Source organism: Nerophis lumbriciformis, linkage group LG04 (genome assembly GCF_033978685.3).
Source record: "Nerophis lumbriciformis linkage group LG04, RoL_Nlum_v2.1, whole genome shotgun sequence".
Classification (NCBI taxonomy): Eukaryota; Metazoa; Chordata; class Actinopteri; order Syngnathiformes; family Syngnathidae; genus Nerophis; species Nerophis lumbriciformis.
Window position 1 is genome coordinate 6764261 of NC_084551.2, and position 121896 is coordinate 6886156.

The 121896-nt window shown below is 40.1% G+C and overlaps 5 protein-coding genes across 8 annotated transcripts; 3 read left to right on the top strand and 2 right to left on the bottom strand.

Annotated features, from left to right (window-relative positions):
* Nucleotides 1-829: 829 nt before the first annotated feature.
* Nucleotides 830-21111, bottom strand: casp2 (caspase 2, apoptosis-related cysteine peptidase). Of its 2 annotated transcripts, none has more exons than XM_061948362.2 (12): nt 20955-21111; nt 20480-20633; nt 15843-15977; nt 15695-15766; nt 13695-13764; nt 11204-11295; nt 10644-10826; nt 10427-10555; nt 10242-10332; nt 7328-7516; nt 2286-2395; nt 830-2218 (listed from the first exon to the last, which is right to left on the bottom strand). In XM_061948362.2, the coding sequence occupies exons 2-12, from the start codon at nt 20627-20629 to the stop codon at nt 2081-2083; spliced, it is 1359 nt and encodes a 452-aa protein (XP_061804346.2). In that variant the 5' UTR covers nt 20630-20633; nt 20955-21111; the 3' UTR covers nt 830-2080. The 2 variants fall into 2 exon arrangements, with proteins under 2 accessions (XP_061804346.2, XP_072769055.1); XM_072912954.1 differs by having other exon boundaries at nt 7316-7516.
* A 7433-nt stretch (nt 21112-28544) lies between these two features.
* On the top strand, nt 28545-49227 carry rap1gapl (RAP1 GTPase activating protein-like). Its single transcript, XM_061946835.2, has 19 exons — nt 28545-28600; nt 28692-28709; nt 28799-28886; nt 28984-29019; nt 29083-29130; nt 29209-29406; nt 38503-38600; nt 38671-38749; nt 38954-39007; nt 39090-39173; nt 43982-44082; nt 44153-44282; nt 44372-44536; nt 47007-47078; nt 47176-47262; nt 47352-47501; nt 48821-48904; nt 48985-49004; nt 49085-49227. The coding sequence occupies exons 1-19, from the start codon at nt 28545-28547 to the stop codon at nt 49152-49154; spliced, it is 1638 nt and encodes a 545-aa protein (XP_061802819.2). The 3' UTR covers nt 49155-49227.
* Nucleotides 49228-54431: 5204 nt separating this feature from the next.
* Nucleotides 54432-71495, top strand: gstk1 (glutathione S-transferase kappa 1). The gene is made up of 7 exons (XM_061948351.2): nt 54432-54759; nt 54828-54909; nt 54984-55112; nt 62179-62324; nt 62411-62527; nt 62628-62721; nt 71303-71495. Exons 1-7 carry the CDS (start codon nt 54691-54693, stop codon nt 71350-71352), a joined length of 687 nt encoding a protein of 228 aa, XP_061804335.2. The 5' UTR covers nt 54432-54690; the 3' UTR covers nt 71353-71495.
* Nucleotides 71496-71733: 238 nt separating this feature from the next.
* On the top strand, nt 71734-92860 carry styk1b (serine/threonine/tyrosine kinase 1b). The gene is made up of 10 exons (XM_061948340.2): nt 71734-71973; nt 76524-76579; nt 76662-76832; nt 80948-81280; nt 81342-81523; nt 81597-81677; nt 87446-87654; nt 87739-87779; nt 91947-92043; nt 92112-92860. The coding sequence occupies exons 2-10, from the start codon at nt 76525-76527 to the stop codon at nt 92302-92304; spliced, it is 1362 nt and encodes a 453-aa protein (XP_061804324.2). The 5' UTR covers nt 71734-71973; nt 76524; the 3' UTR covers nt 92305-92860.
* Nucleotides 92861-94844: 1984 nt separating this feature from the next.
* phc1 (polyhomeotic homolog 1) lies at nt 94845-119801 on the bottom strand. 3 transcript variants are annotated; one of them, XM_061948383.2, is made up of 14 exons: nt 119635-119801; nt 114974-115110; nt 114786-114896; nt 111553-111618; nt 111316-111459; nt 107644-107790; nt 106919-107575; nt 106721-106856; nt 106486-106649; nt 104629-104692; nt 104449-104540; nt 99560-99718; nt 95858-96092; nt 94845-95786 (listed from the first exon to the last, which is right to left on the bottom strand). In XM_061948383.2, exons 2-14 carry the CDS (start codon nt 115103-115105, stop codon nt 95635-95637), a joined length of 2259 nt encoding a protein of 752 aa, XP_061804367.2. In that variant the 5' UTR covers nt 115106-115110; nt 119635-119801; the 3' UTR covers nt 94845-95634. The 3 variants fall into 3 exon arrangements, with proteins under 3 accessions (XP_061804367.2, XP_061804358.2, XP_061804375.2); XM_061948374.2 differs by having other exon boundaries at nt 106916-107575; XM_061948391.2 differs by lacking the exon at nt 111553-111618 and having other exon boundaries at nt 106916-107575.
* Between the last annotated feature and the right edge of the window lie 2095 nt (nt 119802-121896).

The window sequence follows — 121896 nt, forward strand, 5'->3', positions numbered from 1 at the left end:
CAATTAGGAAGGTTTGTGTCGTGTTTAAAGTTAAAAAGTACCAATGATTGTCACACACACACTAGGTGTGGCGAAATTATTCTCTGCATTTGACCCATCACCCTTGATCACCCCCTGGGAGGTGAGGGGAGCAGTGGGCAGCAGCGGTGGCTGCGCCCGGGAATCATTTTGGTGATTTAACCCCCAATTCCAACCCTTGATGCTGAGTGCCAAGCAGGGAGGTAATGGGTCCCATTTTTATAGTCTTTGGTATGACTCGGCCGGGATTTTAACTCCCAACCTACCGATCTCAGGACGGACACTCTAACCACTAGGCCACTGAGTAGGTTTGTCCTCCTACAAAATCTATCTTACAACAAAAAACATATTTTACACCCCATTTCCATACATTTTTGAAAAAACTCCATGGAGCCACCAGGGCGCCGCTAAAGAGCCGCATGTGGCTTAGACATTGAACATAACCTTTTTGTTAACTGCGCTCACACGCCTATGAGACCTGTAACACATGCATGTGTGTGCGCGTGTGTATCAACAAGGAATGACTGCGGACAGCTGGCCTGGGCCTCCATCTGATACACTATGAATATTATCACCGCACGGTGGGAATGACACACGTCCCGGAGCACGGAGAGACCTGAGCGCAGCGGAATAGCTGGTGGCCGGTCACACTACACCTGAGCACGGCGAGCTTGACACACTGTAACGTGGGCAACAACACACACAAACACAGCAACGAAGTGGCTCAAGTAGAGAGGAAGAACGCACACATTCGTGCAGCCGGCAGCTTTAAGGGCACATACACAGCTGTGGGGGAAAGAAGAAAACACTATTCTTGTTGATAAACATTGGCTTGTTTATTGTAAAGGAGATTCGGCAATAACAGAAATAACACCCCACCCTTTCTCTATGCACAGGTTTGGCAGCACATCACCTTCACAAGCCCTCACTGTGCACCATTCTGGTCTTATTATTAAAACAAATACTCCAGAGGGGTAAACACACACATGCACTGTGCCCCTTAAAAGCCTCTCCGGTCACAGATCAATACTGCTTCCAACACACATTATCTTCCTCCACAACACTGTAACCAAACACATGTTGCCTGTTCGGGGCTTTTTTCTGGGAAGCATCAATGCACACATGGCATTGAGAGATACCCCCGTCTGTATGTAAGACTTAGGGGGGGCTAAATGGTTCAATACACTGTGAAAATCACCACAGTCATTTATCAATACTGGGAAACAAAGTGCACTAACAAACTGCATATTTCTTTTGCAAGGAAGACTTGTTAATTCACCACTGTATAATACAGTGAAATAACACAAAATTTAAAAAAAACACAGCGTGCAGGCGGCGCTAAATGCGAAGCACCCCCTCAAGGGGAAGCGTGATTAAGTGTCAGCGTGAGCATAAAGGTCAAAGTTCAGGCAAAACACCCCGGAGTAGCACCACACATTCCCCTGACAATAACATTTAAAAAAAAACAACAATATTTACAACACATTTTCCTCAATTTTAAACCATACCAGCGGGATTTCACTAAATAAATGATACATCATTGTGAGAGTAGAAAACATTCCGGAATGCTAAAGATAATTCTTGGTGTGGTGACATAAGAAGAAAAACTGCACTAACCTTATTGCTCAATGCTGCCCCCTGCTGTTAGTCACTGCAATTACACGACAACTTTAACATTAAAAGAAGGGTGTGACTAAAAAAATAACCTCACATTCCTATAAAATCACAATAAAAAAAATGACATACGTGTACAAACCATATTTTAAAATTCCGCCAATGCGAGAGGATTAACAGTGGCGGAATTGTACGCCAAGAAGTTGAACATGTTGATTAGCATAAGCTTCCTTTTTCTCCTGCAACATCTCCGAGTGCAGTTTTGCTGAGGCAGTATTTACATAGAAAATGTGAATGAATACAAGTCTGGATGACAGTGAGAGTGCTTTGTAACGCTGGAATGCGTGCGTGTGTGTGTGTGTGTGTGGCAGTCATATGCTTGAATGAGGGAATGTGTGCGCATACTGGCAGGAATGGTGTGTGTGTGTGTGTTGAGTGTGTAAGTGCATTAGGAAAAGTGGGGCTGGTGTTTGGGGAAGAAGTAGAGGTCTTTGCAGAACGAGCTGGTGAACTCGGACATCTCTTTGCAGCGGTGGTGGGATGTGCCGGGGGCATAACCCTCGCGCTCTTTGATCCGCCCGTTGACCTACAGCGAGGAGGTTATTTCTGTAAATGTCGCACAGTGCATGCAAAATGATGTCATGTATGCACACCTGCACCAGGATGTCTGCCAGGTGTGTGTCTGCAGCACGGCGGCGCAGTGCGGTGTTAAGCTCTTGTATGTACCAGGATCCTCGCTTGGTGTTGCGCATGGCCGCCGTGCCTTTGGGAGAAAAGCAAACAAGAACAGCTCAGTACAAGAACACAATGGCATACCTGCCAACTTTTGAAATCAGAAAAACCTAATAGCCAGGGTCCAGGGGCCTGGCTATTAGGTAGGTCCAGGACAAAGTCCTGGTGGGGGGTTCAGGCTTCGCCCCCCGACGCAAAATGATTATTAGCATTCAGACAGGTTAAAATGTTGCTAAAACCATCACTTTTCTATCAGTCACAGTGACTTTTCAAAACAAAAATATTACAGCAAAAATCATATGGGTTGATTGACATGTTTATTCTGTAAGCTAACTTCAATAGTTTGAAATTATTTTGACAGTTAATGCCAGTTATCCTGTCAACCTTTCACAAGACTTCAATTTGTTAATTGAAAGTATAAACACTTTTTACAGTAAACAAATGGTAAAACAGTACTAAACAATTCCATTAAAAAAAAAATTTGTGTCATTATTAACTTTCTGTCCAAGCTAGTATAATCTACTGCCTTGTTCAATTGTAAAAAATATTCTGTGCCAAAAATTCACATTTCTATCACAATTATCATACTGTAAACATGGTAAGCTAACTTCATTAAAATTAATAGTCCTGTCAATAGCATGGAATTACAATTCAAATGTAGTTTTTTTGTAAGCCTTTCAAAAGAATTCAAAATATGAAAAATTAATGAAAATTAATTTAAGCCATCAGACACTTGAAAAGTGGCACATCACATCTCTAATGTAATCATTTTAACTTTTCAACAGAAAAAGCACTGCAAAAATATTAAGGACATACTTCTGTATTTTGGTAGTTATGCTGTCAACATTTAACAAGATTTCTTCAACTTGGACTTGAAAGCATAAATAGTATAAACACTTTTAACAGTATAACAGTACTAAACAATTCCAATAGATAACATTGGTGTCATTACCTTTTTGTGGCTAAAATCCGAAAAACGTTGAAAGTTTTCCACTTGTATCGCTAGCAACGGCATTAGACTTGTGTTTTTTTGTCCCAACGTGGTCTTTTACATCGCTATTTCCTCCGTGTCCGATCGAAAAATCTTGTCTGCACAAGGTGCAATTCGCGTAGTTTTCACCCTTTTTGGAACGGATAATTATTCCCGGATAGGCTTTTGAATATTCTTCACGGAATGACTGCAGTTTTCTTTTCGGTTTAAGACTCGTTTGCGATTTTTCTCCGGCTGATTCCATGATCGTTCGCTCGTTTGGAAACAATGCCTCGTGCTTGGCAGCGGTGCTATAAATAGCCTCGCGCATTTAAAAAAAAAATTTTTTTTTAATTAATGAAAACATTTTTTATCACTGCAACCGTAACCCGGAATAGGTTGATGAAAACCGTACTAATTACGGGAAAACCGGAGTAGTTGGCAGGTATGCAATGGGGACGAGACACAAGAACAACACATGTCTGCTAATAAACCTCCTGCAACATTGTTTGTGCTTAGAAAAACAATGCTGGAAAGAATCACAGCAGAGATGAGATGGGATAAATGACGATCGGCCTCACTTACCGATTGGCGTCAACACGAGTAAGGTGAGCAAGTAAAGTGGAATGTCTAACTCAATCTGTGTAGACTATGGTCCAACTCAGATGGATTTTTTAAATTTAGCAACAATTTACCACTGGGAACACAAAAGATCAGTTCCAGGTTCATTTTAATACATACATTTTGGTCGCACAAGCGGAAAAAGAAAGCAAAGTAACTCTTGTTTACTCCTCAACTCATAAAATACAAGTTCCAATTAGGGTTGCGCTATATAGACAATATAAATGATACATATTTGTCCGACTAATAATCAATCAATCAATAAAAGTTTATTTACATAGCCATAAATCACAAGTGTCTCAAAGGGCTGCACAAGCCACAACGACATCCTCGTCTCAGATCCCACATCCCATAATAAAACTATTGTCATAGAGCAGGGGTGCTCATTACGTCGATCGCTAGCTACCAGTCGATCTCGGAGGGTGTGTCAGTCGATCACCAGCCAGGCATTAAAAAAATAGTCCTAAAAATGAGCGATCATAAATCTTCACTATGACGTCACTTTCGTCACTTGATTGACATTCACGGCACCCGAGGGTCTTCTGAGATGACACTGGCTGCTGCCAGCTCATTAAAATTACCAACTGGAAGGCGAGAAACACTTTAACCTTTAACTTATTAACAATATTAACTATATGTGTTAAACATGCTTGTATTATCTTTAAACACCTTTAACTTGTTAACAATATTAACTATATGTATTAAACATTCTTGTATTATCATTAAACACCTTTAATTTTTTAACAATATTAACTATGTGTTAAACATCCTTGTATTATCATTAAACACCTTTAACTTGTTAACAATATTAACTATGTGTTAAACATGCTTGTATTATCATTAAACACCTTTAACTTGTTAACAATATTAACTATATGTGTTAAACATGCTTTCATTATCTTTAAACACCGTTTACTTGTTAACAATATTAACTATATGTATTAAACATACTTGTATTATCATTAAACACCTTTAATTTATTAACAATATTAACTATATGTGTTAAACATGCTTGCATTATCATTAAACACCTTTAACTTGTTAACAAAAACATATATTTCATAAATAAGTAAATATAAATTATATATATGAATGAGGTAGATCCCCACGACTTGATCAATTGAAAAGTAGCTCGCCTGCAGAAAAAGTGTGAGCACCCCTGTCATAGAGTATCATGATAATGCATGTTGATGACACATTGTAGCTGTATTCCACAAATTTGTTTGCAACATGCGAACAAACGCGTCCTCAATGCAATGTAGCATCCTCGTTAGCGGCTAATGTCCCTCCACAGTGCAAAGGCACTTCTAAGTCAGCAATCCTCGCCTCCATGACGACAATAAACTAACTTTCTTATAAGTATCATTCCTGGAGGATGAGCAACAGTTAAAAATGCTACACTGGCACATGTTTTTGCACTTTAAAATACTGGTATGTATAGTAAAAAATATGGTTAGAACATTTGAGCATTATGTTTGTGTTAAATTACACCAAGTGTGTTTATCCTAAACATTCCTGCTACTTCATTTTAAACACTGGCATTTTTACCAAGTCTTTTTTTTTTTTGGACAATCCCGCAATAACATTGTACCGTGGCCTTAATACCGTGACAATATCATAGAGTGAGATTTTGATATCGCTACATCTCTATTCAATGATCTTGAAAATTTGAAGTATCAGCGTTGGTATGACCTGTACTGTCCCTGGAGCTACTTGGTATTTTATTGATACCCACATTTCTAGTATCACTTAAAACTAATGTAAAGTGTCCAAAAACAGAGGAAAAAGTGCTTATTGCATTTTAACAGAAGTACAGATGGAAAATAACCAGCTATGAACAACAAATTATCAAATAGATTAATCATAGTTTAGAGAAAATAATACAACCAGAAATGACGCAATATGTTACTGCATATGTCAGCAGCTAGATTAAGGGCCTTTGTAACCCTTAACAAAAGTATTGGGTTATACCTAATATGTTGAATAATATTTTGTGATATACAGCATATCGTTACCGCAGGAGGCTACACTATATATCACGATATAGATTATAGGTAATAGCGCCGATCCCTAGTACCAAAGCTTTTGGCAGGGGTGTCAATGTCACCCCACAGCTTGTTTTACTGGGCCACTGAATATTGTAAAAAAAAAAAAAAATCAATTAATTATTGAGATTATTAGTAAAACTGTTAAATTTGTGGGCGGTCTTTTTTACTTGCCTCCACTTCGACTGGGTCTTCTCCCGTCAGCCATGTTGTAGTCGTTAGCGTTTTCAAAAGGAGTGTACTGACAGATATAAGTTGGTTTTGCATAATACGTCCCCTTTAACACATTATTAATCAAAGAAAATATCATATTAATCATGTATAAACGCATATCAATTACAAGATTGATTTTGAGCAACCATGCTCCTTTATCTTAACCGCGGACAGTTACCTAAAAGATGGTGTGGGCCGCTATGCGCAAAGTACTACTCCGAGCACTTTGATGCCATTACTACATTTACCTACTGATGACCCAGCATCAGGAGCAACTGGGGGTTCCAAAACATGCTCAAGGATACTTTGACACGGTCACAGAGGGACTGTGGATTTAACCCGACAACCACTCTACCACCACCACAGGACTTTAAATAAAAGCAAGATAAATTATATTATCCCAGGTTTAAAATTGCATCTAAAAGAAAAACATGTTTCTGAGGCAGCTACTAGCAAGATTGATAGTACTACATCGACAAAAAACTGGTGGAGTATATACCTGTGCCAAAGGTACAATAGTTCAGAAAACCTTTTATAGCAGCTGTGATTATTCTTGATTAATACAAATTTAAAAGTGGATTAATCTGATCAAAGAAATTAATCATTTGATAGCACTCATTTTTTGTTATCGCACTAATCAACTAATGGGCTTTGTCACACATAAAACAAAAGCGTGGTTGTTTAGATAGCTCAGCATATATTTCCATACACTGGATTGGTTTTAGCGTAATTCATGTACAACATGTAAATCATTCAGTTTTATGTTTGAATATTTGGTTTATGTTAACACTGGACTAAACTATTTAGGATATTGTGTATTATTTAATCTTGTTGTATACCCTTGTCCTGTCACAAAAAAGTCAAAACAAAAACAAGGTTGGCTTATTTTCCCCCCAAACTTTGAAGTTGTACAATTGGGAATACAAGCAGAGCTCTCACTGAATTGAAAATGAGTGGGTGGATAGATGGTAAGTTGATAAAAAAGCACATGCCAGCCACATTCTGTGATGCTCTCATTTCCTATGAAGATCGCCTGGGGCAGGTAAGTGCTTAATTGACAGCCATAGTCCATAAAAGAATAGTAAAACAAGGACAAACTTACAAATTCTCTGACCTTTGAGAGTGGCAAAGCCGCAGATCATGTCGGACCGCTGGGGGAGTTTAATCCTTGGCAGCCCTAACTTTCCTCCCTGCCTGGAACCAGCGTCCTCTGTCCCTTCTCTCCCAGCATCCCGCTGTTCACAGCTGGGTGAGCTGGTCCTTCCTGGCCCATCTATTTGCTCCACTCCAGAGTCCAGGTCATCTGTGAGACAACAATGTGAGAGTTAAGTAGCAATCAGAAGCTCGCTTTTCTTTTTCTCGTGAGACCCAACTAGAAGAGCAGCATTTGGCTCTGTGCTGAGGTAGAAGACGACCACACCTAATGGCATTTGGGCAGCACCCCTGTGGTGTTGGGTTAGCTGGAGCAAAAGGAGCGGGCGGTAGTAATTGGGGTCACACCCGAGGGGTCTGGGGATTTGCGGTTGGCATCATGGCTTTCTTTCATCTTGGGAGACTAATTAGCCACTCCAACCAACGATCTGCCAGGGAGGCTATGTTTTCATCTGCATTGTCATTTGTTCATTTATGTGTTTGTTAATTATGCAAAATTGACTTTTGAATGATGGTCTAACAGTAATGTGCGTTTTTACATCATGTTTACGAGTAATACATGGAGAACTCGTTTGCTTCATTTTTGTTGGAAGAGGCGCTCAAATTGTAAAAGGAGCTACTAAGCAATTTTTAAACAGCAAGCTTTACTGCACATCTTAAAATAACACCTAGCTACAGACGTGTGAGCTGAAACTTTGATCATTTTTTTCTTAGGCGAATAGCTTAACCTAGCGTGCTGTTGCTTAATGTGTAACAATCATGTTTTAGCGCTGTAGCTAAGATAGCTAGACAAAAAGCCTGCAGATAATACAGTCGTCCCTCGCCACATTGCTTTTCAAATATTGCGGCTTCACCACACTGCAGTTTTTTTAAACATATACTACAACATCTTTGCCCTTAATCATGCATTCTCACGCTTATAAATGGCTAAATGAACTAAAGCAGTGGTCCCCAACCTTTTTGTAGCTGCGGACCGGTCAACGCTTGAAAATTTGTCCCGCGGACCGGGGGAGGAGGGCGTTTTTTTTTTAAATAAAGAAATACAATCATGTGTGCTTACGGACTGTATCCCTGCAGACTGTATTGATATACATTGATATATAGTGTATATATTGTGTTTTTATGTTGATTTAATAAAAAAATAAAAATAAAAATAAACAATTTTTTTTTCTTGTGTGGCCCGGTACCAATCGGTTCGCGGCCCGGTACAATTTTTTTTTTTTTTTCTTGTGCGGCCCGGTACCAATCGGTCCGTGGCCCGGTACGATTTTTTTATTTTTTCTTGTGCGACCCGGTACAATTTTTTTTTTTTCTTGTGCGGCCCGGTACCAATCGGTCCGCGGCCCCGCTGGTTGGGGACCACTGAACTAAAGAATATCAATACTACAGTAGTAATGGCCAAATCAATCAGCGCATGACATTCAGTATTGTGGCCAAAGATCGACTCAGTCTCAGGCAGCATTACTATATTGGATTAAAGGAGTGTAAAGGTGACTAAAGGAAATAATTGCATTTCTAGAGGGCTACCATAATGTTAAAAATTTTATTACCGTCATTTTCAGACTATAAGTCGCAGTTTTTTTCATAGTTTGGCCGGGCTCCAGTGCGACTTATATATGTTTTTTTCCTTCTTTATTATGCATTTTCAGCAGGTGCGACTTATACTCCGAAAAATACGGTACTTAAGAAAATATTTCATTTACCGTATTTTCCGCACTATTAGCCGCACCTAAAAACCACAAATTTACTCAAAAGCTGACAGTGCGGCTTATAACCCGGTGCGCTTTATATATGGATTAATATTAAGATTCATTTTCATAAAGTTTATGTCTCGCAACTACGGTAAACAGCCGCCATCTTTTTTCCCCGTAGAACAGGAAGCGCTTCTTCTTCTACGCAAGCAACCGCCAAGGTAAGCACCCGCCCCCATAGAAGAGGAAGCGCTTCTTCTTCTACTGTAAGCAACCACCCGCCCCCGTAGAAGAAGAAGAAGCGCGCGGATATTACGTTTCATTTCCTTTGTGTGTTTACATCTGTAAAGACCACAAAATGGCTCCTACTAAGCGACAGGTTTCCGGTTCATGAAAAGACGCAATCTCTCCATCCGCACACGGACTACTATTTCACAGCAACTGCCTAAAGACTTTCAAGAAAAGCTGGCTACTTTCCGTGCATATTGTAAAAACAAGATAGCTGAAAAAAAGATCCGGCCAGAGAACATTATCAACATGGACGAGGTTCCACTGACTTTTGATATTCCTGTGAACCGCACTGTGGATACAATGGGAGCACGTACGGTGAATATTCGCACCACAGGGAATGAGAAGTCATCCTTCACTGTGGTTCTAGCTTGCCATGCTAATGGCCAGAAACTTCCACCCATGGTGATATTCAAAAGGAAGACCTTGCCAAAAGAGACCTTTCCAGCCGGCGTCATCATAAAAGCTAACTCGAAGGGATGGATGGATGAAGAAAAGATGAGCGAGTGGTTAAGGGAAGTTTACGCCAAGAGGCCGGGTGGCTTTTTTCACGCAGCTCCGTCCATGTTGATATACGACTCCATGCGCGCCCACATCACGCTGGTTTTTAATATATTATTAAAGTTTGACTGACCTATCTGACTGTTTTTTTGACATTCCCTTTAGCGCAGTTAGATGCGGCTTATAACACCGGGCGGCTTACAGGTGGACAAAGTTTTGAAATATGCCGTTCATTGAAGGCGCGGCTTATAACCCAGGGCGGCTTATGGTGCGGAAAATACGGTATAATGAATGATTCCTACTTTGCGGAACTAATTAACAGCGATAAACAAGGGATTAATGTAGATATCTGCAGCGTGTAAATGTGTCACTTTGTCTCACAGTTGAGCTCTTTACCTCCTCTGCATGCTTGGACAAAAAACATCTTGGGTTTATTCTGCAGCAGCGGGCAGCTTGCATTGTCGAAAGCCTCAAACACCCACTCCAACTAAATATCAACAAAAGATACAGATCAACTAAATGTCAATAAAACACTTGTTTTCTAAAAGCAATGAACAAGATGACAGATGCTACAAGCGCACCTGCAAGAGCTGACCGTCTGTGCCATACACAGCTCCTTCTACACCGTGGGAAAGAAGACACAGCACGCAGCTGTCCATTGTGCGGTGGTCTGGACGCCTGCGGAATGTCTCGATGCAGGTTTTCATGTCCTGGACATAATGTACAGACAAGTTTATTTGGGGCTGCAGTTTGTTTTCATGCAATAGCGTCATGTATCAACCAGTGAGGTGCCGTCACCTCCGCTGTCAGGTCTCTGTGGACCGTGACCACGTAGTCCAGCTCTGTGAAGACCTTCCTGAGGACCTCGTCGTCCACCTCGCCTCCCTTCCTGGTGTCGAGGTCAGGTGCGGTGCACGGGTCAAATGTCACATTGCTGATCACCAAGGCTAAGCCACGTGGCGAGGAAGTCATTCTATATGACTAGAACACAAGTAAGAAAAGGGGTATGAATGAATTTTGCATCATTTTAGAGTGAAAATACTTGATAATTCACAATTTAACTTCACAAATCTGATGTGTGTTGGTAAAATAATTTAGCTTTCAAGAGAAAATGCAGTGCATTATAAAACATACAGTAAATTTATAAAATTGTCTGATATTACACACAGCGTATACACTTTGGTAAGTTTTTCAACATTTTTAAACATATTTATAATATACTAGAAAATGTTTTTCATCATATTTACATTATATTACAATTTTCATTAAATTTGCTTCCATTATTATTATCTCTGTGCCGATTGACGACCTGCACACCCGAATTAAGTCTAATGCTTTATTTCTATGAATGATGTTACCGTTTCGCGGTGAGAGAGGTAGAAATCTTGTGTGCAGGGGAGCACAGGGGTGGTGAGGGGGCTGTCCGACTCCAGACTGAACTCCATGGACTCTGAAAAACACACATTTGCACACACTTAGTGTTACATCCTAACCTAGTGTTAAAAGTGGGGATGTTCCGATCAGTGATTTACACTGCCGATTACGATCATCCATGAGTGAGCTTGGCCGATTACGATCACATGTATTAATTGTAAATTTAAAAATGTATTCATGGAGAGGATTATTGGCATTTTAACAATATCACTACAACACTTAAATCAGTTCAAGATTCTCTATCATTACATACACGTGTTTGAGCAAAACAAAGTCAGTAGTACATAACTAAACTAAAGCAAAAGCTGAAATTTAGTTCTCCTACGTCCAGGGACTTATTCCCTGAATTTTTAAACATTAACAACAAAAAATGTAAAATAAAAAATCGATTTAATCACTGTAGAATCAATTATATGAAACTTGGTGTCGACACCACCGATTTATGGATCGATCCACCCTCCTATTACATGTCGTGTACTTCGGCTGGGACAATTCTGACTTACCAACAGTTTCTGTTATATTATCCTCCCTCTAGACCAGGGGTGCTCATTACGTCGATCGCGAGCTACCGGTCGATCTCGGAGGGTGTGTCAGTCGATCACCAGCGAGGCATTAAAAAAATAGTCCTAAAAATGAGCGATCATAAATCTTCACTATGACGTCACTTTCGTCACTTGATTGACATTCACGGCACCTGAGGGTCTTCTGAGATGACGCTGGCTGCTGCCAGCTCATTAAAATTACCGACTGGAAGGCGAGAAACACTTTATTTCAACAGACTCTGGCGCCGTACCTGTCGTCAAAACTCCAAAGACCGACTGCACAGTTGCGCTAACAAAATAAGAGTCTCAGAAAGCTGGCGTGCACAAGCTTGCAAGCTACGGAGTTTGCCGACAATGTATTTCTTGTAAAGTGTATACAAAGGAGTACGGAAGCTGGACAAATAAGATGCCAAAAACCAACCACTTTCATGTGGTATTGGACAGAAAGGAGGACTTTTTTTCTCCTCCATTCGAAAATGCGGACGTTATCAGCACCACTGTCTGATTCCAATCAATGCAAGTCATCAGAATCAGGTAATACACCAACTTATATTCTTGTTTTCATGAAAGAAAGGAATCTATATGTGTTAAACATGCTTGTATTATCTTTAAACACCTTTAACTTATTAACAATATTAACTATATGTGTTAAACATGCTTGTATTATCTTTAAACACCTTTAACTTGTTAACAATATTAAACATGCTTGCATTATCTTTAAACACCTTTAACTTGTTAACAATATTAACTATATATATTAAACATACTTGTATGATCATTAAACACCTTTAATTTTTTAACAATATTAACTATATGTGTTAAACACGCTTGCATTATCATTTAACACCTTTAACTTGTTAACAAAAACATATACTTCATAAATAAGTAAATATAAATTATATATATGAATGAGGTAGATCCCCACGACTTGATCAATTGAAAAGTAGCTCGCCTGCAGAAAAAGTGTGAGCACCCCTGCTCAAGACTCTTATTATTCTTCTCTTCTAATTTCATGTTAATTACTATTCTTCTCTTCTAATTTCATGTTAATGGATGCTTAACTTCTGCTTGAATGCGGTTCCTTCCACTCTTCTTTAAGTTTACTAAGCACTTATTTCTTGATGTTTAAAGAGCTAAATTAGCAATTAGCTTAGCTATTAGCATGCCTGCTCCTAACTTGCTCTCGGTGTCTAACATGTTTAGCCTTGTTCTCCAGTAATAATGGTACTTAAGATACTAAGAATTGCAGTTTATTTGCCGTAATGGAAGTGACTAATATTAACTTAGGGGAGTGGCTCAATACTGTAAATGGAGATACACAATTATCTGCTAGCTTGTCAGCCGAGTGACTAAAAATGAATACAATGTTCGACTTTTTGATACTGATTGTAGCAAATTGATCAGCACATCTCCAGTTAAAACCTATACAGTACTATATTGATAACAGTGCTTTAATTTTGATTTGAACTAACAGCGAGCCATCATATGAATTGGATCTGACTAGATTGAGCAGGTGTACCTAATTTATCCGCGGATGTGAATATACTGTAAGAGCAGGTTGTAAGATGAGGAACTTTACAATTACACTTAGTGAATGAGTCACTCAGGAGGCGTTGCACCTGACTAGATTGAGCAGGTGTACCTAATTTATCCGCGGGTGTGAATATACTGTAAGAGCAGGTTGTAAGATGAGGAACTTTACAATTACACTTAGTGAATGAGTCACTCGGGAGGCGCGGCACCGGCACTCCATTCAGTAAAATAATTACACAAACAACACTTTGCTTCTCGCGAGTTAATACCCTATGTATTCCGGGGGGATTTATTCTTATTATCATGGAAACACACTGACAATGACGAGTTTATATCTCACCATGCGTTCTTGCTCGCTTGGCTGCAGTTTCATCCTGGGTGGGAAGTGGAAGAGAGGATTCGCTATACCTCTGCAATGAATAGTTTGTTCAGAGTTAATGGAGAAAAGGTAACAAACTTATCTCATTTCATTAGGAACACCTGCAGCATTACAGACGCGTATCAAACACAATAAAAGTCTGGTTCTTACTAACACTATCGGAGGTATTAGTATAAATTTTAAGGTGTTCTCTTTTTTACTTTTAAAATATTTTGGACTGCAAGAATAAGTGCAAAAGAAAGCACAATTTCTTTGATTTTGATGCCTGTGTGCGGCGCCGATCACAGCACAAACACTTAAGAGTTATTCACGAGAAAGGATGACAATAGGGAAACTTGCAATACTTGCAAAGTGGATATTTCATCGAAAGAAGGAAATACAATCAGACACATTAGCACACACTGAATTTGATAACTTAAAAATGAATGGCCCGTTTTCAATCCACTGCGTCATTGTAAAATTTACTGTAAACATGAAACTACTGCTTCTTATGCATTACATGACAAAACAGCATCTGACTGGCTCAGGGGCTGTACACCTCCTACCTATCTAAGAAGTGTTCTCCACACTGTAATTAGTCGGAAAGATTGTGTATCATTTCCTGAAAAATTATATATGCTTATTTTCTGCAAAATAATAATAATATTTATAGTTGGTTGTTGCAGAAATTTACAACGCACAGTTTCTTTAACTTGACTTGCTTGTATGTGTCATTGGCTGACATAGTTTTACATCCTTTTGAGTGTTCAGCTCAATTATGCTTTAAAAACGCATAATTTAAATTTAAAATGCTCAAAATGTTACGGGACATTCTTGTGTAATTACCACATCACAATTTATGTTGTGTTTTGTTTATTTCTACAGTACAATATCTATTTCATGATTACATTATAGTTATTTTCAAAGCATTTTTTTATTGAGGCTGTGGAACTCTTAACACCTCACTGTTGGGTTTGTAAAATTACATTTCTTTGAGACTACAGGTGTGAAACTCAAGGCTCGGGGACCATATCTGGCACGCCACAACATTGTATGTGGCCTGCGAAAGCGTGGAAATAATGTTAGTCAATAGAGCACTTGTGCTATTTTTGACAGAAACATATTGTACTTCATGCAACCACAGTTCTTCTTAACGCAGTTCTTCTTAACGCAATATTATTTATTGCAGCAAGACATTCCGAGCAAAATTTTAATGACTGCTAGTCATTTTGACTTCTGATTCCAAAGCAGTTTGTATGTAAATAATGATAACCAAATGAAGGACTAATTGCGTAATATTACCAGATTATATATTGATATGTTTTGCAGTTTCAAGAGGCCATATGAAGGCAGCTGTAACTGATATGGCTCACGATGAAAATGACTTTGACACCCCTGTATCAAAACAGATGTAATGCTAATCAACATGTCTGGTATTCTTTTTCCAAAGGAGAATGGATAAGAGAATCGATAAAGAACTGCAGTGTTAAGCAGAATCGAAAATGGAATGGACTCGTAAAAATATTATTAATTCCCATCCCTACTGATGAGTATATTGTAAACGAGAGTATGACAAGTATAAAAAAGGTCTACACCAACTGTTTAGTAGCGCAGCTGATATTTTAAAGCGATTGCAGAGGTAGGTAAAGCTGCTGGAAGCCGACCATTTACGTAATTTAAAATGCAGCTCCTGCTTTCTTGTGGAGAGTAATAAGGTTGCCTGCAGCCACAGCTGTTAATGGAAATGTTTTTTGGGCCCTTTGCTAATTAACAGTTGGCTTTTGTATGCACACGACCAGCGATTATTGACTTAATTAGCGTTTACGTAATTTAACGGTATGTCTATTGTTGTGATTGTAATTTGCATCACACACAGCGAGGTGTACTTTGTATTTTGGCTCAAGTATGGTGCTGGTATCCATCGAAAACATAGCTACTTAATAATTTAAAAAATGAGCATCAGTAAGGCTTAGGTAACTCACCTCTCTCCTCCGCTCTGAGGTTTGCATGAGCTGTCGTTCTGCTTGTTCCCTTGACTCCTCAGGAAGAAAACCCTGCGACCGTAGAACAGGTTAAAATGATGTGTGCATAAATAGGTATGGCGTATTGTTTTAACAGACATTCACTGACCTGTGTGAGCAGCTCACACAGGTGTTCCTGCTCGGTGTCTTTCAGAGCTGTGCAGAAGCTTTCGAAGGCTTGAGGGCCTCGCTTGGGAAGGAGAATGAGCAAACGCCAGCTTCGCTTCTGAGACGTTGTCTCTGCCTAAGAAAATACGTCCATCAGACACATGACAGGACTAAAGTAACAACTAAAACGATGATGATTTTGTCAGTTTTATTGGGGTTTATGCCAAAGAAAGCATGCTCCTTTTTGTATGTAGTTTGTTGTTTGAAGGCAGAGGTGGAAAAGTTATAAATAGCATTTATATAAGTTACTAAATAAGTTTGTGTTTGTTTAAGTGTCGTTTTTTAACTTTACTATGCTTTTAATGTTGTACTACATTTTTTAACACAGTATAAAAATATAAATAAAAATGCACACAATCATTTATATTTTAACTTGTGTACATTTTTAGACCTGCACTTTTACATTTGTAAAATTTGACGAGAGTTACTGTACTTTTACTTGAGTATTACCTGGTTTGAGGCTTGTACAGGCTTTTACTTTTTTCTTTTTTTTTAAATATACAGGACATCCCCTCAACCCACCCTTGAAAGTCACTTTTATTTTATGTACAGTACGTAATAAATTGGTTACTTTTTAGTAAAAAATGTTCAGACGATGCTTTTTCTTGTACATATTCTAAGTACTCTCTCCACATTTGCAGGACAACCACCTAACAGTAAATTATGCAGGAAGAAGAGTTCATCTTCGTTTTGCACTTTATAATTGATAAAATGATTTGCTTCTTTAAAAAACACACAGGTTGGAATTTTTGTTTGCAGTACATAGGAGATCCCTCCTTGAATAGTCACTTTAACACCGTGTACAGGATAAATTAGTTACTTTTTAAAAACTTTTACTTACATAGATTTGTTTACCTGTATATTAACTTGTAAAGTATGTTCAATTGTTCATATACTGTACACTGGAGTATAATTTGAGAAGGTTTAATGGTATTTTATTTAATACTCTTTTCCTTTCTGTAGGACAAGCCCCTGGCAATAAATTCTGGCCTAAAAGCAGAAGTAAAGTGAAAGTACAGTTGCTTTACCAAAACTATTCAAGTTTAGGTAAAGGTGCTCATAAAAATGACTACAGTAATGACTTTTTAGGGCCTGTTGTGTTCTACAAAAAAGGAAAGGGTGATACAAGCTTCAAACCAGGTATTCTTTAAAGGATAAATGTTATATTTTCCTACTTATAAACGTTACTTATAATCTTGTTAAAAAATGCCAAAGCATCAACTAATAAAGTTTATGCATCTGGGGGTAAGCTTGTACGCAGTCCTGGATACCTTTGCCCGTGGGATTTTGGAGTATCTTTTGAAGATTGGCTACGTTGTGACATCACAATGAGATGGACGTAATTATGTGGGCATTTTTAGTATGCAGCCCGCAGAGCTCCTCACCCTCTGCTTCACAGACTGACGGACTCTAATGGCTCCTGCATGGATGTTGCGTTATTCATTCTCGTATAATGTCCTCCCACTTGCCCTGACGTCAATAAATAAATACTTCCATGTAGGGCTTGGGCGATATATCGAATATACTCGATATATCGCGGGTTTGTCTCTGTGCGATATAGAAAATGACTATATCGTGATATTCGAGTATACGTTCTCACGCAGTTGCTTTTAGCTGCGGGCATTACACTACAGGCTTTTTTCACTCTTTCTTGTCTCTCCTTCTCACAGAGACTTAAAACAAGCGCACCTTCTTACACATGTCACGTGTGCAACGTCACACGCTCCCGCGGAGCAGACAGGTAGCGACATGGTAACGTTAGCCGTGATGCTAACGGTGCGGTGCGGGTGGTAATACGAGAGAGAAAAGGTGCGAATCTGGTAACAAATGAAGGAAGAATTAATTCCCAAGAAAAACAGCACGTGGTCCATCGTCTGGCGGTGGTTTGGCTTCAAGCGGGAAGATGTTTTACAAGTATGCGGCAAAAGCGTTGCTACAAAAAGTAGCAGCAGTGCTACTATGTAGCATCATTTGAAAAGTCACCCGCTAGAGAATGAAGAGTGCGTGAAACTCTGCATGTCAACATCTCCGTTCGGTGCCATACCCACAAAATGCCGAAGCAACCATTTCCAGATCAACACCATATGAAAAAATTAGACAAGAACAGAAGGAGATAACACCCGCAGTAACCTACCACATAGCGAAGGACATAAACCATTTGATTTCATATAATGCAGCTCATTTTTATTTGACAGTGATTGAAATATCTTGTGTGATATCATGCACAAAAGTGCACTTTATTTGTTTTAAACTATTGTAGTTGCGTTCTGTACAAAAAGTGCACTTTAATTTAGTGTTGTTTTGACATGTCATCTTAGTGACATCATGCACAAAAGTGCACTAATAGCTTGTTTTAAAATGTCTCTGACAATCTTGCACTTTCAGTTTGGAAATGACATGAATATTTGTGCCACTGCTTAATAAATACAGTATTGGTAAACTGACTTAACTGTGGTTTCCCTCTCTGCATGAAAGTTTAAATATAGCATATATTAATGCAGTAAGAACAATAATATTTTAATGTAGACACATAGAATCATCATACTGCTGCGATTATATGCATCAAGTGTTCATTCAAGGCTAAGGCAAAATATCGAGATTAGGGCTGCAACTAACGATTAATTTGATAATCGATTAATCTCTCGATTATTACTTCGATTAATAATCGGATAAAGGAGACAAACTACATTTCTATCCTTTCCAGTATTTTAATGGAAAAAAAACAGCATACTGGCACCATACTTATTTTGATTATTGTTTCTCAGCTGTTTGTACATGTTGCAGTTTATAAATAAAGGTTTATAAAAATTAAAAAAATTTAAATATTAAAAAACTAAAAATTGCCTCTGCGTATGCGCATAGATCCAACAAATCGATGACTAAATTAATTGCCAACTATTTTGATAATCGATTTTAATCGATTAGTTGTTGCAGCCCTAATCGAGATATATATTGTGTATCGTGACCAGTGTTGGGACTAACGCGTTACTTTGTAACGCGTTACTGTAACGCCGTTACTATCGGCGGTAACTAGTAATCTAACGCGTTATTTTTTATATTCAGTAACTCCGTTACCGTTACTACATGATGCGTTACTGCGTTATTTTGCGTTATTTTTTATGTAGTATCGGCTAGAAACTGAGAAGATCTGAGTGTTGCAGCGCTGCTGAAGAGGCGACAAAAAAGAGGCGCGCTGCGCGCTGTCTGTGTGTACGTGTGTGTGTGTGTGTGAGTGTGTGTGTGTGGGAGGGGGCGTGTCTGTGTCTACTATCAAGACGTCATGGCGAACCCCGAAGCCGAGTTTCTTAAAATGGAGATATTTTCAGTACGTTTCTTTTATCGACCACAAAGAAAAGAACATTTTAGCTGAATGTAAGTTTCAAATATGCTGAAACAGCGACAAAAACAACATGCTTCGACGAAGCTAGTAAAGAGACACACACTTCACCTCCACCTCCAACAGCGGCTGGATTTTAATGAGGCACTGCACACTGAAGGTACACACACTCTGTCAATTCTCTTATATACTCTTTCATTTTAGACTTTTAGAGTGTTTGATTATCACATCACTCTAAATGTTTAGACTATAAAGTTCACAAACCTAAAGAGGGATAATATTTCCTTTTCTCTAAACTAAGTGGGGAAATGTGTAGAGTGTTCTGGGCTTCAGACATGATTTTATTTCAGAATTCCTTGAGATAAAAAAAACGCCTGGTTAGGCTTTATGTATGTAGTGTGTGCCTTTCTTGTTTTACAGCTATGTTGTTATTATGCTGTTTGTTACTTATGTATGTTAAGTTGCAGCTATTTAAAATAGTTTTGTCAATTTGTTCTGGTCTGAAACAAATTGGCCCTTTAAAACATATCTTTGTCTTTGTGTGTTGTATGTAGAGCACATGGCTTAGCAGAGTTCAGTGATGCAAATGCATGTCAAGTTGATCAACAGATTGTATTATTCTCCAGTGCAATAACAGTACTAAAATGAAGGCTAAAAGGGCATTAAATGGGGCCTTAAAAAAATAAAAATATATAAGTAACTAAATAGTTACTTTTCACAGTAACGCATTACTTTTTGGTTTAAGTAACTGAGTTAGTAACTGAGTTACTTTTGAAATAAAGTAACTAGTAACTGTAACTAGTTACTGGTTTTCAGTAACCAACCCAACACTGATCGTGACATGGCTTAAAAATACCGAGATATTAATAAAAGGCCATATCGCCCAGCCCTACTTCCATGTTTATTTGTCTTTACAACATCATAAACAGGAATGTTTTGTCGCGATGAACCAGTACGAAATTCTATGAGGAAACAGTAAAACAACTCTATAATGTTGGGAGTAAAAGTAAGGTAGTCAAGTGTGTTTTGGCGGCATGACAATCCTTTGTTTATTAAGTCTTGGGACATTTCATCATGTTAATCAAGCACTAGTAATAACAGTAAAGGAATGGGATGCTATTTAAAATGAAACCTGCAAGTCAGATGTTGGTATGCTTCCTAACTCGCGTGTTACCATTTCAAAACACAATTATCTGCCCACGAAAAATGTATATTTACCAACATAGACAAGATAAACATACCAGGATGCCCTCGGCCATGTTCTCAGTCAGGATCTTGTCTGCCTGCAGACATTGAAGGAGCAGCTCGTCCACCACCATTTGCTTGCAAAGGATTGCAGAACGTTTCCGCAGAACCTGTCTGTGCCTCTCCACCATGCCACAACCGAGCATGTTGCTGCAACAGACACATAGTTTGTTTTAACTGCTGTGAATATGACAATATAGACTATTATTTAACGATAATCTGCACTTGCGGTGGAAAATACCGATGGTCAAAATTGCAAAACAATAGACAATTGGATTTGGAAATAAAATCGGACAAAACATATGGACGCCAACTAAATCACTCAAAATAAATATGTAGTTAGATATTAGAGGAAAAAATAACATTAATCAGGTTACACTCTTACAGTTGAGGGCTAACTGTAGTGAAGCACAAGCTAGCTAGCGAACTTCGTGAGAAACCCAACCCTACTGTTATTCCTTACAAACCTACCTTGAAGCGCTTTATCCTATTTATGTAGCAGAATTACAGTCCTCAGCAAAATAATGTTGTTTTTTTACACTGTTTGCACTCCACACACGGACATCCCACACCGTAAACCCTTCGAGCACAACTTCCGCGCGGAGCGAGCTGTCGTAAGATAGGTGGAGCTAGGGAAGTCATTGTTTACTACTTCGACCAATGAAATCTCGGGAAAGTAGAATGACATATCAACTAGCCAATCATTTGTTCGTTATTTTGCCGCGTCAGGGCCAGTCATCCAATCGTTAGGACGCAAATTGGCGAGAGAGACAAACCGAGGCGTAATGGCGGGACATTGAATATTGGGCCCAAGACGAGCCAGGTCAATAATCAAAAATACATATTTCAGATTAGAGGAAATTGAAGTATTTTTACATTTAATGCATTATTGTATAATTTTTAGTCATTTGTTAACTAGTTGACTAGCAATTAACTTAACTTGACTAACAATTAACTAGCAAATACGGTGTTAGCTTTCACTGTTATGCTGATGACCAGGCCCGGCCCTAACCAATCTGGCGCCCTAGGCAAGATTTTAGGTGGCGCGCCCCCCCCCCTCACAAGAAACCGAATAGCTTTATCTTTGACCTTTTTTTTATTTTTTACTTACAACTATACCTAATATATAAAGGGGTGGACAAGTGATTATTACCTGCAGGGCAAACATTAGCTAACCAGAAGGCAATAACAATGTAAACAAAAAACACCTGCTTAAAAGATCTAATACCTGAGGAATGTAAGGTGGGAGTACAGTAATTACCTAACGTTACATTATTATTTTCCATAACAATTTAGCCCCCTCCACAATATTAACCCGACGTTAAAACAGAACTAGCTATTTATTGATTAGCAATTGCCGAATCATGTAACATTAGCTTAATGCTAACAAGCCAGGTTACTATCACATTCTGTAACAGACAAATAATTTCATGTAGGCTAACGTTACCTACCTGCTACCTCTGTCTTTTCTTGTTTCTACTCCTCTTCTTTTCTCTTTTTTCTTCCTTGGGCACCTGACAGTTTTGGCCGTTTTGACATCTTGTGTTGATTTTTTGATGTGGTGACGTCCAAAAAGAGTCATGATACGGTAAGGGAGAGGGGGGGGGGTGGGGGGGGGGGGGGGGGCGTAATGTTGTAACAAATAATATTTCTATTAAATAGGCTTTACTTTGCATTTTAATTAACGTGGGATTATTTTTTGTATTTAGAAATAATAGTACCAACTTTCTTTCTTTTTTTTTTTTTTCTCCAACATTTGTGGCACTGGCGTGGCGCCCCCTGATGGACGGCGCCCTTAGCATTTGCCTATACAGCCTATGCCACGGGCCGGCCCTGCTGATGACACCCAACTCTACATATGTAGAGTTGGGTGTCATCAGCATAACAGCGTGTTGGTCAGCTTTAGGGGCATATGCCCCTAAAGCTGACCAACACGCCAGATTGTAGTCAGCTGGAGGCTTGTCTGAATGAAATTAAACAATGGATGCCCGCTAACTTTTTCCAACTCAACGCTAAGAAAACGGAAATGCTGATTATTGGTCCTGCTCGACACCAACACCTATTTAATAATACCACCTTAACATTTGATTTGACAACCAAACAATTACACAAGGCGACTGGGTAAATAACCTGGTTATTATCTTCGACCCAACTATCTCGTTTGAGTAAGAGTTTTACTAAAACAGCCTTCTTTCATCGCCGTAATATCGCTAAAATGTGTTCCATTTTGTCCACCAGCGACGCTGAGATCATTATTCATGCGTTCGTTACATCTCGTCTCGATTAGAGATGTCCGATAATGGCTTTTTTGCCGATATCCGATATTCCGATATTGTCCAACTCTTAATTACCGATTCCGATATCAACCATCCATCCATCCATCCATCTTCTTCCGCTTATCCGAGGCCGGATCGCGGGGGCAGCAGCCTAAGCAGGGAAGCCCAGACTTCCCTCTCCCCAGCCACTTCATCCAGCTCTTCCTGTGGGACCCCGAGGCGTTCCCAGGCCAGCCGGGAGACATAGTCTTCCCAACGTGTCCTGGGTCTTCCCCGCGGCCTCCTACCGGTCGGACGTGCCCTAAACACCTCCCTAGGGAGGCGTTCGGGTGGCATCCTGACCAGATGCCCCCGAACCACCTCATCTGGCTCCTCTCGATGTGGAGGAGCAGCGGCTTTACTTTGAGCTCCCCCCGGATGGCAGAGCTTCTCACCCTATCTCTAAGGGAGAGCCCCGCCACCCGGCGGAGGAAACTCATTTCGGCCGCTTGTACCCGTGATCTTGTCCTTTCGGTCATAACCCAAAGCTCATGACCATAGGTGAGGATGGGAACGTAGATCGACCGGTAAATTGAGAGCTTTGCCTTCCGGCTCAGCTCCTTCTTCACCACAACGGATCGATACAGCGTCCGCATTACTGAAGACGCCGCACCGATCCGCCTGTCGATCTCACGATCCACTCTTCCCTCACTCGTGAACAAGTATCAACCGATACCGATATATACGGTCGTGGAACTAACACATTATTATACCTAATTTTGTTGTGATGCCCCGGCCGCTGGATGCATTAAACAATGTAACAAGGTTTTCCAAAATAAATCAACTCAAGTTATGGAAAAAAGTGCCAACATGGCATTGCCATATTTACAAAGTCACAAAGTGCATTATTTTTTTTAACATGCCTCAAAACATCCATCCATCCATCCATTTTCTACCGCTTATTCCCTTTGGGGTCGCGGGGGGCGCTGGAGCCTATCTCAGCTACAATCGGGCGGAAGGCGGGGTACACCCTGGACAAGTCGCCATCTCATCGCAGGGCCAACACAGATAGACAGACAACATTCACACTCACATCCACACACTAGGGCCAATTTAGTGTTGCCAATCAACTTATCCCCAGGTGCATGTCTTTGGAGGTGGGAGGAAGCCGAAGTACCCGGAGGGAACCCACGCAGTCACGGGGAGAACATGCAAACTCCACACAGAAAGATCCCGAGCCCGGGATTGAACCCAAGACTACTCAGGACCTTCGTATTGTGAGGCAGATGCACTAACCCCTCTCCCACCGTGAAGCCCTGCCTCAAAACAGCAGCTTGGAATTTGGGACATGCTCTTCCTGAGAGAGCATGAGGAGGTTGAGGTGGGTGGGGTTGGGGGGGGCGGGGTTGAGGTGGTGGTGGTGGGGGGGGGTAGCGGGGGTGTATATTGTAGCCTCCCGGAAGAGTTAGTGCTGCAAGGGGTTCTGGGTATTTGTTCTGTTGTGTTTATGTTGTGTTACGGTGCGAGTGTTCTCCCGAAATGTGTTTGTCATTCTTGTTTGGTGTGGGTTCACAGTGTGGCGCAAATTTGTAACAGTGTTAAAGTTGTTTATACGGCCACCCTCAGTGTGACCTGTATGGCTGTTGAGCAAGTATGCCTTGGGGGGGAGGGGGGGGAATTATATTTATATAGCGCTTTTCTCTAGTGACTCAAAGCGCTTTTACATAGTGAAACCCAATATCTAAGTTACATTTAAACCAGTGTGGGTGGCACTGGGAGCATGTGGGCAAAGTGTCTTGCCCAAGGACACAACGGCAGTGACTAGGATGGCGTAAGCAGGGATTGAACCTGGAACCCTCAAGTTGCTGGCACGGCCACTCTACCAACCGAGCTATACCGCCCCTTGCATTCACTTGCGTGTGTGAAAAGCCGTAGATATGTAATAGAGCCTGCACGCCAAGGCAGTGCCTTTAAGGCACGCCCCTAATATTATTGTCTGCAGGTGGAAATCGGGAGAAATTCGGGGGAGAATGGTTGCCCCGGGAGATTTTCGGGAGGGGCACTGAAATTCGGGAGTCTCCCGGGAAAATCGGGAGGGTTGGCAAGTATCACTGGGAGACGCAACTGCTCTGTACTTCTCCCTATGTCCGTGTACCACTCCGTACAGCGGCGTTTTAAAAAGCCATACATTTTACTTTTTGAAACTGATACAGATAATTTCTGATATTACATTTTAAAGCATTTATTGGCCGATAATATCGGCTGTCCGATATTATCGGACATCTCTAGTCTCGATTACTGTAATATTATTTTCAGGCCTCCCTATGTCTAGCATTAAAAGATTACAGTTGGTACAAAATGCGGCTGTTAGACTTTTGACAAGAACAAGAAAGTTTGATCATAGTACGCCTATACTGGCTCACCTGCACTGGCTTCCTGTGCACTTAAGACGCCACTTTAAGGTTTTACTGCTTACGTATGAAATACTAAACGGTCCAGCTCCATCCTATCCTTCTGATTGTATTGTACCATATGTCCCGGAAAAAATCTGCGTTCAAAGAACTCCGGCTTATTAGTGATTCCCAGAACCCCAATAAAGTCTGCGGGCTAAAATGCGTTTTCTATTCGGGCTCCAGTGCTCTGGAATGCCCTCCCGGTAACAGTTAGAAATTCTACCTCAGTACTGTCACGACCAGAACAGGACTCTGAACACAGATGCAGGATTTGAAGACAATATATTTATTTGGACAAGGGAAGGGGTCCAAAACAGGAGAAACAAACAGGCTATAAAAACACAACTGACCTGAGCTCTAAACTAACAAAAATATCAATAACTCAAAAACGCTCCGTCTACGGAGGGAAAAAGGGGCAATGAACAAAAAACTACTAAGTATAACAAAAGCCGCTCCAATGGAGGTGATGCTAGGAAGTAGTGATGGGTCCGGCAACACCGATGCATCGGCGCATGCGTCGAGCTCATAGAGCAAAACCCTGTGTCGGTGCGCGTACCGCTTTTAGAAAGTCACGTGACCGATCATGAGCTGTTTTGGTCACATGACCGATACACGAACTGTGTCGCACTGACGCCTCCTCTGTGCCCTGTGAGCGGGTCTTTTCTACAGCCGGAGAAATAATAACTAAGAAGAGAAAGCGTCTAAAATTGAATACATTGGAAAAACTGTTGTGTTTTTTTAATAAAAATGTGTAAAAAAAAATAAAAAATAATTTCCAGGTCCACAAGCATCCTCATTCACAACACGTTCTCTTAGATTTCCATGTTATGATACATGTTCACATTATTTATTGACTGTATCTAAAAAAGACAAAAAATATATTTTTATTTAAATGAAGTTGTGAAATAATCCTAAATGAAATACAATGACTTGGTTTATATTATTGTATATACTAGGTCAGTGGTTCTCAACCTTTTTTCAGCAATGTACCCCCTGTGAATTTTTTTTTAATTCAAGTACCCCCTAATCAGAGCAAAGCATTTTTGGTTGAAAAAAAAAAGATGAAGTAAAATACAGCACTATGTCATCAGTTTCTGATTTATTAAATTGTATAACAGTGCAAAATATTGCACATTTGTAGTGGTCTTTCTTGAACTATTTGGAAAAAAAGATATAAAAATAGCTAAAAACTTGTTGAAAAATAAACAAGTGATTCAATTATAAATAAAGATTTCTACACCTAGAAGTAATAATCAACTTAAAGTGCCCTCTTTGGGGATTGTATTAGAGCTCCATCTGGATTCATGAACTTAATTCTAAACATTTATTCACAAAAAAAAAATCTTTAACATCAATATTTATGGAACATGTCCACAAAAAATCTAGCTGTCAACACTGAATATTGCCTTGTTGCATTTCTTTTCACAGTTCTTTTTGACAGACATTTTAGTGACAAACCTGAGCTTGTGCTTCACGGAGTTTATGAACTTACAGTCATATTTTGTTGAAGTATTATTCAATAAATATATTTATAAAGGATTTTTGAATTGTTGCTATTTTTAGAATATTTTTTAAAAATCTCACGTACCCATTGGCATACCTTCAAGTACCCCCAGGGGTACGTGTACCCCCATTTGAGAACCACTGTACTAGGTCATAAAATCAGTGTCAGTTGAGTCGGTTCATAGGTTGCCTGTAGGGATTTTTAATGTCCAGCAGATGTCAGTATTTAGTGACACAGTATCGACACAGTATCAATACAGTTTTGCAATGTGTCGAAACGCTTCATGAGGCCTCATCAACCCATCACTACTAGGAAGCTATTCTTACCTGAGAAAACTTACAAATCAAAATACTCCCATGGATCCAAAAAAGATACAAGAAACGTGGCTGTGGACAATGCTATGGCAAGGGAACGCTGGAGGTACGCACATGAAGTAACGAGACACTCTGGCACAAGACAAGAGGAGGACGAGACATTTATACACATGAGGGAGTGTGACACAGGTGGGAACCATCAGGCAATCAGGAGAGACGTCAGACCAGTGAAACAGGAGGAAGGGCAAGTGACCTGAAACGAGAGGGAGAGTTAATCTTTCAAAATAAAACAGGAAATGGCAAGACAACATGACAACAGACGAAACCCAGACAAGACTTCACCCAGGTGTGACAAGTACAAGCATTTAAGTCCCATCTTAAAACTCATTTGTATACTCTAGCCTTTAAATAGACCCCTCTTTTAGACCAGTTGATCTGCCGTCTCTTTTCTGCTCCTTCGTGGAGAGTGGGGGCACAGATTAGGTGACCACAGATGATTCGTTAGCTGTTCAAAGTGGACCACTCATCTGTGCATCAGTTGGGGACGTATCTGCTCTGCTGACCTGTCTCCACTCAAGATGATCTCCTGCTGGCCCCACCATGGACTGGACTCTCACACTATTAACTAGATCCACTCGACGTCCATTGCACCGGTCGCCCAGTGGGGGAGGGGGGGTCCCCACATCTGCGGTCCCCTCCAAGGTTTCTCATTGTAGCCCATTGGGTTGAGTTTTTCCTTGCCCTGATGTGGGATCTGAGCCGAGGATGTCATAGTGGCTTGTGCAGCCCTTTGAGACACTCTTGATTTAGGGCTATATAAATAAACTTTGATTGATTGATTGAACTTTAAAAACGGCGATATTTTACAGTGCAGTATGCTTTGCGTGTAGTGGTTGCACTGTCATACTGGAAAGTGCTTTTAATATTTGGTTACTCCAATGTTTAGATAGGGGCAAGCATTAATATAGTGCATTGCTGTTTTGCACAAAGCAAACTACAACGTTAATCATGTTTCTCTGCAAAGTGACAACTTTCGGCATATTTCATTAGGTTGTGCAGTGCAAATGCTGTGGTTTCTCTCTGTCTTGCCACCCTGTCTCTCTGCACCTCTACTAAGACCAACTTCACCCTCCCCTGCTGGCTATCTCCTCACCCTCCCTGTGCTGCTGTCAATAATTGATGATCTTTAGTGACTCTCAAAGGGTAACAGGTCCCGGCAGAAAATCATGTATCATGTGTCATTTCCTTTATTTATTCACAAGTCCGTCTTCAAGCGCCTGCTCAAGCGTTTGTCTGAGACTTGACTGCAGAAGCCAGTTGGTAATATTTGTGGTATCATGTGACCGTGCCTGATAAGATAGTCAATGCTGCCTGAGTGACAGCAGGAAAGAAAAGAAGGAGGGAAGGGAAGCTTTAAATGAGAGAGAAAGGTAGGGGGTCATGGAGGAGGAGTGATGGAATTATTGAGTGAATTAATCCGGTGCCTTTACCAGTTGTGATTGACTGTACTGCAAACTTGCGTGTACGGTACAATCATGGAGGGAGACAAGAGTGAAGACGCAGCCATCCCCAGAAAGAGAAGTTTGACAAGGTGAGTGAAAACAGCGTTTAAGGTAAGGGAATGAATAATTAACACCAGTAATAGTCATTTGTGTGAGCTTTTCTTGCTTTCTTGTTTATAGTGTGGACACTGAGCCAGGGTGAGGCTTTATTTCACATTTATTGATACATAAATGCCTTCTTTTCAAGAGCTGGAATGTGATTGTGTTCAATGCACCTGTTGCTGCAGAGCCGAGTCTGCAAAGAACACAGTGGACATGTTGGACTCTTCTGTCAATGAGAAGAAGCCGGTCCTGTCTGCGAGCATCAGCCAGAAGGTGCTATCATATTTCCCTATAGCTGGACCTCACAAACTGCATTCTAATATTGTTTATTTATGTTTTTCCTCTCCGTCTCGGTCATGTCATGTATCAGGAGACGGAACTGTTTGAAATCATAGAAAAACTCCAGGTAAACTATTGTGATCCGTGCGGGAAGTTGGAGGTCACCATTGGTGCATCTTTTCTCCATCAGGGCAGCAGACTTGATGAGCAGCGATGTGAGTTCCCTCTGCCTCTTAAGGTTAGTCCAATTGAAAAAAAAAAAAAGTTTCCTCTCAGCATTCAAAGCAACATCAGCCCTCGACATCGTCTGTTTTAGTCCCAGCTTTTAACAGGAGGTGAAGAGCTGCCAATCGTCCTTCCATCAAAGCTGGGGGGCTACTGGATAGACCCTCCTTTGGAGAGGTCTGCAGACGTCAGTCCCACCTCCTCCCATCACGGCCTCCAAGCAGATGGCTACGAAATCATGGAAAGAGATGGCGAGGCCAAAATCTACCGCCAGTTCTTCCGCTCACGGGTCAGTCAGCTTCATAATACAGTCCTTTTATGTACTTTTGATGTGTTCCATCTACCTACAAATACATGGTAGGATGTGAGGCACTCCACTTGTTTTTTTAAATTTTAATTATGGTTTCAGCATGCACAACGACATAATACAGTGGTGCATCAGTTTTGTTAGTAATCCATTCCAAAACTTTAGTCGAAAACCAATTCATATGAAAACTGAAGCAAATTTTCCCTTAAGAAATAATGTAGAGCCGTACTTTGCGCTTTAAATATTGTGACTTCACCACATTGCATATTTTCTATTCAGGCATTATCAATAATAATAAATTAAGCATTTTTAAGCATACAAATGGCCAAATGAACTAAACATGTACAAAACACAAAACCAGTGAAGTTGGCACGTTGTCCATCCATCCATCTTCTTCCGCTTATCCGAGGTCGGGTCGCGGGGGCAGCAGCCTAAGCAGGGAAGCCCAGACTTCCCTCTCCCCAGCCACTTCGTCCAGCTCTTCCCGGGGGATCCCGAGGCGTTCCCAAGCCAGCCAGGAGACATAGTCTTCCCAACGTGTCCTGGGTCTTCCCCGTGGCCTCCTACCGGTCTGACGTGCCCTAAACACCTCCCGAGGGAGGCGATCGGGTGGCATCCTGACCAGATGCCCGAACCACCTCATCTGGCTCCTCTCGATGTGGAGGAGCAGCGGCTTTACCTTGAGCTCCCCGCGGATGACAGTGCTTCTCACCCTATCTCTAAGGGAGAGCCCTGCCACCCGGCGGAGGAAACTCATTTCGGCCGCTTGTACCCGTGATCTTGTCCTTTCGGTCATAACCCAAAGCTCATGACCATAGGTGAGGATGGGAACGTAGATCGACCAGTAAATTGAGAGCTTTGCCTTCCGGCTCAGCTCCTTCTTCACCACAACGGATCGATACAGCGTCCGCATTACTGAAGATGCCGCACCGATCCGCCTATCGATCTCACGATCCACTCTTCCCTCACTCGTGAACAAGACTCCGAGGTACTTGAACTCCTCCACTTAGGGCAGGGTCTCCTCCCCAACCCGGAGATGGCACTCCACCCTTTTCCGGGCGAGAACCATGGACTCGGACTTGGAGGTGCTGATTCTCATCCCAGTCGCTTCACACTCTGCTGCCAACCGATCCAGCGAGAGCTGAAGATCCTGGCCAGATGAAGCCATCAGGACCACATCATCTGCAAAAAGCAGAGACCTAATCCTGCAGCCACCAAACCGGATCCCCTCAACGCCTTGACTGCGCCTAGAAATTCTGTCCATAAAAGTTATGAACAGAATCGGTGACAAAGGGCAGCCTTGGCGGAGTCCAACCCTCACTGGAAACGTGTCCGACTTACTGCCGGCAATGCGGACCAAGCTCTGGCACTGAGCACTTGGCACGTTGTGTAAATCGTAAATAACAACAGAATATAATGATTTGCAAATCCTTTTCAACTTATATTCAATTGAATAGACTGCAAAGACAAGATATTTAATGTTCGAACTGAGAAACTAATTTTTTTTTTGCAAATAATCATTAACTTAGAATTTAATGGCAGCAACACATTTCAAAAAATTTGGCACAGGGGCATTTTTACCACTGTGCAACATGGCCTTTCCTTTTAACAACACTCAGTAAACGTTTGGGAACTGAAGAGACCAATTTTTTAAGCTTTTAAGGTGGAATTCTTTCCCATTCTTGCTTGATGTACAGCTTAAGTTGTTCAACAGTCCGGGGTCTCCGTTGTGGTATTTTACGCTTCATAATGCGCTTCACATTTTCAATGGGAGACAGGTCTGGACTACAGGCAGGCCAGTCTAGTACCCGCACTCTTTTACTATGAAGCCACACTGTTGTAACACTTGGCTTGGCATTGTCTTGCTGAAATAAGGAGGGGCGTCCATGATAACGTTGCTTGGATGGCAACATATGTTGCTCCAAAACCTGTATGTACCTTTCAGCATTAATGGTGCCTTCACAGATGTGTAAGTTACCCATGCCTTGGGCACTAATACACCCCCATACCATCACAGATGCTGGCTTTTCAACTTTGTGCCTATAACAATCCGGATGGTTCTTTTCCTCTTTGTTCCGTAAGACACGACGTCCACACTTTCCAAAAGAAATATTGAATGTGGACTCGTCAGACCACAGAACTCTTTTCCACTTTACATCAGTCCATCTTTACACAACGTGCCAACTTCACTGGTTTTGGGTTTTGGAGAACGCTTTGATGGCGTTCCTGGAAAGCTTTATAATTCCTCCTCTGTATCATGAACACATAATAATCTTTCATATGGCATTGTGATATTAAAAAAATATGTTTAAAGTCATTTTAATAAAAAAAGTAAAATAATGATGTTTTAATCATCATTAAAAAATAATAATACTCTCATTTATTCTCAGGACATTCAATCATTCGCAACTGGACTGATCAGTTTGTCTTAGAAGACACCGCCTTATCAGTTCATGCCCATAGACTTACCTTACCGTAGGTTGGTCAGATCTACTCTGAGTGGTTTGTGCGAAAACCCAAACTATTCATCCTGTACAGGAGGGGTGCATGTCCAGACAGGAATGGTTTCGTTCTATTGTGTAGCAAAACAGCCAGACCGGGATTATAGACGGTTCGAAAGGGGAATGAGGGAAGCCATCTTCGCCAAGGTCGACATACCACCTACACCTCAAATACTGTACAATTCTGTCAATTCACACCTTCCTAGGAAGATTGAACACTGTAGCCTCTAACAAATAACAACAGGACTTATGCACTTTTTAGTCCAGGTGCCCCCTTGGCCATTGATACAACAAAATGGAATGCTTACAAGGATGATTCAATCCTCACGACGGTTGTTGTGCTGGTAGAGGTCTCTTTTCACTGCATCTTAACGGTGGTCGTTTTTGCCACACAATACTGCATTGCTAACCTTGGGGACTCCATCCTAATGACTGCTGTTGTGTTGGCAGAGGTGTCACTTGTTTGCATCTTAACAGCGGCCGTTTTTGCCTCAAAGCACTGCAATGCTAACCAGGGAGGTTGCATCTTAATGACTGATGTTGTGTTGGCAAAGGTGTCGCTCATTTGCATCCTAACAGCGGTCGTTTTTTGCCACACAACACTGCAATGCAGACAAGGGGGATTCCATACATGATCATCATCATCGGCGGTCACTCGAACGAGTATGACGATCCTCCTGGTAGGGGTGTATCCCTTTATGGAGGGTGTCTGTGCATGACTTTGTTTAACGTGGGGAGACTGGTGCACAGACAGTCACCACACGATCCTTGACAGTGGCATGGAGTCCAAGACGACTGGGGACCCTTTTCTGCTGCAGCCTTCTTCCGCCATCGCAGCCGTTGGGGTAGTTCTTAAATCTACCGTCTTCCGCCTGCTCCGCCGTTGAGGTCTTCAAAGATAGTGATACTTCAATGCTAAAGAGGGGGATTCCATCCGAATGGTTGCTGTTGTGTTGGCAGAGGTGTCACTCGTTTAATTCTTAACAGCGGTCGTTTTTGCCCCAGAGTACTGCAACGCGGACAATAAAGATTTCATCCTAATAACCGTTGTTGTGTTGGCAGAGGTGTCGCTCCTTCGTATCTTAACAGCAATAATTCTTGCCACACCATACTGCAACGCTAACCAGGGGGATTCCATCAGAATGGCTGTTGTTGTGTTGGCAGAGGTGTCACTCGTTTAATTCTTAACAGCGGTCGTTTTTGCCCCAAAGTACTGCAATGCGAACGAGAAAGATTCCATCCTAATAACCGTTGTTGTGTTGGCAGTAGGGCGCTAACTAACAACTAATTTGATAATCGATTAATCTGTCGATTATTACTTCTATTAATCGACTAATAATCGGATAAAAGAGACAAACTACATTTCTATCCTTTCCAGTATTTTATTGGGGGAAAAAACAGCATACTGGCACCATACTTATTTTGATTATTGTTTCTCAGCTGTTTGTAAATGTTGCAGTTTATAAATAAAGGTTTATAAAAAATAAAATAAAATAAAAAAATTGCCTCTGCGCATGCGCATGGCATAGATCTAACGAATCGATGACTAAATTAATCGCCAACTATTTTTATAATCGATTTTAATAGATTAGTTGTTGCAGCCCTAGTTGGCAGAGGTGTCGCTCCTTCGTATCTTAACAGCAATAATTCTTGCCACACCATACTGCAACGCTAACCAGGGGGATTCCATCCGAATAGCTGCTGTTGTGTTGGCAGAGGTGTCACTGGTTTGATTCTTAACAGCGGTCGTTTTTGCCCCCAAGTACTGCAATGCGAACGAGAAAGATTTCATCCTAATAACCGTTGTTGTGTTGGCAGTAGGGCTCTAACTAACAACTAATTTGATAATCGATTAATCTGTCGATTATTACTTCTATTAATCGACTAATAATCGGATAAAAGAGACAAACTACATTTCTATTCTTTCCAGTATTTTATTGGGAAAAAAACAGCATACTGGCACCATACTTATTTTGATTATTGTTTCTCAGCTGTTTGTAAATGTTGCAGTTTATAAATAAAGGTTTATAAAAATAAAAATAAAAAAATAAAAAATTGCCTCTGCGCATGCGCATGGCATAGATCTAACGAATCGATGACTAAATTAATCGCCAACTATTTTTATAATCGATTTTAATAGATTAGTTGTTGCAGCCCTAGTTGGCAGAGGTGTTGCTCCTTCGTATCTTAACAGCAATAATTCTTGCCACACCATACTGCAACGCTAACCAGGGGGATTCCATTCTAATATCTGCTGTTGTGTTGGCAGAGGTGTCACTCGTTTAATTCTTAACAGCGGTCGTTTTTGCCCCCAAGTACTGCAATGCGAACGAGAAAGATTTCATCCTAATAACCGTTGTGTTGGCAGTAGGGCTGCAACTAACAACTAATTTTATAATCGATTAATCTGTCGATTATTACTTCAATTAATCGATTAATAATCGGATAAAAGAGACAAACTACATTTATATCCTTTCCAGTATTTTACTGAAAAAAACCAGCATACTGGCACCATACTTATTTTGATTATTGTTTCTCAGCTGTTTGTAAATGTTGCAGTTTATAAATAAAGGTTTATAAAAAAATAAATTAAAAAAATTGCCTCTGCGCATGCGCATGGCATAGATCTAACGAATCGATGACTAAATTAATCGCCAACTATTTTTATAATCGATTTTAATAGATTAGTTGTTGCAGCCCTAGTTGGCAGAGGTGTCACTCCTTCGTATCTTAACAGCAATAATTCTTGCCACACCATACTGCAACGCTAACCAGGGGGATTCCATCCTAATAGCTGCTGTTGTGTTGGCAGAGGTGTCACTCATTTAATTCTTAACAGCAGTCGTTTTTGCCCCCAAGTACTGCAATGCGAACGAGAAAGATTTCATCCTAATAACCGTTGTTGTGTTGGCAGTAGGGCTGCAACTAACAACTAATTTTATAATCGATTAATCTGTCGATTATTACTTTAATTAATCGATTAATAATCGGATAAAAGAGACAAACTACATTTATATCCTTTCCAGTATTTTACTGGAAAAAAAACAGCATACTGGCACCATACTTATTTTGATTATTGTATCTCTGTCATGACTTGGACTATGGAGTTTTTGTTTTCCCAAGATGCAAGAGAATTTGGATCGGACATGGCTTGAAGGTGGGTACATGATTTATTTATCAAAAAAAAGAATAAACGAAAAGCGCGCACTTTGGCGGAGGTAAAAAAAACTTGGCGAATGAAAACAAAACTTGCACAAAGGCAGAAACTGAACACGAAATAAAAACACTTACTGTGGCATGGGATCGTGAACAGGGCTTGAAACGAGGGGATAGCAGGTTTAGAAAAGATATGACTCCAGGACAAACAACAGAAAATGAAAAGCTTAAATAACACAGACATGATTAACGAAAACAGGTGCGTGACTCAAAACGTGAAACAGGTGCGTGATGTGACAGGTGAAAACTAATGGTTGCTATGGTGACAAACAAGAGTGCACAATGAGTCCAAACGTGGAACAGGTGAAACTAATGGGTAATCATGCAAACAAGACAAGGGAGTGAAAAGCCAGAAACTAAACAAAACATGACTTAAAACAAAACATGATTACACAGACATGACAATCTCAGCTGTTTGTAAATGTTGCAGTTTATAAATAAAGGTTTATAAAAAAAATAAAAAATAAAAAATTGCCTCTGCGCATGCGCATGGCATAGATCTAACGACTCGATGACTAAATTAATCGCCAACTATTTTTATAATCGATTTTAATCGATTAGTTGTTGCAGCCCTAGTTGGCAGAGGCGTTGCTCCTTCGTATCTTAATAGCAATAACTCTTGCCACACCATACTGCAATGCTAACCAGGGGGATTCCATCCTAATAGCTGCTGTTGTGTTGACAGAGGTGTCACTCTTTTGCACCTTAACAGCGGTCCTTGTTGCCACATGATACTGCAATGCTGACAAGGGGAATTCCATCCTAATGGCTGTGCTTGAGTTGGCAGAGATGTCGCTCCTTTGCATCTTAACTGGTAGGACTTGGTCAAGGTGTTGGCCCCAGATGCAGAGACGGGAGGCAAGATGGAATCAAAAAAAGGAGAGTCTTTAATTAGGACCAAAAAGGTTAACAAAAGGTGATGGGGCAAAAACGCACACCATGTAACAAAGCCGATAAGCAGTAACCTCAGAGGCCGGCAGGGGGAAAGGCCAGGTCACACTGAGCAAAGGAAAAGTCCACAGCACATATCTTCTCCACCTCAGGGAGGAAAGAAAAACACACGGAGGTTAGGTGTATCATAACAAGGGCGAAAAAACGTACCCGGACTTGGAGGTCAAGCGAATGCATGCGACGTGGAAGGAACAGGAAACAATAACCAGCAAGGCACAGCTGTCTGATTAGCTGCAGGTGTGCCTCAAGGTCCGCCCCTCACCCAGGAAGAGTGAACTGAAAAAAGAGGCACAACGGGGAGAAAATGCAGGGACAAAATAAAAGGGAAGGCAGGAGATTAATAAAACACAACATTAACACAATACTGTAATGCTAATGACTGCTGTTATGTTGGCAGAGGTGTCGCTCTTCCAAACCTTTTTTTTTTTACACCATAATACAGCCAAATAATTTTTGTCTGGGCATGTGCCCCTCCTGTAGAGCAGTGTTTTTCAACCTTTTTTGAGCAAAGGCACATTTTTTTCATTAAAAAATACAGAGGCATCCTACCAGCAGAAAACATAAAAAAATGAAACTCCACCAGGTTGTCGTGCTTTATTTTGAGTTTGTTGTTGTTTTCCTGTGTGTAGTGTTTTAGTTCCTGTCTTGCGCTGTTATTTTGGTGGCTTTTCCTGTTTTGTTGGTGTTTTCCTGTAGCAGCTTCACGCCTTCCTTTGGAGTGCTATTGCCTGACCTGCTTTCTTTTGGCAAACAAGACTATTTCAGTTGTGTGAACGCTTTCCTTCTTTGTGGGGTCATTGTTGATTGTCATGTCATGTACGGATGTACTTTGTGGACGCCGTCTCTGCTCCACACGCTGTAAGTCTTTGCTGTTGTCCAGCATTCTGTTTTTGTTTACTTTGTAGCCAGTTCAGTTTTACTTTTTTTTTTGCATAGACATCCCTATGCTTCATTGCCTTTCCTTTCCGTTTTGTTCATTTTTGGTTTAAGCGTTACATACCTTTTTACCTGCACGCCGTCTCCCGCTGTGCTCTGCATATTGGGATCACGACAAACCACCCTCGACGCATTCCGACTTCTACAAAGCAATGAACTACCTGCTGCCACCTACTGATATGGAGTTTTACATGGTTACCCTGCTGAGCTCTATACAGCACAGACACTAGACAACGGCACATTATTTGCAGATTGTAATTATTGATTTGCAAATAATATTTTTTGGACCATTTAGGTGAAGTTGCATAATTTCCCACGGCACACCAGACAATATCTCACGGCACACTAGTGCCGTGAGATATTGTCTACAGCAGTGTTTTTCACAGTGGTTGAAAAACACTGCTGTAGAGCAGTGTTTTTCAACCAGTGTGCCGTGAGATACAGTCTGGTGTGCCGTGGGAGATCATCTAGTTTCACTTATTTGGGTTAAAAATATTTTTTTGCAAACCAGTAATTATAGTCTGCACATTATGTGTTGTTGTTGTTGAGTGTCGGTGCTGTCTAGAGCTCGGCAGAGTAACCGTGTAATACTCTTCCATATCAGTAGGTGGCAGCCGGTAGCTAATTGCTTTGTAGATGTCGGGAACAGCGGGAGGCAGGGTGCAGGTAAAAAGGTGTCTAATGCTTAAACCAAAAATAAACAAAAGGTGAGTGCCCCTAAGAAAAGGCATTGAAGCTTAGGGAAGGCTATGCAGAAGAAAACTAAAACTGAACTGGCTACAAAGTAAACAAAAACAGAATGCTGGACGACAGCAAAGACTTACTGTGGAGCAAAGACGGCATCCACAAAGTACATCCGAACACGACATGACAATCAACAATGTCCCCACAAAGAAGGCTGAGATATTCTTGATTGCTAAAACAAAGCAGGTGTGGGGAATAGCGGTCAAGGAAGACATGAAACTGCTACAGGAAAATACCAAAAAAAGAGAAAAAGCCACCAAATTAAGAGCGCAAGACAAGAACTAAAACACTACACACAGGAAAACAGCAACAAACTAAAAATAAGTCAGGGCGTGATGTGACAGGTGGTGACAGTACACCTACTTTGAGACAAGAGCAACATTGATGCACGCTTGGTTTTGCTTTAAACTCATACCCAACAATTGACTTTAAACTTTTTACTGTCAACTATGTTTTGTTTTTTAATGATTTCTGCTGGTGGTGTGCCTCCGAATTTTTTCAACGCAAAAAATGTGCCTTAGCTCAAAAAACGTTGAAAAACACTGCTGTAGAGGATAGATAGTTTGAGTTTTGGCACCAAGCGATCAGACTAGATCTGACCAATCTAAGTCTGGATGTGAGCATAAGCTGAGGCAGCCTGCTACATGTATGAATAACATGTATAAATCTGATGGTGTCTTCGATTATACACACTCATTGTCTTCTTACCTTTAATCCTCCTCCTTGCCAGTATCACCATTCATTCACAGCGGCGGATCCTTCTTTAGGGCCTCTGGTTCTGTCCGTGTGTTTGGAGGAGGAGGACAATAGAATGAGAGTCATACTAAGGTGATACTAAATGACAATTACATTTATCAAACAAATAAATGTTATTTACATTGTGTTTCTTGTCTCATAGGATGAAAGAATGCTCTCTGCATGGAGTTTTTTCCCTGTCGCTCTTTCCTGGCATTCCTTCCGCAGTGGAACTGGCAAAGGTATTGTGTTAGTTTGATGTATGACAGTATATCTGGCACTGGCTGAGGGGCTGCTGAGAACAAGTGTCATGTATAACTGAGAACAAAAGAATCTGAACACACAACAGGGACTTACCTTATTTTGGCCCAAGGTGTCCAAAAGATTTATTTAGTGCAGGACTTACACCTGGAGCGACTGCCAAATAATAACCATATTACTTTTAGATGCTGTGTGACAGAGTGACTGTCTCAAAGTTTGAAGTGGTCAGTTACCTCAAGGTATGTCTTATGTCTTATGTCTTGAACATAATTTCGATAACCTGTCAGTGCTTATACTTTTTTTTCCTCTCTCATGCTTGAGGCTCCAGTACTAATAAGTACATTCGATGAACACAGAGTGTCTTCCAATTTCAAGTTTGGCGTATTGTACCAGAAGGAAGATCAGGTATGAACTGAATTGTGGTTTTCATCCGCTCATTTCATGACACCATGAGAAATACAGTGGCACTTTTAAGGACGAACACTATTGTTCTCCCATAGTAAATAATGGTAACACAGCTGTACCTCTACTTAAGAGCTTAATTTGCTCTATGACGGAGCTCTTAACTCAAAACACTTGTTTTTCAAATCAGTGTCGCCCATTGAAATGAATTGAAACCAAATGGTCCTTGGCCGCCTCAAATCATCATAGTTTTATATGTATATATATATATATATATATATATATTTATATATATATATATATATTAGAGATGCGCGGTTTGCGGGCACAACCGCGGAGTCCGCGGATTATCCGCGGATCGGGCGGATGAAATTAAAAAAAATTAGATTTTATCCGCGGGTCGGGTCGGGTCGGGCGGTTGAAATAAAAAAAAATTCGATTTTAAATAGATTCAGGCGGGTGGCAGTTAAACCAATTCGAAAATATATATACATAGTTAAATGTTGTTACCTACATACGAAAAACGAGCAGGCACCTGCAGCATATGCCACAACAGAAGAAAAAAAAGAAAAAGAGATGGACACTTTTACGGAGCGGAGAAGGGACGCCTCGCCGGGGTCCGGGACCGAGGGCCCTTCCCCCGAGAGGGCCCCACCGGGAGCCGTAGCTGAGGCGATCCGCGAGAAGGGCCCGACGCACGTCCAGGGTCACCACCGCGCCCACCGCACCGACACCCCGCCTCGTCCGCCTTCGCCGCGGCCGGCGTCACGCGCAGCAGGTAAGCAGCTTACCTGCCCGCCACCCCCGTGGCCGGGGGCTCGTAACAGGGGTCACTCCGCGCGCTCCGCCCGCGCAGCTTACCTGCCCGCCACCCCTGTTGCCCGGGGCGCGTAACAGGGGTCACTCCGCGCGCAGTGCGCTCACGAAAGGGGTGGGGCTCACCCTGGTTGATATAGACAGCAGGACGGTGGCCATGGAAGTCGGAACCCGCTAAGGAGTGTGTAACAACCCACCTGCCGAATCAACTAGCCCTGAAAATGGATGGCGCTGGAGCGTCGGGCCCATACCCGGCCGTCGCCGGCAGCGAGACGCGCTTGGAGGTGCGCTCAGCGCGGCTCCTATATGATTGCGCACTGGTGTGCGTCTGGGTCGTGACAGCGTGGCACGCGAATGTCTGTGCTGCATTGGATCAGTCTCCTTTCTTTAACAGGCAAAAGCTTTATAACCTCACTAATGCCTTGCATCGTCTATATTAGATATATAACAACGGGCGGGTGCGGGCGGGTGCGGTTCTGATCAAATGTTACATCGGGTGGATGGCGGATGGTTGACGACTTTCTGATGCGGTTGCGGATGAAATAATTGCCTATCCGCGCATCTCTAATATATATATATATATATATATATATATATATATATATATATATATATATATATATATATATATATATATATATATACAGTCGCGGTCAGAAGTTTACATACACTTGTTTTTGATTGATTGATTGAGACTTTTATTAGTAGGTTGCACAGTGAAGTACATATTCCGTACAATTGACCACTAAATGGTAACACCCGAATAAGTTTTTCAACTTGTTTAAGTCGGGGTCCACTTAAATTGACTAATGATACAGATATATACTATCAGATATATACTATCATCATAATACAGTCATCACACAAGATAATCACATTGAATTATTTACATTATTTACAATCCGGGGTGTGGAGGGGGGGGGGGGGGGGGGGGGGTTAGGTTTGGTTGTTATCATCAGTCATCAACAATTGAGAACAGAGAAATGGATATTGGAACAGTGTAGGTCTGACTTGGTAGGATATGGACAGCAAGTAGTGGGCAGAGAGAGAGAGAGAGAGAGAGAGAGAGAGAGATCAGAAGGCATAAGAAAAAGTATCTGCACTTGATTGTTTACATTTGATTATTAACAATCCGGGGAGGGTGTTAGTTTAGGGTTGTAGCTGCCTGGAGGTGAATTTTTATTGCGGTTTTGAAGGAGGATAGAGATGCACTTTCTTTTATACCTGTTGGGAGCGCATTCCATATTGATGTGGCATAGAAAGAGAATGAGTTAAGACCTTTGTGTGTAAAGAACATAATGTCATGGCTGTCTTGAGTTTCCAATAATTTCTAGAACTCTTATTTTTTTGTGATAGAGTGATTGGAGCACATACTTGTTGGTCACAAAAAACATTCAAGAAGTTTGGTTCTTTTATGAATTTATTATTGAACCTAAAATCATCATACTGGAGGTTGGGTCTTGGGCGCCGTTGGGTGTTCCAACAGGACAATGACCCCAAACACACTTCAAAAGTGGTAAAGGAATGGCTAAATCAGACTAGAATTAAGAATTTAGAATGGCCTTCCCAAAGTCCTGACTTAAACGTGTGGACAATGCTTAAGAAACAAGTCCATGTCAGAAAATCAACAAATTTGCTGAACTGCACCAACTTTGTCAAGAGGAGTGATCAAAAATTCAAGCAGAAGCTTGTGGATGGCGACCAAAAGTGCCTTATTGCAGTGAAACTTGCCAAGGGACATGTAACCAAATATTAACATTGCTGTATGTATACTTTTGACCCAGCAGATTTGGTCACATTTTCAGTAGACCCATAATAAATTCATAAAAGAACCAAACTTCATGAATGTTTTTTGTGACCAACAAGTATGTGCTCCAATCACTCTATCACAAAAAATAAGAGTTGTAGAAATTATTGGAAACTCAAGACAGCCATGACATTATGTTCTTTACAAGTGTATGTAAACTTTTGACCGCGACTGTGTATATATATATAAATATATATACAGGTAAAAGCCAGTAAATTAGAATATTTTGAAAAACTTGATTTATTTCAGTAATTGCATTCAAAAGGTGTAACTTGTACATTATATTTATTCATTGCACACAGACTGATGCATTCAAATGTTTATTTCATTTAATTTTGATGATTTGAAGTGGCAACAAATGAAAATCCAAAATTCCGTGTGTCACAAAATTAGAATATTACTTAAGGCTAATACAAAAAAGGGATTTTTAGAAATGTTGGCCAACTGAAAAGTATGAAAATGAAAAATATGAGCATGTACAATACTCAATACTTGGTTGGAGCTCCTTTTGCCTCAATTACTACGTTAATGCGGCGTGGCATGGAGTCGATGAGTTTCTGGCACTGCTCAGGTGTTATGAGAGCCCAGGTTGCTCTGATAGTGGCCTTCAACTCTTCTGCGTTTTTGGGTCTGGCATTCTGCATCTTCCTTTTCACAATACCCCACAGATTTTCTATGGGGCTAAGGTCAGGGGAGTTGGCGGGCCAATTTAGAACAGAAATACCATGGTCCGTAAACCAGGCACGGGTAGATTTTGCGCTGTGTGCAGGCGCCAAGTCCTGTTGGAACTTGAAATCTCCATCTCCATAGAGCAGGTCAGCAGCAGGAAGCATGAAGTGCTCTAAAACTTGCTGGTAGACGGCTGCGTTGACCCTGGATCTCAGGAAACAGAGTGGACCGACACCAGCAGTTGACATGGCACCCCAAACCATCACTGATGGTGGAAACTTTACACTAGACTTCAGGCAACGTGGATCCTGTGCCTCTCCTGTCTTCCTCCAGACTCTGGGACCTCGATTTCCAAAGGAAATACAAAATTTGCATGGTTGGGTGATGGTTTGGGGTGCCATGTCATCTGCTGGTGTCGGTCCACTCTGTTTCCTGAGATCCAGGGTCAACGCAGCCGTCTACCAGCAAGTTTTAGAGCACTTCATGCTTCCTGCTGCTGACCTGCTCTATGGAGATGGAGATTTCAAGTTCCAACAGGACTTGGCGCCTGCACACAGCGCAAAATCTACCCGTGCCTGGTTTACGGACCATGGTATTTCTGTTCTAAATTGGCCCGCCAACTCCCCTGACCTTAGCCCCATAGAAAATCTGTGGGGTATTGTGAAAAGGAAGATGCAGAATGCCAGACCCAAAAACGCAGAAGAGTTGAAGGCCACTATCAGAGCAACCTGGGCTCTCATAACACCTGAGCAGTGCCAGAAACTCATCGACTCCATGCCACGCCGCATTAACGCAGTAATTGAGGCAAAAGGAGCTCCAACCAAGTATTGAGTATTGTACATGCTCATATTTTTCATTTTCATACTTTTCAGTTGGCCAACATTTCTAAAAATCCCTTTTTTGTATTAGCCTTAAGTAATATTCTAATTTTGTGACACACGGAATTTTGGATTTTCATTTGTTGCCACTTCAAATCATCAAAATTAAATGAAATAAACATTTGAATGCATCAGTCTGTGTGCAATGAATAAATATAATGTACAAGTTACACCTTTTGAATGCAATTACTGAAATAAATCAAGTTTTTCAAAATATTCTAATTTACTGGCTTTTACCTGTATATATATATATATATATATATATATATATATATATATATATATATATATATATATATATATATATATATATATATATATATATATATATATATATATATATATATATATATATATATAAAAGTTTGTGGACCCTTGGTTTAATAGCTTGAGAGAGTGCTGCTACTTTATACAAATTTATATTTATATACATTTATTTATTTTACCAAAATCAAATCATATTGCTCCATCCACGTCTTGTTTGACAGCATTTAGGTTGTGCAAATTTAAAAGCGTATTTTATCCTCCCGAAACAAATCAAATAGTATACTGGGTAGTCTAAAAGATGAAATGCATTTTTCTTTGGACACCCTTATTTTCCACATTATAACTTTGTCACACACACTGATATCTCTCTCCAGTTAACCGAGGAGGACATACTCGGTAACGACGAGGAAAGTGAAGAGTTTACAGACTTCCTGTCCATTTTAGGCGACACCGTTCAGCTGCAAGGCTTCACTGGGTATGAAAGTGATTGCATAAAAGACACAAAAAGAGAGTACAGATATGTGACATTTTATCCTAATCCTCAGCTTTAGAGGAGGCCTGGATGTATGTCATGGCCAGACAGGAAGCCAAGCACTGGTCACTTCATTTCACAGGAAAGAAATCATGTTCCACGTGGCGACCAAGCTGCCCTTCACGGATGGAGACCCACAGCAAGTCAGTGAACTCACTTCTGCTCTAAATAAGAAATACGGAGAGAAAAAAAATACATAAACGCTAACAGTTTTCTCCTCGTCCTCCCACAGCTGCAAAGAAAGAGACATATTGGCAATGACATCGTGGCGCTGGTCTACCAAGAGGGTCACACACCTTTCCTAGCTGATGTCATTAAGTCACACTTCCTGCACTGTTTCATCGTGGTACGGAAGCTTCCGAGGGAGATGGAAGACACAGGACAAGCTGCGTATCGGGTAAATCTGACAGTTTTATTAACTGAACAATATTTGTGTTATTATTGTTTTTGTAGTGCAACATACTGGGATTGAATATATTAAGAACGTGTGTCCAGATTTTTGACTTCTACTGTATACAGTATGCATGCTTTAAATATCAGAACAGCATTCTTGTTGTTTCTGTTAAACAACAACTGTGAAAAGATCTCCTCGGCAAATTCATGAAATGCATTAAAATGATCTTTTTTCAAATGTAATTTTTAAAAATTCAGACAATCGCAATGACAAACATTAGGTTTAAAAAAAGTCAAGATTTAATATAGGCATGTTAAAGCTAAAATATTTATCAAATAAAATGTTATAAAAATGTAATTTCATTATTTTTAGCTTATTTTATATTATTTTGTTTTATTTTATTGTCAAAAAGAATGCTTTTTTTTTTTTTTAAATCAGAGCACAATGTTTGATACAACTCTTGCATTGATCTCTTTTTTTTAATTTTTTTTTTTTACTTTGTTTCGATCACAACAACCAAAAATTAAATCTTAACAAAGTACAAAAAAAGAAGAAAATAACATGGCGTGTGTCCGAAAAGGAGCAGGAAGACGCAAAAGCTTATAATATCCTAGCCCATCACGCAGATGTAATAATGTGATTTTTTATCAACAACAGAATACATGATAAACGTATATACCAATGTTCAATGTGTATATATTACAGTATACATTTTATTATAGTCAATCAATAAATCAAGTTTTTTTATATAGGCGTTAATCACAAATGCCTCAAAGGGCTGGACAAACCACAAAGACATGCTCGGCTCTAATCCCTCACCTGGGCAAGAAATAACTCAATGGCAACAATGAGAAACCTTGGAAGGGACCCATAAGGAGGCTAGTAGGGGGAGTGGTCCAACTTCATAAAGTGAGAGTCCAGTCCATATATACAGTAGTATATTCAGTATATAACTACAGAATGCATATATAGTTACATCCATGGATGCTCAAATAAAACAAGTCTACTCAAAGTTCAAAAGTTAAACTCTAGTGTAAGCATTTTACAGTTAAATCAATTGTTACATTTATTGAAAAAAAAAATTGAATTTGAGTTTTTTTACTTTCATTCTTATTTTTATGTTTATATTTGTGCTGTCAAACAATTACATTTTTTTCGAATCGGATTATTCACACTTTTGCATGTAGATTAATCGGGGTTAATCGCAGCACAATACTTGCATCCCTAATTTAAACACATTTAAAAAAAGAGCGCAATATTTTACCGCAAATACAATTTCATATTCAGAATGTCATTCGATAATTTTTTTAAGATGTTTTACTAAAATGCACATGATTTATTTATTCAAAACTTGGTAGCAGTTTTTTCCAAAGTCCAGTCAGGGTTTATTTTAATTTGCCAGCGAGCACACTCGTCGCACTCATTTACATATGCATTGACCTGCTGATGACCGTAAAGCAGGGGTGTCCAACTCCTTTTAGCTCGGGGGCCACATGGAGAAAAATCTACTCCCAAGTGGGCCGGACTGTTAAAATCACGGCACGATAATTTAAAAATAAAGACAACTTTAGATTGTTTTCTTTGTTTAGAAATAGAACAAGCACATTCTGAAAATTTACAAATCATAATCTCATGCTGCGGTTAATAGTATTTTATCTTTATTTGTCGTTATTTATACTTTCTGAATAAAGTACCGGTATGTGATAATGTTCATCAGTCAACTCATTGGTGTTAATTTTCAATCTATCAAGATAAAAAAAAAATATCAAAATCAAATTACAGTATGTTATGTAGTTTGATAATTTCCCTCGACTGGTGCACTAACATCATGTGGTTTATTTTTTTTCATACATAGCATCATCTACAAAGATACAAATAATTGCTATTGCGACATCCAGTGGACACATTTAGAACAGCAGTTTGTTTCATTCAAAAATTTTGGCTCATTTTTATACTTAGCAAACTCATCCCGCGGGCCGTATAAAACCTGTTCGCGGGCCGTACGTTTGACACCACTGCCGTAAAGCAAATTGCTCCACTTTCAGGAAACCATCCACGGTTAAGGTAAAGTAGCTTGTGTGGTCATAATCAGCGTTTATACATACATGATTAATGCGGTAATGTTTGGTAATTAATCGCATTAGTTCAAACGTGAACTTTGACAGCCCTAGTTTAAATGTTACAGTGTCAATGAAAACCGAATATAATTATATTTGCAAAGGCAGAGTTTGGGTAAAGCTCTTGAATTGGATCGTATTAAAGATAAACCAAGTTCAGTTGTAGGCATGTTAAATGAAAATAGCTATTACATTTAATGGAGTAGAAAAAAACATCAAAATTGGATCAAATTTTATTTTTTTGTAGGAAGAAAAAATTAAACATTATTATCATAGTCAACTCAAGGCATACTTTTTGATACAGATTGTTGTGTCCAGTGGATTTACTTATTGACAATAATTCCTCCTTTTTACAGATATGTATCACAGCCAGAGAGGATGTTCCTCCATTTGGTCCTGTCCTTCCAGATCCTCCAATCTTCACTGATGTATAGAAGCAGTGACATTTATTGATTGATTTTAGAGTTCTGCAACCTGTGCAATAATCATCATTATCCAGCTATACCTCAACTGTCTTGTCCTCAGCGCTCCCTGCTGAGAGAATTCCTCCTGACTAAGCTCATCAATGCGGAGATTTCCTGCTATAAAGCAGAGCAATTCAGCAGACTGGAGGTAAAAGGACATTATGTCTTGTTCACAATGTCCATTTTGCTCTAAGCTCTGGTTTTCACCCATGCTGCTTCTTTTTTTTTCTCACTAAGCTGCGCACTCGTTCATCACTTCTAGAGAGTCTGCAGGCGGAGCTATCTACTCGCTCCCAGTGCATGGTGGGAGACCCATCACCCTCTTCCAGCGCTGAGAGTGTCAGAGGGGGATCCGAAGGGAGTGGGGGTTTTATTGAGAACTTTAAGGTGAACCACTGGACTTCCCAGCTTCCATAATTGGCATTTCCCCCCTTTACATCATGGCTATTTTGAACATGCTTAACAAGTTACATTAGGGACATCACTTTTACCCAATTAAACATGTCTGAAAAGGAGTAGGAAGAAGCAGATCTTATTAAATCCTGCCCTCTATCCATATCTCAACAATTACTGATTTTTTTTAATAAAGGAAAACAAAGAAATATATGCCCTCATTTTCTTTTCTTTGTTTAGTTTAATTGCATTCTAAAACCAAATCAAGGTAAGTTAAAAAATAATACATATTTTAATTTTTTTTTTTTTTTTGTAATTTTTGGAAGATTGGCCCTGCGATGAGGTGGCGACTTGTCCAGGGTGTACCCCGCCTTCCGCCCGATTGTAGCTGAGATAGGCTCCAGCGCCCCCCGCGACCCCGAAGGGACTAAGCGGTAGAAAATGGATGGATGGATTTTTAGAAGAAAAGAAAAAAATCAAATTTTTTCTTTTGTGACATTTTTTGTAAATTTTTTACATTTAGAGAAAAAAATGTCACTTCTTTTTTAACATAGGTTATTAAAAAATAATTAAAAATATATATAAATATTATACATTTTTTTGAATTGTTTTTATTTTTTACTCCAATTTTTTGGGGAGGGACATTTTTTGCATTTAAAAAAAAATTTACTTTTTTTTTTTTACATTAAAAAAGTACTTATTTTTGATTTTTTTTTTTACTTCTTTTTTTTAATTATTACTTGATTTTCCTATGACACTGTGCTGAGTCTTTGAGTTATTTTGTACAATTTTCCATTTTGACTATTATTTGTGCACTTTCATTTTTGAAATTCTTGATTTATTATATCAATTGATTGACCACAGCTGTGACTATTTAAAAGTAAAGTTAAAGTACCAATGATTGTCACACACACACTAGGTGTGGCGAAATTATTCTCTGCATTTGACCCATCACCCTTGATCACCCCCTGGGAGGTGAGGGGAGCAGTGGGCAGCAGCGGTGGCTGCGCCCGGGAATCATTTTGGTGATTTAACCCCCAATTCCAACCCTTAAGTGCATCACTTCCTGTTAAAAAATTGCACACTGACGAAGACCTTATCGAAACCGGTCTGTGTGTTGGTAGCGCCTGTGCAATTTATATTAACATTACAAGAAGGACACAAGTGTTGCTGACCTTGCTTTTTCTTTAAAAAATAATAGAGAGAAAATTAAATAAATATTGTAAATACAGGAGTAAAACTAAACATATAAATATTGTATAAGGTGTAGTATATGAATTACGCAATAATAATTTCTTTACATGTATTGCTAGAGAGCCATCAGAGTGAGGAGCCACTCATTCGAGACGCTCAGCGTGCCCAGGAGGATTAGTGGTCTCTCACCACAGAAACCAAAGGTACAACTTTAAGACGTGATTGAAACATTTTATTCCAACTTTGGCACTCATATTTTTTTTTTTTAAACTTACCGGTACAGGCTGAGAAGGATGCAGACAGGTGAGACCTAAAAAACATGTCGACATATTGGACTTTGCTTTGAGCTCAAACAACTTCTGTTACAAATACTATGTTCACAGCGAGAAAATACCAGACGGCACGGGGCAGGGGGAAGTCCGGGATCAGGCAAGCCCTCAAGAGGAGACGTAGACAAGTTTGCTGAATTAATAGTACACTCATAGGCTATACAGTATGTTCACATGATCACTCATGTAAATAAGAGTGAAGCTGCTATTGGTGTGATTATTGCACTTTAATGGCAGTGATTTGTGTGACTTGAGAATATATAAATTATATTTCAGTAAAATGTATACCAAATAAAAGACCTATGAATTAAAAAAATAAAATAAAATCTCATTGCAAATGTGTGCATTGTTGGAAAAATATGTGAAATAAGTGAAGTAGGAAACTGCAGACTAATTTCTTGGAAATGTTGTAGGTATAAAATTGTTTTTAAATCCACAGATAATTCTGATTGCTAATATTGCCCCCGCGACCCAACCTCAGTATGCATATATACAGTCGTGGTCAAAAGTTTACATACACTTGTAAAGAACATAATGTCATGGCTGTCTTGAGTTTCCAATCATTTCTACAACTCTTATTTTTTTGTGATAGAGTGATTGGAGCACATACTTGTTGGTCACAAAAAACATTCATGAAGTTTGGTTCTTTCATGAATTTATTATGTGTCTACTGAAAATGTGACCAAATCTGCTGGGTCAAAAGTATACATACAGCAATGTTAATATTTGGTTACATGTCCCTTGGCAAGTTTCACTGCAATAAGGTGCTTTTGGTAGCCATCCACAAGCTTCTGGCAAGCTTCTGGTTGAATTTTTGGCCACTCCTCTTGACATTGGTGCATTTCAGCTAAATTTGTTGGTTTTTTAACATGAACTTATTTCTTCAGCATTGTCCACATGTTCACAATGGGGTTCAAGTCAGGACTTTGGGAAGGCCATTCTAAAACCTTAATTCTAGCTTGATTTAGCCATTCCTTGACCACTTTTGATGTGTGTTTGGGGTCATTGTCCTGTTGGAACACCCAACCGTGCCCAAGACCCAACCATGAATTGATTTACGTGGACCCCGACTTAAATAAGTTGAAAAACTTCTCCGGGTGTTTCCATTTAGTGGTCAATTGTACGGAATATGTACTGAACTGTGCAATCTACGAATAAAAGTTTCAATCAATCAATCAATCAATCAATCCTTCGGGCTGATGATTTTAGGCTGTCCTGAAGAATTTGGAGGTAATCCTCCTTTTTCATTGTCCCATTTACTCTCTGTAAAGCACCAGTTCCATAGGCAGCAAAACAGGCCCAGAGCATAATACTACCACCACCATACTTGACGGTAGGAATGGTGTTCTTGGGATTAAAGGCCTCACCTTTTCTCCTCCAAACATATTGCTGGGTATTGTGGCCAAACAGCAACATTTTTGTTTCATATTTTGTTTCAATATTTGGTTACGTGTCCCTTGGCAAGTTTCACTGCAATAAGGCGCTTTTGGTAGCCATCCACAAGCTTCTGGGAAGCTTCCGGTTGAAATTTTGACCACTCCTCTTGACAAAATTGGTGCAGTTCAGCTAAATTTGTTGGTTTTCTGACATGGACTTGTTTCTTCAGCATTGTCCACATGTTTAAGTCAGGACTTTGGGAAGGCCATTCTAAAACCTTCATTCTAGCCTGATTTAGCCATTCCTTTACCACTTTTGACGTGTGTTTGGGGTCATTGTCCTGTTGGAACACCCAACTGCGCCCAAGACCCAACCTGAAGAATTTGGACGTAATCCTCCTTTTTCATTGTCCCATTTAAAGCACCAGTTCCATTGGCAGCAAAACAGGCCCAGAGCATAATACTGCCACCACCATGCTTGACAGTATGCAGGCCCGGCCCTAACCAATCTGGCGCCCTAGGCAAGATTTTAGGTGGCGCCCCCCCACATCGGCAGTGAAGTGTATATACTCACAAGAACCCGAATAGCTTTGTCTTTGACCTTTTTTTTTTACTTACAACTATACCTAATATATAAAGGGGTGGAAAAGTGACTATTACCTGCAGGGCAAACATTAGCTAACCAGAAGGCAATAATGTAAACAAAAAACACCTGCTTAAAAGATCTAATACAAATGTCCCTGAGGAATGTAAGGTGGGAGTACTGTAATTACCTAACGTTACATTATTATTTTCCATAACAATTTAGCCCCCTCCACAATATTAACCCGACGTTAAAACAGAACTAGCTATTTATTGATTAGCAATTGCCGAATCATGTAACATTAGCTTAATGCTAAAAAGCCAGGTTACTATCACATTCTGTAACAGACAAAAAATTTCATGTAGGCTAACGTTACCTACCTGCTACCTCTGTCTTTTCTCGTTTCTCCTCTTCTTTTCTCTTTTTTCTTCCCTGGGCACCTGACAGTTTTGGCCGTTTTGACATCTTGTGTTGATTTTTTGATGTGGTGACGTCCAAAAAGAGTCATGATACGGGAAGGGAGGTGGCGCACCGTGCGGGGGGGCGTAATGTTGTAACAAATAATATTTCTATTAAATAGGCTTTACTTTGCATTTTAATTAACGTGAGATTATTTTTTTGTATTTAGAAATAATAGTAACAACTTTTTTTTTTTTTCTCCAACATTTGTGGCACTGGCATGGCGCCCCCTGATGGACGGCGCCCTTAGCATTTGCCTATACGGCCTATGCCACGGACCGGCCCTGACAGTAGGGATAATGTTCCTGGGATTAAAGGCCTCACCTTTTCTCCGCCAAACATATTGCTGGGTATTGTGGCCAAACAGCAACATTTTTGTTTCATCTGACCACAGAACTTTCATCCATAAGGTCTTATCTTTGTCCATGTGATGTCTTTGGGTTACGACCGAAAGGACAAGATCACGGGTACAGGCGGAGGAAATAAGTTTCCTCATCAGGTGGCGGAGCTCTCCCTTAGAGATAGGGTGAGGTGTTCTGTCATTCGGGAAGAGCTCAGAGTAAAGCCGCTGCTCCTCTACATCGAGAGGAGCCAGATGAGGTGGTTCGGGCATCGAATCAGGATGCCCACAGGTAACAATAATTATTACACTGTAACAATAATTTGTATCAACAGTGTAAGAATAATGAATATACCAACAATGGTAATAGACAAGGCAGCATGGTGGAAGAGGGGTTAGTGCACCTGACTCACAATACAAAGGTCCTGAGTAGTCTTGGGTTCAATCCCGGGCTCGTGATCTTTCTGTGTGGAGTTTGCGTGTCCTCCCCATGACTGCGTGGGTTCCCTCCGGGTTCTCCGGCTTCCTCCCACCTCCAAAGACATGCACCTGGGGATAAGTTGATCGGCAACACTAAATTGGCCCTAGTGTGTGAATGTGAGTGTGAATGTTGTCTGTCTATCTGTGTTGGCCCTGCGATGAGGTGGCGACTTGTCCAGGGTGTACCCCGCCTTCCGCCCGATTGTAGCTGAGATAGGCTCCAGCGCCCCCCGCGACCCCAAAGGGAATAAGCGGTAGAAAATGGATGGTAATAGACAAAATGCCAACAATAGTAATAGACAACATAGCAATAATGGTAATATACAACATAGCAATAATGGTAATAGACAACATAGCAATAATGGTAATAGACAACATAGCAATAATGGTAATAGACAACATAGCAATAATGGTAATAGACAACATAGCAATAATGGTAATAGACAACATAGCAATAATGGTAGGGAAACATTGAGCACATGTTAACACTTTGAGACAGAGTACAAAAGCAGGTCAAATTAAAGCTGCAAGCAGCGATGGACGGGACCGACTTTGACGGCACATAAAATCCAAACCGGAGCAGTAATTAAAACTCTTTGGTCAACTTTTAATCAGAAGGGTTCAATCTCTCTCCTGTGCTAGTTTGAAGCCGACACGACAAACGCACTCAGAGGAGATAATGTTTGAAAAAAGGTGATCGTTTTTTACAAAACCTTTGTTTTGAAGGGGGAATTGCAAACTTCCTGTTGATTTTTGCTGGGGGTTGTCATTATATGAAATGTAGGTCTAAGTGAGGCCTACATAGAGGTTTTTGTTTCATGTCTCTAAGACATTTCTACTGGAAGTTACAGGCAGTTTTGTCTGAGTTTTCTTCCTAGGAGAAGTTGTGTCTGTGTTTTCTTCCTAGGGGCCGCTAGAGCGCAATTTTGAGTTTTGGGGTTGGGTTTTTTATTAGATCGCAATTTTTGCCAGTCCCGATGTGTGTGTCCAGTTTGGTGAGTTTTGAAGCATGTTAAGAGGGTCAAATTACAGCTCAAAGAGGCAAAATGACTGTTTTTAGTAAATGTTTGTTTTGAAAGTGGAATTCCTGTTGATTTTTGCTGAAGGATGTCAATGTATGAAATCTAGGTCTAAGTCAGACATACATAGAGGTTTTTGTTTCATGTCTCTACGACATTTCTACCGGAAGTTACAAGCAGTTTTGTCTGTGTTTTTCCTAGGGGGCGCTAGAGTGCAATTTTGAGTTTTGGGGTTTGGTTTTTTGGTTAGATGGCAATTTTCGCCAGTCCTGATGTTTTTGTCAAATATGGTGAGTTTTGAAGCATGTTAAGGGGGTCAAATTACAGCTCAAAGAGGCAGCGGAATAATAATAATAATAAAACGCACAAAATACAATAGGGTCCTCTGTCCCAAAGGGACATTGCGGTCCCTAATTAAAGACCATCATCTCTATATTTGAACCAGATTCCATGTTTGTATAATAGTTTAAATCGATTAATAGTTTGGAATTGCTTGTGTTGTAAATCCAGTCTTGAATGGGATTGTGTGCATCGGCTGGGAACATCTCTGCGCCGCTCGGGATGGTGTCCTGCTGGCCCCACTATGGACTGGACTCTTACTATTATGTTGGATCCACTATGGACTGGACTCTCACAATATTATGTCAGACCCACTCGACATCCATTGCATTCGGTCTCCCCTAGAGGGGGGGGGGGGGGGGGGTTACCCACATATGCGGTCCTCTCCAAGGTTTCTCATAGTCATTCACATCGACGTCCCACTGGGGTGAGTTTTTCCTTGCCCTTATGTGGGCTTTGTACCGAGGATGTCGTTGTGGCTTGTGCAGCCCTTTGAGACACTTGTGATTTAGGGCTATATAAATAAACATTGATTGACATTGATTGCTAATCTTAATTTCCCCTCCGGGATTAATAAAGTACTTCTGATTCTGATTTATAAAGAGTACATTTGTTTATTCCCAGTACCCAATATTATTAATATTTTCAGTGCTCTTTTTTTAATGTGTATACCTTTTGTAACTTTTTCAATGCTATTGTAAAGAATATCATGACGATCGCAGCACTGGGCTTGTTTATGGTATTCTGCATGCATTTACACGTCTAATCCTGTAGGTGTCAGTAAATAACTTTATACTGTGTTACCACGCTTATATAACAGTAGAAGAAAAGTGTCGCTAATTAGTTTTGACGCGAGCACCTTCAACATTATCAAAAGACTATAAACCTTGCTTTTATTCGGAATATAATTTAATTTATCGTGTTTTGACACCGTTTTGTTGCGGTAACATTGATTAAAAAAACGCCTCTTTCGACGCCGTCCGTAGCAATACGTGTTTACGGATTGAACTTTGACACACTGGGCAGGTTGCGGTTACTAAGTTTGATTTGTTTGAAGTGAAAAGATGTCGTCCAAAAGGGTGGTGGAGTTGTTCTACGACGTGGTGTCTCCATACTCCTGGCTCGCCTTTGAAGTTTGTATTGGCATGTTCGACACATTGTTGACAATAAAAACGGAGAGTAAAGTCAATTGGTGTTGCAGGTCATGTGTCGCTACAGAACTGTGTGGAATATTGACCTCAAACTGCGACCTGCGTTCCTGGGTGGAGTCATGCAAGCTTCTGGTAAATTTCATAATTTATATGCCACCTATGTCTCATATACATTTATGTAAATCCTATGTCTCTCTTCATAATAGGCAACAAACCGCCTGGTCTGGTTCCGAACAAGTTCGCTTTCATGAACAACGACCTGAGGCGATTGGCAAAGTATTTTAATGTCCCCTTGCAAACTCCTGCAGACCCCTTCGAAGCCATATTTAATAAAGGTAACACTAGGCAGCATGCATGAATTGATTAACGTGGACCCCGACTTTAAACAAGTTGAAAAACTTATTCGGGTGTTACCATTTAGTGGTCAATTGTACGGAATATGTACTGTACTGTGCAATCTACTAATAAAAGTTTCAATCAATCAATCAAAGCAAGCATGTGGAGGCAGTTTGCAAGGTGCAGCCTAGCCTTTGCATGCAAAAGTTACACAAGTATCTTAAAAGGAGGCTTTGGTGTCGATAAAACAGCCAGTGTTGGGTTAGTTACTGAAAACCAGAGGTGGGTAGAGTAGCCAGAAATTGTACTCAAGTAAGAGTACTGTTACTTTAGAGATTTATTACTCAAGTAAAAGTAAGGAGTAGTCACCCAAATATTTACTTGAGTAAAAGTAAAAAGTATGTTGTAAAAAAAACTACTCAAGTACTGAGTAACTGATGAATAACATACACACACATATCATATATATATATATATATATATATATATATATATATATATATATACACACACACACACACACACATATATACATATATATACACACACACACATATATATATATATATATATACACACATACATTGATATATACAGTATATAATTTATATTAATTTTTTTTGCCGTTTTTGTTTACATGTTAATAGTGTTTTAATGAATATACATGCATGTTTAACACATATAGATTCCTTTCTTTCATGAAGACAAGAATATAAGTTGGTTCTGATTCTGATGACTTGCATTGATTGTAATCAGACAGTAGTGATGACAACCGTCCACGTTTTCAAATGGAGGAGAAGAAAAGTTCCTCCTTTCTCTCTAATACCACATGAAAGTGGTTGGTTTTTGGCATCTTATATGTCCAGCTTCCATATTCGTTTTTATACACTTTACAATAAATACATTGGCGGCAAACTCCGTAGCTTGCTAGCTTGTTTGCGCAGGCTTTCGGAGACTCTTATTTTGAAAGCGCAGGCGCGATGGAGCGGCACTTTTATTGTGAAGACATATTCCGTACAATTGACCACTAAATGGTAACACCCCAATAAGTTTTTCAACTTGTTTAAGTCAGGTCATGTGACCCCTGGCTCTGTTTGATTGGTCCAACGTCACCAGTGACTGCATCTGATTGGTGGAACGGAGTGAACGTCACCAGTGACTGTATTTGTTGAAACGCAGGCACTAAGAAAGGTCTGTCTGACAGACCAAAACAAACAAAGCGTGCATTAACAGATCGATAAAAATTAGTAGCGAGTAGCGAGCTGAATGTAGATAAAAGTAGCGGAGTAAAAGTAGCGTTTCTTCTCTATAAATATACTCAAGTAAAAGTAAAAGTATGTTGCATTAAAACTACTCTTAGAAGTACAATTTATCCCAAAAGTTACTCAAGTAGATGTAACGGAGTAAATGTAGCGCGTTACTACCCACCTCTGCTGAAAACCAGAAACTAGTTACAGTTACTAGTTACTTTATTTCAAAAGTAACTCAGTTACTAACTCAGTTACTTAAACCAAAAAGTAATGCGTTACTGTGAAAAGTAACTATTTAGTTACTTATATATTTTTTTTTTTAAATTTTAAGGCCCCATTTAATGCCCTTTTAGCCTTCATTTTAGTACTGTTATTGCACTGGAGAATAATACAATCTGTTGATCAACTTGACATGCATTTGCATCACTGAACTCTGCTAAGCAATGTGCTCTACATACAACACACAAAGACAAAGATATGTTTTAAAGGGCCAATTTGTTTCAGACTTGAACAAATTGACAAAACTATTTTAAATAGCTGCAACTTAACATACATAAGTAACAAACAGCATAATAACAACATAGCTGTAAAACAAGAAAGGCACACACTACATACATAAAGCCTAACCAGGCGTTTTCTCAAGGAATTCTGAAATAAAATCATGTCTGAAGCCCAGAACACTCTACACATTTCCCCACTTAGTTTAGAGAAAAGGAAATATTAGCCTGGCCCACTAGTATCCCTCTTTAGGTTTGTGAACTTTATAGTCTAAACATTTAGAGTGATGTGATAATCAAACACTCTAAAAGTCTAAAATGAAAGAGTATATAAGAGAATTGACAGAGTGTGTGTACCTTCAGTGTGCAGTGCCTCATTAAAATCCAGCCGCTGTTGGAGGTGGAGGTGAAGTGTGTCTCTCTTTACTAGCTTCGTCGAAGCATGTTGTTTTTGTAGCTGTTTCAGCATATTTGAAACTTATATTCAACTAAAATGTTCTTTTCTTTGTGGTCGATAAAAGAAACGTACTGAAAATATCTCCATTTTAAGAAACTCGGCTTCGGGGTTCGCCATGACGTCTTGATAGTAGACACAGACACGCCCCCTCCCACGCACACACACACACACGTACACACAGACAGCGCGCGGCGCGCCTCTTTTTTGTCGCCTCTTCAGCAGCGCTGCAACACTCAGATCTTCTCAGTTTCTAGCCGATACTACATAAAAAATAACGCAAAATAACGCAGTAACGCATCATGTAGTAACGGTAACGGAGTTACTGAATATAAAAAATAACGCGTTAGATTACTAGTTACCGCCGATAGTAACGGCGTTACAGTAACGCGTTACTTTGTAATGCGTTAGTCCCAACACTGAAAACAGCCTATGATCTCGCAAATAATCGTATGAAGGGGACTCATTTAATGAATGTAATTACCCGAGAGGGACAAGCGGTAGAAATTGTATGGATGGATTAATTATATTTACTTTTATTATTAATTAATTAACGTTTCACTCAGGATCTTTCTGTGTGGAGTTTGCATGTTCTCCCCGAGACTGCGTGGGTTCCCTCCGGGTACTCCGGCTTCCTCCAACCTCCAAAGACATGTACGCGGGGAGCCAATTGGCAACACTAAATTGGCCCTAGTGTGTGAATGTGAGTGTGAATGTTGTCTGTCTATCTGTGTTGGCCCTGCGATGAGGTGGCGACTTGTCCAGGGTGTACCCCGCCTTCCGCCCGATTGTAGCTGAGATAGGCCCCAGCGCCCCCCGCAACCCCGAAAGGAATAAGCGGTAGAAAATGGATGGATGGATGGAAATTGGCCCTAGTGTGTGAATGTGAGTGTGCATGTTGTCTGTCTATCTGTGTTGGCCCTGCTATGACGTGGCGACTTGTCCAGGGTGTACCCCGCCTTCCGCCCGATTGTAGCTGAGATAGGCTCCAGCGCCCCCCGAAAGGAATAAGCGGTAGAAAATGGATGGATGGATGGGCAGAGTTTCTAGGTGCAGTCAGGGCGTTGATGGGATCCGGTTTGGTGGCTGCAGGATTAGGTCTCTGCTTTTTGCATATGATGTGGTCCTGATGGCTTCATCTGGCCAGGATCTTCAGCTCTCACTGGATCGGTTCGCAGCTGAGTGTGAAGCGACTGGGATGGGAACCAGCACCTCCAAGTCCGAGTCCATGGTTCTCGCCCAGAAAAGGGTGGAGTGCCATCTCCGGGTTGGGGGAGGAGATCCTGCCCCAAGTGGAGGAGTTCAAGTACCTCAGAGTCTTGTTCACGAGTGAGGGAAGAGTGGATCGTGAGATCGACAGGCGGATCGGTGCGGAGTCTTCAGTAATGCGGACGCTGTATCGATCCGTTGTGGTGAAGAAGGAGCTGAGCCGGAAGGCAAAGCTCTCAATTTACCGGTCGATTCACGTTCCCATCCTCACGTATGGTCATGAGCTTTGGGTTATGACCGAAAAGACAAGATCACAGATACAAGCAGCCAAAATTAGTTTCCTCCGCCGGGTGGCGGGGCTCTCCCTTACAGAGAGAGTGAGTAGCTCTGTCATCCGGGAGGAGCTCAAAGTAAAGTCGCTGCTCCTCCACATCGAGAGGAGCCAGATGAGGTGGTTCGGGCATCTGGTCAGGATGCCACCCGAACGCCTCCCTGCGAGGTGTTTCGGGCACGTCCAACCCGTAGGAGGCCACGGGGAAGACCCAGGACACGTTGGGAAGACTGTCTCCCGGCTGGCCTGGGAACGCCTCGGTATCCCCTAGGAGGAGCTGGACAAAGTGGCTAGGGAGAGGGAATCTAGGGCTTACCTGCTTAGGCTGCTGCCCCCGTGACCCGACCTCGGATAAGCGGAAGAAGATGGATGGATTAATTAGGCGAATTACAGATTTATATACGTTTTCAAGCAATTATATGCAGTAAATGCATACATTTTTTTATAGATATTTATTTTTTGTTTCCTTTAAAATCAAAATATCCAATCCAGTTTCACAAAGTGCTGCACAGAAGTTGAGACATACAAATTAGGAGAGTCAGTAATATAAAACATTTAACTGTAAGAGAATAAATACATACAATACATCAGAGAAAATAAAATGGACTAAACTCACATGCTGGTTTAAAAGCCAAAGAGTAAAAATATGTTGTAAGACGTGATTTAAAACTCATTAAAGAGGGAGCCGTCCGAATAGAAAGAGGGATATTGTTCCAAAGTTTTGGAGCCACAGCATAGGAGAGTATTTTGACATCTCCTTTTTTAAATAAAAGCTGTATCAAGAAATAGTCTTCAATGTAGGCTTTTCTGTATATAATTAAGATATTTCAATGTCGTATTTTAATTATTTTGACAATAACTACAAATATTGTATATAAAGTGTAGTTGATATATGTATATTAAGTGTAGTTAATATATGTATGTAATTTTCGAAGTTTATATTATTGGTATAATACTTCAAAAACAAAATCTCATTAAATTATTTGACGGCATTTTGTTGTCACTTAAAATAAACAGTTTCTTTAAATAGGGTTTGTTAAAAAAAATAAAATTAAAACATATTTACAAGTTAAGAAATTGTACAAGAGAATATATATATATACCTATGGTCATGAGCTTTGGGTTATGACCGAAAGGACAAGATCACGGGTACAAGCGGCCGAAATGAGTTTCCTCCGCCGAGTGGCAGGGCCCTCCCTTAGAGATAGGGTGAGAAGCTCTGTCTTCCGGGGGGAGCTCAAAGTAAAGCCGCTGCTCCTCCACATCGAGAGGAGCCAGATGAGGTGGTTCGGGCATCTGGTCAGGATGCCACCCGATCGCCTCCCTCGGGAGGTGTTTAGGGCACGTCCGACCGGTAGGACGCCACGGGGAAGACCCAGGACACGCTGGGAAGACTATGTCTCCCGGCTGGCCTGGGAACGCCTCGGGATCCCCCGGGAGGAGCTGGACGAAGTGGCTGGGGAGAGGGAAGTCTGGGCTTCCCTGCTTAGGCTGCTGCCCCCGCGACCCGACCTCGGATAAGCGGAAGAAGATGGATGGATGGATGGATATATATATATATATATATATATATATACATACAGGTAAAAGCCAGTAAATTAGAATATTTTGAAAAACTTGATTTATTTCAGTAATTGCATTCAAAAGGTGTAACTTGTACATTATATTTATTCATTGCACACAGACTGATGCATTCAAATGTTTATTTCATTTAATTTTGATGATTTGAAGTGGCAACAAATGAAAATCCAAAATTCCGTGTGTCACAAAATTAGAATATTACTTAAGGCTAATACAAAAAAGGGATTTTTAGAAATGTTGGCCAACTGAAAAGTATGAAAATGAAAAATATGAGCATGTACAATACTCAATACTTGGTTGGAGCTCCTTTTGCCTCAATTACTGCGTTAATGCGGCTTGGCATGGAGTCGATGAGTTTCTGGCACTGCTCAGGTGTTATGAGAGCCCAGGTTGCTCTGATAGTGGCCTTCAACTCTTCTGCGTTTTTGGGTCTGGCATTCTGCATCTTCCTTTTCACAATACCCCACAGATTTTCTATGGGGCTAAGGTCAGGGGAGTTGGCGGGCCAATTTAGAACAGAAATACCATGGTCCGTAAACCAGGCACGGGTAGATTTTGCGCTGTGTGCAGGCGCCAAGTCCTGTTGGAACTTGAAATCTCCATCTCCATAGAGCAGGTCAGCAGCAGGAAGCATGAAGTGCTCTAAAACTTGCTGGTAGACTGCTGCGTTGACCCTGGATCTCAGGAAACAGAGTGGACCGACACCAGCAGATGACATGGCACCCCAAACCATCACTGATGGTGGAAACTTTACACTAGACTTCAGGCAACGTGGATCCTGTGCCTCTCCTGTCTTCCTCCAGACTCTGGGACCTCGATTTCCAAAGGAAATGCAAAATTTGCATCGTTGGGTGATGGTTTGGGGTGCCATGTCATCTGCTGGTGTCGGTCCACTCTGTTTCCTGAGATCCAGGGTCAACGCAGCCGTCTACCAGCAAGTTTTAGAGCACTTCATGCTTCCTGCTGCTGACCTGCTCTATGGAGATGGAGATTTCAAGTTCCAACAGGACTTGGCGCCTGCACACAGCGCAAAATCTACCCGTGCCTGGTTTACGGACCATGGTATTTCTGTTCTAAATTGGCCCGCCAACTCCCCTGACCTTAGCCCCATAGAAAATCTGTGGGGTATTGTGAAAAGGAAGATGCAGAATGCCAGACCCAAAAACGCAGAAGAGTTGAAGGCCACTATCAGAGCAACCTGGGCTCTCATAACACCTGAGCAGTGCCAGAAACTCATCGACTCCATGCCACGCCGCATTAACGCAGTAATTGAGGCAAAAGGAGCTCCAACCAAGTATTGAGTATTGTACATGCTCATATTTTTCATTCTCATACTTTTCAGTTGACCAACATTTCTAAAAATCCCTTTTTTGTATTAGCCTTAAGTAATATTCTAATTTTGTGACACACGGAATTTTGGATTTTCATTTGTTGCCACTTCAAATCATCAAAATTAAATGAAATAAACATTTGAATGCATCAGTCTGTGTGCAATGAATAAATATAATGTACAAGTTACACCTTTTGAATGCAATAACTGAAATAAATCAAGTTTTTCAAAATATTCTAATTTACTGGCTTTTACCTGTGTGTATATATATATTATTCTGCATTATTTCATTAACATTTTTTTGTTGTTTCCTTTATTAAGGTAAAATCTACAGTACTGTATGAAGGAAGGAAACCTGTAATTATATTACATTAATGCACGTTATGTGATAGATGGTTGCTGTTTACTTACAGGTTCTTTGACTGCAATGCGCTTTGTGCAAGCAGTGCAGGCAAAAGAGACTGGTGGAAACCAACATGTGGAGAAGGTGTCAAGAGAGCTCTGGAAAAGAATTTGGAGTGAAGACAAAGACATCACTGAGCCTGCATCACTGGCTGAGGTAGCCGCTCATTCACATGTTATGTTGATAACCATAAACTATTATAAATGACATAAAATACTATAAATTACATAACTTGCTACCAGGCGGCACAGAGAGCCGGCTTAAGCAGCAGCCAAATTGAGGAGGCGCAAAAGCTGTGCACCACCCAGGACATCAAAGACAAGCTGAAGAGCACCACGCAGGCCGCGATGGATTATGGGGTCAGTTGTCCTCATCTATCTTCTTTTTACACATTCAGCAAGAGACTGTCTAAACCTGATGGTAACATCAACATGTTCCTCCCATCCATGCTCTCCTCAGTCGTTTGGCTTCCCCATGCTGGTGTGTCACATCGACGGGAAAACTGAAATGTTTTTTGGATCTGACAGATTTGAGCTGATGGCCCACTGCCTTGGTAAGACACTTTTTATTCATAGGGAATTTGTGTGATGTACAGTATCTCTGTATCTTCTCAATGGACAGTACTAGAAAGTAAACTTTGATGTAGTAGTTTAATAATAATGATTTATCCATCCATCCATTTTCTACCGCTTATTCCCTTCGGGGTCGCGGGGGGCGCTGGAGCCTATCTCAGCTACAATCGGGCGGAAGGCGGCGTACACCCTGGACAAGTCGCCACCTCATCACATAATTAGCTTTATTGTTTTTGAGCAGAGATTTGTCTTGGACATCAAGACACAACGTTATACATACATACATACATACATATATACAGTTCATCCGACAATACAGTGACAACAGTGCGCAGGTATATCAGTTAGTTATGAGATCACACATTACACTCCCCCTGTATTGCACATCTCCCGTATTGCACTATCCCAATATTGCACTTCTTATTATTGCATCCGGTTATTACAGTAGTTTTCTGTTAAGTGCTTTGATTGCCAGTGGGACAAAGGAAAATCTATACCTGTTGCGTTTGTATGTTGCTGTTCTGTACCGTTTACCATTTGGCATCAACACAATTTCACTATGAAGTATGTGGTGTGGGTCACAGCTGATTTTAAGACCCTGCTTCCTCACAGACTTGTTGAATATTTCTTGAAGGCATGCCAATTATTTTACCAGCCCTCTTGATAAGGTTTTGAAGTTGGGTTTTGAGTTTGACAGACAGATTTCCAAACCATGTGGAGATGCCATAACGGATGACAGATTCAATGTTTGCCTTATAAAACGACAACATGATATTGCTTGCCACACCGTGGACCATGAGCCTCCTGAGAAGGTGAAGGCGCTGGTTAGCAAACAGTCAATTTGGATGGCCCAAGTTAACTGGGAATCAAAACAAATACCCAGGTACTTATAGGAGGACACCTGCTCTACTCTTTCCCCATGGATAATGATCGGGCTGTGATAACCTACAGATTTGGGATCAAAAACCACTTCCTTTTGTTTTTTTAACATTTAAAATATGATTTTTCTCCTCACACCACCTCACAGCCCCTTCTATCTCTTGTTTGTATGAGTCGATGCTGGAGGATAACTTAAGCTTTGTTAATCATTTGGGCTTTGGTTCGGGCTTTGTCAGTAAACTAAGGATGACTGTGTCATCTGAAAATTTGATTACCGTATTTTCCGCACTATACGGCGCACCGGATTATAAGGCGCACCTTCAATGAATGGCATACCTGCCAACTACTCCGGTTTTCCCGTAATTAGTACGGTTTTCATCAACCTATTCCGGGTTACGGTTGCAGTGATAAAAAATACGGTTTTTCATTAATTAAAACATTTTTTTTTTAAAAGTTTTATTCACGAAATCGCGTAACAACAATGACAATCGACACTGCTTCCCGTAACTTCCTATCGAGTCATTCCGAATGCCATGCGCGAGGCTATTTATAGCACCACTGCCAAGCACGAGGCACCTGTTGCCATTGTTTCCAAACGAGCGAACGATCATGGAATCAGCCGGAGAAAAATCGCAAACGAGTCTTAAACCGAAAAGAAAACTGCAGTCATTCCGTGAAGAATATTCAAAAGCCTATCCGGGAATAATTATCCGTTCCAAAAAGGGTGAAAACCACGCGAATTGCACCTTGTGTAGACAAGATTTTTCGATCGTACACGGAGGAATTAGCGATGTAAAAGACCACGTTGGGACAAAAAAACACAAGTCTAATGCCGTTGCTAGCGATACAAGTGGAAAACTTTCAACGTTTTTCGGATTTTAGCCACAAAAAGGTAATGACACCAATGTTATCTATTGGAATTGTTTAGTACTGTTATACTGTTAAAAGTGTTTATACTGTTTATGCTTTCAAGTCCAAGTTGAAGAAATCTTGTTAAATGTTGACAGCATAACTACCAAAATACAGAAGTATGTCCTTAATATTTTTGCAGTGCTATTTATGTTGAAAAGTTAAAATGATTACATTAGAGATGTGATGTGCCACTTTTCAAGTGTCTGATGGCTTAAATGAATTTTCATTAATTTTTCATATTTTGAATTCTTTTGAAAGGCTTACAAAAAAACTACATTTGAATTGTAATTCCATGCTATTGACAGGACTATTAATTTTAATGAAGTTAGCTTACCATGTTTACAGTATGATAATTGTGATAGAAATGTGAATTTTAGGCACAGAATATTTTTTACAATTGAACAAGGCAGTAGATTATACAAACTTGGACAGAAAGTTAATAATGACACCAATTTCTTTTTAATGGAATTGTTTAGTACTGTTTTACCATTTGTTTACTGTAAAAAGTATTTATACTTTCAATTAACAAATTGAAGTCTTGTGAAAGGTTGACAGGATAACTGGCATTAACTGTCAAAATAATTTCAAACTATTGAAGTTAGTTTACAGAATAAACATGTCAATCAACCCATATGATTTTTGCTGTAATATTTTTGTTTTGAAAAGTCACTGTGACTGATAGAAAAGTGATGGTTTTAGCAACATTTTAACCTGTCTGAATGCTAATAATCATTTTGCGTCGGCGAAGCCCCCCTGAACCCCCCACCAGGACTTTGTCCTGGACCTACCTACTTTGTCCTGGATCCATTCATCTACACCGATAACCCACTTTATTTTATTGCTTCAAATCAAACATCAATAAATCACAAGGAAAAAGGATTGAGTTGTCCCTTTTGAGTCCTTCCTGAGTCCAACTGGCCCTTTCAAGTTCGGGCACGGCTGTGAAAAAACCTGGAGAACTTGACAGTTGATAACCACCAGCGTGGCAGTGAAGACGAGGATTAAAGGCCTGAAGTCAAAAAAGCTGCTGTCGCAAAGGGAGGTACTTGAAACTGCACCATGGCAAGCGAAGCTCTTGGGAAAACAGTCAAGCAACTGAAGCAAGAGAGGACCGTAGCCAAAAGTGTCTTCACCAAGCAAGCCAACTACCTCAGCAGGGCTGCAGATACCATGATAAAGCAGGAACTACAAGAGGAGTTCTGCAAACTTTCCCGTCTGGCGAGGGATGTCGGTGAGGCAAACGATGACTACGAGACCGGCCTACTGGTGGACATGGAAGCCCAGTCTGAGGAAGGTGATGAAGTGGAACTAAATATGCAGCAGCAAAAAGACATAGGAAAAACCACAGATGAGTGTGAAGCAAGACTGGATGAAGTCCGGAAAAAAGTTCAGCACAACCTTTGGTCCAGATATGGTGAGGGCGAAGTCAACTCTGCAATAAATGAGGCAGGGATCGCCAGTGAAGATGTCCGGAGAATGCCTGTGACTGCAATCAACAGAGACGGATATGAGCTGCAGTGGATTGGAGTGAAATCATTGGTCAAAGATGTAATCACAAGCATGACTGAGTGGGAAAGGTGGATTCCAGATGACCAAAAGCCAAGGCTGGAAGGCAGAGTTAAGGACCTGAGGGCACTCAGCAATGTCCTCGAGGCCAGAAGGGCCGAATTCCTAACGGCACAAAGAAGTGCAGAGGAAGGAAGAAGAGGAAGAGAACCCCAGCTCCAACCAACTCCACAGCCGGTGCTGAGAATCAAACCCACCAGTCTACCCAGGTTCTATGGATTCAAAAGGAACTTCCATCGATGGCGTAGTGACTGGGAGAAACTGCAAAGACAGGGAGAGCCGACCGGCTCCATTGAAGTGAAGAAGTTTCAGCTCCTGGACAGTGTTGATGAGCGGATAAGCAGAGAACTACGCCTGTCAACATACAATGATGCGGAAGACATGTTCAGAGTGCTTGAAAACAGGTATGGCAACAAAACCACAATTGCCTTAGAAATAGTTGAAGAACTGGAGAAGATTCCTGCTTTAAAGTCAAACCAGCCAAGGAAAGTGATTGACTTAATCCAAAAGGTGGAAAAGGCCCTGGATGACCTGACAGCGCTGGGAAACATCGGAGCCATCAACAACCCCCTTGTGATCAGGTCAATAGAGAGTAAGCTGCCAGACAACATAAAGAGGGACTGGCTCACATTAATGGTCAACCCAGGAAGCAAAGTGACGGCAGACAATCACTTCGACAGCCTCCTCAAATTCCTGAAGACCCAAGAAGAAATCCTGGAGAAGCTAGAGCAGCTTGGTGTAAGTGAAAGGTTTGAGAAGAAACCTACTTACATGGAAAAGAAGTTCGCCTCTACCAGATTCACAGGCAAAGCCGGATGCGTTGTCTGTGGAGATGAAAAGCACCAGGAGAAGCTCTTCTTTTGCAAGCGGTTCAAAGAACTGAAGCCTGGCGACAAAGTGAAAGCTGTGGAAAAGCTAGGAGCATGCAAAAGGTGCCTAAATTGTCATGAAGAGGAGGAGGAGTGTACGGATACTTACCTGTGCAGGAACAGGGACTGCAGAAATTCTTCAGGCCACCACTTCTTTCTTTGCCTAAAGGAAGACCCCAAAAGAAGAGAACCTGGGAAAGGAGGAAGACCCAACGTCAGACGACAAGCGCTCACCGAGGAGCAAGAAAAACTGATTTCTGAGCTCACCCCAGAGATGGCTGAAAATTTCAGGAAGGCATTCACCAATGTGGCTGTGAAGACCTACTGTGCTGGAAAGATCCAACCTGGAGTGATGGAGAAGACCTACTGTGCTGGAAAGATCCAACCTGGAGTGATGGATGCAAATACACGTGAGCTACCAGTAATTCTGATGCTGTTGGAAGTAACTAGCAATGCAGGACAGAAAATTGGAACTCTCATTGACCTGGCATCGGACACCAACTACATCACTCACAGAGCTGCCAGAAGACTCGACCTGCAAAATGAAAAGGTCACCCTTGTTGTCCAAGGAGTTGGAGTAATGACCATGACGGTAAAGACCAGAAGATATTTACTCAAGGTGAGTTGGGAAAGCCCATTAGGAATGACTGTTGGGGGAGCACATCCAAACCTCTTTGAAGAAGTGGATGTGGCTATGCATAGATCCAAAACACACTTTGCCCGGTCTATGAGAACTACAGCAGTGAAATATCAGGAAATTGCTGAAACCAAGATGACGACAGCTGGCAGAGAGTTCTTAAACTGGTGGAAATGGGAAAGCATTGGAGCTGCCTGTGAACCCAAGTGTGGGGGATGCCGATGCGGCAACTGTCAACCAGGAGGGAAAGAAATGACTATAAAGGAGGAAAAAGAGATGGAAATCATAAGGAAAGGCCTCACCTATGTCAAAGCAGATGCACATAGTGACGAACCACACTGGGACACGAAATATCCCTGGATTGAAGATCCAACCTCGCTGCCCAACAACAGGAGTGCAGTTCAGGCCACTTTCCTGCGAACAGAGAAGCAGCTCAAGAAAGAACCAGAGTGGCGAGTGGCATACACAGCTCAAGTCCATGAGATAGTAGCAAGGAAAGCGGCAAAGAGACCATTGCTGGCTGGCAAGGACCAGTGTGGTACGTCAGCCACTTGGTGGCACCAAACCCGCATTCAGTTACAACACCTGTGCGATTGGTATGGAACAGCAGCCAGAGGTTCCAAGGACGCAGCATGAATGATCTCCTGCTGAAAGGGCCTGATGTCCTCAATCCCATCCGAGCAGTTCTACTCAGGTTCAGAAGAGGAGTCCATGCTGCTCTTGGTGACATTAAAAAAATGTACAATTCTGTGTGGCTAGAAGACCTGGAGATGCACCTCCACAGATTCCTCTGGAGAGACACTGAGGATGGAGAAATTGAGGAATATGCCATCACCAGAGTCAACATCGGTGATCGACCAGCAGGGTGCATCGCACAACTCGCCATGAGAGAGACAGCCAAGCTGCCCAAGTTCGCTCACCTGAAAGAGGAATGTAGGATCGTGGAAGAGGACGCGTATGTTGATGATCTGTTGACATCCCATAATGACCTGGAACAGCTGGAGGAAAACACAAGAAGAGTGGAGGAAATCCTAAAGTCAGGCGGGTTCTTTCTCAAGCCTTGGGTCCGATCAGGCCAAAGTGGGAGGCGGGAGTCTGTACCAATAGAACCGAAATCCTCATCGGACAGGATCCTCATTCTCCCAAATCAGATGAGTGAAGATGAAAACAAAGCCCTTGGTGTTGGATACCTCGTTGGAAAAGACAGACTCTACCCCATGACCTCCATCAATTTCTCAAGAAGAAAGAAGAAGATGAGAATGGGCCAAAATCTCCTGGTGGGAGAGGTGAGAGAAAAAACTCCAGATCCACTGACAAGAAGACAACTGCTTAGCCAGGTAGCTAGCCTGTACGACCCAATAGGTCTTGTCACACCTGCTAAGCAGAAAGGTGCCATTCTTGTCAGGAAAGCTTTTCAAGAAGCAGCTGGAAGCAAAGCTCTGACCAGAGACACCTGGGACAAACCTTTGTCTGGAAAGTTGAGAGAAGAAGCCATCTCACTGTTTGAGGAATACACGCGCCTCAGCCAAATCACCTTCCACAGAAGCCTCACACCAGCAAATCGGATTGGGAATAACCTTCTCTGATGGAAGTGACAGAAGCTATGGAGCTGTGGTGTACCTCAGATGGGAGACTGAAGAAGGCATCCAAGTCAGACTGACAGAGTCCAAAGCCAAGCTCACACCCATCGACCAGAAAGGAGAGGCAGTGAAAGCTGAAATCTGTGGTGCTGTCTTTGCTACACGGCTCAGGAGGTATATTGAAAAACACAGTGGATGGAAATTGAATGTTGGCTCCATCTGCTGGACAGTCAAACTGTTCTGGGAGCAATCCAAAGAGAGAGCTATGGATATCAGACCTTCTTTGCAAACAGAGTTGGAGAGATCCAGAAGTCCACGTCTATTGAAGATTGGAGATGGATTCCAGGAGACCTGAATATCGCTGATCTCATAACAAGAGGAGCATCACCAGAGGACCTTAAAAAGGATTCTGTGTGGCAGGAGGGACCAGAGTTTCTAAAACATCCTGTGGATGAGTGGCCGACAAAGTCAGCCAAAGAGGTTGCTGCGAATGCCAAAGCGAGCATTGACAAGTTTCAAAGGAAGTCTTTCACAGCAGTGGTAACCAGAGCACAGGCAAAGAGAAACCAGGATGATGTCCCATCTATTATAGAAAAAACTCCAAAACCTACTCATGTCAGAAATGACCACAGTTCTTGTGAACAAGAGTCCAAGATCCAAGTCCGAAGACCACCTGCCGGTTCTGCTGTACAAAGAATCCTGGACATAAAGAAATTCAGCAGCCTGACCAAGCTGATCCGTGTCATTGCCTGGGTATGGAGAGCAGTCAGGAAGTGGCGAACTCGGATCAAACGCTCAGCTTCAAGTAAGCTAAAATATCAGGAAACATCACCACAAATGTACAAGCAAGCAGTACTCACTGCCATCGATTGTGAGATGTGCACATCAGGACTTTTCCCAGCTAACTAGTCTCCTCTGCAAAACCTGCTGAAAAAAAGGGAAAGCAGCACTCAAGTAAAATCCCGGCCACCATTCTTCACAGAGACGTCAGACGGATCATTGTTTTAATACCAGTTGAAGAACAAGAACAACATCATGCGAACTGAAGGTAAACTTGCCGGAACAGATGATGATGTGACCTCTTTGGGTTTAAAAAACCAAGAGGTCAAGTGGGAGGTGTCAAGTCAAAGTACAGAGCAGCACAAACACCACTGATTTGTAGAGCACACTCCAGGCCTGAAGGGGCAACAGTGAGAGCTGAGGGCTGAAAATCTCCACCTGCTTCCAACAGATTGGTTTGATTGAGTTAACCTGCTCAGAGCACATGCTCAAAATGTTTGAGCTTCAGTCAGTCACCCCTTTGACATGCTGCTAAGATGAAGGAAGACAGCTCCTGTTTGGACTCAGAAGACGCAACTGGTGAGGAAACCAAGGGAGAGAAGATAATTTCACTGGGGAGAATCTTTAAAGAAGATAATTCCACTGATGTTTACACAATTGTTTAAGTTGACTGAAAGTACATTTTAAAAAGTATCTGTGATGTTTAAGTGTATTCTTATAATTAGGATGGATTGTTTCAATTTAATTTCATTCATATTGTTGGAAATGTTTAAATTTATTCTTAAACCTAGACCCTGTCAGTGGAAATTAATTTGTTTGGATTGATTTAAAGGAAAGCAAAGCATGTATTATGATGTATGTTTATAAAATACTAATGTGTTGTTGTTTTTTTCTGTTTGGTTAAGGTTATCAACCTATTCAACCCCCACTAATTTACCAACAGCTATTCAACCCCCACTATTCTGCTATTCACCTATTCAGCTAATCTACTATTCAGCTATCCCAAGCTATTCAACTATTCCACTATTCGACTATTCATTCTGTTCATCCATTCATCTACACCGATAACCCACTTTATTTTATTGCTTCAAATCAAACATCAATAAATCACAAGGAAAAAGGATTGAGTTGTCCCTTTGAGTCCTTCCTGAGTCCAACTGGCCCTTTCAAGTTCGGGCACGGCTGTGAAAAAACCTGGAGAACTTGACATTGTCCCTTTAGAAGTATACAGTAATACAATTATTTCTGAAACGTAATGGCTGTACCGGTACTCACTTTTGTGCGATGTCAGCCGATTTGTCCGAAGTTGTCGCTAATTGGCTGTTGTGTTTTTATTTAGGTGAGAAATGGCTCGGACCTCAGCCTCAAACGTCACCTGCCAAACTGTGAGACGAATGAACAATAATGTGGTTATGGCACACTTTACTACACACTTTCAACCACAATAGCCATGATTGTAATAACTGCTTTTAATCCACTGTATGAAATAGTACGCATATTGCTGTTGAATAAATGGCTCATGACGAGGCAAAGGTCACTTATTTTGTTTGTAGAGTGCAAAGACGAGGCTTATCACCGATTGAATCCTCCCGAGACGGCAGAGCTTGTCGTACGGGTTCCAGCGGCCTGACGTACATTTCACAAAAGGCTCAAAACGATGAGCAGGAAGGACCAGTTTTTTGACAACGCTCAGAAAGCCTGGGCTAATGACGTGGCAGGAGGCGGTACAGAAAACACAAAGAGGAGGCGGGGCAAGACGCTTGATTACCTTTTAACGTGTTCATTCGGGAGGGAGGTGAAGAAGGAAGGAGTGATCGGGGAGTAAGTTGCTGTGGAGTTTAGAAAAACACAGACGCTGGAGTAGACAAACAAGTCAGGCTGTCAGTGTGAGGAAAAACAACACAATGAACACCTGAAGCAGAAATTAACCCTCAGCTATGTGACTGACTACATGAAGACTGCACCACCAAGACTATTCTGGAGGATTTAGAACACAGCTGTGAACAAAAGGTAAGAAAATATGTCACTCTGCTCTCTCTTCCACGTCTATTTCTAAGTCTGTCATCACCGATGTGAGCAACGGCGTCGTTGTGGTAAAAACGTCTTTTAATGGACGGTGTCTTGTTTTACATCAGCGTTTATTGTTAAGTCACTTCTGTTGTGCCTTATGGGCGTGTATCGCTGCACCGGCATGAAAGAGTCAAAAATGCCGCTGGACAGGTTTGCAGATGCTGGAAGAGCTGACGTCAACCGTGAGATCGCCGTGGAAGTCCCTCGAAGGGACAATTCCATTAATACTACTGTAGTCAGAAACATACTGTAAAGACACAACATTAGGTACATTGTGCGATCTAAGGCTTTGTACAAAAAGTCTGCTTCTACACTAGTGATATCCCAATCCGATATTGATATCGGATAGCAGTCCGACATTGGGGACAAAAAAGCTTACATATCGGCTTGCGTCTATAATCACCGATACAAGCAGTCCCACGGCACGTTTACTTGTCCAATCAGGTAAACATAGCAGGCTATAGGAGCTAGCAGCTACACCATAGCTAAGCACAGAGTAGCACACAAGACATACAGTACATAATTAATCAATATTGCAGTCTAAAACAGCACATTTGTCAATATAAAAAAGTATAAAATAATTATAGTTGCATATTACTTACACATAAAATAAAGTCTCCAAAGCGGAAATGCATGAAAAAGTATTGGGCAACAAACGTGTCCGCGTCATTCAACCTACTCATGTGCTTAACTTAATGAAGTATCGTGGCCAGTAGGTGTCACCAAAAAAATACCACTTAATTAAAGACAGCATACAATAAATCCATTCCCAGCATTTTACACAGGTAAGTGTTTTTTATATCTACCATGCTTCTGTTTGTGTAATTTCACATGATCAAGCCTTCTCTGACATTCCACACTAAAAATGGTAAAAATATGTAGGATTTGTGCATACATCTTATCTGATCAATATCGTTTAAGGCCGATACTCAAGGCTCCAATATCGGTGCTGTATCGGGACACCCCTACTTCACACAGATCGGGAGTGTCTAAACTATTTCCACGAAAAGTAACACAATGAAAAACAGATGTTGTAGTTGACAAAGCAAATACCTGTAGTTATTAGTGTAATATGCAACCGTATATGTTATTTTTCATTATTATTCACAATATACCAAAGGCCAATAAAATTAATATCAGCAATGAAACAAGATGAGGGCTGGTAATAATCCACGGGCCGCACTTTGGACACTTTGACATAGTTCAATCAATCAATCAATGTTTATTTATATAGCCCTAAATCACAAGTGTCTCAAAGGGCTGCACAAGCCACAACGACATCCTCGGTACAAAGCCCACATAAGGGCAAGGAAAAACTCACCCCAGTGGGACGTCGATGTGAATGACTATGAGAAACCTTGGAGAGGACCGCATATGTGGGTAACCCCCCCCCCCTCTAGGGGAGACCGAATGCAATGGATGTCGAGTGGGTCTGACATAATATTGTGAGAGTCTAGTCCATAGTGGATCCAACATAAGAGTCCAGTCCATAGTGGGGCCAGCAGGACACCATCCCGAGCGGAGACGGGTCAGCAGCGCAGAGATGTTCCCAGCCGATGCACAGGCGAGCGGTCCACCCCGGGTCTCGACTCTGGACAGCCAGCACTTCATCCATGGCCACCGGACCTGTGCCCCCCGCCCTCCACAAGGAAGAGGGGAGCAGAGGAGAAAAGAAAAGAAACGGCAGATCAACTGGTCTAAAGGGGGGTCTATTTAAAGGCTAGAGTATACAAATGAGTTTTAAGATGGGACTTAAATGCTTCTACTGAGGTAGCATCTCTAATTGTTACCGGGAGGGCATTCCATAGTACTGGAGCCCGAATAGAAAACGCTCTATAGCCCGCAGACTTTTTTTGGGCTCTGGGAATCACTAATAAGCCGGAGTTCTTTGAACGCAGATTTCTTGCCGGGACATATGGTACAATACAATCGACAAGATAGGACGGAGCTAGACCGTGTAGTATTTTATACGTAAGTAGTAAAACCTTAAAGTCACATCTTAAGTGCACAGGAAGCCAGTATAGGCGTAATATGATCAAACTTTCTTGTTCTTGTCAAAAGTCTAGCAGCCGCATTTTGTACCAATTGTAGTCTTTTAATGCTAGACATAGGGAGACCCGAAAATAATACGTTACAGTAGTCGAGACGAGACGTAACGAACGCATGAATAATGATCTCAGCGTCGCTAGTGGATAAAATAGAACAAATTTTAGCGATATTACGGAGATGAAAGAAGGCCGTTTTAGTAACACTCTTAATGTGTGATTCAAACGAGAGAGTTGGATCGAAGATAATACCCAGATTCTTTACTGATTCGCCTTGTGTAATTGTTTGGTTGTCAAATGTTAAGGTGGTATTATTAAATAAATGTCGGTGTTTAACAGGACCGATAATCAGCATTTCCGTTTTCTTGGCGTTGAGTTGCAAGAAGTTAGCGGACATCCATTGTTTAATTTCATTAAGACACGCCTCCAGCTGACTACAATCCGGCGTGTTGGTCAGCTTTAGGGGCATGTAGAGTTGGGTGTCATCAGCAGAACAATGAAAGCTAACACAGTATTTGCGTATGATGTCGCCTAGCGGCAGCATGTAAATACTACAGAGTACAGGGCCAAGAACCGAACCCTGAGGAACTCCGCACGTTACCTTAACATAGTCCGAGGTCACATTATTATGGGAGACGCACTGCATCCTGTCAGTAAGATAAGAGTTAAACCACGACAAAGCTAAGTCTGACATACCAATACGTGTTTTGATACGCTCTAATAAAATATTATGATCGACGGTATCGAAAGGAGCGCTAAGATCAAGAAGCAGCAACATAAATGACATCCATGGTTAGCAGTAGATCATTAGTCATTTTTGCGAGGGCTGTCTCCGTAGAGTGATTTGCCCTGAAACCGGATTGAAAAGGTTCACAGAGATTGTTAGACACTAAGTGTTCATTTAGCTGCTGTGCGACAATGTTTTCGAGGATTTTCGAAATAAAGGGAAGGTGGGACACCGGTCGGTAGTTTACCATGAGGTCAGGATCAAGGTTAGGTCTTTTGAGCAGAGGATGAATAACCGCTTTCTTGAATGCTAGGGGAACAGTTAAGAATAGTTACCACAGATCATTTGTTTCCAAAATTTGGCTGCATCCGTACTTCATCAGTATCTCAATATTTACTGAATGCTAAAGAACAATACACAATTTATTCCTTGTCTACCACAGTTGTCATGTATACTAAACAAAATTGTCCCTGGCTCACTGATTTAGTGTTAAGGGTTTCCACATGTCTTGGAACACCTGGACATTTTTCCAACAATGGAAAACGAAGAAAAAAGGTCCAATTATTTTTGCCTTGTTTTGATTTGATTTGATTTTTTTAATCATTTAGTTTTGTACTTTGGAGGTGTTTTGGATGTATTCATGTTAGAGGAACACAGGTGCCAGATTTATTAAGTTAACCGAGATGACACCAAGTAGATAGTTTTTCAGTAATTCGTTGAAAAGATATATTTTTTAGATAGTGGAAGTCAAGGAGAGAAAGCGGAGTTGGGACTTTGTAACTCCAGTCTGGCATGCTATTGAAGATAAATCTGTAGGTGCATTTGCATTATTCTGTGATACATTTGTCACAAGTAAATAATAGCAATGGACTCGGCAAATGTCTGCTTAATAAATATTGAAAACATGTAGTTAAAACCCTGTTGTAGTATGAAACTGTCTTTCTTGCAGAAGAATAAAAAGCATTTAAGCTGCAGACAAGGACAATTGAGACTAATTACTGATATTGCAAAGGACTAAGAACTATTGCAGTAAAGATGTGTGTACATGTACAGTATATGTGTGTGTATGTATGTGTATAGGTGAAACTCAAAAAAATAGAATTTTTAGTGCAAAAGCATGTCCGCAATTCAACGTCAAATGTGAAACTGATATAAACTCATTACCTGCAAAGTGAGATGTCAAGCCTTTTATTAGTTATAATTTTGATGATCATGTTTTTGAAAATTCCCATTTTCAGAAATGTTCAACTAGAGGTTTTCATAAGTTGTAAGCCAGGCATCAAAATGATATCAAAAGGCTTGAAATATATTGAGTTGCATGTTATGAGTCTGTCATATATTAGTTTCACTTTGTAAATCTAATTGCTAAAATAAACGAACCTTTGCATGATATTACATTTTTTTGAGTTTCATTTGTATACTTGACATGTCCTAATGATTCATTTATTAGTATGTATTGTTTATTATTGCAGTAGGGGAAGTGTTTCTAAAATGTCAGTGCATTAGAACCACCTCTGTGTAAAGCAGGGAGCTATTGTTAAAACATTTCGAAATGAAAACCACTCAAATTAGCATTACTTTATTATTGTACTTTTGATACAACTGCTGTAGACTGTGTAACAAATGTGCGTTCATGTTATGTCGTATGACTCCACCTTAAAATGTTCTGTGTTTGTTTAATGTGTTTGTCTTTCAACGTCTTTTTTTTTTTTTTCCAGGATGTCGTCCATATCAAATGCAGACTTCCTCTGCACCCAAGGGGACACACTCTGTGGTGCGCTAGGGATTGTTCCTTTCAAGTGTACTTATTTCTATATTGTGTTCTAGCTGATCATCTTTACTGTATTCTTGTTCAGAGATCCGTCTGTATGAGCAAGAAGTGATCATCGTGCCCATACTGCTGCTGGCCTGCTTTGTGGTCACGCTGGTCTTCATCCTCCTGTTGCGCTTCTGTCCAGAGAAGGTGGACCGCATCCGCATGGGCTCCTTAAAGTCGTCCTCCCGGAGAGTGCTGCATGGCATTGATGGTAAGACCGATGCTGATCTTTCTAAGAAAGTAGTGCTATTTAAAATGCAGGCCTAAAAAAACATCTGTATGATGCAAAGCCTGGTTGGAGACTGCTTAATGTAGGCCTGGGCAATTATTTTGACTCGGGGGGGGGGCAAATTTAGAGAAAAAAATGTGTGTGTGTGTGTATAAACCAGAGGTCCCCAAACTACGGCCCGCGGGCCGGATCCGGCCCCCCAGCATCCAAAATCCGGCCCACGGGAAGTCCCAAGTAAAAAAAAATAAAATATTTTTTTGTTTTTTTTTATCTTTCCTTTCTAATCCATTTTCTACCGCTTGTTACTCTCGGTGTCTCCAAGCCGCTCAGGCTAAATCATACTATCTAAAAATGAATTTTCCCATCGATAACATGACAATGTTAAATGTTGATGAACATCAATTTTAATTGATGTTAAATGACAAAACAGATTATAAAGACAATATATATATATATATATATATATATATATATATATATATATATATATACATATACATATACAGAGGTGGGTAGAGTAGCCAGAAATTGTACTCAAGTAAGAGTACTGTTACTTTAGAGATTTATTACTCAAGTAAAAGTAAGGAGTAGTCACCCAAATATTTACTTGAGTAAAAGTAAAAAGTATGTTGTAAAAAAACTACTCAAGTACTGAGTAACTGATGAGTAACATACACACAATCATATATATATATATATATATATATATATATATATATATATATATATATATATATATATACATACACATATACATATATATATACACACATACACATATATATATATACACACACACACACACACACATATATATATATATATATACATACATTGATATATACAGTATATAATTTATATTTATTTTTTTTGCCGTTTTTGTTTACATGTTAATAGTGTTTTAATGAATATACATGCATGTTTAACACATATAGATTCCTTTCTTTCATGAAGACAAGAATATAAGTTGGTGTATTACCTGATTCTGATGACTTGCATTGACTGTAATCAGACAGTAGTGCTGATAACGTCCACGTTTTCAAATGGAGGAGAAAAAAAGTTCCTCCTTTCTGTCTAATACCACATGAAAGTGGTTGGTTTTTGGCATCTTATATGTCCAGCTTCCATATTCGTTTTTATACACTTTACAAGAAATACATTGGCGGCAAACTCCGTAGCTTGATAGCTTGTTTGCGCAGGCTTTCGTAGACTCTTATTTTGAAAGCGCAGGCGCGATGGAGCGGCACTTTTATTGTGAAGACAGGAACTGTGCAGTCAGTCTTTAGGCTTTTGACGGGATGTACGGTTGAAATAAAAAAAATGTCTTTTTTCCTTCACACTTTTGATTGATTGATTGGAACTTGTATTAGTAGATTGCACAGTACAGTACATATTCCCTACAATTGACCACTAAATGGTAACACCCCAATAAGTTTTTACACTTGTTTAAGTCAGGTCATGTGACCCCTGGCTCTGTTTGATTGGTCCAACGTCACCAGTGACTGCATCTGATTGGTGGAACGGAGTGAACGTCACCAGTGACTGTATTTGTTGAAACGCAGGCACTATGAAGGTCTGTCTGACAGACCAAAACAAACAAAGCGTGCATTAACAGATCGATAAAAATTAGTAGCGAGTAACGAGCTGAATGTAGATAAAAGTAGCGGAGTAAAAGTAGCGTTTCTTCTCTATAAATATACTCAAGTAAAAGTATGTTGCATTAAAACTACTCTTAGAAGTACAATTTATCCCAAAAGTTACTCAAGTAGATGTAACGGAGTAAATGTAGCGCGTTACTACCCACCTCTGTGTGTGTGTGTGTGTGTGTGTGTGTGTGTGTGTGTGTGTGTGTATATATATATATATATATATATATATATATTAAATGTTGAGCTTTTAACCTATTGGTAGTTTTTACTTCTCATTGTCTTTAGTACGGGCAGCATGGTGGTACAGGGGTTAGTGCATGTGCCTCACAATACGAAGGTCCTGAGTAGTCCTGGGCTCGGGATCTTTCTGTGTGGAGTTTGCATGTTCTCCCCATGACTGCGTGGGTTCCCTCCGGGTACTCCGGCTTCCTCCCACCTCCAAAGACATGCACCTGGGGATAGGTTGATTGGCAACACTAAATTGGCCCTAGTGTGTGAATGTGAGTGTGAATGTTGTCTGTCTATCTGTGTTGGCCCTGTGAGGGGGTGGCAACTTGTCCAGGGTGTACCCCGCCTTCCGCCCGATTGTAGCTGAGATAGGCTCCAGCGCCCCCCGCGACCCCGAAGGGAATAAGCGTTAGAAAATGGATGGATGGATGTATGTCTTTTGTACAGTTTAACATTAATTTGACCCTACAATCCAATCCAAACTTTTTTGTTTAAGGAAAGGGGAAGAACGTGGACAAAATCTGCTTTATATTTTTGTATTTTCTTTTTAAATTCCACAAAAACATTTTTTTGCACAATTAAAATGTATTGTCCATTAAAAAAACCTTAAACTATTTATAAATATACAATATCATAATGTATCTTGAATATGTAGTAATTACATATATTTTAGTAAATAAAACTTATTTAAGATACTTAAGCAGTGAATTTAATGAAGTACTATATTTTGAATCACTGCCTAAATGTACCTGATTAGTGCTATCAAACACTTTTTAATCAGATTAATCACACTTTTGAATGTTGATGGATCATAGTAAATAACTTGCTTTTTTTAATTGGAATTAACTTTAAAAAATTGATATTATTGAAACTTTTATTAGTAGATTGCACAGTACAGTACATATTCTGTACAATTGACCACTAAATGGTAACACCCGAATAGGTTTTTCAACTTGTTTAAGTCGGGGTCCACGTTAATCAACTCATGGTAAGACTCCAACATTATAACACAAAGGCGATGTTACAATCAGAACATCATACAGACGTTTTCTTTGCAGGTAACCATTTGTGGTTAAGGTAAAGGAGCATTTACCCTCAAAATAAAGGGTGATTAATCTGTGATTAAACATGAATTTGTGATTAATCGCATGAATCCACGCTTTAAATTTGACCGCCCTAATTGTCCAGGGTGTACCCCGCCTTCCGCCCGATTGTAGCTGAGATAGGCTCCAGCGCCCCCGCGACCCCGAAGGGAATAAGCGGTAGAAAATGGATGGATGGATAATTGTGATGCACTGTGCTACTTCATAAAAGTATATGACCAACACTTCTTAATACAATGCAGTAATGAACATATTATATGAATCACATTCTGACAGTGTACATCAAGTAAGCATCATTTTTGTCAAGGCAGATTAGAGCAGTGTTTTTCAACCTTTTTTGAGCCAAGGCACATTTTTTGCGTTGAAAAAATACGGAGGCAAACCACCAGCAGAAATCGTTAAACGAAACTCAGTTGACAGTAAAAAGTTGTTGTCGCAATTGTCAGATATGAATTCAAACCATAACCAAGCATGCATCACTATAGCACTTGTCTCAAAGTAGGTGTACTGTCACATCACGCCGTGACTTATTTTGAGTTTTTCGGTGTTTTCCTGTGTGTAGTGTTTTAGTTCTTGTCTTGCACTCCTATTTTGGTGTTGATTGTCATGTCATGCACGGATGTACTTTGTGGACGCCGTCTGCTCCACACGCTGTAAGTCTTTGCTGTCGTCCAGCATTCTGTTTTTGTTTACTTTGTAGCCAGTTCAGTCTTAGTTTTGTTCTGCATAGCTTTCCCTAAGCTTCAATGCCTTTTTTTTAGAGGCACTCACCTTTTGTTTATTTTTGGTTTAAGCATTAGACACCTTTTTACCTGCACGCTGTTTCCGACATCTACAAAGCTACCGGCTGCCACCTACTGATATGGAAGAGTATTACACGGTTACTCCGCCGAGCTCTAGACAGCACCGACAACAACACATCATTTGCAGACAATAATTACTGGTTTGCCAAAAATATTTTTAACCCAAATAGGTGAAATTAGATAATCTCCCACAGCACACCAGACTGTATCTCACGGCACACTAGTTGAAAAACACTGGATTAGAGTGTGCAAGTGTCCCTAATAAAGTGGCCAGTGAGAAAACATGATGATGTTTTTTCTCCTTCTTCCCATAGCTCCTCCTGGCATCAATGTGCTTGAGCATGAAAGCATCGCTATGGACATGCCCAACACCTACTCCACCTTCCACCCCCCCAGCAGCTACCCGGCCAAGAATCCCTCTGTCGTGGACTCTCCGCCTCTGTTGGCCCAGGCCCAGGACCTGCCGCCCTACAAGACCCCCTTCGCTCCTGTCGCCCAACCCAGGGAGCTGCCTCGCCAGAGACTACCCGAGGCCTTCAATCTGGTCAGCCCGCTGCGTGGATCCTTCTCCCTGCGCTCCGACTCTTCCGTGTCCCTCTACAGGGCCCGCATGGAAAACAGGAACGTGGTCCTGCGGGTGCTAAAAGGTAAGAGCTCCCACTCTTGGTGATACTTTTGATTTCCACACTCCTCCACCCCAACCTCCAGACTTAGCCGACGCCACAGAGAGACACGCCTTCCTGGGCTTTGCCTCCTTCCTGGCCCAGCTGGGACCACACCCCTTTTTACCTGAGCTGCTGGGCGTGGTCTCCTTGCGAGCCCCACTGGTGACGGTAGTGGAGGAGCTGGAGAACCGAGACCTGCTCAGCTTCCTGTGGAGGTGCAGGCAGGTCTGTTTCAAACATGCACACTGTGCACCAAATGTGCAGGATTGCACCAAAAGTCCCCTTTTCTTGTATCCAGGTAGAAGAAAACCTGAATCCTCCATGCGAGATGACAGAGAAGAGGATATTTACTATGGCGCAACACCTGACCTCAGCGCTGGTTTGTAGTTCACACATTTTCCACAAACGAAATGTACTAGAAATATCTGGAATTTCCAATTAATAAAATATTTTAGACTAAACCAGTTTGAAAGACATGCATACCTGCCAACTTTTGAAATCAGAAAAACCTAGTAGCCAGGGTCCAGGGCAAAGTCCTGGTGGGGGGTTCAGGGGTGCTTCGCCGTCGCAAAATGATTATTAGCATTCAGACCGGTTAAAATGTTGCTAAAACCATCACTTTTCTATCAGTCACAGTGACTTTTCAAAACAAAAATATTACAGTAAAAATCATATGGGTTGATTGACATGTTTATTCTGTAAGCTAACTTCATCCATCCATCCATCCATTTTCTACCGCTTATTCCCTTTGGGGTCGCGGGGGGCGCTGGAGCCTATCTCAGCTACAATCGGGCGGAAGGCGGGGTACACCCTGGACAAGTCGCCACCTCATCACAGGGCCAACACAGATAGACAGACAACATTCACACTCACATCCACACACTAGGGCCAATTTAGTGTTGCCAATCAACTTATCCCCAGGTGCATGTCTTCAATAGTTTGAAATTATTTTGACAGTTAATGCCAGTTATCCTGTCAACCTTTCACAAGACTTCAATTTGTTAATTGAAAGTATAAATACTTTTTACAGTAAACAAATGGTAAAACAGTACTAAACAATTCCATTAAAAAAGAAATTGGTGTCATTATTAACTTTCTGTCCAAGTTTGTATAATCTACTGCCTTGTTCAATTGTAAAAAATATTCTGTGCCTAAAATTCACATTTCTATCACAATTATCATACTGTAAACATGGTAAGCTAACTTCATTAAAATTAATAGTCCTGTCAATAGCATGGAATTACAATTCAAATGTAGTTTTTTTGTAAGCCTTTCAAAAGAATTCAAAATATGAAAAATTAATGAAAATTCATTTAAGCCATCAGACACTTGAAAAGTGGCACATCACATCTCTAATGTAATCATTTTAACTTTTCAACAGAAATAGCACTGCAAAAATATTAAGGACATACTTCTGTATTTTGGTAGTTATGCTGTCAACATTTAACAAGATTTCTTCAACTTGGACTTGAAAGCATAAATAGTATAAACACTTTTAACAGTATAACAGTACTAAACAATTCCAATAGATAACATTGGTGTCATTACCTTTTTGTGGCTAAAATCCGAAAAACGTTGAAAGTTTTCCACTTGTATCGCTAGCAACGGCATTAGACTTGTGTTTTTTTGTCCCAACGTGGTCTTTTACATCGCTAATTCCTCCGTGTACGATCGAAAAATCTTGTCTGCACGAGGTGCAATTCGTGTAGTTTTCACCCTTTTTGGAACGGATAATTATTCCCAGATAGGCTTTTGAATATTCTTCACGGAATGACTGCAGTTTTCTTTTCGGTTTAAGACTCGTTTGCGATTTTTCTCCGGCTGATTCCATGATCGTTCGCTCGTTTGGAAACAAGGGCAACAGGTGCCTCGTGCTTGGCAGTGGTGCTATAAATAGCCTCGCGCATGGCATTCGGAATGACTCGATCGGAAGTTACGGGAAGCAGTGTCGATTGTCATTGTTGTTACGCGATTTCGTGAATAAAACTTTTAAAAATATATTTTTTTAATTAATGAAAAACCGTATTTTTTATCACTGCAACCGTAACCCGGAATAGGTTGATGAAAACCGTACTAATTACGGGAAAACTGGAGTAGTTGGCAGGTATGGACATGTCACCTAAACAACTTGTTGCTGCAAGTTGGCTGTAAAAAACGTCTATTTTTAATTTGCTGTGACCATGTGTTGTAATAATCTGCATGCTAACTATTATGACATATACAGTAGGCTAAAAGTTTGGACACATCTTCTCCTCATTCAATGCCTTTTCTTTATTTTCATGACTATTTACATTGTAGATTGTCACTGAAGGCATCAAAACTATGAATGAACACATGTGGAGTTATGTACTTAGCAAAAAAAGATGAAGTAACTGACATGTTTTATATTCTAGTTTCTTCAAAATATCCACCCTTTGTTCTGATTACTGTTTTGCACACTCTTGGCATTCTCTGGATGAGCTTCAAGAGGTAGTCACCTGAAATGGTTTTCATTCCACAGGTTGTCATAGTTTTGATGCCTTCAGTGACAATCTACAATGTAAATAGTCATGAAAATAAAGAAAGGTGTGTCCAAACGTTTGGCCTGTACTGTATAATAATTAGGGTTGTGTATCTTACCGCAACTCACAAATTGATACCGATTCTTGGGGTGACCATTCAATTCAGAATCGATTCCTGTAACATTATTTGGTGTCAAAATGGTCATAAAACATTTTTTTTCTCTTAAAAATAAAAGTTTATTCTTAGAAATTATTAATCAATATAACTAGAAATCGCAATTCAAATGTGATAGATTTTTCACCACCCCTAATAAGAATACCTTTTTATTAGGGCCCGCATGGCCCATTGTAAAAGGAATCCCGAAGGGAGTCCTTTTACAATGGGACAGAGGACCCTATTGAATTTGTAAGGTTTTATTATTATTCTTTCTTATTCCGCAGCTTTGCGCGGTACTTTGACCCTCTTAACATGCTTCAAAACTCACCAAATTTGACGCACACATAAATAAACTCGAACAAAACTCTTTGGTGAAAATACCAAACCCCAAGACTCAAAATTGCGCTCTAGCGCCCCCTACAAAGTAAACTTTTTCTAACTCCCAGTACGAATGTCGTAGAGACATGAAACAAAAACCTCTATGTAGGTCTCACTTAGACTTAGACATTTTATTAATTTATTTCCTCGGCCAAAAATCTACAGGAAGTTTGCTATTCCCCCTTCAACACTAAATTTTAGTAAAATCAGTCACTTTTGCCTCTTTGAGCTGTAATTTGACCCCCTTAACATGCTTCAAAACTCACCGAACTGAACGCACACATCAAGACTGGCAGAAATTGCGATCTAATAAAAAAACCTAACCCCAAATCTCAAAATTGCGCTCTAGCGCAATTTTTGAATAAAACGCAGAAAAAACTGCTCCTCGGAAGTAAAAAATGACAAAACTGCCTGTATCTCCCACTGGGAAGGTCGGAGAGACATGAAACAAAAACCTCTATGTAGGTCTCACTTAGACCTACATTTCATAGATTGACAACCCCCAGCAAAAATCAACAGGAAGTTTGCTATTCCCCCTTCAACACAACATTTTTGTAAAAACCGGTCACCTTCCTTCAAAAACTATCTCCTCTGAGCACGTTTGTTGTTTCGGCTTCAAACTAACACAGGAGAGAGATTGAACCCTTGTGATTAAAACTACAGAAGCGCGTTTTAATAACTGCTCCGGTTTTGATTTTATGAGCCTTCAAAGAACCGCTGCGCTGATGCTGCTGCGCTGCTGTTTTTTTAAGATGGCTGCTTAAAAGCAGGAAGCACCAGCGTGCCCACACAATGCAGACAAGGTAGGTACACTAGACAAAAGTATTGGGACACTTGGGACTAAAACTTGACAAAAGTATTTGGACACTTAGGACTAGTACCTGCCAAATACGCGGGCCCGACCAATGCTGCTTGCAGCTTTAATTACCATTACATTTTTATAATACTACAAGATTACCCCTGGATAATCTGGTATATCAGAATCCTTTGATTGCTGCAAACTAGGAATTTTTTTTCAGTGCAATGGTGCTACCTGAAATATATATACAGAGTGTGCTAATAAATGCTAACTGATCAGTGTTGAAACCAGTGGTTTTCAAACTGTTCACACCAACAACCACCTTTAAAATATTGACATGAATATTTTCAGTTAAGCCATTTAATTTTATTTCAATTTCAGCAGGTTTTTGGTTGGTACAGTTTTCTTTGTACTATTTTAAATGTGAATCAGGCAACAAACTAACACTTTTCATGCACAGGCAAACTTGCTTTACAGCAGTTAAAAAAACTGGAACAGAAAACACAACACTATTGACAATAACACGGCAGGATTGATTGAGGGGAAAAGGCACTGGTGAATAAATATAATATAAATTAACGTCATCTAAAAGAAAATATATAAATTGTTTTAAAATAAAAAGAAAATATATAAATTGTTTTAAAATAAATGTAAGAAAATATGTCTAATTTATAAATAGTGACAACAATAGTAATTAAAGCTGCAAGCAGCATTGGTCGGGCCCGCGTATTTGGCAGGTGCTAGTCCTAAGTGTCCCAATACTTTTGTCAAGTTTTAGTCCCAAAGTGTCCCAATACTTTTGTCAAGTTTTAGTCCCAAGTGTCCCAATACTTTTGTCTACTTTTAGTCTGAAGTGTCCCAAGACTTTTGTCTAGTGTACCTACCTTGTCTGCATTGTGTGGCCACGTTGGTGCTTCCTGCTTTTAAGCAGCCATCTTAAAAAAAACAGCAGCGCAGCAGCATCAGCGCAGCGGTTCTTTGAAGGCTCATAAAATCAAAATCGGAGCAGTTAGAAAAATTATTTCGATAGCTTTTATTTGGAAGGGTTCAATCTCTCTCCTGTGTTATTTTGAAGCTGATACGACAAACGCGCTCATAGGAGATAATGTTTGAAGAGAAGTGACCGGTTTATAAAAAAAATTTGTTTTGAAGGGGAAATTGCAAACTTCCTGTTGATTTTTGCTGGGGGTTGTCAATATATGAAATGTAGGTCTAAGTGAGACCTACATAGAGGTCCGACCTTCCCAGTGGGAGTTACAGGCAGTTTTGTCATTTTTTTCTTCCGAGGAGCAGTTTTTTCTGCGTTTTATTCCAAAATTGCGCTAGAGCGCAATTTTGAGATTTGGGATTAGGTTTTTTTATTAGATCGCAATTTTTGCCAGTCCTGATGTGTGTGTTCAGTTTGGTGAGTTTTGAAGCACGTTAAGAGGGTGAAAATACAGCTCAAAGAGGCAAAAGTTACTGTTTTTAGTACTTTTTTTGTCTTGAAGGGGGAATTGCCAACTTCCTGTTGATTTTTGCCCGAGAATATACTATTATGAAATCTAGGTCTAAGTCACACCTACATAAAGGTTTTTGTTTCATGTCTCTCCGACCTTCCTAGTGGGAGTCACAGGCAGTCTAGTTTTTTTTTTTCGTAGGGGGGCGCTAGAGCGCAATTTTGAGTTTTGAGGTTTGGTTTTTTGATAAAAAGTTTTGCCGTATATTACTGATGTGTGTGTGTAAAATTTGGTGAGTTTTGAAGTATGTTAAGGGGGTCACATTACAGCGCAAAGTTGCGGAAGAATAATAATAATAATAAAACCTTAGAAATTCAATAGGTCCTTATGTCCCATTGCATAAGGAGTCCTTTTGCAATGGGCCATGCGGGCCCTAATAATAGCAACAAATAAATTACAAAATACTAGAATAAAAATTAAGAACCTAAAAAGAGTTCAAGTAAAAAGGTGTGCCTTAATCTTTTTTCTAAAATATCAACTTCTTTGCAGTCCTGAGGCTCTCCTGCAGTCTGTATACAGTATTTATGTATTTACAATATTTTATTATGTACCATTTATTTAATAATTGTAGTTTATTTTAGTATTATGCTTATTTAATTCTTTATGTGTCCGGTATTCATGCCTACCACGAGATGGGGCCTGTGTAGCACCAGTTTGAGAATCAACAAACATTTTGAACACAACTTAAAAATAATCAGTTTGAGCATTGTTGATATTGTGGTAAAACCACACCTACAAATGTAACCATAAATGTTTAATTTGTAATTAATTGTGTTCATCCAAAACCTCACACTCCCGGTTGTCTTTCCTCAGACGTTCCTCCACAGCAAGGACATCCTACACGGCAACATTCGGGCCCGCAGCGTCTTGGTTAGCAAGCAGCACACGGCCAAGCTTTGGGGCCTTCAAGGGGTCTACAACCGCAAGAACCAGACAGGCACCCAGAAGGACGACCCCAGCATGAAGAAGTGGCAGGCGCCTGAGATATTAGCCAAGAGAGGCGCTGGTCCCAGCAGTGACGTGTGAGTCCTTCATTGCATGTCGTTAGTGAATGGTGGTCCCTTTTTAAAGAAATGACGTCCAAACGTTTTGTTTGTTTTCCCCAGCTGGTCTTTCGGTATCCTACTCTATGAAATGGCAACACTGGGTAAGTTATAATCATATACATGGCACTTGCAAAGCTGATAAATATAAGGAATGTTGCTACATGCAACATTCTGAAGCAAAAAACAGCTTCAAATATAAACAGTATGTTTTATTACACTTCATATTGCAGTATAAACATTTGAGTGATGCTGTAAATTTAACCACATACTTTACTATAAATGTTATTCTTGAAAATAGATACAGTAAGGTCCAGAACAATAACAGTTTATTATTTTTGCCTTTTAACAGTATTTACAAAATGTATTGGAAATACTGTTAATAAATCAATAAACTTAACTTTCAGCTTTAATTGAAGAGGTTTGACAAAAATGACATTTACATTTATGTAGCAAATATCCATACCATTTTCAGAGATTCAACTGGCAATAGTTAGTACTGTACTCAGTTTAATGATGTCCATACACTTCATTTACTGCAACTGATTGAATGGCAGTTACCCTATTTTTCGGAGTATAAGTCGCACCGGCCGAAAATGCATAACAAAGAAGGAAAAAAACATATATAAGTCGCATTTTTTGGGGAAATGTATTTGATAAAAGCCAACACCAAGAATAGACATTTGAAAGGCAATTTAAAATAAATAAAGAATAGTGAACAGGCTGAATAAGTGTACGTTATATGAGGCATAAATAACCAGAGGTGGGTAGAGTAGCCAGAAATTGTACTCAAGTAAGAGTACTGTTACTTTAGAGATTTATTACTCAAGTAAAAGTAACATACACACACATATCATATATATATATATATATATATATATATATATATATATATATACACACACACACATATATACATATATATATATATATACATACATTGATATATACAGTATATAATTTATATATTTTTTTTTTTTGCCGTTTTTGTTTACATGTTAAAGGTGTTTTAATGAATATACATGCATGTTTAACACATATAGATTCCTTTCTTTCATGAAGACAAGAATATAAGTTGGTGTATTACCTGATTCTGATGACTTGCATTGATTGGAATCAGACAGTAGTGATGATAGCGTCCACGTTTTCAAATGGAGGAGAAAAAAAGTTCCTCCTTCTGTCTAATACCACATGAAAGTGGTTGGTTTTTGGCATCTTATTTGTCCAGCTTCCATATTCGTTTTTATACACTTTACAAGAAATACATTGGCAGCAAACTCCGTAGCTTGTTTGCGCAGGCTTTCGGAGACTCTTATTTTGAAAGCGCAGGCGCGATGGAGCGGCACTTTTATTGTGAAGACAGGAACTGTGCAGTCAGTCTTTAGGCTTTTGACGGGATGTACGGTCGAAATAAAAAATGGTCTTTTTTCCTTCACACTTTTGATTGATTGATTGGAACTTGTATTAGTAGATTGCACAGTACAGTACATATTCCGTACAATTGACCACTAAATGGTAACACCCCAATAAGTTTTTACACTTGTTTAAGTCAGGTCATGTGACCGCCTGGCTCTGTTTGATTGGTCCAACGTCACCAGTGACTGCATCTGATTGGTGGAACGGAGTGAATGTCACCAGTGACTGTATTTGTTGAAACGCAGGCACTATGAAGGTCTGTCTGACAGACCAAAACAAACAAAGCGTGCATTAACAGATCGATAAAAATCAGTAGCGAGTAGCGAGCTGAATGTAGATAAAAGTAGCGGAGTAAAAGTAGCGTTTCTTCTCTATAAATATACTCAAGTAAAAGTAAAAGTATGTTGCATTAAAACTACTCTTAGAAGTACAATTTATCCCAAAAGTTACTCAAGTAGATGTAACGGAGTAAATGTAGCGCGTTACTACCCACCTCTGTAAATAACCAACTGGTATGTTAACGTAACATATTATGGTAAGAGTCATTCAAATAACTATAACATATAGAACATGCTATACATTTACCAAACAATCTGTCACTCCTACATCGCTAAATCCCATGAAATCTTATACATCTAGTCTCTTACGTGAATGAGCTTAGTAATATTATTTGATATTTTACGGTAATGTGTAATCATTTCACACAAGTCGCTCCTGAGCATAAGTCGCACCCCCGGCCAAACTATGAAAAAAACTGCGACTTATAGTCCGAAAAATATGGTATATAATTATCAGTGTGTGTTTGGGTACACTCCAGGCCATTTCTGTATGGAGGATCAAATGGGACAAAATTAAATATTCTTAAAATGACTTAAGTGTTATTAAATGTGTCAATTGTAAAATTACATTTAATGATTGAGATTATTTAATTAAATATTATTAAATTAATCATGAAATAAAACATTAAAACATGAAATAATTAAATTGTGAAATTAACCATGAACACTACAGTCATTATTGAACTAATTAAATCATGAAATAAATCAACATTCAGAATGTATTTCATCCACCCATTCATTTTATAGATACTCTTATTTATCTCACCATATGAAATATAACTTCACTAATTATTTATTTTTAAATGTTATTAGTTATTGAGTACAGGAAGTGAGCAAAAGTTTTAGCAACTGCTATGTAAAGGAAAGGGGGTAGGATTAAATAAGCTCTGCTTCTTGCTACTCCTTTTTGAACATGTTGAATAGAGAAACTGGAGATTGTGATGTATCATGTTGTATGCATGCATGTTCCAAAAACAAATTCAACTCAATTGATAGATTAAATGCAATTTCACATTAGACACATTTACCGTATTTTCCGCACTATAAGGCGCACCTAAAAACCACACATTTTCTCAAAAGCTGACAGTGCGGCTTATAACCCGGTGCGCCTTATATATGGATTAATATTAATATTCATTTTCATAAAGTTTAGGTCTCGCAACTACGGTAAACAGCCGCCATCTTTTTTCCCCGTAGAAGAGGAAGCGCTTCTTCTTCTACGGTAAGCAACCGCCAAGGTAAGCACCCGCCCCCATAGAAGAGGAAGCGCTTCTTCTTCTACTGTAAGCAACCACCAAGGTAAGCACCCGCCCCCGTAGAAGAAGAAGCGCGCGGATATTACGTTTCATTTCACTTGTGTGTTTACATCTGTAAAGACCACAAAATGGCTCCTATTAAGAGACACGCATACAACGCAGAATTCAAACTCAAGGCAGTAAGTCACGCAGTAGAACACGGAAATAGAGCAGCAGCGAGAGAATTGAACATAAATGAATCAATGGTGCGTAGGTAGAGGAAGCAACAAGATGACCTGCGCCACTAAGACAGGGAGACAGCGCCGGACGACATACGCCAACATCTGCCAGTGGATTGTAAATGCCTGAGCGGATATATCGGTCTCAACTGTGGTCCGAGCTTTCCGGAAGGCAGGATTCACGGAACTGCTGGACAACAACAGCAAAACTGACTCTGATGACTTCGACGAGACGGAGCCGGCCATTTTGGATGCCGTTTTTCACCCAACTTTTTAATTCAGACACCGAAGAAGAATTCGAGGGATTTATGGATGAGGAATAACTTCAGAGAGTGGGCTTTAAATGTTTATTTTGTGTGTTGTGTGACATTAACGTTCGAGCAACGTTGAGTTATTGATGTTGCTATTGCTCTGCACTAATTTGCGTGTTACTATTTTTGTGATTGCACATTTGCACATTACATTTTGGGGGTGAACAGAGTTGTTAGAACGCTGGTTTGTAATATATTATTAAAGTTTAACTGACCTATCTGACTGTTTTTTTGACATTCCCTTTAGCGCAGCGTAGGTGCGGCTTATAACCCGGGGCGGCTTATAGGTGAACAAAGTTTTGAAATATGCCATTCATTGAAGGTGCGGCTAATAACCCGGGGCGGCTTATAGTGCGGAAAATACGGTATGTATTTTTTCCCAATTGTAATGAAACATTTAATTTGGTCTTGTTTGACCACCATAACTTGCCATAAATGAGGTGTTCTAAAACTTTTGACTACTGTAAATATTATCCTGTACTGTTAAAGGTTAGTTGATAAAGATTGCAAAAATAAAGGCCATTGAAATTTATAAAATTTAATTTGACAAGACATTTTTAGTAATTGTCCATTAATGCTGACAAGTTTCTTTTAAAATAGAATTAACTTAATTGTGGTTCATATTTCTTAATAAAAATGTTGACATCCTATTTGATCTTTGAATCAGTGTTTGTTGCTCCATTAAAAAATGAGATATATTGAAAGGAATGATCCTCTGCTTATGTTGTTTAGGGGAAGCTCCATTCGCAGAGCTCCCAGTCAACGAGCTGCTGCAGTTTCACCAGCGAGGGAAAAGTTTGAGGAAGCCTCCAAACTGCTCCAACTCTCTGTAAGGATCCTCATGCATTCGACATCTTTTCTCTTTTGCTCCTACTTACTTCTCCCTCTCCTCTCCAGACACTCCATCATTAAGGGCTGCTGCCAGTGGAAAGACGCAGAGCGACCCTCCCTGGCCGAGGTGAGTCGCAAGCTGGCATCGGGGGAGAAGAGCGCCTCGGATAAAGTCCTGAAGGCCCCGGGGGCGATCAACATCGAGCAGTACCTGCAGGAAGCAGGGTACGAGGAGGCTAACAGCTACACCATTTTCTGATCAAATACACTTTCTGATGCACTTTTCTTTGGAGAATGTTACATTGTTTGCACATGAAGGAAAACAAATACAGTCAAGACTTTTATTAAAGTTGTTTCTCTATGAAAAAACATGTTTAGTGGAGATGTAAACTTGAAAGAGCTGTTAGTAGATGGGATGGTTTACCTGCCTTGTATAGCCACCTCTCGCCAGGTAGCAGATTATGTGATATTTTCTATGTATTTCAATGTTGAAGGAAACAAAATGTGAATAAATAATCATCACAGTCTTGACTGCTGGTGGAGGAAAAACCAAAAACAAGACTCTTCTCCATCGAGATATTCAGGTAGCTACGTTGGTTAGAGCTCCTACTGTGTTAAAGTATATACTGGAGTACAAAAAAATACAAACCGTTTTGTTGGAACAAAATCAAAGCACCATTTTTTTTAAATACAGCACAAAGGCAATGTGTATTTTCATGTACAGTACCATCCATAAAGCACATTTCTGCAAACATTTTTATGTCTTCTCAAACTTACATGTACTTTAGAGCAGTGGGGGGAGGTTTTTTTTGTTTTTGTTTTTTTTTGGTCATAAAAAAATACAATGTGTGCTTAGACTGTATCCCTGCAGACTGTATTGATATATAATGTAGGAACCAGAAATATTAACAGAAAGAAACAACCCTGCGGTGTGAATGAGCGTAAATGGGGGAAGGAGGTTTTTGGGGTTGGTGCACTAATTGTAAGTGTATCTTATGTTGATTTAATTAAAAAAAAAAAATTTTTTTAATTTCTTGTGCGGCCCGGTACCAATCGATCCACGGACCGGGGGTTGGGGACCACTGCTTTAGAGTAGCGGTAGTCAGTGTATAGCAGTATGAACTATCCACTGAAAACAAGTCAATATTTGCACGTATATAATTTAAGGAAACAATGAAAGAAAATCCATACTTGTGTTGGACAATAACACCCGTTTGACTCCTTTTCAGTAGATAGTACAGCGCTGTACACTGACTACTCTTTAGATACAGGTCAAAGCCAGTAAATTAGAATATTTTGAAAAACTTGATTTATTTCAGTAATTGCATTCAAAAGGTGTAACTTGTACATTATATTTATTCATTGCACACAGACTGATGCATTCAAATGTTTATTTCATTTAATTTTGATGATTTGAAGTGGCAACAAATGAAAATCCAAAATTCCGTGTGTCACAAAATTAGAATATTACTTAAGGCTAATACAAAAAAGGGATTTTTAGAAATGTCGGCCAACTGAAAAGTATGAAAATGAAAAATATGAGCATGTACAATACTCAATACTTGGTTGGAGCTCCTTTTGCCTCAATTACTGCGTTAATGCGGCGTGGCATGGAGTCGATGAGTTTCTGGCACTGCTCAGGTGTTATGAGAGCCCAGGTTGCTCTGATAGTGGCCTTCAACTCTTCTGCGTTTTTGGGTCTGGCATTCTGCATCTTCCTTTTCACAATACCCCACAGATTTTCTATGGGGCTAAGGTCAGGGGAGTTGGCGGGCCAATTTAGAACAGAAATACCATGGTCCGTAAACCAGGCACGGGTAGATTTTGCGCTGTGTGCAGGCGCCAAGTCCTGTTGGAACTTGAAATCTCCATCTCCATAGAGCAGGTCAGCAGCAGGAAGCATGAAGTGCTCTAAAACTTGCTGGTAGACGGCTGCGTTGACCCTGGATCTCAGGAAACAGAGTGGACCGACACCAGCAGATGACATGGCACCCCAAACCATCACTGATGGTGGAAACTTTACACTAGACTTCAGGCAACGTGGATCCTGTGCCTCTCCTGTCTTCCTCCAGACTCTGGGACCTCGATTTCCAAAGGAAATGCAAAATTTGCATGGTTGGGTGATGGTTTGGGGTGCCATGTCATCTGCTGGTGTCGGTCCACTCTGTTTCCTGAGATCCAGGGTCAACGCAGCCGTCTACCAGCAAGTTTTAGAGCACTTCATGCTTCCTGCTGCTGACCTGCTCTATGGAGATGGAGATTTCAAGTTCCAACAGGACTTGGCGCCTGCACACAGCGCAAAATCTACCCGTGCCTGGTTTACGGACCATGGTATTTCTGTTCTAAATTGGCCCGCCAACTCCCCTGACCTTAGCCCCATAGAAAATCTGTGGGGTATTGTGAAAAGGAAGATGCAGAATGCCAGACCCAAAAACGCAGAAGAGTTGAAGGCCACTATCAGAGCAACCTGGGCTCTCATAACACCTGAGCAGTGCCAGAAACTCATCCACTCCATGCCACGCCGCATTAACGCAGTAATTGAGGCAAAAGGATCTCCAACCAAGTATTGAGTATTGTACATGCTCATATTTTTCATTTTCATACTTTTCAGTTGGCCAACATTTCTAAAAATCCCTTTTTTGTATTAGCTTTAAGTAATATTCTAATTTTGTGACACACGGAATTTTGGATTTTCATTTGTTGCCACTTCAAATCATCAAAATTAAATGAAATAAACATTTGAATGCATCAGTCTGTGTGCAATGAATAAATATAATGTACAAGTTACACCTTTTGAATGCAATTACTGAAATAAATCAAGTTTTTCAAAATATTCTAATTTACTGGCTTTTACCTGTATGTCCAAAGTATTGTCCCTTGAGAACGTAAATGTTTGCTGAAACGTGACCTAGCAACAGTTAGTTAGCTGCATTGTACATAAAGTCTTTCTCCCTATTCCCTGCAGACTGTATTGACTGTATTGATATATAATGTAGGAACCAGAAATATTAACAGAAGGAAACAACCCTTTTGTGTGAATGAGCACTAATTGTAAGTGTATCTTGTGTTTTTGCTGATTTAATTCAAAAAACAAACAAACAAAAAAACTTAAATTTTTTTAAATTTCTTGTGCGGCCCGGTACCAATCGAACCACGGCCCGGTGGTTGGGGACCACTGCTTTAGAGTAGCGGTAGTCAGTGTATAGCAGTATGAACTATCCACTGAAAACAAGTCAATATTTGCACGTATATAATTTTTGAAGGAAACAATGAAAGAAAATCCATACTTGTGTTGGACAATAACACCCGTTTGACTCCTTTTCAGTAGATAGTACAGCGCTGTACACTGACTACTCTTTAGATATGTCCAAAGTATTGTCCCTTGAGAACGTAAATGTTTGCTGAAACGTGACCTAGCAACAGTTAGCTGCGTTGTACATAAAGTCTTTCTCCCTATTCTACCCAACAGTCATTGCTCATGCAGCCATAGAAAAGGTTGCTTTTGCACATTCGAGGTCCAGCATGTAAACAGTGGTACATATTAGTGTAGTGTAAAAAAATACCGTAGAGAAAAAGGAGTAAACCGGCGTCACTCGCGCAGGCTGTTGATGGAGGCGCAGATCTTGAGCGCGGGACCCAGTTTGATGTTCATGGTGGAGATGAGATGGTCCTCACGCAGGAGCATCAGAGCCTGCCCGTCTATTTCCTGCGACAGGAAGTGGGCCGCCAGCTCTTCGCAACCTGACCGACGGCAACATGTTAGCGCGTCCGAGGAAGAAAGAGTTGGAAATAACGTACTCCCACGGAATCACCTTGAAGTGACGAGATGAACCTGCACACTTCCTCCACGCTCCACTGGACGGGTGTGGCTGACAGGAAGCTGCCCGTCTCCATGGGGAGACCCCCGGGGGCCGGCGCTTCCGACTGGGGAGCGTTGTGGTCGGCTCTGGAGCAGGAGCGGGAGGAGCTTGGCGACAGGGAGGGGGAATCCTCTTCGTCCTCGCCCTCGCTGCTTGCGTCCTCTGAGCGGCTGGAGTCGGAGTGGCACTAACAAAAAAAAAATTGGGCGATAGTAAAGAACCCAAACCATGCAAAATAGACTTTTTACTGAGTGTAGGAGCCTAAATGCTGTTTAAGTTCATTTACATTTTTATGGAAGGTGCTTTATGTTTATGTAGCCAAAATGGGACTATTTACTTTATTTGCATGCTTAGAATTATTACATATGTCTAAATAGTTTGATTGCATATATGGCGGAAGGATCTGTGTGGTTGGTTGGTTTTTGGACAGAGTGCATTATGGGTAATGGCATTATTGAGCCACACAGTTTTTTGACCTCACTCTTACTTTTTCTCACTCTTACTTTTTCTTAGTCTTGCTTTTTCTAACACCTACTGTAACAAACTCTCTTTATTTTGCCATTCATTTGTTCCCACATCGTTATTGTTTTACGTTTTTGAATTATTAAGTAAACGATACAAAACGAAGAGGAGCGTCTGGAGTTTTGTTTATTGTCGCCGCAGCAAGCGGAGCAGGAGAAAGTAGAGGAGCGTCAAGCTAAAGGCTTCATTAGGAATCTACACTGAGGTTCTAAAAGTAATAAGCCCGCTCATGAGCACTAACCGCTAAAAGTTCACTCCACTTTTGAGAGAAGAGACCCTCAAACAGTAGCTTTTGTTAGGACTTACAGTGCAGGCCAAAGGTTTGGACACACCTTCTCATTTCAATGGGTTTTCTTTATTTTCATGACTATTTACATTGTAGATTGTCACTGAAGGCATCAAAACTATTGACACCTGTGAAGTGAAAACCATTTCAGGTCACCTCTTGAAGCTCATCGAGAGAATGCCAAGAGTGTGCAGAGCAGTAATCAATGCAAAGGGTGGCTATTTTGAAGAAACAAGACTATAAAAACATGTTTTCAGTTAAGTACATAACTCCACATGTGTTCATTGTCACTGAAGGCATCAAAACTATGACACTTGTGAAGTGAAAACCATTTCAGATCACCTCTTGAACCTCATCCAGAGAATACAAAGAGTGTGCAAAGCAGTAATCAATGCAAAGGGTGGCTATTTTGAAGAAACAAGACTATAAAAACATGTTTTCAGTTAAGTACATAACTCCACATGTGTTCATTGTCACTGAAGGCATCAAAACTATGACACTTGTGAAGTGAAAACCATTTCAGATCACCTCTTGAACCTCATCCAGAGAATACAAAGAGTGTGCAAAGCAGTAATCAATGCAAAGGGTGGCTATTTTGAAGAAACAAGACTATAAAAACATGTTTTCAGTTAAGTACATAACTCCACATGTGTTCATTGTCACTGAAGGCATCAAAACTATGACACTTGTGAAGTGAAAACCATTTCAGATCACCTCTTGAACCTCATCCAGAGAATACCAAGAGTGTGCAAAGCAGTAATAAGTGCAAAGGGTGGCTATTTTGAAGAAACAAGACTATAAAAACATGTTTTCAGTTAAGTACATAACTCCACATGTGTTCATTGTCACTGAAGGCATCAAAACTATGACACTTGTGAAGTGAAAACCATTTCAGATCACCTCTTGAACCTCATCCAGAGAATACAAAGAGTGTGCAAAGCAGTAATCAATGCAAAGGGTGGCTATTTTGAAGAAACAAGACTATAAAAACATGTTTTCAGTTAAGTACATAACTCCACATGTGTTCATTGTCACTGAAGGCATCAAAACTATGACACTTGTGAAGTGAAAACCATTTCAGATCACCTCTTGAACCTCATCCAGAGAATACCAAGAGTGTGCAAAGCAGTAATCAGTGCAAAGGGTGGCTATTTTGAAGAAACTAGACTATAAAAACATGTTTTCAGTTAAGTACATAACTCCACATGTGTTCATTCATAGTTTTGATGCCTTCAGTGACAATCTACAATGTAAATAGTCATGAAAATAAAGAAAAGGCATTGAATGAGGAGAAGGTGTGTCCAAACCAGAGGTGGGTAGTAACGCGCTACATTTACTCCGTTACATCTACTTGAGTAACTTTTGGGATAAATTGTACTTCTAAGAGTAGTTTTAATGCAACATACTTTTACTTTTACTTGAGTATATTTATAGAGAAGAAACGCTACTTTTACTCCGCTACTTTTATCTACATTCAGCTCGCTACTCGCTACTAATTTTGATCGATCTGTTAATGCACGCTTTGTTTGTTTTGGTCTGTCAGACAGACCTTCATAGTGCCTGCGTTTCAACAAATACAGTCACTGGTGACGTTCACTCCGTTCCACCAATCAGATGCAGTCACTGGTGACGTTGGACCAATCAAACAGAGCCAGGGGTCACATGACCTGACTTAAACAAATGTAAAAACTTATTGGGGTGTTACCATTTAGTAGTCAATTGTAGGGAATATGTACTGTACTGTGCAATCTACTAATACAAGTTCCAATCAATCAATCAAAAGTGTGAAGGAAAAAAGACATTTTTTTTATTTCAACCGTACACCCCGTCAAAAGCCTAAAGACTGACTGCACAGTTCCTGTCTTCACAATAAAAGTGCCGCTCCATCGCGCCTGCGCTTTCAAAATAAGAGTCTACGAAAGCCTGCGCAAACAAGCTAGCAAGCTACGGCGTTTGCCGCCAATGTATTTCTTGTAAAGTGTATAAAAACGAATATGGAAGCTGGACATATAAGATGCCAAAAACCAACCACTTTCATGTGGTATTAGACAGAAAGGAGGAACTTTTTTTCTCCTCCATTTGAAAACGTGGATGTTATCAGCACTACTGTCTGATTACAATCAATGCAAGTCATCAGAATCAGGTAATACACCAACTTATATTCTTGTCTTCATGAAAGAAAGGAATCTATATGTGTTAAACATGCATGTATATTCATTAAAACACCTTTAACATGTAAACAAAAACGGCAAAATAAATAAATATAAATTATATACTGTATATATCAATGTATGTATATATATATATATTATATATATGTATATATGTGTGTGTGTGTATATATATATATATGTGTATATGTGTGTATATATATGTATATGTGTGTGTGTGTGTATGTATATATATATATATATATATATATATATATGTATATATATATATATATATATATATATATATATATATATATATATATATATATGATATGATATGTGTGTGTATGTTACTCATCAGTTACTCAGTACTTGAGTAGTTTTTTTACAACATACTTTTTACTTTTACTCAAGTAAATATTTGGGTGACTACTCCTTACTTTTACTTGAGTAATAAATCTCTAAAGTAACAGTACTCTTACTTGAGTACAATTTCTGGCTACTCTACCCACCTCTGGTCCAAACTTTTGGCCTGTACTGTATGTTGCATGAAACAAAGAAAATAAAAAGGCTTCGCTACACATCTTAAAAAACCACCAACTATCTTGTCAGTCAGTTACTGACGTAAGAACTGTAAGTTTATAGTTGTTTCTTCCTCATATGACGTGAAATGTAACATCTAAGAAGTGTTACCTTGACAGGTCGACGCTGACCAGACAACTTATTGTTATCGGAGCTGGTCCGGCGGGGGGGTCCGCGGCGCCTGGCAACGGTCTCGGCCGGAGGCGGCAAGGGCGCCACGCCGCCGTTTCTCCCTCTGCTGGACTTGTAGTGTTGGCTGCAGCTCACGTTGTACCTGTTGGTTAGTTAGCAAGACATTCTTTAGTCTCAGGATGTAATCACAAGCCAAGAAGTCACAAATCTTTAAAAACTTCTAGAGAACTAAGGAATCAGGTTTGTCAACGAGGTGGCCTAACGGTGACGTACCTCCAAGTGGTGTGCAAACAGACCAGACTGTTGACTTAACAAACACGTTTGACATGCCCGATTCTAATTATTTAGTCAAGGCGTGCCCTTTTTTTTGTCGCCCCACGGAACTAAGCGCTTGTTTGGGATGCAGTTTTCTGTGCCTATGTCGCCAAAGTGCTTTCTCACTTGGTTTTCTTTCATGTATATGGTAATGTCCATATTGAGGTTCACTTTTGTTGGGAATTGATGCTGTATGAATAAGACATCACATTATTATTTAGCGGTGCTTTCGCTTGATAAATTGTATTCATATTTGAGAAATGTTGATGCCACATCAAAGAAAACTGTTTGGAAAGAATAATTTAAGGAGATTCAACCAAAGAAAATGTATACCCTGGAGCAGACCTGGGCAAATTAAGGCCCGGGGGCCACATGTGTCTTGTTAAGCTTTTCAATCTGGCCCGCCAGACATTCCCAAATAATCTTTTTAGATCTTTAAGATGGAAACTATAGCTGCCATTATGATGTGCAGTGATGTTTTCAAATGACTGTAAGTCTTGAACTATACAAAGTATTTCAATGGTTGGAATCTGATATACTGATATATATATCTGATATACTAGTTGCTATGGTCATCTAATTAGTTACTATGGTAATGTAATTATTTACTATGGTAATCTAAGTCACAGCAGCTCAGACGAGGCACTAAACAGTGTGGGTGGGGTGCGTTTCCACAGAGTGTCAGCCTGAATTGTGGGTGTCAGAGACAGATGTGGAAGGAGATTTTTACAACAAAGTTCTAAAGCTTAGTGCAGGGGTCGGCAACCCGCGGCTCCGGAGCCGCATGCGGCTCTTTGATCATTCTGATGCGGCTCAGCTGCATACTTGCCGGCCCCCTGATTTTCCCGGGAGACTTCGGGATTTCAGTGCCTCTCGCAGAAACCACCCGTAATTAATATTCTCCGATTTTCACCCTTGCAATAAGAACAGAACAACAGAACAAATACCCAGAATCCCATGCAGGCAGCCCTGACTCTTCCGGGCTCAATTATACACCCCTGCTACCACCAAACCCCCCCCCCCCCCTCTCTCTGTGCGTCGGTTGAGGTGGTGGGGTTTGGTAGCGGGGGTGTATAATGTAGCCCGGAAGAGTTAGGGCTGCATGGGATTCTGGGTATTTGTTTTGTTGTGTTATGGTGCATGATGTTCTCCCGAAATGTGTTTGTCATTCTTGTTTGGTGTGGGTTCACAGTGTGGCGCATTATTAGTAAAAGTGTTAAAGTTTTTTATACCGCCGCCGTCAGTGTAACCTGTGTGGCTGTTGACCAAGTATGCCTTGCTGTCACCTACGTGTGCAAGCAGAAGCTCCAAGCAACGTGTGGCTGGGCTGGCACGGTGGTTGTAGTGTGCGCTAAATGTTGTGCCATCACGGCACGTTTGAGAGCATAGTTGCCCTGAAAATCGTAGTTTACCGGGAAAATCGGCAGACTACGGCTTGTCAAGTTTGACGCTGTCAAGCATCATTCATATAAAACCCGCGGGCCGCACTAACATTACATTTTCATATTAAGGTGTGGGCCGCATGACTGAGACCCTTGGTTTATACATAGCACAAAGCAAAAAAAAAACTTTGTAAACAGTGTTTATCATGTTAAATTTCAAAAGATTTTTGCGGCTCCCATTGTTTACTTTAATTTGTGAAACTGGTCAAAATGGCTTTTTGACTGGTAAAGGTTGCCGACCCCTGGCTAAGTGATACATAAGATGTATCAGATAGTAGCTGGTTTTTTTTTTTACTCTTCACGTTCATATTTCACTGTGTTTGTTGCATTTTTGTTGCATTTCGCTTGATTGTAAAATATGCCGATCGAGAGGGGGTGTGACGTTCATATGTTGTCAATATTCAGTGTTTTATCCTTCATATAGGGTTGGGCGATATATCGATATACGCGATATATCGTGGGTTTGTCACTGTGCGATATAAAAAATGACTATATCGTGATATTCGAGTATACGTTCTCACGCAGGTGCTTTTAACTGCTGGCATTACACTACAGGCTCTCCTCGCTCTTTTCTGTGTCTCCTTCTCACAGACAGACAAGCGCACCTTCTTACACACGTCACATACTGTCACGACATACGTATACGCCCTCGCGCAGCAAAGAGGTTGCAGCATGGGTAACGTTAGCTGTGATGCTAGCGCAGCCGTGCAAGTGGTAATACGAGAGAGAGAGAAGGTGCGAATCTGGTAACAAATGAAGGAATAATTAATTCCCCCCAAAAAACAGCAGCGGGTCCATCGTCTGGCGGTGGTTTGGCTTCAAGTGGGAATATGTCGAACAGACAACCGTAATTTGTCAAGTGTGGGGCAAAAGCGTTGCTATTTAAAGTAGCATTACTGCTAATATGTAGCATCATTTGAAAAGTCACCCGCTAGAGCAGGGGTCACCAACCTTTTTGAAACCAAGAGCTACTTCTTGGGTACTGATTAATGCGAAGGGCTACCAGTTTCCATCCATCCATTTTCTACCGCTTATTCCCTTTGGGGTCGCGGGGGGCGCTGGAGCCTATCTCAGCTACAATCGGGCGGAAGGCGGGGTACACCCTGGACAAGTCGCCACCTCATCGCAGGGGCTACCAGTTTGATACACACTTAAATAAATTGCCAGAAATAGCTAATTTGCTCAATTTACCTTTAACTCTGTTATTATTAATAATTAATTATATTTATCTTTGTGGAAACACTGATCATCTTAAGGATTTCTCCCAATAAATATATATAGAAACATATAAATATCAATATGCAACACTTTATTTTTATATTTTCTCTAAGTGCACATTTTTCAAATTGAACATTTTCAAATGATCACTTCTAAGACAGTCTTGTGAAATCACAATATCCCATTTTAACTAGCTAGCCACTAATATTTTTTAAGAAATCATGAATTACTTTGCACCATGTTTGTACAAATAATAACTCATGTAAAATACAAAAGTCAACTCTCAAATTTTTAAATAAATCATGTCACACTTTGAACTGGACACCAAATCTGTTATCTGTTTCTTTGTCAGTTAGTGAAGACCAAGTCTTTAAAATATTTTCTTGGATTTTCAAATTCTATTTGAGTTTTGTCTCTCTTAGAATTAAAAATGTCGAGCAAAGCGAGACCAGCTTGCTAGTAAATAAATACAATTTAAAAATCAGAGGCAGCTCACTGGTAAGTGCTTCTATTTGAGATATTTTTAGAACAGGCCAGCGGGCTACTCATCTGGTTCTTACGGGCGACCTGGTGCCCGTGGGCACCGCGTTGGTTACCCCTGCACTAGAGAATGAAGAGTGCTTACTCCGCATGTCAACATCTCTGTTCAGTGCCACATGCCCACACCATCAAAATGCCGAGGCAAACATTTCCAGATCAACACCGTATGAAAAAAATAGTGATTTTTTTAGTTGTGATTTCCTTCTTTACATGAAAGTTTTAAACTAGCATATATTAATGCAGTCTGAAGAACAATGTTTGAATGTAGACACATAGAATCATCATACTGCTGTGATTATATGCATCAAGTGTTCATTCAAGGCTAAGGCAAAATATCGAGATATATATCGTGTATCGCGACATGGCCTTAAAATATCGCGATATTAAAAAAAGACCATATCGCCCAGCCCTACCTTCATAGTTAATAATGTAAATCACACACTCTTTATTTTCATGTACATTGTGGGTCTCTCATTCAGTAAAAAAAATTAAAATTCCATTCCCTTTTTTAAGGCGGTCTGTCATTACGTTTTTAGCTTTCAATCACACATTGTGAGGTTAAAATTTGGTCCCCGAGTCATAACAATTGCCCAGGCCTGCCCTGGACACTTGAGTGACCGTTGTGTGCAGTGTGTTTTAGCGCCACATGATGGCAGCATAAAGAGCAGTTGATGTTTGCTAAATGCTAAAACTAGGGTGGTCGAAAGATGTCTTATTTATTTAAATCAGATTAATCATCATCATCTTGAGCCTATCCCAGCTGATGTCATCCAGGAACATTTTCAAAAGTTTTCCTGAATACTTGTCCTTTATTTGCACAAAACTTGGTATCAGTTTTATCTAAAGTGCAGTCAGGGTGTGTTTCGGAGTGAAATTTGCCAGCAAGCACAACAGTCACCTCACTCATTTGATCTGATCACTGACAATAGAGCCGTTAGGGTAAAAGATACAAATAAATTGCATGATTAATCTAAGTGTGTTCATGATTTATGCGATACATTTTTGTGATTAATCGCACAAGTTAACTCGTTAATTTTGACAGCCCTAATTAAAACGTTTGCTTTTTTCCCTACACCAACATTGTGGTTCCAAACTTACGGTATAAATAAGAACAGAACATTACTGCAAATAACCTAAAGCTAAAAGAAACATGCAACAATCCCACTTCCTGTTCACATTCTTGTGCCAATAAGTCGTGGTTTGTTGGGACGCCTTTTTTTGTAACCCAAACTAGGTTTGATATGCACAAACACATTATTTGATATGGATCAGAGAAAGCAAAGTAGAAGTGTGAAAGAATAATAATCTTTTGTTTGCGTGCACATGACAACAAAGAAGAAGGGGATGGAAAAGGTACCTTTTAGCACAAGTATTGGAGCAGAATCTCTTTGTTCCTTTGAACTGGCTGGCTGGAGCCAGGCTGGAACAGTACTCACATTTCATTACTGGGAGGAAAAGGGAAACCAATTGTTGGATATCAGGGAAATATTAAACACACATGAACAGGAAGTGACTTTTTCTTTCAACACTTACAGGGAGGTCCGTTTTCTGCACGAGCACCCAGGGCAAAATCACGGTCTTTGAGGAGCCCGGCCACCTTTTCAATCAAACAAGAAGAAAACCTCACATTATTGTGCAAACTTAAGCTTTGCACACTTGTGAGTAGGAATGTGTGAGCAGGATTTGATGCTGCCGTTGCTAATAGCGATCACCCATGATTGAGATCGTATGGTACCAATACCAATCACATGTATAAATACACATTTTTCTATTTATTTATGGTAAATGCTCAAATTGAGCTCAAGCCATATTTACACTAATTCCTTATTCTCTTACTACATATAATTGTTGGAGCAAAACAAAGTAAATAATATACAATAGTTAAAAGCAAAAACTACTATCCATCTTTATTTACTACCGTACAATCATTTGGTTTTTGCCCTACGTCCAGGAAATTATACTCTTAGTTTGTAAACATTAACGAAAAAATATTTTGACAAAATAAACCTTTCGAACTAATCACTTTAGTCATATATTGATACGACCCTTGTTATCGACACCACCAAATTTTGGATCATTTTCCCCGACTGACATTACTGACAATGCTGACACACCAACAGTTGTTTTTATATTCTCCTCTCTCTAACTCGTATTAATCTTCTTGTTAATAGCTGCTTACTTTCTGCTCTCGCAAACTTACATCTACACTTCTTAAACTTGAATAAACACATATTTCTTGGTGTTGTTTCAAGCTTGCTTAGTGGCTAGCTTAGCTATTAGCATGCTTGCTTGTGGTGTGTAACATGTTCAGCTCATCCTCCAGTGATAATGTTACGTAAGACACCAAGAAATGCAGTTTATTTGCATGAATGGAAGGGATGATTATTAACTTAGTAGTAGTAACTGCTAACCGCCTGCCAGGACCAAAAATAAAGTGTCAGTCAGATGAGAAGGTGTTTGTGATTGGCATTGAAAGACATTAATCTGCAATGTCTGATCATCACATCGCTACTTGTTAAATATACACTCAATGAGTAAAGAACTAGGATACAAACCAATGACTGGATGGAAGTTTCTTTTGCATCCAAAGGAACAAAAACAATTTTAAGTAATAAGTATGAGACAAATAGGTGATGAATTGTATCCTGCAGATTAAAATGTACGCTAGCAAATGAGCAAACTCAGCACATTTTGCGCATACATTTCATGTGGTGAGTAAATACTGAGTGTGTGTGTGATATATATATATACATGTATGTGTGTACGTACACACACACACACGTGTATATATATATATATATATATATATATATATACAAATGTATTGTATAATAATGCATATACACACACACACACACACATATATAGATATAGATACACACACAAACACACACATACACACAGACATATATTTTAAAGACTATTTGGTATACATTAATTTGAAGGAGGACATTACTTTTATAAGACTAGTGATTTTACAGAACAGCTTTTGGCTTTTTTATCAAATCATTTAATTATCACTTTATCTTTTTGGTTAATACGGCAGACAAGATGGCAACTTAAATCAATTCTAGATGGTTGGTTAGCAAAGTGAGGGGATAGGAAGACTGCAGGACTGGCACAGCATCTTAAGTAAAATAAAGACAAACATATTTTCAAGCATAACTTCAATTATGTCAGAGGCCAAATTTACTTTTTATATTTTTACTTCCTACAGTGATAGCGTTAACAGTTGAGGGTAAATTCACAAAATATGGTCCAGAACATTATTAGTTTTTTAAAGTCGGGGAGAGCCCAACATACTCACTGTGGAGGCTCACTGTGCCACGTTAAAAAATAAAAAAATAAAAAAAACTGCTCTAGACACTGATACCAGTGATGGGCTCTTACCGGGAAAGGTTCGGCTCCCTCCTGGATGACGAAGCCCTCAATGAGGTGGGTGAGGACCTGAGGTTTAACCACTGCCTGGGGAAGCGGCGCTCGCTCTTTATCGCCATGACCGACCCTCGACAGGGGTAGAGGTAGGGACAGGGTGGGGGGCGATGAGATGGAGGCTGCGTGGAGAAGAGGGAATGGATTATGTGCTGTTTGTAATATTTAAGATTGGAAGATGTGATGTGGGTACCTGAGTTTTTTGTTGGCGCAGGAGAAAGAAGAGGAGCTGAATCTTTTACTTGAGCAGAGTCGGTAGAATCTGTGGCCACCTCATTGGCTGCATCGCAGTCAGACTTCCTCTTCAGGGAGCCAATGGCAGATTTTGTCTGAGGGGAAAATGGCGGTTTAGTTCATGCTAATGCTCAACGCAACTAGTTGATCTTACCACGGTTGCAGCACTGTTGTGTAAGGGGACATTAACGTTGCCCTCATGGGATGCCACATTCCGGGTCTGCGCCAAGGCCACAGCCTGCACGTTACCCGCTATGCATTGCCTGGCCCCCACCAGCTGCACAGGAATATGAGGGGGCTGATGGGCCATGTGGCTGTTACTGGGCGGCGCCGGCAGAATAGGCAGCGGCTGTCGAGGGCACACCTGCACGGGTAAGCGGTGTCCGTGAGCAGTCTTGGGCTGGATGGGCACGGGCCCTTTGTCGGCCGTGGCGCTGGCCTGCTGCAAGGGCTGCACAACAAGAGTCTGCGTGTTGATGTTGGCTTTTGTGCTGATGGAGCCGATGGAGTAGCCCTGAGTGGAGGTAGGCACGTTGGAGGTGGGCACCAGGATGACGGGGGCTGAGGAAGGTGACAGGAGGAGCTGGGAGAGAGGGAGCGCCGGGGAGGAGGAGACGGAGGGAGCCATAGTGACAGCCGTAGAAGCAACAGTCATGGCGCCCTGGTTGGTGGCTTTTACAGCCATCGTGTTCACAGATGTTTTGCCCGTCTGCTGCTGTAGTGGGAAGCTGCCGGCCTCTTTTCTTTCAGGGAGCTCTGACTTGATGGCGACCGCTCTGGGAGTGGACACACAGTGTAACGCCAGATTCTGCACCTGGGAGAAAGAAGCCTTTCAGTTATGGCTATTGACACGCACTGGTTAGCATGTGATGCTAAGCTCACCTGATCATTGTCTGACTGAGCACCGGTTGAGGTAGGAGCGGCTTCAGCCTGCTGATGCTGGGCCACTGTTGCCACGGTAGCTGTTGCCGTACCGCCCGGCATGAAGATGAGCTGAGAGGCCAGAGGAGCTCTGAGAGAACGATTGACCTGAAGGATACATGGTCAACAATGCAGTAAACAACTTCCTCCTGTTTGACTGCTCGCTATTATTTTTGTGTACTACTGTAAGTGCTCCAATTACCACAAATATTCATTAACCGTAGAGACTTTGTGATCTATAGACAATATGATATTCATTTGGCCGACGATAGCTTTTATCGTTATATCTTGATAATGCAGGTTGACGACACATTCTGTGTCCTGCTAATTTGACAGCGACAAGTGATCAAAAGGAGTCTTCAACGCAATATAGTGTCCTTGATAGCGGCTCATCACTAAATAATTCTTGCCTGCGTGGCAGCAAATAGTTTCTTACAAGTATCATCACTAGAGGGCTAGATGACGAGGAATAGCTAACATTCAACACTACACAACAGAGGAGCATACAAAAAAGAAAAAATTACTACTAGGCTGGAGCTCTCGAACGTAAACAGGGATGTGCGGATCGATAAAAATATCGACAGTAACGATACCAAGTATGGTATCAGTATGGGTTTGATACTATAATCATTAGATTCGTATATATTTTTTTCTCACAAAATTGTTTTGTCATTGCTTAAAAACTCTGGAAATAAGAGCCATTAATAATTTATGCTTTTATTTAGTTATTTGGCACTTCTGACTTCATCATACATTTTGTATGCAATAAAAAGGAATTTAGTAATAATTCAAATAGTAATTGATATTGTTACACATCCTGTGTTTTAGTCAGATTATGGTTATAATCAAAAATCTAATTATTCAATGATGCGGATTCTGCCCCCGTAACTATTTAGTATTGGATCGATACCCAAACGTGTAGTATCCAAGCAGAATGATAAGTGCTTGTTACATTTTAAAAGAAGTGTAGATAGAATCGTGTTAACAGAAAGTAACCAGATATTAACAGTAAATTAGCAAGTAGAGTAAACATAGTTTTTAGAAAATAATACAATAAAAAAACTACGCAATATGTCACCACATATGTAAGCATCCAAATTAGGAGCCTTTGCAACCTGTTTTGAAATTGTTCCAACATCATTTATATGCTAAAAAAATAGATATCGTGATATATTTCGTTATCGCAATAGGCTGCAATATATATCACCATATAGATTTAAGGCTGTATCCCGAGTTGCTACTTATCTTGTTGGTGTGAAACTCACGAGCGTTCACAATGAACCCATTAGCTCTAATAATGCTGACTGAGAAGTTGGCTCTTTAGATCTATTACAACACTGGTTTTGTTCTAAACATAGTACAAGTAGGAACGAAAGGAAGAAAAGGCCACACTTACCGATAAAAGTAAGAGGTGGGTTTTGTTGGATTTTTGCATAAATATACAGTCAAATGCCAGTAGTATTCATAGCCTAGGTACGGTATTTTCTCATAGTTTGGCCAGGGGTTATATATTTACCTAATTGCAGAAAATACTTAGTATTAAGAGTTGTGTGGATTTCCTACAAAGAAATGGGGTACGCTCAAACTCAGGCAAAATGACCGCCTATATAAATTAATAGATGTCCTCACAAATACTAATAGGAAGCATTAAGTCAGGGCTGTACGCTTAGCTTTTTTACTAGGAGCACAGACGCTACTAAATGAAAAAAATGTTGCTGTACATTTTAGTAACAGAAAAAAATTAGGAGCAATATGAAATGTCCTAAGTAACACAATTTTTATATTAAAACTCAAACAACATACCGTACAGTAATACACATACACACGCACTCATACATATAAACACAGTGCTATCATAAGCACTAACCCTTAATTAAACATCCCTGACCCACAGCCTTTTGTAGTCAAGTCATACTACGTCATGCTGTACAACGTACTAAGCTGCACATACAGTCACATAACACGACTGACTCACATCACATCCAATTCCATACATACACATGCCAGAATGACCAGGGATGTTGATCGGTTTTCAATGTTGAGTCACCAGAACCCACAAACGGTGATTTAAGTCAGTCCTTGGAAAATTCAGTGGGACCCCACAAAAAGAGGCTGTTTGCAACATTTACAAAGATGCCTAGAGAGCGCTTGCTTCCTAAAGTATTTTAAGCATTATATCCGACCACTAACTAACGACTAAAGAAGTCCAATAATATAAATGCTTTAAAATGTAATATCGGAAATTATCGGTTTCAAACTTATCGGTATCGGTTTCAAAAAGTAAAATTCATGACTTTTTAAAACGCCGCTGTGTACACGGACGTAGGGAGAAGTACAGCGCGCCAATAAACCTTAAAGGAACTGCCTTTGCGTGCTGGCCCAGTCACATAATATCTACGGCTTTTCACACACACAAGTGAATGCAACACATACTTGATCAACAGCCATACAGGTCACACTGAGGGTGGCCGTATAATTAACTTTAACACTGTTACAAATATGCGGTACACTGTGAACCCACACCAAACAAGAATGAAAAACACATTTCGGGAGAACATCTGCACAATAACAACATAAACACAACATAACAAATATCCAGAACCCCTTGCAGCACTAATTCTTCCGGGACGCTACAATATAATACCACCCCCCCCCCACCTCAACCTCCTCATGCTTTCTCAGGGAGCGCATGTCCCAAATTCCAAGCTGCTGTTTTGAGGCATGTTAAAAAAAATAACGCACTTTGTGACTTCAATAATAAATATGGCAGTGCCATGTTGGCATTTTCTTTCCATAACTTGAGTTGATTTATTTTGGAAAACCTTGTTACATTGTTTAATGCATCCAGCGGGGCATCCCAACAAAATTAGGCATACTAATGTGTTAATTCCACGACTGTATATATCGGTATCGGTTGATATCGGAATCGGTAATTAAGAGTTGGACAATATCGGAATATTGGATATCGGCAGAAAAGCCATTATCGGACATCTCTACTAACGACCTTTAGAACGTACTAACCTAACTATGTACGTACGTAACATGTGCATGCGCATTTGCTTTGTGTGTTGCTCGCTAATGACAATCTGAATGGCAAACGTTAGAATATATATTCAATGATAGCTATCATAACAACAACATGACTGCAAATTGTTAGTTGCTGCTTCTTGCTGTTTTTGTGTAAGTGCATGTGGTCCATGTGTGTTCGAGACAGAACTAAGTGGCAAGCATGAACGCCAAAAAAAACCCAAAAAAAATAGATATGTATCTCATCAAAAGTGATTTACCTAGTTATGAAGAAAACTGTTGTATTAACACTACACCGATTGTAATGTGTGAAATGTGTACATACAGAGTACAGGGAGTGAACATGTGTGTTAGTAATTGATTTGAAGTGGAAAAGGAGTAGGATTAAATAAGCACTGCTTCTTCCTACTTCTTTTTGGACATGTAAAGAAAATGTGATGTGAAGTTGGTGTGAGGCAGCGCACATTTCCACATTTAGTTCACTCTTGAAACATCTCAACTTTGCCGTGAAAAAGGTTTGTGCATACGTCTGATTAATACATGAGGCACCAGGTTTCTATTGTGGAATGCTAAGTGGACATACAAAAAGGTCCTCTTTCAACTCACCCTAAGATACATCTGTCCTTGTCCTGTCGAGTTCCCTCCCAACAACACTGACTGGTTTAGGGCCGTGGTCGTTGCGGAAGTGGCCGGCCCATGAGGACGAGGGGTTGCTGCTGTTCCCCCTGCCGACGTTGTGCTGAGATTGACCTGGAAGAGAAACAAACAAAATAATCTAATATTTTAATCCAAACTACAAGCAGTGCAAATGATTTGAACCAAAACAAAACCCTGAAAGCGTACAATGGTGGACGCCTGTGCAATGCTGCTACTTGGAGTGTTAGACTGGCGACTAGCTGCAAGTGTAGCCTGAAACAAGAAGAATATGATGATTCTGCTTAGCATATTCATTAGGGTACTCCTGATACAACTGTTTACTTTACTTACACTATATTAGAGTCTTAAGTGTTTTATACCGACCGATATTGTCTAATACGATAGCACAAATCATGCATACTTGTATTATTTTGTAGTGTGGAATGTTAGAAAATGTTTGATCAAGTAAAGTGACTCAAACAGAGAACAATGGTTGATATGAAAAACACTAACTTACTTATTATTAACAATCTGGACTTGACTTATGTTGTCTTTAAATTGAAGTGGAATTATATTTTTTTGACAACACGATGTGGCCACAATAATTCATTAAGTTACGCTCATGACGCAGTAGGTTGAATGATGCGGACACATTTGTTACTGGATACTTTCGAATACGTTTTTGCTTTGGACTAATCTGTAAGTAATTATTCGATACTTGTTTATGCTGACAGTTTTTTAGACTGCAATATTGTTCAATTAAGGAAACTCATATTGAATGTCTAGCTTGTGTGCTTAGCTGTTGCGTAGCTGATAGCTGTAGTAACCCATAGCCTACCACAGGGCTATTCAACTGGCAGCCCAGAGGCCAAATCTGGCCTGGGAATCAAATCACAGAGTTCAGTTCAAAACTTGGGAGATAAACATTTTTTCTGCAGATTAAAAAAAACAAAAACAATGAAGTGCTCTCGTTGCATAAAGGAACTTGGACCACTGTAAACATATTGGCAGATCCTTGCAGTGACATTTTAACCTTAACCACTGGGGTGCAAACTTGTGATTTACATAACTGAGGCGTTCCTCAAAGCACCTCTTTAAAGTACCAGTAGAATGGACAACAAGTGGACTATATGCATGATTGTGTTTCACTGTATCCATTAAACAATATCCAATTGTATGTCCAATCCACAAAGTGGGTGAAAATACCATCTAAACATCACAAAATGCCACAATTTCAGACGGCCATTTTGAATATTCCGCTCTGAATGTCTTCGGCAATTTCAGTAGATTTGGGGTGGGATGACGTCATGTTGGGAATGCTTCTGCACACTTACCATATCAGCAGAGAAGTCATACTGGAAATATGCAAAAATTAGAACAAGATGTGCCGTCTATCATTCACAATCCCGGTTTAAGACCTGAACACATATGTTTATCTTTTTTATGCATTCTAAGTGGCAAATAAATAAAAGGCAGCTAACAATTGAGTCAATGGGGGCTCTCTATTCCACCCACAAGGCCCTCTAAATAACCATCCAAAACTCGCCAACAATACTGTATTTATATATCGTGACTAGAGGTGGCGGAAATAATCGATTGTTATATTAATCCCAATTCTGACATGGACGAATAAAAAATCAAATAGTCAATGTCAATAATCTATATATTTATTGTAAATAATGAAATGCAGACAGTTCTAAAATTTGGCTGAATGCAGCGAGCCACCTCACCGAGCGATCCAACCAGCTCCTTTACTATAGGGCACTTATGTTCCAGTTTTGTACACATTTAATATAAAATAAATGTGATGGGAATGAAACTGTTTCTTATTACAAATACAATGTTTTTAAATGTTGCAAGTGATAAACGCTTATTTAGTGAAACAAAATTAATCAATATACATACATTAAAAATGCATCAATTGAATTTTAATCGAATTGTAGCACCTGAATCTAATCGGAACCGAATCGTGAGGTGCCCAGAGAGTCCCACCTCTAATTGTGACCTAAATATTAGCAATATTATTATAAGCGCTAACGCAGACAAATTATGTTTAGCGGCACATTGATAAGAGAGAGGTAACTAGCTGTATGCTGCAGCATTGAGCTGGCTGAAGTCTTGGCAAAGTTATTCTACATTATAAATCATGCCTCATCTGGTTCTTAGGAGGATTTAGTCATTAAATTTGTTCATCTGTGACATTAAATGTATACCCGGTGATGGAGACAAAGAGGACAATCGAAGACAGTGTCTGCAGGCAGCAACTTTTCCTTTTAACCCTTCGTGTGGATTATAAATAATTATTCATCTAAACGGGAACATCCTATCACTCGTCATCGCAGTGAGAGCAGACATTGTACAGTTAGCAATTGTTTATGTTCTTAGTTTGCATTACTTGTTTAGCACTTTGCAATACTGCTAGATTAAAGATGCTACAGTGTTTCACTAAAGCGAGATCTGTTTATCACGTAGCTTCTAAAACTTGTAGTTCACCCTCCTTATATTCAGGCTAAAACAATATAAGGTTCTGGAACATCATTTTTCCCCAACGTAATCATTGTCGGCGCTCACAAATTAGCACTGTTGTTGGTCGGCAAGAGATTTGTGTTTCCCACCTCTACGTCAAAGATCACGTGACTGTCTTGCTCATTATCTCTCAAAATGGCTCGGGAATCTACTTGAGATTGATACTATTTTTGATCATGTTTATTTACTTGCAAACTTTGTCTTCCACCAACATTGAGTCTACTTGTTTTTTCCCCCCATTCTACTGGTACTTTAGGCCCTCTATTTTAAGGAAGTTACTTAGGTGTTGCTGTAGCTTGTTTATTTCAGATGCAGCCAGTAGTCATTTTTTCAACTTCTTGTAGTAGTGGTTCCATTTTTAGGTCCTCTCTTTTTCATCATTTGAGCTATTCAAGTAATTACCTGCGAGTTTGAGTTCAATAAACTTGGGGGTGACTCACATTATTTCAGGAGATTATTAAAAACACTAAAGTGCTGTCATAGGGATGATCTTTGACTAGCTTTTTTGCAGATGAGCAGATCGCTCCTGTAACTCTTGACAAAATAAATACACCAAAATAAAATGTTTACTGTTCAGGACACTGCATGGTTCTCTGGAATGTACAAAATAAGACTTAACAGTGAAGGTCCCGTCCAGGTCCTTTCTGCAAATGCTCTCCAAACAATTAGGTTGACTATGCCTGGCCTACCATGTATACTTTGCGTAAATGACTTTACTAAAATACAAGAAAAGACCAACCTTGTGTGCTTATTTGAGGACGATTATCTGTTAACTGCTTGTCCAGCTTTGCACAAGTAAACACGCTGCTGGACCGCTTGTATCAGAGATTTGAGATGTAAGCTGATATGACATCAATATTGGATTGGGACACTCCTAATAATAACGCAAGACCATTTTCCTTTCCTGAACCTACTTGTTGCACGGCAGCCAGGTTATGGAGCTGGGCGCTGTTGATCTGCTGCTGCAGCATGAGTTGCTGGAAGTACTGAGCTGCATTTGGCTGTCTCTGCAGGGCTTGCAGAGCCTAAAAAAGATCACGGTTAAGATTAATAATCAAAATTGTCTCCTATTGTCCAACAGAGATGGAGGCCATTTTCTTACCTGCACAGCTTGCCGCTCATACAAAGACATGTGGGCTATCTGGGGTGGTCGGGAGTTCCTGCTTGGTGGAGGATTTCCATTGTTGTTCGCGTTTGCGGTGGCACCTGCGGTTTGCTCCTCCTTCCCATCCATGACAACTATCACAACACATGAAAGTAGCAGTCTCAGAACACTAGCAATATATTCTGCACAAATAATCCATATGCTAGGTGTGCTTTAAAAGAATGCAAGACGTCATGATGGAGAACCATCTTGGGTGCTGATGCTGCATTGCACCCACAAACCAACAAGAATATAACTTTCTCTGCTGGAGGGTTATCAATCAGTGTTCGTGAATCACAGCCGAGACATTAAAAGGCGATTCATGCCATTCCTTGAGTTTATTTGGAACATGCATGCCTACAACATGATACATCACAATTTCCAGTTCCTCTATTCAACATGTTCGAAAAGGAGTAGGAAGAAACAGAGCTTATTTAATCCTACCCCTTTTCCTTTACATAGCAGTTGCTAAAACTTTTGTTCACTTCCTGTTCTCAATTTATTCACAATATACTCCATAGGTGATAATAAAAATAAATAACTAAATAATAATAATTGGTGACGTAAATTATATTTCATACGGTAAAATGAGTGAGATTATCTTGAAAATGAATGGATGGATGAAATAAATTCAGAATGTTTATAATGGTTCTTCTTCTTTGTACTTTGTAAACACTTTAAGTTTGAAGAGTTTCTTGAAGTGGATCATATTACGGTAGTACATTGTTGGATTTCTTTGCTTAATCCATTCCATACTTTAAATCCACATACTGATATACTGAAGGTCTTAAGTGTTGTACGTGCGTACAAATGTTTTAAATTCCATTTTTCTCTAAGATTATATTGCTCCTCTTTTGTTGAGAAGAATTGTTGTATATTCTTGGGTAGCAGATTATAGTTTGCTTTGTGTATCATTTTAGCTGTTTGCAAATTCACTATGTCGTGGAATTTCAGTATTTTCGATTCAATGAATAAAGGGTTTGTATATTCTCTATATTCAACATGATGTATTATTCTAACTTATCTTTTTTGTAACACCGTTAATGAATGAAGTGTACTTTTGTAGTTATTTCCCCATATTTCTACACAATAACTCAGATATGGTAACACTAGCGAGCAGTGGAGTGATGGAGTGATTCTTGGTCTAGAACAGTGTTTTTCAACCACTGTGCCGTGGCACACTAGTGTACTGTGAGATATTGTTTGGTGTGCTGTGGGAGATTATCTAATTTCACCTATTTGGGTTAAAATATTTTTTGCAAACCAGTAATTATAGTCTCCAAATGATGTGTTGTTGAGTGTCGGTGTTGTCTAGAGGTCCGTGTAATACTCTTCCATATCAGTAGTTGGCAGCCGGTAGCTCATTGCTTTTGTAGATGTCGGAAACAGCGGTAGGCAGTGTGAAGGTAAAAAGGTGTCAAATGCTTAAACCAAAAATAAACAAAAGGCGAGTGCCCCTAAGAAAATGCATTGAAGCTTAGGGAAGGCTATGCAGAACGAAACTAAAACTGAACTGGCTACAGAGTAAACAAAAACAGAATGCTGGACGACAGCAAAGACTTACTGTGGAGCAAAGACGGCGTCCACAATGTACATCCGAACATGACATGAAAATCAACAATGTCCCCACAAAGAAGGATAAAAACAACTGAAATATTCTTGTTTGCTAAAACAAAGTAGATGCGGGAAATATCGCTCAAAGGAAGACATGAAACTGCTACAGAAAAATACTAAAAAAAAGAGAGAAAAAGCCACCAAAATAGGAGCGCAAGACAAGAACTAAAATAAAACACTACACACAGGAAAACAGCAAAAAACTCAAAATAAGTGTGACAGGTCGTGACAGTACACCTACTTCGAGACAAGAGCTATATTGATGCATGGTTGGTTATGGTTTAAAGTCATATCAACAATTGCGACAATGACTTTTTACTGTCAACTGAGTTTCGTTTTTTATTAATGATTTCTGCTGGTGGTGTGCCTCCGGATTTTTTCAACGCAAAAAATATGCCTTGGCTCAAAAAAGGTTGAAAAACACTGCACTAGTGTGCCGTGAGATATTGTTTGGTGTGCTGTGGGAGATTATATAATTTTACCTAATTGGGTTAAAAATATTGTTTGCAAACCAGTAATTATAGTCTTCAAATTATGTGTTGTTGAGTGTCGGTACTGTCTAGAGCTCGGCAGAGTAACCGTGTAATACTCTTCCATATTGGTAGGTGGCAGCCGGTAGCTAATTGCTTTGTAGATGTCGGAAACAGCGGTAGGGAGTATGAAGGTAAAAATGTGTCTAATGCTTAAACCAAAAAAAACAAAAGGTGAGTGCCCCTAAGAAAAGGCATTGAATCTTAGGAAAGGCTATGCAGAACGAAACTAAGACTGAACTGGCTACAGAGTAAACAAAAACAGAATGCTGGACGACAGCAAAGACTTACTGTGGAGCAAAGACGGCGTCCACAATGTACATCCGAACATGACATGACAATCAACAATGTCCCCACAAAGAAGGATGAAAACAACTGAAATATTCTTGATTGCTAAAACAAAGTTGATGCGGGAAATATCACTCAAAGGAAGACATGAAACTGGCAACAGGAAAATACCAAAAAAAGAGAAAAAGCCACCAAAATAGGAGCGCAAGACAAGAACTAAAACACTACACACAGGAAAACAGCAAAAAAACTCAAAATAAGTGTGACAGGTCGTGACAGTACACCTACTTCGAGACAAGAGCTATATTGATGCATGCTTGGTTATGGTTTAAAGTCATATCCAACAATTGCGACAATGACTTTTTACTGTCAACTGAGTTTCGTTTTTTAATGATTTCTGCTGGTGGGACGGATTTTTTCTACGCAAAAAATGTGCTTTGGCTCAAAAAAGGTTGAAAAACACTGGTCTAGAACATGTTTTGCTTTATTCTAAAACATGTTTTCCTTTATTCTAGGACATGTGTTGCTTTATTCTCGAACATGTTTTGCTTTATTCTAGAACATGTTTTCCTTTATTCTAGGACATGTGTTGCTTTATTCTCGAACATGTTTTGCTTTATTCTCGAACATGTCTTGCTTTATTCTCGAACATGTTTTGCTTTATTCTAGAACATGTGTTGCTTTATTCTAGAACATGTTTTGCTTTATTCTAGAACATGTTTTGCTTTATTCTCGAACATGTCTTGCTTTATTCTCGAACATGTTTTGCTTTATTCTAGAACATGTTTTGCTTTATTCTCGAACATGTCTTGCTTTATTCTCGAACATGTTTTGCTTTATTCTAGAACATGTGTTGCTTTATTCTAGAACATGTTTTGCTTTATTCTCGAACATGTCTTGCTTTATTCTCGAACATGTCTTGCTTTATTCTCGAACATGTTTTGCTTTATTCTAGAACATGTTTTGCTTTATTCTCGAACATGTCTTGCTTTATTCTCGAACATGTTTTGCTTTATTCTCGAACATGTTTTGCTTTATTCTCGAACATGTTTTGCTTTATTCTCGAACATGTTTTGCTTTATTCTAGAACATCTTTTGCTTTATTCTAGAACATCTTTTGCTTTATTCTAGAACATCTTTTGCTTTATTCTAGAACATGTTTTGCTTTATTCTCGAACATGTCTTGCTTTATTCTAGAACATGTCTTGCTTTATTCTCGAACATGTTTTGCTTTATTCTCGAACATGTTTTGCTTTATTCTAGAACATGTTTTGCTTTATTCTAGAACATGTTTTGCTTTATTCTCGAACATGTTTTGCTTTATTCTCGAACATGTTTTGCTTTATTCTAGAACATGTTTTGCTTTATTCTCGAACATGTCTTGCTTTATTCTCGAACATGTTTTGCTTTATTCTCGAACATGTTTTGCTTTATTCTAGAACATCTTTTGCTTTATTCTAGAACATGTTTTGCTTTATTCTCGAACATGTCTTGCTTTATTCTAGAACATGTCTTGCTTTATTCTCGAACATGTTTTGCTTTATTCTCGAACATGTTTTGCTTTATTCTAGAACATGTTTTGCTTTATTCTAGAACATGTTTTGCTTTATTCTCGAACATGTTTTGCTTTATTCTCGAACATGTTTTGCTTTATTCTAGAACATGTTTTGCTTTATTCTCGAACATGTCTTGCTTTATTCTCGAACATGTTTTGCTTTATTCTCGAACATGTTTTGCTTTATTCTAGAACATCTTTTGCTTTATTCTAGAACATCTTTTGCTTTATTCTCGAACATCTTTTGCTTTATTCCTTGCTTAATAAGCAAAATAAACATCGAATCCGCTTAATTTCCCACATGCAGGTTGTACAGGTCTAAAAAGCCAATGAAAAGAGCACCATGGAGGGAAGCTATGTTAATACTATTAAGATATGGCTAACAACAATAGACTTAGCAAGTTATCATTGTAAAAAAAATAATAATTTTGGTATGGTCAAAAAACATCGTTTTAGCACGTATTGGACATAAAAAGACAGACGTTAGTTTTAAAGTAATACCAACGACTAAAGAGTGTGTTCCATTTGAGATAATTAGCTAGCAGTTAGCAGTCGGAAGCTACATGAAGAACGCTCATGCAGAAAGTAATGGTCAAAGTGCGCTTCTAGACTCAGCGTGCTTGTGTCTTTACCTTTTCTTGGTTAATATGTTACTTTTTCCTTCCTATTCGCAGTGAAATGATGATTCCCTGGATTCCAAATGGAAAACGCCGAAAGCCTTTTATTGGCTTTTTGGCTGTAAAAAATCCGCCCCCAACAGGTCGAGCTTCTTCTTCTTCTTCTTCTTGGTGGTTTTTCGGCAGTTGCAAACTAAGTTAGTGCATTACCGCCACCCTCCGGATGTGAATGATATTTTTTTAATTAAAACTACAAAGTGAGCTTCCTGTGCTAGATACACTACCCTCACATACCTGTATAGATAGATAGATTAAAACATGTTTCAAACTGAACTGTGACTTCAGAAAAAAAACAATTTCCACTCCATGTCGATGACCCTTTAAAACAAAAATAAGTATGGTGTCATAGACTAAAATTAATTTAAAAAAATTCCAGCAGCAGTGTACAGATTTGAGATAGAATTTAAAATAATTTAAAAAGTAAATAATGGAGGTATAAATGGAAATAAAATAGAAAATATAACAATAGGAATACAAATAAAAATTAACAATAAGAATAAAAAATATAACAGTAACAATAAGAATACATGTATAACAAGAGAAACTAGGCAGTAGTGACCATGTTATGAAGAGAAACAAATGTAGAAAAACGGTATTTATGTCGATTATTTTAAAGATGTGATGTGTATATTGCACCTTATATATATATATATATATATATATATATATATATATACATATATGTACTTTGAGCTCCTCCCGGATGACAGAGCTTCTCACCCTATCTCTAAGGGAGAGCCCGCCACCCGGCGGAGGAAACTCATTTCGACCGCTTGTACCCGTGATCTTGTCCTTTCGGTCATGACCCAAAGCTCATGACCATAGGTGAGGATGAGAAACGTAGATCGACCGGTAAATCGAGAGCTTTGCCTTCCGGCTCAGCTCCTTCTTCACCTCAACGGATCGATACAGCGTCCGCATTACTGAAGACGCCGCGCCGATCCTCCTGTCGACCTCACGATCCACTCTTCCCTCACTCGTGAACAAGACTCCGAGGTACTTGAACTCCTCCACTTGGGGCAAGATCTCCTCCCCAACCCGGAGATGACACTCCACCCTTTTCGGGCGAGAACCATGGACTCGGACTTGGAGGTGCTGATTCCCATCCCAGTTGCTTATATATATATATATATGTATATATATATATATATATATATATATGTATATATATATATATATATATATATATATATATATATATATATATATATATATATATACACATATATGTATATATATATATACATATATGTATATATATACATATATGTATATATATATACATATATGTATATATATATATATATATATATATATATATATATATATATATATATATATATATATATATATATATATGTATATATATATATATATATATATATATATATATATATAAGCAACTGGGATGGAAATCAGCACCTCCAAGTCATATATGTATATATATACATATATATACATATATGTATATATGTATATACATATATGTATATATATACATATATGTATATATATATATATATATATATATATATATATATATATATATATATATATATATATATATATATATATATATATATATATATATATATATATAAGCAACTGGGATGGGAATCAGCACCTCCAAGTCCGAGTCCATGGTTCTCGCCCGAAAAGGGTGGAGTGTCATCTCCGAGTTGGGGAGGAGATCTTGCCCCAAGTGGAGGAGTTCAAGTACCTCGGAGTCTTGTTCACGAGTGAGGGAAGAGTGGATCGTGAGATCGACAGGAGAATCGGCGCGGCGTCTTCAGTAATGCGGACGCTGTATCGATCCGTTGTGGTGAAGAAGGAGCTGAGCCGGAAGGCAAAGCTCTCAATTTACCGGTCGATCTACGTTTCTCATCCTCACCTATGGTCATGAGCTTTGGGTTATGACCGAAAGGACAAGATCACGGGTACAAGTGGCCGAAATGGGCTTCCTCCGCCGGGTGGCGGGGCTCTCCCTTTGAGATAGGGTGAGAAGCTCTGTCATCCGGGAGGAGCTCAAAGTAAAGCCGCTGCTCCTCCACATCCAGAGGAGCCAGATGAGGTGGTGCAGGCATCTGGTCAGGATGCTACCCGAACGCCTCCCTAGGGAGGTGTTTCGGGCACGTCTGACCTGTAGGAGGCCACGGGGAAGACCCAGGACACGTTGGGAAGACTATGTCTTCCGGCTGGCCTGGGAACGCCTCGGGA

Coding starts and splice junctions, on each gene's coding strand:
- casp2 (XM_072912954.1), bottom strand. CDS start 20,629: ATGCTCGGTTGTGGCATGGTGGAGAGGCACAGACAGGTTCTGCGGAAA. Junction 10,333..10,426: donor CAGACGGTCAGCTCTTGCAG/GTGCGCTTGTAG, acceptor GTTGATATTTAG/TTGGAGTGGGTGTTTGAGGC. Junction 7,517..10,241: donor TGTCCAAGCATGCAGAGGAG/GTAAAGAGCTCA, acceptor GTTGTCTCACAG/ATGACCTGGACTCTGGAGTG.
- rap1gapl (XM_061946835.2), top strand. CDS start 28,545: ATGGAGGGAGACAAGAGTGAAGACGCAGCCATCCCCAGAAAGAGAAGT. Junction 44,083..44,152: donor CAGCTGCAAGGCTTCACTGG/GTATGAAAGTGA, acceptor CCTAATCCTCAG/CTTTAGAGGAGGCCTGGATG. Junction 47,079..47,175: donor ATCCTCCAATCTTCACTGAT/GTATAGAAGCAG, acceptor TCTTGTCCTCAG/CGCTCCCTGCTGAGAGAATT.
- gstk1 (XM_061948351.2), top strand. CDS start 54,691: ATGTCGTCCAAAAGGGTGGTGGAGTTGTTCTACGACGTGGTGTCTCCA. Junction 54,760..54,827: donor ACTCCTGGCTCGCCTTTGAA/GTTTGTATTGGC, acceptor TTGGTGTTGCAG/GTCATGTGTCGCTACAGAAC. Junction 62,722..71,302: donor GCTGATGGCCCACTGCCTTG/GTAAGACACTTT, acceptor GTTTTTATTTAG/GTGAGAAATGGCTCGGACCT.
- styk1b (XM_061948340.2), top strand. CDS start 76,525: ATGTCGTCCATATCAAATGCAGACTTCCTCTGCACCCAAGGGGACACA. Junction 81,678..87,445: donor AACACCTGACCTCAGCGCTG/GTTTGTAGTTCA, acceptor GTCTTTCCTCAG/ACGTTCCTCCACAGCAAGGA. Junction 87,780..91,946: donor CTATGAAATGGCAACACTGG/GTAAGTTATAAT, acceptor TATGTTGTTTAG/GGGAAGCTCCATTCGCAGAG.
- phc1 (XM_061948374.2), bottom strand. CDS start 115,105: ATGGATGGGAAGGAGGAGCAAACCGCAGGTGCCACCGCAAACGCGAAC. Junction 111,619..114,785: donor ACCTGGCTGCCGTGCAACAA/GTAGGTTCAGGA, acceptor TTCTTGTTTCAG/GCTACACTTGCAGCTAGTCG. Junction 106,650..106,720: donor TGCGCCAACAAAAAACTCAG/GTACCCACATCA, acceptor TTCTCCACGCAG/CCTCCATCTCATCGCCCCCC.